This window comes from Vigna angularis, chromosome 1 (genome assembly GCF_016808095.1).
Source record: "Vigna angularis cultivar LongXiaoDou No.4 chromosome 1, ASM1680809v1, whole genome shotgun sequence".
NCBI classification, from domain to species: Eukaryota; Viridiplantae; Streptophyta; class Magnoliopsida; order Fabales; family Fabaceae; genus Vigna; species Vigna angularis.
In genome coordinates, this window is record NC_068970.1 from 58,860,039 (window position 1) to 58,999,440 (window position 139,402).

At 32.3% G+C, this 139,402-nt stretch overlaps 18 protein-coding genes and 1 long non-coding RNA gene across 41 annotated transcripts; 9 read left to right on the top strand and 10 right to left on the bottom strand.

Moving 5' to 3' along the window:
• Positions 1-287: 287 nt before the first annotated feature.
• LOC108319800 (neutral/alkaline invertase 3, chloroplastic) lies at positions 288-11,041 on the bottom strand. 2 transcript variants are annotated; one of them, XM_017551063.2, is made up of 7 exons: positions 10,777-11,038; positions 9,473-10,246; positions 3,882-4,047; positions 3,585-3,796; positions 1,318-1,811; positions 1,189-1,237; positions 288-884 (listed from the first exon to the last, which is right to left on the bottom strand). In XM_017551063.2, exons 2-7 carry the CDS (start codon positions 10,178-10,180, stop codon positions 567-569), a joined length of 1,947 nt encoding a protein of 648 aa, XP_017406552.1. In that variant the 5' UTR covers positions 10,181-10,246; positions 10,777-11,038; the 3' UTR covers positions 288-566. The 2 variants fall into 2 exon arrangements, with proteins under 2 accessions (XP_017406552.1, XP_052727852.1); XM_052871892.1 differs by lacking the exons at positions 3,585-3,796; positions 3,882-4,047 and having other exon boundaries at positions 10,777-11,041.
• Positions 11,042-11,823: 782 nt separating this feature from the next.
• Positions 11,824-14,769, bottom strand: LOC108335841 (mediator of RNA polymerase II transcription subunit 28). 2 transcript variants are annotated; one of them, XM_017572019.2, is made up of 4 exons: positions 14,625-14,769; positions 13,867-14,057; positions 12,306-12,418; positions 11,824-12,213 (listed from the first exon to the last, which is right to left on the bottom strand). In XM_017572019.2, the coding sequence occupies exons 2-4, from the start codon at positions 14,042-14,044 to the stop codon at positions 12,079-12,081; spliced, it is 426 nt and encodes a 141-aa protein (XP_017427508.1). In that variant the 5' UTR covers positions 14,045-14,057; positions 14,625-14,769; the 3' UTR covers positions 11,824-12,078. The 2 variants fall into 2 exon arrangements, with proteins under 2 accessions (XP_017427508.1, XP_017427517.1); XM_017572028.2 differs by having other exon boundaries at positions 14,541-14,672.
• A 655-nt stretch (positions 14,770-15,424) lies between these two features.
• LOC108331565 (UDP-rhamnose/UDP-galactose transporter 4) lies at positions 15,425-19,007 on the bottom strand. 6 transcript variants are annotated; one of them, XM_052871439.1, is made up of 7 exons: positions 18,702-19,007; positions 18,287-18,347; positions 17,726-17,970; positions 17,331-17,515; positions 17,039-17,239; positions 16,369-16,530; positions 15,425-15,879 (listed from the first exon to the last, which is right to left on the bottom strand). In XM_052871439.1, the coding sequence occupies exons 3-7, from the start codon at positions 17,913-17,915 to the stop codon at positions 15,553-15,555; spliced, it is 1,065 nt and encodes a 354-aa protein (XP_052727399.1). In that variant the 5' UTR covers positions 17,916-17,970; positions 18,287-18,347; positions 18,702-19,007; the 3' UTR covers positions 15,425-15,552. The 6 variants fall into 6 exon arrangements, with proteins under 6 accessions (XP_052727399.1, XP_052727400.1, XP_017421850.1 ...); XM_052871440.1 differs by having other exon boundaries at positions 18,681-19,007; XM_017566361.2 differs by having other exon boundaries at positions 17,726-17,894; positions 18,305-18,347; positions 18,702-19,006.
• A 4,697-nt stretch (positions 19,008-23,704) lies between these two features.
• On the bottom strand, positions 23,705-25,735 carry LOC108335401 (small nuclear ribonucleoprotein SmD3b). Its single transcript, XM_017571417.2, has 5 exons — positions 25,449-25,735; positions 24,578-24,630; positions 24,379-24,445; positions 24,237-24,293; positions 23,705-24,103 (listed from the first exon to the last, which is right to left on the bottom strand). The coding sequence occupies exons 1-5, from the start codon at positions 25,605-25,607 to the stop codon at positions 24,044-24,046; spliced, it is 396 nt and encodes a 131-aa protein (XP_017426906.1). The 5' UTR covers positions 25,608-25,735; the 3' UTR covers positions 23,705-24,043.
• Positions 25,736-31,462: 5,727 nt separating this feature from the next.
• LOC108323933 (uncharacterized) lies at positions 31,463-33,946 on the top strand. Its single transcript, XM_017556769.2, has 3 exons — positions 31,463-31,729; positions 32,086-32,166; positions 33,305-33,946. Exons 1-3 carry the CDS (start codon positions 31,571-31,573, stop codon positions 33,713-33,715), a joined length of 651 nt encoding a protein of 216 aa, XP_017412258.1. The 5' UTR covers positions 31,463-31,570; the 3' UTR covers positions 33,716-33,946.
• A 2,651-nt stretch (positions 33,947-36,597) lies between these two features.
• On the bottom strand, positions 36,598-38,452 carry LOC108341349 (uncharacterized). Its single transcript, XM_017579046.2, has 4 exons — positions 38,121-38,452; positions 37,748-37,861; positions 37,574-37,644; positions 36,598-37,047 (listed from the first exon to the last, which is right to left on the bottom strand). Exons 1-4 carry the CDS (start codon positions 38,244-38,246, stop codon positions 36,771-36,773), a joined length of 588 nt encoding a protein of 195 aa, XP_017434535.1. The 5' UTR covers positions 38,247-38,452; the 3' UTR covers positions 36,598-36,770.
• Positions 38,453-39,693: 1,241 nt separating this feature from the next.
• On the top strand, positions 39,694-44,170 carry LOC108324207 (TSL-kinase interacting protein 1). 7 transcript variants are annotated; one of them, XM_017557074.2, is made up of 8 exons: positions 39,694-39,850; positions 40,657-40,871; positions 41,050-41,261; positions 41,367-41,605; positions 41,700-41,874; positions 42,371-42,763; positions 43,308-43,427; positions 43,516-44,170. In XM_017557074.2, the coding sequence occupies exons 2-8, from the start codon at positions 40,742-40,744 to the stop codon at positions 43,603-43,605; spliced, it is 1,359 nt and encodes a 452-aa protein (XP_017412563.1). In that variant the 5' UTR covers positions 39,694-39,850; positions 40,657-40,741; the 3' UTR covers positions 43,606-44,170. The 7 variants fall into 7 exon arrangements, with proteins under 7 accessions (XP_017412563.1, XP_052727546.1, XP_052727545.1 ...); XM_052871586.1 differs by having other exon boundaries at positions 43,811-44,170; XM_052871585.1 differs by having other exon boundaries at positions 41,700-41,835.
• Positions 44,171-45,264: 1,094 nt separating this feature from the next.
• On the top strand, positions 45,265-50,511 carry LOC108325606 (probable serine/threonine-protein kinase At1g54610). Its single transcript, XM_017558703.2, has 4 exons — positions 45,265-45,717; positions 49,065-49,349; positions 49,430-49,747; positions 50,243-50,511. The coding sequence occupies exons 1-4, from the start codon at positions 45,265-45,267 to the stop codon at positions 50,471-50,473; spliced, it is 1,287 nt and encodes a 428-aa protein (XP_017414192.2). The 3' UTR covers positions 50,474-50,511.
• Positions 49,205-60,041, bottom strand: LOC108320891 (crossover junction endonuclease EME1B). Of its 3 annotated transcripts, XR_008250401.1 has the most exons (14): positions 59,675-60,041; positions 58,804-59,283; positions 58,648-58,721; positions 58,276-58,422; positions 58,039-58,192; positions 57,757-57,866; positions 55,965-56,140; positions 55,316-55,379; positions 55,090-55,208; positions 54,636-54,725; positions 53,081-53,195; positions 52,705-52,894; positions 49,587-49,733; positions 49,205-49,470 (listed from the first exon to the last, which is right to left on the bottom strand). XR_008250401.1 is itself a non-coding variant. In XM_017552487.2 (13 exons), the coding sequence occupies exons 1-12, from the start codon at positions 59,928-59,930 to the stop codon at positions 52,721-52,723; spliced, it is 1,959 nt and encodes a 652-aa protein (XP_017407976.1). In that variant the 5' UTR covers positions 59,931-60,041; the 3' UTR covers positions 49,205-49,733; positions 52,705-52,720. The 3 variants fall into 3 exon arrangements, 2 of the variants coding, with proteins under 2 accessions (XP_017407976.1, XP_017407966.1); XM_017552487.2 differs by having other exon boundaries at positions 49,205-49,733; XM_017552477.2 differs by lacking the exons at positions 49,205-49,470; positions 49,587-49,733 and having other exon boundaries at positions 52,566-52,894; positions 59,675-60,040.
• Positions 51,208-52,252, top strand: LOC108320901 (uncharacterized). The gene is made up of 2 exons (XM_017552499.2): positions 51,208-51,379; positions 51,867-52,252. The coding sequence occupies exons 1-2, from the start codon at positions 51,314-51,316 to the stop codon at positions 52,194-52,196; spliced, it is 396 nt and encodes a 131-aa protein (XP_017407988.1). The 5' UTR covers positions 51,208-51,313; the 3' UTR covers positions 52,197-52,252.
• Positions 60,042-66,225: 6,184 nt separating the features above from the next.
• On the top strand, positions 66,226-66,748 carry LOC108341785 (uncharacterized). The gene is made up of 2 exons (XM_017579439.2): positions 66,226-66,346; positions 66,441-66,748. Exons 1-2 carry the CDS (start codon positions 66,271-66,273, stop codon positions 66,590-66,592), a joined length of 228 nt encoding a protein of 75 aa, XP_017434928.1. The 5' UTR covers positions 66,226-66,270; the 3' UTR covers positions 66,593-66,748.
• A 3,983-nt stretch (positions 66,749-70,731) lies between these two features.
• Positions 70,732-74,602, top strand: LOC108341290 (tripeptidyl-peptidase 2). 3 transcript variants are annotated; one of them, XM_052872114.1, is made up of 8 exons: positions 70,732-71,031; positions 71,142-71,250; positions 71,926-72,104; positions 72,663-73,322; positions 73,784-73,869; positions 73,941-73,992; positions 74,069-74,203; positions 74,349-74,602. In XM_052872114.1, the coding sequence occupies exons 4-8, from the start codon at positions 73,278-73,280 to the stop codon at positions 74,427-74,429; spliced, it is 399 nt and encodes a 132-aa protein (XP_052728074.1). In that variant the 5' UTR covers positions 70,732-71,031; positions 71,142-71,250; positions 71,926-72,104; positions 72,663-73,277; the 3' UTR covers positions 74,430-74,602. The 3 variants fall into 3 exon arrangements, with proteins under 3 accessions (XP_052728074.1, XP_052728075.1, XP_017434480.2); XM_052872115.1 differs by having other exon boundaries at positions 73,250-73,322; XM_017578991.2 differs by lacking the exon at positions 70,732-71,031 and having other exon boundaries at positions 71,050-71,250; positions 73,250-73,322.
• Positions 74,603-80,080: 5,478 nt separating this feature from the next.
• LOC108344013 (ubiquitin carboxyl-terminal hydrolase 27) lies at positions 80,081-84,600 on the bottom strand. 2 transcript variants are annotated; one of them, XM_017582478.2, is made up of 10 exons: positions 84,177-84,599; positions 83,955-84,072; positions 83,699-83,799; positions 83,258-83,488; positions 82,581-82,649; positions 82,341-82,469; positions 82,070-82,207; positions 81,903-81,965; positions 81,334-81,666; positions 80,081-80,666 (listed from the first exon to the last, which is right to left on the bottom strand). In XM_017582478.2, exons 1-10 carry the CDS (start codon positions 84,381-84,383, stop codon positions 80,406-80,408), a joined length of 1,650 nt encoding a protein of 549 aa, XP_017437967.1. In that variant the 5' UTR covers positions 84,384-84,599; the 3' UTR covers positions 80,081-80,405. The 2 variants fall into 2 exon arrangements, with proteins under 2 accessions (XP_017437967.1, XP_017437973.1); XM_017582484.2 differs by having other exon boundaries at positions 80,496-80,662; positions 84,177-84,600.
• A 750-nt stretch (positions 84,601-85,350) lies between these two features.
• On the top strand, positions 85,351-91,533 carry LOC108344030 (26S proteasome non-ATPase regulatory subunit 12 homolog A). Of its 4 annotated transcripts, none has more exons than XM_017582501.2 (12): positions 85,351-85,463; positions 85,714-85,899; positions 86,502-86,609; positions 86,693-86,797; positions 86,901-86,957; positions 87,054-87,250; positions 89,412-89,511; positions 89,610-89,722; positions 89,828-89,978; positions 90,068-90,145; positions 90,413-90,661; positions 90,815-91,090. In XM_017582501.2, the coding sequence occupies exons 1-11, from the start codon at positions 85,461-85,463 to the stop codon at positions 90,629-90,631; spliced, it is 1,317 nt and encodes a 438-aa protein (XP_017437990.1). In that variant the 5' UTR covers positions 85,351-85,460; the 3' UTR covers positions 90,632-90,661; positions 90,815-91,090. The 4 variants fall into 4 exon arrangements, 2 of the variants coding, with proteins under 2 accessions (XP_017437990.1, XP_017437983.1); XR_001833558.2 differs by lacking the exon at positions 85,351-85,463 and adding an exon at positions 91,196-91,533 and having other exon boundaries at positions 85,708-85,899; positions 90,815-90,893; XR_008249756.1 differs by lacking the exon at positions 85,351-85,463 and having other exon boundaries at positions 85,708-85,899; positions 90,815-90,893; positions 91,034-91,090.
• A 321-nt stretch (positions 91,534-91,854) lies between these two features.
• Positions 91,855-93,275, bottom strand: LOC108344045 (ethylene-responsive transcription factor ABR1). Its single transcript, XM_017582514.2, has 2 exons — positions 92,876-93,275; positions 91,855-92,714 (listed from the first exon to the last, which is right to left on the bottom strand). Exons 1-2 carry the CDS (start codon positions 93,273-93,275, stop codon positions 92,065-92,067), a joined length of 1,050 nt encoding a protein of 349 aa, XP_017438003.1. The 3' UTR covers positions 91,855-92,064.
• LOC128197339 (uncharacterized) lies at positions 92,602-93,821 on the top strand. 2 transcript variants are annotated; one of them, XR_008249759.1, is made up of 2 exons: positions 92,602-92,741; positions 92,888-93,821. It is a non-coding gene; the product is annotated as an uncharacterized LOC128197339 (long non-coding RNA). The 2 variants fall into 2 exon arrangements; XR_008249761.1 differs by having other exon boundaries at positions 92,603-92,741; positions 92,891-93,821.
• Positions 93,822-97,132: 3,311 nt separating this feature from the next.
• On the bottom strand, positions 97,133-102,205 carry LOC108323826 (ribonucleoside-diphosphate reductase large subunit). The gene is made up of 17 exons (XM_017556598.2): positions 101,685-102,205; positions 101,539-101,600; positions 101,371-101,458; positions 100,819-101,082; positions 100,462-100,702; positions 100,302-100,378; positions 100,000-100,170; positions 99,807-99,899; positions 99,561-99,710; positions 99,365-99,451; positions 99,075-99,239; positions 98,867-98,986; positions 98,505-98,707; positions 98,280-98,429; positions 98,054-98,201; positions 97,662-97,745; positions 97,133-97,583 (listed from the first exon to the last, which is right to left on the bottom strand). Exons 1-17 carry the CDS (start codon positions 101,910-101,912, stop codon positions 97,485-97,487), a joined length of 2,430 nt encoding a protein of 809 aa, XP_017412087.1. The 5' UTR covers positions 101,913-102,205; the 3' UTR covers positions 97,133-97,484.
• Positions 102,206-111,355: 9,150 nt separating this feature from the next.
• Positions 111,356-119,017, top strand: LOC108321732 (uncharacterized). The gene is made up of 13 exons (XM_017553582.2): positions 111,356-112,005; positions 113,425-113,503; positions 113,620-113,676; positions 114,113-114,168; positions 115,003-115,231; positions 115,683-115,769; positions 115,852-115,926; positions 116,037-116,117; positions 117,356-117,420; positions 117,494-117,662; positions 117,747-117,835; positions 117,975-118,089; positions 118,768-119,017. Exons 1-13 carry the CDS (start codon positions 111,506-111,508, stop codon positions 118,804-118,806), a joined length of 1,641 nt encoding a protein of 546 aa, XP_017409071.1. The 5' UTR covers positions 111,356-111,505; the 3' UTR covers positions 118,807-119,017.
• Positions 119,018-132,391: 13,374 nt separating this feature from the next.
• LOC108342944 (cellulose synthase A catalytic subunit 6 [UDP-forming]) lies at positions 132,392-138,839 on the bottom strand. The gene is made up of 14 exons (XM_017580889.2): positions 138,231-138,839; positions 137,353-137,548; positions 137,028-137,260; positions 136,819-136,921; positions 136,552-136,732; positions 135,931-136,197; positions 135,446-135,791; positions 135,213-135,350; positions 134,857-134,982; positions 134,553-134,765; positions 134,188-134,461; positions 133,890-134,086; positions 133,447-133,797; positions 132,392-133,363 (listed from the first exon to the last, which is right to left on the bottom strand). Exons 1-14 carry the CDS (start codon positions 138,309-138,311, stop codon positions 132,776-132,778), a joined length of 3,294 nt encoding a protein of 1,097 aa, XP_017436378.1. The 5' UTR covers positions 138,312-138,839; the 3' UTR covers positions 132,392-132,775.
• Between the last annotated feature and the right edge of the window lie 563 nt (positions 138,840-139,402).

Consider the following 139,402-nt stretch of genomic DNA (forward strand, 5'->3'; position numbering starts at 1 on the left):
TAAATTTTTTTAAAATAAAATTTCAAAATAAGTGGAAGAAAAAGGGGAGGTAAAGAGACTGCTGGGCACAATTTGCATAACCACAACAGACTCCCAAAGTGGCTCTATTTTCTGTGTTTCTTAGTATAGTTGGCACATCCATTTGATCTCTGATTAGAGTAGTGCAATTTACCTTCACAAAAACAATGGTCAAATAATGAGTGGCTTATCCTTGAATCTATTGGTACCACTGCACTTTTTCTACCATTACAGATTCATTCACCAAAGTATCCAATGATATGCAAAGATGGGCAAAACTAGGTTTTTCTTTCTAAAAATGTTTAGCATGAAAGCTCTCACAAATCTATGGTTAATGGTATCGTGTGTGTGCTACTTACAATCCTGTACCTGAATTACTGACATCATCGTTTAGTAATACATGCATATACACTAGTACTAGTATTTTGTAATTTCAGTACAACCAGCCAAACTACTGCATATTTTCGCACATTCCTGCCTAGAATAACATCTGCTGAAGTGCTATCAATCAGAAGAAAAATGAATTGACATGAGTTGCAATCGAACACTCATACAATGTAAGTTTGCTTCAAATTTTTGCGTCCACGCTTTCCTCTAGGGTTGGCACTAATCAAAGCATTCACAAGCTCAGAATCCTCTTCAGTGATCAGTATTTTTGCTTTGCTTGGGTCTGCAAGCAGCAACTTTGCCACAAGGTATCCAGCAATGGACCATGTCTGATATAGTCGAGATTGCTTTCCAATGAGTCGAGATCTCTTCGTGTCATAATATTCTGGCCACCTGTCTCTTGCTATACGTCTCTCAGCCATCTCAACAGCCTTTGCAGCAATATGTGTTCGCTTCATCTTTATGCATGCAACTGTGAGCTGCAATAGGAATGTTTCATGTTAAAGAATTGAACCTGATATTTCCAACTTGCAAAACTCGTATAAATATAAACAAACCAAAAACATTAAGAAAAGGATTTTATATGTAAATAAAATAAATGGGAAATCAGTGGCTGGACGAAGAGAACTAAACTGGTTCGGTTACATGTCTGGCTGAAAGAAAATACACATAGGACATATATAAAGGAGCTAAGGAGAAAATAGAAATAGAAGCTTTAAATCAGTATTGCTTCAACTAGAGAGATTCAATTCAAGTGTGTCAAACTTTGCCGCTGTAACAAACCTGCCAGAGCAGTGTCGGCCAGGAGCCTGCATTATGGTAGGACCAAGGCCTGCCAAAACAAAAAATCATTTAATGTAAAATTAAATAGAATAACAAAAAGGCACAAACACAGATAATTAGATGCAATACGTGTTCTTAGGATCACTGCCTGTGATTATCTGCCACTCCTGCCCCTCAAGAGCAGGATAACAGATCTTGAATGGCATCTCTGCCACTAAATCCGACCATTTGGCCTCAACAAGATCCAATATGGCATGCGATTGCTCCACTGTGGCCAAACTGTTTACAACAGACCACAAGTTTCCCAGGGAAAAAAATCGGAAGTCCATGTGAGCTGGTTGTAGGTTACCAATTAAATAGCCTCCTTTGTTTGGCATCCATTCCACTAACCAAGGAGAAATCTGATCTGGGTATATGTTGAACTTGTTAACTGCATCATAGGAGTACTCCTCTGTTGTGTAGCGGTAGATCTCATTTAATTTTTTCATATCAATCCAATAGTATTCTCTGATATGAAATGAAAGAGCTACCAGACGGTTGTTCAGTGCCCGGATAAGATCAGTTGATCCATCCTCTGGAGTAAGCATCTCACGTGCACAAAGTAAGGCAGAATAAAACAGTGCCTAGAAATAGAAAAAGACAATAAACATTAGAAAGATACAAGAACACTAACTTCATCTTTAATTATAAGTATCTCAGACTACAAATTTTTCTTAAAATATAGAAAGTTGTTTGACGAGATTACAAACAAAATTTAAAAGCAGAACAGGTAAACTGTAATAGTGAATTCAGTAAAATCAAAGATTCGTTTTTACCTTCTACGTGATTTCATCAAGTAATTCCTTCAGTTTCCAAAAGGGAGAAACATGTATTAAGAGATTGTTGTATTTACAAAATGCAACAGACAAACAAATTCAAATTATTCACGTTCGTGTGACTTAAACAAGGCATTTTAGAAAGACATAGGTAATTCCATATGATCAGAGCTAGTGGTATGATGTCTTAACTTTTGTCAGTCAATTAATTATTAGAAAGGAGAAACTACACAACTTTATTACAAGAATACATTTCTCTCAACTAACATAAGGGCAGTCGAAATAAAGAAAGAAAGAATGTGTCTAAGCATTATAAAAATAGGTATCAAGTAGTATCAATAGCTGCTATTGAAATGCAAATCCAAAATAATAAAAGCTATGGAGAACTTCTGTTGCCTTCTTAATCTAGGAAAGAGATGTGTGCTGTTTGTAATTTCATTCAATAACTTAATGGTTTAATTTTTAAGCCCAACAGCAATTGAATACATATCACTTCATATTGATCAACTCATAATATTTTTTTTAGTTTATTTAACACCACTCCTTTCCAAAAATGATTAATTTATGAACTCTACTGTATCTCTGATAGTTTGACTGTTGCTTCTGCCTACAAGTATGAACTTAGCCAGCACTCCAACCTTGTCCTTCAATTATTACAACATTATCAGATAAAATTAACAAAAGATAATTGTTGAAGAGAAAAAACAGTAGGCACAAAGATGTTGAAACCATCTGTGCAAATACACCCAAGATACTGGTTTATATAGGCTTTATTATATTAATTACACATGATTAGAGGACATTTCGTTTCCTCTAAATCAGATATTAGTTTCTTATAAACTGCTAAACAAAAAATGCATAATATTTCATTCTAGTTTCAATAATAATATTTAACACTGAAATCACACACAATTTTGCAATACACTTGCTGTCCCAGAAAAACAACTTGACACACCTGATGACACAACCTACTATCAGAAACTCCTAATACATAACTACCGCCAATTATTTTATACACAAAAACTTTCATCTTTCAGTTTCTAGTACAAAACTAACTAAAAGCAGACATTTTCTACACATAACTGCCATCTAGGGGTTTCTAATGAAGAATTGATTCTTCAAGCACTGATTTCCTACGCATAAAATGCCTTTACTGTCATTGACTATCGACTGGTATCATCAATCAATTCAAACTCTTAGGCCATAATCCCTTTATTCACGAAAATATAACTAATTTTTTCATCCCTATTAAAAAACTAAGATGAAGTTGAATCCTTCAAGCATAAAAATATGAAAATATTCACTACTTTCAAACGCATAAAATACCTAATATCACCCCCCTCTTAAAAATAAAAGAAGCTCAATCAATAAGAATAAGGTATAGGAATGATGAAGGTCCTCAATCTATCACAACAAAAATTCTTCTTACTTTTGGTCAAAATGGTGCACTTAAGTACAAATTGTCTCCTAATCTAAGCAAATGTATAATCAATCATAAATAAACAGCAAATTTTCATTCCTGACCTTATAAAATCCAAATTTCTAAATATCAAACAATTCAAGAAATAAAATCTTATTTACCTGAATCTCCAAAGGATGCCCATGAATTCCCATCCTCCGATCTATCATGCAAGAACCATCTGTTACTAATAAGGTGGGGAACATATCAAAGCCATCAGCAAGACATAACCTCAAAATCATCTTAATTCCTGTTTGCACATCAACTCTCTCTTGAACTGATAGATCACCAGAGCATTTTCCATATGCTCGTAATAAAATAATCCACCACAATCCTGAGATCACATGTGAAATACGTTCAGCAAACCAAGAATTATAGAAAGCTTGTTCTGCAATGTAGCAAAAGTATTTCTATTTTACCAGAATCAACAGGAGCAACACGCCCAATGGCTGCCTCTCCAAAGTCAGGATCCAAAACTTCTTCCGTTGCAGAATCATCACCATCTAGAGGAACTGTCCGAACCTTAAAACTTGCAGGCATCAAACCTTGTCCTGGACTATGACAATCCATTGTTTTTTCCCAGCTCTGAAATATGGATCTTTTCGTTTAAAACGGTATGAGAAACAACAAAGTATTTCTTGATAAGAATTTAAGGACTCCCCCGTCCCCCAAATGATTGATTCCTCCCTTTCATTAATTATAATAAAGTTAGGACAATTGAAGTGCTAACTGTGAGAAATAGAGAGGATTGGGAGAAAATATCCCCCTTGTGTTTTGAATACACTAAGGGTAGTTTTATTTATAGTGAAATATAAGGGCCAATGCCCTTAATACAGAATGGGCTAAGCCCAACTAACAGAAAATAAATCCTTAACATCTAACACTCCCCCTCAAGCTGGAGTATATAAATCATATGTTCCAAGCTTGTTACAAAGATAATCAATTCTAGGTCCTCGTAAGGACTTAGTGAATATGTCTGCCAACTGGTTGCTTGAGTTAACAAACTCAGTCTTGATGTCTCCGGATATGATCTTTTCTCGAATAAAGTGACAATCAACTTCAATGTGCTTGGTTCTCTCATGAAAGACAGGGTTAGAGCTGATATGGAGAGCAGCTTGATTATCACATATAAGTGTCATTTGAGTGACATCTCCAAATTTCAATTCACTGAGTAATTGTTTAAGCCACACAAGCTCGCAAGTAGCTGATGCCATAGCTCTATATTCTGCTTCTGCGCTGGACCTTGCCACAACACTTTGCTTCTTACTTTTCCATGATATTAGGTTGCCACCAACAGAGACACAATATCCAGAAGTAGATCTCCTATCAGAAGGGGAACCAGCCCAGTCAGCATCTGAATAACAAACGATTTTTGTATCGTTGTTAGGACCATATAGCAAACCTTTTCCAGGTGATCCTTTAATATACTTCAGTATGCGAACAACCGCATCCCAATGGTCTTCACATGGGGAGTTTAGGAATTGACTCACAACGCTAACTGCGAAGGAAATGTCAGGACGTGTAAGAGTAAGATAGTTTAATTTGCCAACTAGTCTTCTGTACCGTTCAGGATCTGAGAAAGGCTCCCCCTGATTTGGTAGGAGTTTGATGTTAGGATCCATAGGTGTCTCAACAGATTTAGAGTTCATTAACCCTGTTTCCTCCAAGATGTCTAACGCATACTTCCTCTGAGATATGACAATACCGGTGTTGGATTGTGCTACTTCAATACCCAAAAAATACCGGAGTTTGCCAAGATCTTTGGTTTGAAAATGATGGCAAAGGTGTTGTTTCATCTTAGAGATGCCAAGATAGTCACTTCCTGTGAGAACAATATCATCGACATACACTATTAAGTAGATACATCCAGCATTTGAGTGGCGATAGAACACTGAATGATCCGCTTCACTGCGAGACATACCAAATTGTTGAACAACACAGCTAAATTTACCAAACCAGGCCCGAGGAGATTGTTTTAGGCCATATAAGGATTTGCGAAGACGACATACCAATCCAGATGACTCCCCCTGAGCAACAAAGCCAGGTGGTTGCTCCATATAAATTTCTTCATGCAAATCACCATTAAGGAAAGCATTTTTGACATCAAGTTGGTGAAGAGGCCATTGGCGAAGAGCGGCCATGGCAATGAATAGGCGAACAGAGGTCATTTTTGCCACTGGAGAAAAGGTATCACCATAATCCAAACCAAAAATCTGTGTGTAGCCTTTGGCAACCAATCGAGCTTTGAGACGATCAATAGTGCCATCAGGACCAACCTTGATAGCATACACCCACCTGCAACCAACAACAGACTTTCCAGATGGTAATTGGACAAGCTCCCAAGTTCCACTTTTCTGTAAAGCACTTAATTCATCCAGCATAGCTTGACGCCAGCCAGGATGAGTTAAGGCGTCACCCACAGAGTGGGGAATGGACACAGAAGAAATGGATGAGAGACATGTGTAAAAAGATGGTGATAATCTGTGGTAACTAAGAACAGTATAATGGGGAGAAGTGTTACGGGTAGAGCGTATACCTTTACGAAGGGCAATGGGCAGGTCAGACTCATTTGCTGGAGCCGGAGGAGACACAGGAACCGGCACTGGAAGTGAGTCATGAGGGAGACGATTGCGACGACTATACACCTGAAGGGGTGGTGGTGAAGGACGATCCTGTGGTGAATGAGAGTCTAAAGAAGGAGGAGACAAAATGGGTGGAGCATCACTAGGAGAATCACAGAAAATAGGAATATCAACAGTAACAGGTGGAGGTTCAAAACTCGAAGATAGATGTGAAAAGTAGAAAGAAGATTCATCAAAAGTAACATCAGCAGAGATAAAATGACGATTGAGGGAAGGGGAAAAACACTTATAGCCCTTTTGTGACCGTGGAAATCCTAAGAAGACACATTTGTGAGACCTAGGAGATAACTTATCAAGACCAGGACTAAAATCATGAACAAAACAAGTAGACCCAAAAACTCTAAGAGGTAAAGGATGTAGAGGATCTTGAGGAAACAAGATAGAATGAGGGATTTTGTTATCTAAGACGGAAGATGGCATGCGGTTTATAAGATAACATGCCGTGAGAACGGCGTCACCCCAAAAACGTGAGGGTACTTGACCATGAATTAGAAGAGTACGAGTTGTCTCAATAAGGTGTCTATTCTTGCGCTCAGCCACCCCATTTTGTTGAGGGGTATAAGCACATGAGGTTTGGTGAAGAATGCCATGAGAAGCCATAAAATGTGTAAACGATTGAGAAAGGTATTCACGACCATTATCACTACGTAGAGTTCGAATAGAAACCCCAAACTGTGTTTTTATTTCATTGAAAAATGATTGGAAAATAGGAAACAACTCAGAACGATTCTTCATTAAAAACAACCAAGTACATCTTGAGTAGTCATCAATAAAAGTAACAAAATACTGAAAACCTAAATTGGACTTAACACGACTAGGTCCCCAAATGTCAGAATGAACCAATGAAAAAGGGGACGATGCCCGTTGTGAGACACTACGAGGAAAGGAACTACGAGTATGCTTTCCTAACTGACAAGACTCACACGACAAACTTGATAATTGTGACAATCTCGGGACAAGTTGTTGTAGTTTGGCAAGACTAGGATGACCTAACTGAGCATGAAGAAGGGATGGTGACTCCATGATTACGCCAACATGTGGAGAAGGGCGGAGATGGTATAGGCCATGAGACTCACATCTTGTGCCAATCATGTGTTTCGAACTCCGGTCCTGCAACCAAACAGAATCTTTAGTAAATGAGATAACACAATTAAGGGTACGAGTTAGACGACTTATGGACAATAAGTTGAAAGGAGACCCGGGAACATAAAGTACATGATCAATGGATATGGACGGAAAAATATCAACAGTACCAACACCATGAGATGAGACTCTAGACCCATCAGCCATTGTTACCGAGGGTAAGTTATCCGGACATGACAAAGAAGAAAATAAGGACTTGTTACCAGTGATATGATCGGTGGCGCCTGAGTCAAGGACCCAAGATCCGAGGGAGTGAAAGTGAGTCAGACCAACAAAAGGTGTACCTGTACGTGCAACAGATGCAGATGTAGTGGAACTAGAGTGCTGACGATCCTCATACCATCTGAGAAATTCATTAAAGATTGCAGGTTTTTCTACGGTATTAGATGAAGTAGGAGGGTCTCCAGATGGATCAGAATTGGCCATTGCTACAGGTCGAGGAGGTCGTCCATGAAGTGCATAACATTGATCAATTTTGTGTCCTAACTTGCCACAGTGGTCACATTTTGTAACACGTCCTTTATTTTGCCTGCGAGGCCGACTTCGATCATTACGTTGGATAGCCATAACTGAGGAGTCATCAATATGAGGAGATGTCTCAGTGACTGGTTTGCTCGGTATACGCAGAAGAGCTGAACAAGTAGAAGTAAAGTTGGGTATGACAGGAGAACCCAAAATCTGATCACGGACATGAGAGATATCATCAGAGAGTCCGTATAAAGCCAACAACATGAAGAACTTTGATCGTTGTTCCAGTTCTTCAGCAGGAGTGGGAGCAGGAGGTAATATATCATTAAAATCATGAAGAAGGGCATGAATTTTACCCAAATATTCGGCCATGGGACCATGATTGCGTGGACCAATAACAGTTAATAGGTCCTGACAAACACCATACAGGCGTTGAGTGTCATTTGTGTACAACAACTTCGCCTGTGCCCAAACTTCTGAACATGTTTCATATGATTGAAACATTTGTTTCAACGAGGAGTGAATGGTGGATTTTATGACAATGCATAGCTGAGCATCAATTTTCATCCAGCGGGAAGTGTCATCCGTTGTAGCAGTAGTCACATCTTGAGTAAGGTGATCTAAGTACCCCTGACTCTTCAACCAAAGTTTGATGTCAGACGCCCATGTTGCATGATTTGTGCCATCTAACTTGTCAATAGACAAGTGTACATTCACATAATTGGTGTATATTGAAGGATCAGAAGAAGAGCCACCAACATAAGTGTTCGTAGAAGAGGAAGATGCCATGGAGAAGGAGAAACCCTAAAAAATCCAAAGTGCTCCGATTGACGCAACGATCACAGATCCAGAAAGAGGACAAGGAGGCGATCACGGCGGTCCAGATCGGCGACGGAACTCTCCGGCGACGCGCCGTCACGCGCGGTGGGAAGCGGCGGCTCCGACGATTCTGGCGGCGGCGCGTGGAGGCGCGTGACTGGTCCGTTGGCTGCGATATTTGTACCACGGTGGTCGCCCGGGCGAGACGATGCCGATGATGTGGTCGTCAGTCAATTCTGGAACTCCGGCGGCGGCGGCGGCGGCGGCGGCGACAGCGGCGGCCACAGTAGCGGCGGCGGCGGCGGCGGCGGCGATGAGTTGTGCCGGAAACTAGAGTTGGCTGGATCTAATCCTATGCTCTAGATACCATGTGAGAAATAGAGAGGATTGGGAGAAAATATCCCCCTTGTGTTTTGAATACACTAAGGGTAGTTTTATTTATAGTGAAATATAAGGGCCAATGCCCTTAATACAGAATGGGCTAAGCCCAACTAACAGAAAATAAATCCTTAACATCTAACACTAACAAAAGAATATTACTAATGAAAAGTATTATTTAATGTACTTTTCATTAATTGCATGCAGAAGATGGGACCAGTGGTGCTCTATCTGTAGCCAATTCACATCAATATTAATTGTCAAACACAAGCGTTTTCAGCGTGTTCATTAAAAGAAAATCAGTATTTTACTTCCTTCACCAAAAAAGTTCCAAGTCAATGGAGAAACAGCGAGGTAGATCTGTAGGATTAAAAACAGTAATGAATGATGAAATAGGAATAACTCTGTAAAGGAATAACACAAATCGCAATTGCATGACTCTGGAATAACCAATTAAAAATGAAAATACATGTCTAAGGCGTGCAAATGACCAAGTTGTATCAAATTTTGATGTTACAAGCGCACATTATATATTATACGACCAATATTCCAAGAATTACCTGCAACTGAAGTGTATAAAGGATAAAATTCCGAACAATATCATACTCCCCCTTCAATAGGAAGGCAATTCCTGAAGGAATGAAATCACGAATAAAGACCTGGTCATAATTCAAAGTATTGGAACTGGTCGGGTCCTTTGCAGCAATAGTTCCGATGGGATTGCCACAATAGTAAACTACAGACTCCCTAAGTAAGTCCCATGCTTCTTCCTCAATGGAGGTGTCAAAGCCGTCAGTAATAGCTCCATTTGAAACATTAGATGCCAAAACCTCTTCCTGTTTCAACTGATGGACTTGGACATCTTCAAACTCTAGGATATGCTTTGTACTCATCACATTGCTTGCTGAATTTGATGTTTCAACATCATTCAAAAGTCTTGATCCATTTCCATCTCCTGCTGTTACGCCACTCGCACTTTCAGCCCGTTGGCATTTGCATTTCTTTAACCATGGACGACTATAGGTTTTGTTGTGGTCATGCAAAGTGACACCCATCCATTGAAATTGATGAGTTCTTAACCGGCTTTGGAGCATGCTAGAACACACAATTAAATCCCTATGCCTTGAGGACCTTTTCTTCATACATTTTACTCCAAACCGGGAATGTAACGTTAAATCTGAAGAATTCATACGAGGCTCATTATACCCAGTTTGAGGCACGGTCCTGGACAGAACCTGAAAAACTACTTTAGAAGTACCCAGGGACATGCTGCTTTACAAAAAGGAAACTGTACCCACTTAAATTTGCTTCCTGTTAATGCCTTTAGATTACACCTGTGAGAAGGAAAAACTAAGTAAATCAGCATAAATGAATGACATGAACACAGCAATTTCAACTAAATAAAGATTGCAAGACACTATCAGCAGCTTGCAATTTAGAAGAAGGGAAGAAATAGTTTATTATGAAACCATATCTGAAATTTAACTCATTTGCTTTACCAAACCCAGAAATTCTAGAACAAAATAAAAGCAAGGATAACAAAACCAATGCTCAATTTGGCATCAGAACAAACAGCTTTCGGAAAGCACAACATTTGAGAATTAACATTCACTTAACCGAAACTAACCTAAAATCAGTCCAATATATTCATATACACATAATTCAATAACGGAAACAAAAAAAAAAACAAAAAACAAAAAAACAAAATTATATTCCAAGTAATTATTTAACCAGTGCTCGGAGCTCAGAAAATTTAACAGGAAAAAATAAAAACAAATAAAGCATAGCAAACCAAAGCTTAGCAAATGCATAGCAAAATTAACAAAAATATCAAACAAACTATGTGGATTCCCAGAAAACAAACCTATGACCGGAGAAGTACTGGGAGTGTCGCGGATCTTGAAATTAGTGGAACAGAGAACAACGTATCACTTCGCAAGTTTTATTTTATTATATTTTTATTTCTTTGTTCTGGTCCCAATGATATTTCAGTTTCTTCTTCTTATCTTATATTGCTCTTCTCTCGCGCAATTGCAATTATGAATTTTTCTTTTATGCCTTTGCTTTTTTATCGATGACACGTGATATTCGAACGCGACCTCTGCGCCTCCTCGCAAAGCAAATGAGAAAAACGGAGATTGTGTGCACCACAAAAAAACAAATTTTCGGGTGTCTTTTTTATTTTCCTTCACCAATAGAATCTTTTTTGAGAAACAATTTCTTAAGAAATAAAAAGAAAAAGGTTTTGTCAGATTATATAAATTTATTCTTTTATCATTTTTCATAGCATCTTATTGTAATAGAAATTTTTTCTTTTAATTTATTAATTAGTAATCTAAAAATATTCGTCAACAAAGTTATTTATTTTTAGTTTTTCACTATATAAGTTTCCATGACAAATTAATCCCAACCGCGTTTAATTTAATTTTCGAAGCCATTTTCAATTAATCCAGAATCCAACCGTTTTAATTAAAATTGATTTTATTTATTTCAGATTGTGGAATCAGACCCACAAATAAATTGTTGCATTTTATTTTCTTTAATTCTCACATATTATCTCTTTTCTATATAAAATCTGTTATTGCAAACTTAAAAATGTCGCTGTTCTTCAGTATTTCGGACACTAATTAGTTCGATTCCAGTCATTGATATTATTTTTAATTAATATATACATTTTTTCTACAACTACAAACTTTACAGCTTATTTATCTCTGAAAATGAAAGCTCCAAATAAAAGTGTTGGCCAAGTTGATTCAATGCGAAAATGACAATCTGATTACTGAGATAACTTGTTCGGTTTAAATTTAAAGTAAAATATAACAAAAGTAATGGAAAGATCCAGATAATAAAGCTCAAAAAGAAATCAAGTGACCAAGTTGATTCAAGTTGAAAGCCATAATTTGGTAATATATGATTCAATTATAATTTCATTCATTTAATTTTTAAATAAAATCAACCAACTAGCCATATTTTTTAAGTTACATGAGTTTGAATTATAATATTCTTTAAATTAATTCAATCCAATGCACAGCTACTCTCAGCCATTTAAGTATGGTTGGAATTTCATGCTAAGGGATGCTAACTTAAACAATATTCTAAAGGAAGAGGTGAGATAGAACATAAGCCACATTTTAAACAGCAGAGGCGCAGCAGCATTAATCATACGCTAAACCCTGTCCAACTCAGTCTTGTGTTTGTCTAACTGATCTTTCAACTCTTTTTTCCATTCCTGAATTAAATTTTCTTGTTTTTTTATCAGCTCGTCTTTTATGTTAAGTTCCTCTTCCATCAGAGCAATCTCCTGCGTAGAAGATAAGACATACAGCAGAAGTTTAGATGACAAATTACAGTATCCATGACTGGTAGAAAATCATTTCATAGTGTACGCCATACCTTTCTAAGCATTTCAACTTTTGTTGGCTTATCCTCACGTTGGAGGCTGATGAAATAAAGCTGGAGCTTCTTGGCAGCCTCCATAAAGTCTCTTGCATACCTATCCACATCAACTGAAAAAAAAAAATTCAAAACCAGGAAAGTTCAGTTGGATAATTGGTTAACCTTACTAAGCGTTGCAAAAGAAAGTCATTTTGCAAATATAGTTTCAAACAAAAGCAAGACTTCTGCTCTCACTGTAAGTCCAAGGACATAAGTGAACCTAATTAGTCTTGCAACTGCCGTTAAACTTTATGCATGCCACGGTTACATGACCATTTTCCACTAACTTCAATAGCTATGTTTAACACTATGCTTGCAGATGTTACATATGAAAAGTTTCTAACTTTGCATTCAGACTAGAAGAGTGTCATAATCCATATGAACCTTACTTAAGGCTAAAGGTCTAAATAATGCAGACCTAATAACCTATCCCCTATATGGAATTAAGAAATATGACATGCATAAAAAATACACAAAGATAAGACATCAGTTTATGGCATTACCACTCATTACACACAAAGATTGCACATATTCATGGTTTTGATGAAAACATGGTTCTTTAAAAATTTAGTTAGCTACAAAATCATCCATGTGAACTTTTTTACCACCCTTCTTCACTCCCTGCCCCATCTTTCTGCCCTAGATGATCAATGCGTGCATACTTGAACATTGTACAATCTATCAACAACTAAATTGCAGATGGGAGAATTATTAACAGGATGTTCATTCAGATTTAAACGTCGGGCAAATTATTTTGACAGGTTAACCTAATAGCAAAATTTGACAAAATATTCATCCCCTCATCATTACATGATACGCTTCGAGTTAATATTGCGTCAAGGCTAGACAGAATAGAAAGCATGCTTCCTCTCAACTTGAGAGTATATGTAGCATCGTATAAGATACATGGTGCTTTAAGGTTCCATGTAACTGAAACTCAACAATTACTTCACAGGAAAATGACTCGAAAACTTCTGATAAAACAATAAACATACAACGGACAACATTTTATATTTTCCTTTCAATGTAAAAAGTACATAATTTTGAAAAGAAAAATTGACACAATTAATTCAATTGAAAAGGGGGAAAAAGGATACATTGACCTTCCAAAACTTCTAGCATCTATTAGAGATTACTGGTAATATTCAACCAAACAATCATTTCTACTTAGCACCACATCAATCCAAAGAACGAAGAGAAAGATGTATTGAGCGTGCAGAAATAACAGAAGAAATTTTAGATTGTACCATATCCTTTTTATACTGGAAGACATATATTTCTTTGATCTCCTAAGCAATGTTATTGTTAGTTTAAGCATTGTATATTAATGCAGAAAAATTAATAACTGCAATCCCTGATAACTTTAATTGAGATAGAAACCAGAAAGTAGGTAATTAAATAAAGTTTCAAAGGCCTTTTGGTGCCGATGGTTGATGCATAGTTATCCATCTCGGTTAGCATGGACATCAGCCAGTTAATAAAACAAAGCAAGAAATCTGAAAGACTTGCAGCTACTCACTTTGATGTGAAGGGTGGGGAGAACGGTCTATTGCTTGGAGTTCTCTGGCTGGCAAACAGGGAAGCAAAGCAGCTTCCAAAGCCATAACACAGGAAACCATATCATCCTTTGAGGGAGGAGAAGATGGCAGTTGGGGATCACCCATGTGCTGTTGCTCAATTCCTTGCCGATCACCCATATTCCTTTTCACCCTGCCAAGGAGAAAGATAGAATTAACGAAAATTCTCCCTAGCCACACTACATAAAAATTTCATGGAATAAGATAAAATATTAAGAGTAATTAATAACGGCTTCATTTCTAGGGGGTGGATTCAATTACCTTTTACCGAGAAAAGTCACGTAATTTCTCTTAATTTTCATGTGTTGAATGACCAACTTCAATTTTTCAAAATAAAAAATATAAAAGAAACCGATTGAAAAATAAATAAATATTTTGCTGGGTAAAGTTCAGATTTCAATAACATTTTTTCTAATTTCAATCAATTTTTATTAATAAAGAGAATAATCACGTTTCTGAGAAAACCCCCCATCGAATGAACAAGAAGAAAAATGCTACCCTCGACAAGCATCATTGGTGAAAAAGTCCAATCCACAAATTCGGTGACAAGAAACGAAGGAAATAAAATTCGTGGAGGAAAATCAACCCAAGTTAGATAAATAGCAATGAAACCTACGAAAATTTTAAACTGCAGTTTCAGCAAAACTAAGAGTAACCATGGCAACACCACATGGAGAGGAATTGAAACTAGGAAACTCACGTGGTAGCGACTGAGAAGATGACGCGCGTGAGTGAAGACTAGAGATGAAGAAGAGTAAAGATGCATTTGGGTTTTCATATTTGATTCATAAACCTAATTTGGCTTCTTTTGGGAAAACCTAATAGTTTAATTCAAATTTTATTGATACAGCTTCAATTTTTCTACATCTTTCTAATAACTAATAAAAAGATTAATATTTGTATACTTAATTCATTTCGAATTATTTTATATTTTAAAAATGAAAATATTATTTTTTGATGTTGAGTAGAAAATAAAATTATTTTATTACTTCTCTTTGTAAATTACTTTCTAAAAGAAGTATTTACCAGCAGAAAAATATGTACTATGCTGTATATAGTTTTTATTTATCTTATTAGTAATTTGTCTATTATAGATAATTATTTTAGTTTAAAAATTAGTTATGTTTAAAAGAATGATTAAATTTAAAAAATGGAAGAATAAAATTGATAAAAATACTACATTAATTTTAAAAAACATGCAAATTTTAAAATTAAAGAAAAAGTGTACAATAAAATTACAAATTTTCTCCGTATAATGATAATATGATGATATAATGATATAGATAAAAAATAGTTGTCTATCGGAATTTGCAATTTAAATATCAAAATTTATATTACAAATAAATGTATTTTCAAATAATAAATTGAATTTATTCTTTTACATGTGAGTAATTTTATAGATAAACATAATTTACTTGTATTAAAAATATATTCTCAAAATTCTTTTATTTTGTGTATCCTCCCCCAACATGCTAACACAGCAAGCACAGACTTTGAATCTTGAACTAAATGGGAAATAATTTGCTTCTAGTTTTTAAACAAGAACATGAATCATCTGACCCAAAAGGGAACCTGGTTTTACCATGCAATGGTAACACCACTTTATTTACATAAACTTATGTCTATGTTTAATGATCCGTTTCAGAAGATACTGATAGTACATTATAGTCTTGTGTCTTGGGGGTAGAACTAACGGGCAAACTGACACGCTCCTTCCCTTCTGGCTTAGAAGATGCATTGCCATACCATATCATTCCCGCTATTGCAATGACCATGCCCAGAATCACTTGTGAATTCAGACCTTCTTTTCCAAAGAAAACAAATCCTAAGGCCAGTACCAGAATTGTCTTCATGTGGCCAAGCACTTGGAAGGATACGGCTGTGAACCTGCCAATGCAGATGAACTGGCTCAGGTTTGTCCCTACTGCGATGGTGCAAGAGATAACGATCAACAGCTGCACAAACATGGAGTAGATGTAGATTAGTTTAATACCACTTCGGTTTCGACATAATTGCAAACAAACAACAACTATGTTACTTGTTGAAACAATTTTAATGAAATAACGTTTTAAACTAATTTATCTGGAGCAAATTAGAAACTACATAGTTTTTCATTGAAAACATCCATCATGTCAGTGTCTTTTTTAGGCACTATGTGGTGGTGTATTGTTTGCAGGATCCTGATTTTTCAACTTGTTTTTATAACATATCTTTCAACTTAAACATTCTAGAAGAGAGCTGGAATTGATACGTGCACAACATTTTTATATGGTGATACTAGAAGTGCTGGAAAGTTATGGTTGAACTAAAACATTGCTACAGAGAATCAAAAACATTCACGTAACAAAACAGAGATAAGATCCACAACATAGCAGTTAACACTAGATATGTATCAAGAATCAATAAAGCATGTAATTAGGTAGCAGATAGAAAGAGAAGCTTACAGTGGATGTCAAACCATAGTTGTAGGCATCCACTCGTTTGGTTGTCAACCAATAGTCCACAAAGGGACCTACTAGCAGTAAACTTGCGGCTTGTACTGGTGCAGTGTGACCTAACAAGTTAAACGATCCAAGAGAATACTTCCGCTGAAGAAAATGCACATACTGCAAAAAACAGAAGTGCAATATCAGCTACAAAATTTATAGTTCATGAAAGCCAAATAAAGCAGCAGAAGTTATAATTGGAATGATCTGATATAAGTTACATGATTCTACCCAAAATATGCATCAAAACCCAACTTTACAAAGAAAATTTTCTGCAGGATTCCTATTTTGTCAGTTTTAGATATACAATAAGCTAAGATTAATAAATTCTTATCTATAACCATTAATAATCAAAATATTCCCTCGGTATACCTATTGTATTTTTAATGAATATTAATATTAAAGATATTATTCTCAACTATGGATTCTCTCCAAACTTAATACACTACATTAACATCAGCCGCTCTGTAGTATACATGAATGTTAATAACAATTTTCTTGCACCTATAAGTGCACATTCACCAATTCTATAACAACCTGTATGAAAAAGAATTAAATTTTGGTATACTGCAATGCCTCAATTAAGATTCAGGGTTGATATATATAGTGTTAGTAGTATGTTACTTACATACTGCTGCAGTGCGGTGCTCCAAACTGCAACTGCAGCAGCTATGAAACCCTTAGCATTGACGCTCACGTCAGTGACAGTACATACAGCTACACCAAGGAGAACTAGAGAAATGCTAAGCTTTGTGTCCCTTGAATATCGTACGTTGTCCAAGATAACTTCCAGGAAACAAGATACCGGAATCATACTCAGCTTAGCAATCTGAAATTTTCATTTCATGGGAAGAAACACTGTCAACACCAAATTTTTCACTGGCAGTATTAAATTTTGATTAGTAAATTGCAGATATTACCTGATAGAAACCGACAGAGTTCCACATTAAACTCACATTCATTCCGACGATAGAGAAATTTGCAAATAAGACAAATTTGATAAGATCGGGTAAGGGAAGATGAGAGCTTTGGATATATCCCAGCCACTTAAGAAAGAGTGTCAGCAAGGTAGTTGTGGCAAAATGCAAACCAGTTAACGTTGTTGCTGCATAATAGTATACCATATACAATGTCAAAGCTAACGGGTAGTAGGGAACCTCAAAAGTACTATATTACCATTATTCTCTCAATATACTAAATACTTTCATATCTACTGCACATGAGCATTAACTCAAAGCAAAGAACTATAGAGAAATTAAAATGAAAGAGGAGGGTAAATTATCTGGAGCTAGAGAAAGGTACAGAAACGTTATACCAAAGCTGAAACCATATGTAGCCATGAGGGCTTTGTTCACAAGGATTATCCCCACAGATGTGACTATATTGAACATCCACGACGCCACATCAATTGCAGCCTTCCTATCACCCTTGGTTGCAGAAGACATACTCATTGTATCACAAAGTTTGAAATCCAATGACTTTGTCTGCATGCGAACACATATCATCAGAAGTGGCACAGATTCCAACGAAACAGGTTAAACTCTCTCACATCTTTCTTTACTACATTTAAAAACAGTTGGATCTGTTACATATGTTTTTTCTATAAATATCTCCCATAAACACTTTAACAAAACATTTAAAGAAGAGAACGACAAAATATTTCATACTGTTTCTGTTTGTTGGCTTTCAAATTCAAAACACTTATTTATTTCGACAACAATCTTCGGAACTTGTTCCAGGAATTGATTGCCGAAAAGTGTCAAACCAAGTGTGTGAACAAACACATCTGGTTTCCAGGTGTCTTAGCATGTAAAACCAGCACAGAAAGAGAAAAACATAAATGAAAAAGCTGATGAAGATTGCTCTGTTCAATTACCAGAATGGCAGCAGGTACCTGACCACTACAAAGATGGAGCTCTTCCTGACGATCAACAAACCTAGAAAACAAAAAGACTAATTAAGCATGAATGTGAACCAAATCCAATACCCTTTTATATAATTTCATCTTTTATGAAGAAGAGGTAACAGATTACAAGATAAGTCTTGTGAGAATTTCGTCTTAGAATTTTCAATATAAAAAAAAATGTGATTTTTGAAAACGGCAAACAGAACCCTCATCTCACAACAGAGTTCAGTTCCGCGAAACAGAATCATGAAACTGCAATAATTTCAAAACACACAACTAACACATAACAATACCAATAACTTGAAAAAAAAATGTCACTCCAAACGGAATTCAAAAAGACGCGATTAGTTGTGAAGAAGTAAACCATGGGAACAGTGGCAGGAACCTTGGTTGTTCTTGAATTGAAAGAAGACCCTAAAACGACGACGTAGGTGGTGAGAGGAGGTTATGGAAGAAGAAAAATCACATATAGAGAGAGACAACAAGGTTCGGTTCGGGTTCGGTTTGATTCGGTTGTTTTTGGCGTTTCTGTACTTTGTTGTTTCTCTTCTCTCCTTGTACTCTGTTTGGTTCTTAAAACATGATTGTGGCGCGGGTGCTTTTTGTAACGTTCTGTTTCAGTGAGGTTGGGGAGGGAAGGAGCAACAGCGTAAACGCAATGTCATGAAGAACAATGGTCTATTTTGTCACAGTACCACAAAATTTAATGCGTTGATTAATCATTTCTGTCGAAGAATGTGTATTTGCATGTTACATCTCCACCGTTGATACTTTATTGTTACCATAAATTTAAGGTTAGTTTCATCCCAAAATTCGATGGCCTGTCACAAAAATAATTCTGCTTCTCTCACAAATAATGATTAAGGTAAAAATTGGTAGGAATAGGAACTATGTAGATCAATGCTCGATTATTTAAAATTATACCTTTTAAAAGTATATATATATAAATGTTATAAAATAGTCCAAAATGTTACCATATTTCTGTCATGTATTAATGAAAAATTGAAAATAAAAATTGTATTTATTCATTATTTGAAAAATAATTATTAGAACTCTTATCGACTAATGATAAATGTAAACTATAATATGTAGACGAATATAATATTTATCTTATATAAGTTATTTTTATGAGATTGTTATTTAAAGTTATTATATCATATCTTAGTTTACTAGTTTATTTTATTATCTATGTAAATTTTTAGATTTTTGAAATTTTTTTAATATACTTTAGAACATAAAAATTACTTATAATAAATGTATTTTAAAAGTAAAAAGTAGAAAGAGTAATGCAAATCTCATCTTATAAACCAGTTTTGTGGGGTTGAGTTAGATTTAAAGTTCACTCCTTACCGTAGTATCAGAGTTATGGTTAGAGTCTATCCAAACAATGTTTGTTCTTTATTGGATATGTTTTTTCACTTCTTATCGAATTCTTATTGGATCACTCATTAATGTCTACTCTAACGTTTGTCATTGGACAAATTATGAATCAAAACAATACTATAGAAGTGAAATGTATTCTTCATCTTATAATTAAGTGTCGTTAAACATATATCTACCTATTAATTAAGAAAAATCATTCCGTAAAGAACATATTATTTTTTTGTTGTTTTGTATAGTTGGGTAGGGACATGACTTGTGGGTAATGGAGTAGAGAGAGAAGGAAGAAAAGAAATAAATGGTTGATGAAAACTTTTCTTTTCTATCTTGGGTTGTCTAATTATCTGTACTTAGTTTTGTATGTCTGTTAATGTTGAGAGCAAAACCAAAGAATATCAAAGGCGATAGAAACGCAAAGAAAAAGTCTAATTAAGCAGTTTAAATAGAAAACCTATTTGTCTGATTTTGGTGTGAGGTTGGGGCGTTGGGCAGTGCCATAAAGGGAGTGATGACAGATTTTGAGTCATTTTCTTTGCATCCTTTTTAATTTGTCCATGGCGTCTTCATTAGCCACCATGAATTCCTCTGTCCTTTTATTTCCCTTTTCTCAAATCAAACTGCGTTTTTCTCATGGTTGCAAAGAAATTTTCAGAAAGGTTAAAAAAAGAGTTACAATGTATCAATCATGCCATCATTTGCTTTTCTTTTTGCTTTTAATTAAACAATGTAGAGTTAAATGCACATAAGAATGGAAATTAATTTTGTTTCATAATCAAAAGTTTAATATGTTGAAATACAAATAAATCTCTTATCAAATAAAATAAAAAATACATATATGTTTATATACACATAAAATATTTTCATTAATAAGAATTTTTTTTGAAATAATACGAAAAACAAATATGTGAAGGCGAATAATATCTTTTCTTAGATTATGTGTATTGTTCTCCTACTTAGATGATATACTTTTCTTAGTTTTTAGGTGATTTTTTATTTTTATTTTAAATATTGTATTTTTTTTATTATCTTTGTCTAGTTCATTTTTATATTAATAACTTTTTGTTGTTATTAAGAACTTTATTTTGAATGTTAATGTAAATATATTTTTTTAATTTAAATAACTAAATCTACTAAAATCATAACATCTCGGACTTTATTTATTATTTTATATATTAATATTTTATTGTGATAAAATATTAAATTTTGGTTAAATTTATCAAATTGTGTTAACTATATATAATATACCTTTTGTGCTTTTAATATATATTGGGTCAATCACGTTTATTAGTGATATAACTGTTTGATTAGGAATGAGAAAAGAATTTAAGCCACCACATATTGCTTGATAAAATCCGCAACAAAGTATTTTAATGGTTCACGATACAATGATAGTTATAGTAATGAATGTACATTGTCAATGATATTTATTTTGGTATTTCTTTTAGAAGATCAAAATAAAATTATCGGTAATGAATAATGAATAATTAATTTTGGGTTGAATGATATAGGTTTATGGAGATGGAATGGATAACTAAAACATGTCGAGAGTGTTAAAATTGATAAAATTATGTGGTGAAACCATAAGTTAACTATGCTGTTTTATTTTATTTTTGTATGTATTATTTGAATGTGGAGCGAGGTAATTTTATTAAAACGACATACATATAATGGTTCTGATCATATACTGGTAATTGTACAAGTTTATATGTATATATAAAATAAGTGTGTTACAACCGAATAAAATGCTTAAAAATATGTGATGAGATATTATATAAGTAATGAAGATGATGATATCATATTGAAAGATAGAGTTTAAACATAAATTAATTTCATAAAGTCTTGTAGTACGAGTTTTACACTTAGCTCTATATTGTAATTTGATTATATTTTTGGTCATTATAAAATCTCAAATAAATATACTTGGTATATGATATGTGAACACTTAAAATGATATTGTGATAAATTATAATATTGTGTGGCACTCTAAAAATACCATGACATATTAAATTCAAAAACTCATTAAGAAAAAGTATTTTGATTTCATTAATAATATAAACTATATGGGTTAAGATAACACATAAACATTTAAGAAGTTAACATTGATAAGGTAAAAGAAATTCATGTGCATATAATGTTATATAGAATAAGTGCAATGAATCACCTTAACTTAGGGAGTTGAAATAAGTTTTAATCTTATTTTTTTATGAGTTGAGTGCTAGCATGTAGTGGGATATAATAATCTAGTGTGACAAATTATCTTAATTTCATAAAAAATATAATTAATGGTTTTGCAGTCTTAAATTATATATTGGCTGTAACTTAGTTGTTGTTTTCCCTAAAATGAGAATTTGTGATAATATGAATAACATATAGATATACGAATTTTGTTGTATATCATTATAATGCAATTGTTGTAATTGACTCGTTTTTGCATTATAATCTTATTTGATACAAAATATGATGATATTAAATCACCCCAACCATCTCATTATACAAAATTGATTAACTCTTATTTAATAATTAGCAGATCAATTTTTATAATATTTTTTTCATTACTAGGAAGAAAATTCTAGAATAGTAATAAAAGTTTATTTGATTTAAGAAAATAATTTATAATCTTTCATTATTTTTTTAACTTATTTAAATACACTGTAAACATAGCTTATTTTTTCAGCTCACTTTAATGCTTTATGGTCTTATAGAAAAAATGGTTTAGGGTCAAATTTATAACACAGGTCTCATGTAATAAGAGCTTATTAAATAACTCTAAAATTTATTTTACAAATTATTCCACATTTTTATATCTTATTAACATTAACTTTTGTTTCTGTTAACTTATTTTTATCTTCAATTTGAAATAGTAAAAACTATAGAAAATGAATAAATAGTATATTAAAATATAATTATATTTTTAAACTGTTTTGTATGCCATAATGCTTTGGAAGTAGAAAAGGCGTAACCAATTTTATTAATTAAAACGTGTTTAAAACCTTGCAAAATGAAAAATATTATATAATTACAACATTTAATTTTGGTTATTTGTGTCCTAAACGTGTTTCATTAAGCCTATACATAAATTGACAATGAAATCTTCGTACGACAAACAATTATTCTACAAGTATTGCCAAGTGAATATATATCATTTATAGGAATACACGTTAAAAATTGAGATGAAACTAAACAGAATATCTCTTCTAGAATGGAAATTTTAGAACTTGAAGCAACCCAAGTACCTTATCAATGTTTCAACTTATTTATTAAGAAACTACACACCACTAGTACATATATTATAAAACACTATACAAATGTGAATTTTGTACGAGTGAAAAATAAAGTATAAATTTTCAAATATTGAGATTTATAATTTTACTAAAGTAAAAAAAAAAAAGACACCTATTTTAGTTTCCACAACCTTAATAAAAACATTGTCAACAACACTAATGAAAATATGTGTTGTATGTTCATGAAACTAAAATAAAATAACAGTTGAGAAACAGTTTTCATATAAAAAAATGTTAACAATATTGTGAATGTGAAAAAATGCATAAAAAAAGTATATATATATATATATATATATATATATATATATACACACACACACACATATATATATATACACACACACACACACATATATATATATATATATATATATATATATATATATATATATATATATATATATATATATATACATACACACACACATATATATATATATACGCACATGCATATATGTGTGTGTATGTATAAATACGTATGAATCTATATTCACTTTGTATATCAGTATAGATTAAATGAGCTGACAACCCTAATACAAGTTAATTTTCTTCTAAAATGAAATTGACTAAGTTCAACACAGCCAGCTGAAATCAACAAAAACTGTCATTTCTAAACTTGTTCCATAACTGTCATCAACCAGTTGCTTCTTAATTTTTGTTCTAAACAGTGCTTTTTCAAAACCATTTAACGAAACTATAGTTAGAAACAAACAAAAAATCTCCGCAGTTTCAAACAAGCCACAATTTATCACTAACATTTCGAAACCAGCTTTGAGAGTTTTCCCGTAAAACTACTCTACCAATGTGCAACTGATACCATTTTGTAACAAGTTAAACTACTTTTGAAAGTTGCTCCATACCCCTTTTACAAATCTCTTCTACAAGCCAAGTAATACATAGTACCAGACACAAAACACTGGAGGTGATGAGAACAAGATTAAGTACTATCCATAAAGAGTAATCCGTAAACTTGATAGGCAATTTGTGTTCGAATTTCTTTCTCTCAACTTCTACAAAAGAATCTAAATATCATGTTCAGAGAGAATACAGACTATATGAATGGTGATCACCTCCTCACTGGTGGTACACCTCTTCCAGGTGCAGCTCCACGACCAGCAGCTTGAGCCTACACAAGCAATGAGGAGTTAGCATGTGTCACATGGTATGTCCTTAACTATGAAGATACCAAATAAACATTTTTCAATGCTAAATTTACCAACAAACTAATGATGAATAAAATAAAAGAAAAATGTACGAACCTTTGCTCGCATTGCAACTGCTCTGCCCCTACCAACACCGAGTGATGCACCCTTGCCCTTCAAGAGATTCAGAATGCATAAAACACTAAAGCAAACATAAAACAACCAGAGAGTACTTTATAGCTTGGAAATACGAAGATACCTTGATTCTTGCATCCAAACGCTTAAACATAGGAGCATTCTTCAGCATGTCTGGTATGACCATAAACCTGCAAATTCTCAACCTGTCAAAGCGCTATCCTTACAGAAAAAGCAATATACAATTTCAACCCTATTCATGATATAAAATTTTACTTGGTATATAAAATTTATGAAATCACTGAGCAATATATGATTCATACCTGACTTTGCTTCCTCGAATAAACACGTGCTCAAGTTGCGATGTTTTTCCATCCTGAAAAACATTTAGCCAATATTAGCAACTAAAGTAAATTTATGGGTTTTGACAAATATACTTTAAATTAGTTGTATCACGCATCCCAAAAACATTGAAAAAAATAGCAAAAATGCAATTTCAAAAGCTCCTCCTGTATCAAGAATCATTGTACCCCACGAAATACATAGTTCAAAATGGAATAGTATAAGGTGTACGGATCAAGGTTAATAGTCGGAAATTTTCCTAATTAATCCCACCTGAACCTTAAATTCAAGTAAGGGTCATAATAGAGACCCACGGACAGGCATATAGCACAACATATCTAGAGAAAATGTTGCCTCCATAGGTCTCATGGATGCTTGTATACACAGGTAGTATAAACAATCCCTAAACCTACGATTATTCGTTCCCAACATACATGCCCCAATCTGCATTTGTCCATACTGAATGGAACTTCAAAGAAATTCAACAACCAATACATAAGACTGTCAAACTAAAGGATAACTGTCAAACAAAAGGAACCAGAGTCAATTATCCTTCTCCCTGGCCAGTTATGCTCCCCTTCCTCCAGGGTTATGAACTTCGTAATGGTTTACTACCCCCAAAAGCTCAAAATTAGCTCTATAAATGTCCCTGTAATGTTCATAATTTTACTCAAAATACCCTCTTTTTTCTCGTTCCCACGATTACCACCTTTCCAAGGCTCACACATAATAGAACAAAGACAACTAAAAACCCTATTCAAACAATGATTTCTTAACCTCAATTGACATCATAACAAGTCTAACCCTAAATTAAACCATTTTTGGCATAAAAGCAAAATAGGAGAAAAAAACCTTGGCAGTGTAGGTGATGCTCTCGAGTTGACAGTTCCAATTGTCCTCGCATTCGATCATGCTCCCTCTGTAGAGTTCTCCGCTCTTGAGCTCCACCGTCACCACGTGTCCCGAAGCCTCGTGGAGAAGCTTCACCGGAATTCCCAAACTTCTGCTCATGATGGTTCTTGGCTTTCTCTCTCAAACAAACCAACTCAAAAACCCTACTTCACTGAAACACGAGATTTGAGATTTGTATTGCATCCACTGTCTATCACTATTCACTATACCCTAATTTTTTTCTCTACCCTCCACGCTATTTTTTTATATACTAATTTATTTCACTCCAAGGGATCCAATAAAAAAATGGGTATTATCGGTACCCGCTACCCGAGCCCGTTTCTTATTTTTATCTTCTTTTTTTTTACTTTCTAAATTTGTTAATTTGACTCTTGACTGATTACATTATTCAATTTCAAAAATTTGAAAGGATTATAATATTTTTAATTTTTTTTTTTCATTTTTTGCTTTTAGTTATCTAAATTGAGTGTTACTTTAAACAACTTTTTTACGTTTCATGATTCAATGAAATTTTTCATTGTTGTTATAAAATAAATTTAAAAGATTTTTCTTCTGGTAATTTGAAATTATTGTGATGGTAAGAAAATTCTTTTATAAATTTAAAATTAGATGAATTTATTCACTCTTATAAATAAATTTAATTCCTAATTTTTAAAACAAAAGTACAATTCTAAGTGTATTTTATATAAATATGTGTGTGCTTTTTTTCCTTCTAACTCATAGTTGGTAAATTTATATAAAATTAGTAACTATATGTATTAATTTAATGAATAGAAATAATAAATTATATGTATATATATATATATATATATATAATATTTGGTACTTACGGTAAATATTTTCATTACTTAAAAATGACTTTAACTTTTTAAAACTCTTGCTATTTAATTATGAACTTTTTATAATAAAAAAATTGTTTCTTGATTAAATGTTTAAGATGGTGTAATTTATAATTATTTGTAGAAGTGTATAATACAGGTATATATTAGTTTTCATTTTGTAGAAGACTAAATTGTTCCTAATAAGTCTAATTACGAGGGAGAATAATAGGTCACTAAAGCATGAGATATTCATGTCAACAAGCATCATTTTTGTTATAATTCATTGCAATCATGTTGTATGTTGAAATGGATTATATCGTTCTTTATGAAATCTTTAGTGCTTATATAATCATAATAATTTATTATAAAAATATATATATATCCATAAAAAAAAATCCAGCAATGGAAATAATTGTTATACTTTGTTCTAATCATATTTTTTATATGGTATGAGTAAATCCCCTAAATTAAAGTTAAAATAAAATTACATAGTTTTAACATGTATCATTATGTTAAGAGAAAAAAACTACCACGTTTTTTTTTTTTATTTTATAATTATTTGACATTGTTTTTTTTATCTTGTATTGTAAAAAACTGTATTGTAGATGGAAAGTTGAGGTAACGGTGAGATTATTTAAAGAAAAAAAAATTGAAAAGAAACCTAGAGTTTAACTTGAATATTGAAATGTTTAATTAAAATAGTTATTTTATAAAACTAACTAGATTAATTTTTTTTATTGTTATAAAATACATGGTGGTAAAGATGTTGAAAGTTTTAATTTTTAAATTATTATTCTAAAATTGAAATTTTTCTTGTTAAATTATTGTAAAGGGAGTTGTTTTTCTTTTTTGTTTTCTTATTTGTATAAGTATAAATATGATGAGTTGAAATTTTGCTTATTATACTTCAGTTTTGGATCTCACGATTATGAGTGAAGATTTAAAATTTTTAAAATCATATTATTATTATTGTAAAAATCTAAATTCAATAAGTTTTTACCATTCAAGAAAAATAATCAAAATTTTAATTTAATTATAAAATAAAATTTCATATAAAATAGTTTATTTAAACAATCATAAATTTTTCAACTCTCTCGATCCACTCGACGTGCTATACAACATCCGAACTAATTACATGATCATATGCACAGATGGTGTTTTTGTCCAAAACTTGTATTAAAAGAGGATCTAACTTTTTTTTCTTGTGTGCAGAAATTAGAGCTGTCAAAACGGACCACCCGGTCTGGGCCAGCACGGGTTGGTCACTTAGTGAGTCAACCCAACCTAGCTCATTTATTAGCAAGCCAGAAAAATTCGAACCTGGCCTTGGTGGGTAAACGGGTTTGCTCACTGGCTTACTTAATTACAATTTTCTTAAATAAAAAACATTACAAAATTTCTATAATTCAAATCTAAACAAATTTCACTCCCAACATGGGTGTTTAATTAATTTTGAAAATAAGGAAATTAAATAATTTTTCAAGGAAAAAAAAGAATAAATATTTTTTTATAAAATTAAAATTAAATTTTAATAAAATAAAATTAGGTAGGTGGGCCAACCCTGCCCACCATGGATTCAACCCACATGAGCCGGGTTTAAATGAGTTGGGTTGAAATTTGATCTGCATAAAAAAATACAATTTTTCAAACCCAACCCGGCTCGAACCCGTGGCGGGCCGGATTGGCCCGCGGGTTATGACCCATTTTGACAACTCTAGTAGAAATGGTTAGTTCTCTTAAAATGTAATTATTTGTGAAAGGTTTTTGGAAGTTAGCATGCCTTTTTGTTTTTGTGATGTTAAAATGGTGTTTTCAAATAAGTTTGGTAGATAGGTAATTGTATTGAGTTTTATTATGTATTTGTGTGAGTTATGTTGGTTTGTAATTTTGGTTGAATGCATGTGAGTAACTCCATGTGAATAATGTGTGAGCCCTTCTTAGAGTTGAGTTGTTTGTAAGTGACAATCTCTCTTGAGTGTTATTCGGGTTCTATTCAGAGAGTGTTCCTCGAGTGGGTAATCTTGAGAGGGTACCTTTTTTGCAGGTGGAATAGATGGTTCTTATAGTGTGAAATATGGAGGATGTATGTTTTTAGACAGAAAACTCAATTAACTATGTTTGAGTGTGCTTGGTTGTGAAATGTCTTTAGAGTTTCAAATTCAAAGGATATTTGTTTCGACAAAGAATTTTATTGACTACTGTTTGATACTTATACTTAGTTATTGAGTGTCAAGGTTAGAGGACGATGTCTTTGAGAAATCTATGAATTGAGACTTGTTTGTGAAAGTCCTTAAAGTGAATAGTTTTGATGATGATGTCTTTCAACTGGTAAGTCCTTGGATTAGTGTTTGACTTTATATGTTGGGTTCTTATAGTGTTTAGTTTAAAGGATGAATGTTTATGAACGGGTGACTCTTTGAATTTGGTGTTTAGTTTGCTTTGATGTGGATATTAATTTGGTGTTTATTACTTGCTACATATGATTGTGTGTATTATTTTTAACACCTTTTTTATATCCGAACTAATTTATTCCAACATATATTATTATTTTCCTAAATTTGGCCTCATGTAATAAGTAATATTTATCTTTTACCACATTTGTCAATTTCAATACACTATGAATCATAAATGAATGTATTACGTCTACATAATGAAACATTTCTTATAATAATATGGAATTGAATTTCGATTTTTTTTCACCACAACAAATTATTTACTATACAATCTGGGGTGATGGTAAAATATTCATTTTAGATTTAGAATGCTTTAAGTTGATGGTAGTGTAGCTTTAACTTAGATGTTGACATGTAGGGTTAACTTTTAATCATTTCTACGTTTATAGTTAGTTTGATCTAAAAATAATAATTAAGATAATTATTGTAATGAAAATATTTAAATTTGCATTATATATATTTGACATATTTTAGACTATGAATTTGAATAATTTTGACATATATAATCGATATCAAAATCACTTTAAACTATCATAAGTACATTTCTGATATAATCTTATATTGTATCGTGTATGATCGAGATCTTTTCGGCAACATCACATCATGTTAGTCAAGATTAACGAGAATAAGTTGTAATTATAGGAGGTTAAAAGTTAAAATGTATTAGCAAAACATTAAACAAATTAACCAAAATAATTATATGTGTAGCCATTGTTCACGAGGTAATTATTACTTACTCATTGGAACAACATTTATTATCATCTGATGTACACCTTTAACTTGAGCATCAAAGTGTCTTTTGCAAGCATACCTCTTATCGGCTGAGGACGATGTAAGGACTTGAGAGCATCTCGGGTTAGAGATAAAAGAGTGAATGAAAGAACTTCTTGTGGAGTATTTAAAATGTGTTTTTGGTCATGTAAAAATATTTGGCACCCATCGTGAGATCAAGATATACTCGATGAAGAAGTAGGATGACAAGTGACAAAAAAATTGATAATACTTCGAATGAAATAGTCGTGCTCTTAGAGATGCAAATACAACTTTTTAAGTTCAATATTAGAAGTGTTAAGGAGATGGATACACCAAGATAAGAATATACAACGTTAAATAGAAGAGTTAAGGAGGTGGAACAATAAAAAGGTCAACAAAACATTATCCAACACAGAACACCACATCTCGTCCTCAAATTATACACGAGATGATATAGAAGAGTGGTTACAACACCAATAAGCCAACGAGAGTCACATGCAATAACTCTACTGTGTTGAAAAGGAATCGTAAACATCTCTGTTAATGACATCATAAAAACTCCATTATCAAGTAAATAAAATTTTTTAACCATAAACCGATATGATGGTAACACTAATCCTGATGAGTACATCTATGTTTATCTCATCTGTATATTATAAATGATATCGATATGTTAAAATTCTTTTCCACCTCTTGAAATGAACCGCTCTATATTGGTTTACTTGTTTTTTTTTTTTCTATAAATTATTTCAATACTTCAATAACACCATTCATTATGTCTTATTTTAAATTACATACTTTTTCATCTTTCGCACGTTATCAAAATCATATAAAACATTTTATAAAACACACGACATTAACTTTTTTCTAATGAAGTTTTATAATAGATTATAATGTAACTTTTGTGTGTAATTTTCTATAACACGACTTTTATAAATATTACCACAAAATAGATATATAATTTAATTTAAAAAGAAATACAATTCTTAAAATACTTTATAGAAAAAAATCATATTTAATCTTTTTATTTAATTTTTAATGTATAACCGCTTTCGTTAAAAAACATCTATAATATAAAATGTATTAAAAAATAGTTTTATTCATAATACATTAAGCATATACAGTCAGTTTAATATAACAAATATTGTATATTTAATTTTTAGTACAGTAAAACAGCCTATAGTTTTAATATAAAAATTTGAGTTCCTTATACGAACTCTCTTAATAATTAAAATAGTTAAATACATATTAAATATGTGTAGCATCTTTAATAATTACCATGTGATTATTAAACAAATATCATATTAAATTTATACAATGAAAAACAAATGGTCCTTCAATTTGAATAACTAAAACCAATGAGATTAATAACTTTGAAAGATATTTTGTTTTCTTTATCATGCAATAAATACTAAAAATTAAATAAATATTTAACTACGTCAATTATCAATAAAATTAATGAAATTAAAACTTTATAATAAAACTACAATATTTTTATACTAAATCAATGATGTATTAACTAAATATTTACCCATATATTAATTATATTTTTATTATTATTATCATGTTCACGTATAAAGTAACAAAAAAATGACATAATGACCTAATCTACATAATATTTTTCAAAACATTATACAGATTTTAGAATTTTTACCATTTAGTTAGTCTATTTAAAAGCAGGTTTCACATTTTACACGATGAGAAAATTGTCCATAAAAAAAAAGAAAAAACAGAACCCAGACGTTCCAATTTTTTGACGGTGCCGCTGTGCAAGGGTGGTTTCGATTTTCACCAAAAAAGAAGAGAAAAACGCCACACGCGCCACGTATACGCCACTTGTACAATTCGTGTCGTGTACACCGTATTTTTCTTCTCTCTTTTCTTTTTTCTCATTCGTTCATATATCATATCATATCGCGTTCTGTTCCCTTTTTTTTTTTCTTAATTTCATTCTCTCCGTCTCTCTTTCTCTCTCAACACACCCACAGCACCAAATAAAACACACCACCAACTTCGCAGTGCTCCTTCTCCTTCGATGGCGAAGAAGCGAAAGTCGGTGGCCACGCGCCTCGACGAAGTGGATCGTACCATGTACTCCACCTTTTGCAGCACCGCCAACTCCCTCTCTCATCTCTACACCCACGCCATGAACCAACAGAAACTCTCTTTCCAGGCCGGTGAACGACACGCTCTCGTGAGACCCCTCCTCTCCTACTCCGACCTTTCGTGTTTTTTCCCCTAATTTTTTATTTTTTTTCGGTTTCGATTAAATGGGATTTGCGCACGCGCGCACCTTGAACGAAAGCACGGTCCTTTTGTTTTAATTATTGTTTATTGTGTTAGGGTTACCATGAACGATATCAGATTTTGATTTAATTCGTGATTTCTGTCTGAAGTTGTTTGAGCACTGGTCCGATTTCCAATTTGTTTGTTTCTCCGAGAAACTAGAGATTGCTGTTTGTTTTGTTTGGACTTTGGATGCGTTGATAGGAATCTGGTTCTTTGTTTCGTTCTTGTGTGATTAATGCTGCTTTCGTCTCGTCCTGACAGGAGAAATTGTACCAGTGGATTCTCAGGCAGCAGCAAGAAGGGTCTAGGGTGACCACGATTGATATTGTTACCCATTTGCAGGTTTTTATTTTTATGTCTATGCAATGTTTTTTGCTCTATTGTGTGTTGTGTTTGCCTTTTGTTTCAATGGAAATACTCGTTTTAAGGATATTTCGTGTACTCTATCTGTTCGTATAGCTTGTGGATCCCATTGTCAATTGCCTCTAGTGTGAAATTTCCATCCACTGCATTTATGGATTCACATACAACTATTGACGGATTGACTTGACTTTAGGTATATATTTTCACATGTTTATTTCTACATTCAAGACTTGATTCTTGCTCCCCAGATTATGGACCGCAGGATATGGCAAAAGGCCAACATTCCACCATATAAACACACTATGGCTGCTTATCGCCCTCCCCTATGGTGGAGAGGTTTATGCCACATTATGTTATAACTTTTATTTAACACCGTTGTTATCTCCAACATTGTATTTGAGTTCAAGTAACTCTTTAAGTGGCTATTGCATTTGATCAAGAATGTTGTAGGGAGTTTTACTAGTAGTCATTTGACCAAAAAATCCAAAATAATCCACTTCAATTTGAAATTAATTTTGTAAAGCTAATTTCATTTAAGTTAACTTGCAAATGTTCACCTTAAAACTATTTTAAGGGACATGATCCCTGAAGTCTTGATTTTAGAATCTTAAAGCTCTTTTGATACCGGTCTCTAAGTAGAAATAGAGATTCACCTCAATAATCTATTGTAATCTTTAATAGAAAACTTTTGTTACAAGAATTACTTGTATTTAATTTTGTTATGATTGGAAAATAACATGCAACACTTAGAAACTACATCTTATAAGGACAATCCCTAAAAAGGACTCATGGATATATCAGAAAACGTTTATACTTATGATTTGTCTGGACAAGGAATACAATGACTGTCTGTCTGCCCTTTATACTGCCCCAATGTTTTGTTCGTGTAAGAGTTGGGTCTTTGGCTGTGTGTCAATCAGATCTTGCTTGTTGGATTACAGATAGAGCATGAAAAGTAAAGTCTTTATCTTTTCCATTTCACTTGAACCGGAATTTCCTTCGTATTTTTTACAATGGTGTTATTTCAGGATATCCATCAAAATAGATGAGTCCATTTTTTGGATTTATCTGAATAAAGGAATATAGATATAATGATGTGCGTTGCGTGTGCTTGTAGAATGAGCTCGAATATGGGGGAGAGGAGGCACCAGTGTCCCCAAGGCAGCCAATGCATCAACAGAACTCCCAGACTGCAATGCACACTAACTTTGGTGGCAGCATACCGTCTAATGCATTTGGAGCGACTGTGGCAGGGCAGGGGATACGAGCTGGGCAACCTGATCAACAAGCAAAGAACTCAGTGTTCTCAAATGCACTCTCTAGCCCTATTCGTCGCAGCCTTCAGCCATATCATCTGGCTCAGGGGAGCTTTCCTTCAGGTAATATCATGTCATCAGGAACTGGAAATGGAACCCGGAACAGTGAGATGACTTATCCTAATGGCCAGAACAGGGACTCAAATTCTTCTAACTCTAGTGATTGCATGGACATGCATTCAGATAGTCCTGGTCATGATTTTTCATACTAGTGCTGTCATAGTTAGAATAGGGAGAGAAAAAGAGGTCATTTATGAAATTGATGATCATAAATGTGTGGTGAAAAATGTCAAATTTATTGTGGATAGACTTCAATTTATTTGTGTAGCATTGTCGTCCAGGTTGAAGCTTGAACATCAGCTTACATGTTAAAACAGATCGTCTTGAAAAATGTTGGTTATTTCCCAAGCAATATATAGTCATACCAGTGTGTGATGTTTGCATGCGATTTTTGCTAAGTTTATTGATATGTGTATGTATAATGTTTGTGTTATGTAAATTATACTTGAAGATCTTGTGGGGTTCTTTTGTTGCATATGATAAATTAGATGTAAAAATAAGATAATATCGTGATAGGATAAAATAATATTTGGTGCACACACTGTATATAAGAAGAACTAGATGATAACGGATTGTGGTAATTTTAATGGTAGTAATTGTGACCATACTACTAGCCATAGGAACAAGATGGTAATGATAACTAATGATAATGGTAATCAGGAAAAAAATAGAGTGGTATTAACAATGATGACGAAGATAATTCTAAAATAGTAATATAAAAGTAATGAAGATGATAGTGCTTATGATGAAAATGTCGTCGAAATAATATTAAGATGAAAGTGATCATGATGACAGGAGATGTTATACTATGGAATGATATGGATGTAATGGAAGAGAAAGCGATGACACGATAATTAAAGGGAATTATACTTTGTCAACTTATCAAATTATTTTTTTCACAAAACAACCATTATATTTCATTATGATTTTAATTTAGTAGATTTTGGTAATCAAATGGGGTTTGTAAGTTAACCATAGAGGTTTGAAGTGATGTGTGTCTAGTGAAGTTTTTATCAAAATCTTTCAAATAAGGTCAATTTTTTATGGTGCACATTCATTATGCCTTGATTTTATTGTTTTTCTTTCTTTTAAAACGTTTTGATTTAAAAGTAAAACAAAAAATAATTACAATTTTGACTGGTTATCAATCTATTGCATATTTTGAAATTAAGATCTCATATTAAAATACATTTCCACTAAATCCTAACGGTTAATTTTATCAAATCCTATTGTTTATATTAGTTCACGAAAAAAAAAACCCTGCAAATTGATCTTAACCATTAGGTTTTATAAAATGAATTGTCAACATTTGATCAGTCTTTGGACTTATACCGTTAGGTTATGAGCAAATATTAATATTATTTCATCAATTCAAATATTAAATAAAATATCTATTATATAATAAAGCGTCAACAAACTCTTATTAACATAATATTTTATTTTGTTATATTCTTTAAAAATGATAATGTGGGACAAGTCCATTTAGGATGATAATTGATATAATGTTTTATTTTGTTATATTGTTTAGGAATGATAATGTGGAATAAGTCCGTGTTTAAGGATGGTAATGTGGGACAAATTATGTTATATGGATTAATTCAAAAAGAAAAAAGTACGAGATAGATTAAGTATTTGGTCCAGGTCCATGTAACTTTCATATTTTTGTGAATTTGTATTTAAATGTGTCCATGGTTTATAATATGTTTACTTATACAAGTATTGTGTGGATTTGTTATTAATTTTATTTTCAAAAGGTTTATTCATCTATTTTTAGTTATGTTTGACAACTTTAATTATTTGAAATTTAATTTTTGTTATTGTTTTAATTATATATATCTATTATAAAATTATAAAACTTTGAATGTTATTTACTTAAAAATTATGTTTACAAAATTTATTATCTTATTAAATTAATCAAATTAAAAATAAGGTTATCGAAATTCTACATCATAATATATTATATTACATGTTATAACTAAGACAAAAAAAAAATATATGAAGCGGGTATTTTTTTATGGAACGGCCCGATCCAGCCGAACCCGCCTTTGCGGACCAAATTTGGGGTGACACAAATCGAGATGGCGTAAACCATATTGTCATCCCTTTTATTGATATTCCCAAACAAGCTCTAACATTAAAATTTATAAATGTCATAAACCCCAGGCTAATTTCCTACATTAAAATTTATAAATATGATACGAATGAATGTGATTATTTTTCTGATCTCGTAATTGATGCACATTATTTTTGTTGGAAATTGTTTTGAAGGGGTATAATATTGTTTGTTATTAAAGAGAGTTTTATTCAGAAGCATGCTATTATTTAAAAAAAAAAATTAAAATATTCTTTAGTTATCGTCCTCTATTCTCAGTCTTCCTGTGTGGAAGACAGTATCAGTGGTGTCCAACTTAAAAACAAAATTGAAAGAACTTAAAATATTAATAATATATATTGTTAACATATTATTTTAAACATATTTTTATTACTATTTAAATATTAGCAGAAAATGAAGAAAAATAAATAAATTTTACTTCTAAAAACGGTTCGTCTAATGTTTTCTTGAACCGGTTTGATAATAAACGGTTCAGGCAATTAAAAAATAGTTCCGTTAGAAGCTGTTATTTTGCAATAATATCCTTTACATACTTTCCTTTTCGCTTATAAGAAAACACTTTCTAATAAGTAAGCAAATTTTATTTATTTTTATTTCATCTAACGAAATTTTTAATAAAATACCTTAATTACTTTTCATTACAGGACATTTTGTTTTATGATAAATATATTTTGAGAAAAATATTAATAGCTTAGTAAAATTTATTATAGATAACTATTTTTTAATATATAGCAACTTACAACCTGAATGATGTTCAACCAGCTTACCAAAATACACGAGAGAAAGTAAAAATGAGAATGAGTAAGGAGGGCAACATATCTTAACTTCATAGAAAAATATATATAAGGTAAAATTAGTTTCAATGGTCATTATGTAGATTGCCAAAGTCACATAAATTATTTTCCTTTTTGATCTAATATAAAGTGTTGTTAGATATATAAAGTATGTCTTCATCTAACAATTGTTAGGTTGTGTGGCAAATCTCTTCTCCTTATTTTTGTCTTTTTGACATCTTTGATTTTTTCTAAGTTAAATGTAAGTTTTCTGAAGCAATATGGAACCCTGCTATAGCCATTCATAAGCTTTTCTTCTTACTACCCTTTTCTTCTTTTATGACTTAAGATGAATTCATTATCATCATTATCATTATCTTCTTCTTCATCATCATCATCATCACTTTCGACAATTTTTTTCTTAGCTTTTATGTCACCATTCTTGGATGCCTGTTGTTGCTTCTGGGAAGTTTCAGTTTTAGTTTCCGGCTTTGATGGCTTAACTGGAGCTGCTGCCCGTAGCTCCTTTTGTTTCCTTTGCTTCTTCTCAAATGCTCTCTTAGCACTTTCTGGAGACAGCATACCATGTTCCATTAACCTGCACACATTCCAGGATATAAGCCTTAGTTTGTAATTTTTGAGAAGTTCTACTCTACACCTTGAAATAAATTATAATGCATAAATATTCAATGTTAATTGACCGCTTTGATTAAAGAAAATATTATCTATGGGAAACATTGATCAAAGGTTGCAACAAAACATTTCTTGACGATAGACAATAATTGAAACACAACAGTTGTAGACTTGTTGTTACACAACTATTATGATAAGTTGGGTTTGTATTATTTGGATCATTATTAATCTATTTCTTGAATCTGTATTTGTAGCATATATGGTACCAGCATCAACTGGAGAATCTGACAAACCAAAAAGTACAAGGAATGTTGCTGAGGCAATACAATTCTCTGACAAACCAGAAAACAGGACAATATTCAGCTATAAGAAATGTAGCTTAACGAATTTAAAGCATATTTCAAGTTTTAAATTGGCAATATCATGCATCCGATGATGCTTCATGAAAATGAAAGTCAGATAAACAACTGTAAGATCGAAAGAATGCTCACCAAAATTCAGCCATTTCGCTTGTTGGAATCTGTTTTGACAATGATTCATAGAAAACCCGCAGCGGTTCTTTCTGTCAACAAAGGCAATAACAAATCACAAAGATGAACTATAGTTTATTACAATGTTTTGACATTTGTTTTGTAATTCTAGGAATTCAATGTACGGGCTCAAACCTGTTCGGGAGGATCATGTTTCTGCCCGTGAAGAGTGTAGACTTTCTTCTGTCTCACTTTTATAGTTGTCTTCGTTGTTGTCTCTGAAGACGACGAAGTCGATTTGGATTTAACCTTCAAACATTCCCCAGAAAAGAAAAAATACAACTTAAACAAACAATCATCGTAATCAAATTGAATGTAATCAAATCATCGTAATCAAATTGAGCTCAACACCTTGAAAACCCACCTGACAAATTCAGAATTTCACACATATTGAAAGCATTTATCAATGCAATGCAACAACATCAGAGGTACCCAGAATGTTCTTAAACCACAAAACAACTTAAAAGCTCAAACTTTCACATTGTAAATGTTGAAGAGTGATTGGAACCTCAGATTTTGTCGAGGCAGATTCTACTCTCTTCTTGACAGCTGAAGAATCCTTTTTTCCCTTGGAAGAACCATCTGGGGCACTCGATTTGGGCTTCACAGTGCTGTTTTTTATTTCTGTGGCCATGAACAATTATCTAAATTTAGATTAGACGAGATCCACGTTTCCTTGTTACCTTTCTCAATTTCATTCACTGTTACACAATTTTATCGCCATTTGTCTTTCTTCATGAGTATTTTTCTTCTCTTGAAACATGCCGAGGATGATAAAAAAAAACATTTCAGGTTGTTTGTTTAACTGCCATGCTCCTACTGAGGAACAGAAGATGTCCCTTTCGCTAAGGTGGTGGAAGTAGAAGTATGTGATTGTATCCCTGACTGAAAAGACTTTTTTATACCCTTCCAATAGGGGTTTGGGACTTATGTTATCATCTTGGGAAAGGAACATTTTAATAATTTCAAATATTTGTTATAAAACTGCTATTTAATTTTGTTTTTTACTTTTTCTACTTGTGTTGATCGAAATTTTTGTAAACTAAAAAGTTATTATTTACCTAATTACACCGAAAAGTTTGTTTTACTCATCTCAAATGCATGATATGGTGGTACATTGGAGAAGTTAAATAACAATAAATAAAACTTAAAGAATTTACAAAAATAGTAAATAATAAAAATAATTTATTTCATATCACTTCATCATCACTTCAAAATGTATACAAACTCATTCGTATCACTAGAGATTCCATTATTAGACAAATTACCATGAATTTGATTTATTTATTATGAACATTTTCTTATCTTAATACATAAAGAATATAAACATAACGGATAACGAGTATTTAGTTTCTTGTATAATTTACTTTTTTTATATAAACACGAAAAGCATAATTAGCATTAGGTAAACCTTTGGAATGAAGAAAATATTAATAAATTGAAATTTATGAATTATTTTATGTATATTAATATATGATGTGATATGAAAATATATTTAATAACTATATTCACAATGAAATTATCAGAGTTTATTATATATATTGATATGTTCAACTTTGCATTTTGAAACTAAATTTATTACAAAAATAAAAATTTTAATTTATTATTGTTGTCTCTTACTATGAGATTATAAAATTAATTATTTATCTTTTGTTTGCTACTTTCTCATATCCAGAATAGTTAATTTAAATTATTTGTTTTGGAGAAAAATATTTGTTTCACAATGATTTTTTGTATAAGTATTTTTAAGAAAATAAGTGTTTAAGTTAAAATAGATTAATATATATGAACTAAACTGTATAAATTCTTTTATATAATTTATAATTAATACGTAAACTATTTTTGACTTTTTGAAATAAATCTAAACCATTTTTACATAATAGTAATTTTGAAATGATAAAAAGTGATTTTGGATTCTACATTTTAGAGTTGTTTCTATCACTCTTGAAAATAGCAGAGAAAGAAAATATTGATATTTGGGGAGGTACAATAAACAATTTATGGGGTGCAGCAAAGACTGACTTCATTTGTTTGAGGCCTATACTTTTAGGCCTAGAAGAGAAACGTAAACGGGAAGTAAAAAAAAAAAATCTGTGTTTATTTTCTTTTTGGTTCCCTCCCTTATCAATGTTTTAACATTGATTCATTCCCGCGCACACAGTTTCAGTTCTTGTTCCTTCCTTTTTCCTGTAATTTCCTTCAGTTATTCTTGGCTCCTTTGTTTGTTTCTTCTCGAAGGTTCTAAGCCCAAACCTTTCTTAGATTATTGAATTTAACTTCGCTGCATCAAATTTATCATTTAATCTGTTAATAGTGTTTTCTGTGTTCATTGCTGCATCTCTGCATGTATTCCTCTCCTTAACCTTTTTTTTTCCACTAAATTACTTTCTTTGATGATGGTTGTTTTCGCTGATCTGACAACCTTTTAATATGGTTTTCTTACATGCATGCTGGAATGCTTGTTATTTTTGTAATTTGTATTGCCTTGTAATTGAATTAGGGTTTGTTGATAGTATGAAGTTGCGATGATAGTGTGAGGGTTCTTATGGTTTTCTTTGTGATCCAAGGCTCAATTAGGACTGTGTGATTAACTCTTGGATCTTGTTTGTCTTGATATTTTGTCTTCCTTAGCTTCTGTTGAGCGTGACATGTGCGATGATTGGTTAGTTGGTTATGATGAATTTCATTTGCAATTCCTATTTTAGTGTCAGCCTGAATTTTGAATCTGTTTTATTAATTTGAAGGTGATACAGTGTCTGCATAGTTAATTATACATGTACGTTATATTTGATTCTAACATGGAAAGTAAGAAATTTCTCTAGGGCGATTATGTATGTGAACTTTGGGTACATGAGTGCAATCTGATAACATGTCAGGATCAGTATCCTCTGACTTAAATTAATGTTATCTGTTTGGTTTTGTGACGTCAGAATAGTGGGTACTGAAAGCAAGCCTGAATGATTTTTGTTTTATGAATTTTATGGTAATACTTGATTTCACTATTCTTGAGTCATTGAATCTCTTCATCTAAATTGTTGTTTCAGTGCCTTCTCTTTGTTTTTTGCCAATATTTGCTGTTTTGACCAAGAGGATTATTTTCATTACCATCGGTTTTGGGAGGGTTCAGCTATGATGAAAAAGGGTAGGTCACAAGAAAGCAAAGTTGCGAAGGCTTCTGCAAAGTCCAATCTAAAGACAGGATCCATTCGAGTGAGAAATTCTCCTAAGAGAACAAATAAGTTGGACCTCAAAGCAAGAGGTGATGCATTTTTGTTTTGGTTTCATATTTTCGTCCCTCTTAATGCACTGGGTTTGCTGTGCTAGAAGAAATGAACATTTTATTTTCTTGGACGTGGGGACACTATTCAATTTCATAGAAATGTTCAGTTGTTCTATCTTATTCATTTTGTTTAACAGTTAAATATTTTACTGTTTAGGATGCAGTGAAGAGTTGTTGAATGATAAAGAGAATCGACATTTTGTGTTTAAGGAACCTATGAGTACGTGTTCAGAACTTCTGAACAAAAATATCTTTATCACAGAAAATAGAGGGGCTATCGAACTTCATCCTGGAGGAATGCTCACTTCCTCAAAAATAAAGTTACAACTTTTCCCAATTAATGAAGGAACTCGCATAGGACTTGAAAAGGTCATTGGGTGATTTGTGTAGCATTTTGGCAGATTAGGATATATTTTATGTCTGTCGTAGTCTACATGCAGCAGGTCTTGATGCTTCAATTATTTTTCTTTTTAGGATGGGCATAATCCTTATTTGGAACTCACACTTCGAGGTCGAAAGAAAATATCTTCAATATTAAAACACCTTGGAAAGAAGTGGGGAAGTTCAAGTATAGCCGAAGGGGAGCTTATACTTTTCCCATATGATGTTATGGAAACTCTATCTGACTGCAGAAGATGGACCATTTATGACAGTGGTACAACTGCCTCTGCTGTTTATGCTGCTGTAGGAAGCCCTGCAATTTTTCGGTTGAAGTATTATCTCTGATCATCTTCTATCTCATGTTTCCTATTTTTATGTGGGAATTAGGTTGTTTATAATTATTTTGTTACTTGTTCTCTCTCTAAGGTATGGCTGGTTCTATGCACATGAACCCAGATCTTCTGGTATACCTTCAACACCAACTCTCGATAAGCCTGTTGTAGCTGGAGGCGCCTCTGCTAAATTAGAGGAAACTTTATGTGGTGAACAGGACATGGTTGAGGTGAGCAAAGAATACAGAGAAACTGATGTGGGCATTGCGGTAAGTGAAACTGTGGCTCAGAAAGTAGGAAATGCAGCTGTTGATCCTATGAAAAGCTGAGTTCGATATTTTGCTGTGCATTATAATAACTTGTTGATAGTTATATACGTTGTACACAATTTTATTGCAGGAGATATGGGTTTTATGGTTGATCTGGTTTACAAATTTTAGTTTTATGTGTGATTCAAAGAGCATCAAAATGGTTTTTATGATAGTTTGCTTTATTCAATCATAAGTATTGGAAAAGTTTTGGAACGTGGTATAAAAATTTATAAAATCACTTGGTCACTTTTCGTACATATGTAATTCCTAGTTTTGAAACTTGATAGGATGATTTTGAAATCCATGGTTGGTTGGTCCTGAATTTAAAATGAATTTTGAAAGCCAATCATCTGACATTTTTAATATGTTCTTTTGTTCTAATAGAAGCCTATTTTCCATTGCATTTCACCATAAATATTTGTTTTCTAAAATATAAATGTTTGTTCTAAACTAGGATAATGAACCAAGAGTAAGTAGTGGTCTTCAACAGTCATCATCTCCATGGCTTGATAGTCTAAGCAATATAAGCATTGGGGCCTTCCTGTCTGAAACATCATTGTTTGGTGGGCTTGATCCAAAATCATTTGCTGGCATACAGCCGTGTGATGTAACTTCTGATTCATTGGATGCTTTTATTGCCGCCAAAATCAATAATCGTCCAGTTTCAAGACTATCCGCTGAAGACTTGCGCCCATCCATATTGGATGCTGAAGAAACATGTCATGCATTTCCTCTTCAGAAATTATCTTCCCCAACAGATGTGCTGACAAGTCGTAGAAAGGATTATTCAGTGGCATGCAGTCCGGATGTTGATTCAAACTTGTTAAAGTTGTCTAATGCAGAAAAGGTCAGTTATCCGTCACTGAAATGTGAATTAGTTTCATGTAGCTCTCGTGTCTGATGCAAAAGCTACCATTTTCGTAAGATAACCCACAAAACAAGTTCTTTAATTTTTTAAAATCTTTTTTTGGGAGATAGGTCACAAGATAGGTAATAGTTTTTTTATTTTTTGGGAGCTTTTGACCAATTTAAATAACTGACTTCGAAATAAAGGAATTTATAACATAGCCCCTGAATTTTATGAGTAACTTTGAAATAAAAGATGCTTTTGAGGAGGCAATGTATATCATGATATATTTTATGGCAGCTTCATAAATACGTAGTATTAGCAGGGCTTATATGAACATAATTTACAGTTTCAAATGAACCTAAGGCTTCACAAAAACTTGTTTTGCTAATAAAGTAACTTCAAATGTTGCATTGGGTCTGGGATGGAAATTGAACTTCAAATTGACGTGGGAATGAGATTATGTTTCTATAGCAGACTATTTGGAGTCGTAAAGATGCTTCGTTGTCCATCATTACTCATTGTATCTCGTGGTTTTGTTAAGGTCAATGATCAAGATGAACCTTCACCAAATCCTCCATCTGGGAAGACTCAGACAGACTTGTTGCTTTCTTCACGCCCATATGACGATGAAAGAAGTCTTGGGTTAACAGACATCAACTGGGTATTTAATTTCCTCATTGAAGCATTATAATGTTTATTATGTTTAATATCTTGATTTCTGATTTGAGTAATGTTCTATCTGAACACAGAATGAATCTATGGGACCGTTTGATCTTGGCATGCCCGCTCAAAAGCTTATTGGCGGAGACAGTGTCAGCATTGGCGGATTAGTTAAATAGTCAGCTTAGATGCAGAATTTGTTGACCAAATTATTCTAGTTTGAGGAAACGTTCTTAGGAAAAAGAAGAAAAAGGAGATTTTCTGTACATAATAGAAAAACTAGAAAAAGGAAAGAAAGATACAAGCCTGATAGAATACTAATACTGAGTTGTCAGGTTTAAAAACCACAGCCGTTGGAGGAACTAATGTTCATCTTTTTTGCAGTGGCTTCGCCGCAGTCCTATAATTTTGAAGTAGTTCATCAACGATTTGGTTCTGTATTTCAACTATCCTAAGTGCTGATGTGCTGAAATGTAACTAAAATGATCATGCTGTATTTTTGAACCTTTCATCTTACCCTTGAATAAACTATACCTTATTTGGTGCGAATTGAAAGAATCCAAGTGGGAAGAAAGTGATTGCTATTCAAAAGTAGATTTGGTTGCTTGGGTTTGCAAATCCAAACAAGAATTTCAGGTCTGATATTTTCGAGTAGCTTGCATTATAAGCTTCAGGTTTGTACATGACTAAGATAATATGTATGGTTTATTTTATTGTATTGTAGCTTTATTTATTTTTGTTTAATTTCTTTATTTTAAGTTTTGTTATGTGTTTCTTATCTCGTTAGAAAAATTAACACAACTATTGACATATATATACACACACACGTACACACACATTAATAAATAATACTCTTTACATTTTAAAAATATGTTAACATACCCTATTTTGTTAACGTACCTATATTTTGTGGACGTCCAATCCATTACTTTGACTGCTTTATCACATAATATGAATAACAGTGAAAGAAATCAAATAAATTGAGAAAGATAGCTACGTCAGCATTCTCTTTTAATTTTTTGGAACTGCATTGCATTCATAGATAATACAGTTGTTCTTATTCAAATAACTGACACAAGGTTCACAATTATAAAATTGTGAAGTAATTTTTAACAACAGCTAAAAGATCTGTGGTTTTTTTATACAAGGAGCTTCAATGAAAAAGAGGTAGTTACACATGCAATAAATAAATGATGGATGGATAAAATTGAAAAAAGTTGTTAACTTGAAGACACATTACTTTATACATAAATAATTTATTGTGGTATTAATCTTTTTTTTCTTATTTATGTTTTTTTAATTTATTGCATATATTCCAGAAGAATGGCGATTTTTTAAAATAGAGAAATAGTGTGCGTCATAAAAAGACGGAAAATAATGTAAAAATTGGTGTAGCTTTGGAGATGAAGGAGTAGTCTGAACCAAAATCATTGTTGACGGAGAAAACTATGGATCCCTCACCACCAACATAGTTACTTCCTATATTTCAATTCTCACTCTTGTGCCGGCCAAAAACTCTTTCCATGTAATTCTATCAACCATTTTTTCCCTTTATTCATTTAAATATTTAATTTCTTATATTTTATATCGTTCATTTCCTCATTTTTTTTAAAAGTTTGATTTCTTTTTGAGTTTAGTGCTCAGGGATTTCACACCAATTAAAAAAAAAAGAAGCTAAAAACGTACTTTTTCAAAATTTAAAAGGCTAATTCTTTTTTTATTAAATTTAGGGGATATAAGGATATCTGCATAAAAGATTAATAATTTGGTTAGCATCTACTTTTATAATTTTTTTATTATTATTGTGTTTAGTTAAGTTTGTACTTATATACTACTACATGGTATATTGTGATCTCTTGTTACGAGGGAAACAGAAATATTGCAGTTTCAGTTCATCGTTAGATATGGGATGCGTTAACTCCACATATTCTCCTGATGGGAACGCTAAGAGAAGGTTCAAACGAAACAAAGAAGATGCAACGAAATCACTGATCCACAACCACAAGAAAGACCATTCATCAAACAGGTTGAAAGAAAAGATAGAAAGAGTAGTGTCGAATGAAAAAGAAAGAGATAATAGTAATAGTGAGGCAAAGGGTGTTGCTAGAAACGATAACAAGAGTGATGAGGTTGGTGAGAATGTTCCTCAGAGATCTCAGGAAAAGAAGAATATTGGTGCACACTCTGAGTTTGTGGAGGGGTGGCCAAAATGGCTAGTTGATAATATCCCACCAAACGTGTTGGATAGCTTGGTTCCCAAGAGTGTTGATTCCTATGAAAAACTTGGAAAGGTAGATATACACTTCTAAATTATAATATCTCTTTTTTCTTCTTAAGTGTGGATTCTTTTGAAAAAGTTATCTATCATTTGCATTATTACATTAATTACACTTTTATCAACTATATATATGCATGAGTATATGATTTTTAAATATTTTATTATAGGATGGAAATAAGAAATTCTGCAACTATTTTATTAGAATAAACTTGATCGTATTTGTCACTTTCTACACAAAAAAGGTAAATAAAAGGTAACGTATCTACATTTCATTTTCTAAACACAAGTTGCATGTAAGAATCATTGATTAATTAGTTGATAATATTAACAAATTCGTACTATAAGATACAGCTATGTTTTATTCTAGTATTTATTCAAAACTTTCTTTAAGGCGTTTGATTTCTGTGTTTTGTTTTAATAGAGTTCACATTTCAAAAGCACGTTCGAGTAAATTCGTGTGTGGTTGGATTGAAAGCCAGATCATTATGTAATGAGAAAATCTTCATTGTAGTAACTGAATTTTTCATGTTAATTTTAACTGCGATTATTGTGTTAGGATAAACTTATATTGGGAGTTATTCAACAACTTTTGTGAGTAGTAATATTTTAATGTTTTAGAAGAGTAAAAGTCAGGATGTTAATGTGATATGTTTTGGATATTAATGATCATTATAGTGTTGTATTTTTTTAATAATTGGAGACATTATGACTTGGAGAGGAAAAAATAAATGTTTGTCCTATAAGTTGTATTGTGCAGTTGACATGAAATACATAGATGAAGTAAAGCATTTTATACACAAGAGAGTGATTTTGCTAACAAATTGGTATCAGAGCTAGTTAGCCTGAGTGTCTGAGTGTTTGAGAAAATATAAAGCTTGAGTGAGATGGCCAACCTTGTAAACAGTGTGTCCTTGTCCCAGTTGACAAAGAAAGCCAACCATGACAACTAGAGTATGCAAATGATGGCTCTTAGTTCCCAAGACAAGTGGGATGTACTTAATAATGGGTACCAAGAGCTAACAAACAATGAATAATAGACGGTTGTCCAGGTTGTTAAGATGTGGATGAGTCCGACTTTGAAAAGATAGCAAATGTTATATCTTCAAAAGAAGCGTGAGAGATATTGAAGAATGCATATAAAGGGGATGATTGAGTAAAGCAAGTCTGACTTCAAACTCTTAGAGGTGAGTTTGAGAGCTTGAGGATGAAGGAGATGGAGGGCATAGCCAAGTACATAACTCGGGTTAAGACTGTGGCAAATCAGCTTGGCCCATTGGTGTAAAATGAGTGTATAAGAAAAAGACCAATGTTGAAGGAGAAGTTAGCGATATAAAACTCAGCTCGTAGGGAAGGGATACAAGCAAAAGAAAGGAATTACTATGACGAGGTATTCACCCCAATGACGAGGGTGGAAACAATTCGGCTGCTGATCTCCTTAGCAGCCCAACACAAATGAACGATCTTACATATGAATGTGAAGTTGGCATTTCTCAATGGAATCCTGGAAGAGGAAATATATGTTGAACAACCACTCGGCTACATGCGAAAAGGAGAAGAAAAGAAAGTGTTGAGATTAAAGAAGACATTTTATGGCTTGAAGCAGCCCCCCAAGCATGGAATGAAAGAATTGATACTTATTTTAAGAATAGTGGGTATGAGTAATGTCCATATGAACATGCTCTATACATAAAAAAGAATATATGAGATATGATGATTGTTGTTCTATACGTTGATGATCTAATTTTCATGGGAAGAAAAACTGAGCTAGTTGAAAAATTCAAAGAGGTGATGAAGAAGGAGTTTGAGAGGACCTATCTGGGTCTTATGAACTACTTTCTTGATCTGGAGGTCGTTCAAGGAAATGAAGGCATCTTTGTGTCCTAGGAAAGGTATGCCGAGGAGATTTTGAAGAAATTCAAAATGACAAAATGTAACCTAGTTTCCACCCTAATGGAACCCAGTATAAAATTGTCTAAGTATGAAGATGAAGACCGAGTTGATGCGGGCAAATATCAAAGTCTAATTGGAAATCTAAGGTATTTGACAAATACAAGACTAAATTTGATGTTAAGTGTTGGGATAACAAGTCGGTATTTGGGAGAGGCGAGATACTCTCACTAGAATGCTCTAAAACAAATACTAAGGTATGTGAGGGGAACAATGTCACTCAACCTGTTGTATATCAAGTTGGATGATTGTTGACTTTTTGGCTACTGACTGGTGTGGAGATGTTGATGATCGAAGAGCACGGTAGGATACATTTTTTTCATGGAAAACACGACATTATCTTGTATCATTGTCAACCTGCGAAGTTGAGTACATTGTAGCATCTTGGAGTGTACGTCATGTCGTTTGGCTTAGGAACCTTCTAAGCATGCTGAAGGTAAAGCAAGAGAAGGGGAATGTGATTCGAGTTGATAACATGTCGACCATAGAATTGGCAAAGAACCCGGTTAATCATGAGAGCAACAAACATATTGATGCATTTTGATGTCCAGTTTCACTTCATTCGAGAACAAGTAAAAGAAGGAAGTGTGGAATTAGAACACGTGAGAAGTGAATGCAAGTTGCTGATATGTTCACAAAGCCATTGCCTATTGTGTTGTTCAATAATTACAGAAAGATGGAGGATGAAAGGATTTAAGTTTATGGAAGAGATTTGTTACGATAAACTTAAATTTAGGATTATTCAATAACTTTTATGAGCATTAATATTTTAATGTTTTACAAGAGTAAAAACCAGGAGGTTAGTGTGTTATGTTTTGGATATTAATGATCATTATAATGCCTGAGTTTTTGTAACAATTGGAGACATTATGGCTTGAAGATGAAAAGGCAAATGTTTGTTTGTAATGTCCAGTTTACATGAAATACACATTCGAAGTAAATCAATTTATTGTTTTTACTAACATTTTGTTTAACAAAAAAGAATTAATTAAGAAACATTATACCACCTCCAACCCAAAATTTCTTGTTGATTATTTTTTCTTCATTCCTGATCTCACTCTATTTATTCTGTGATTTCCAAATCAACGATAGAATTCTTCTGAGGAACAACATTGTTTCTTCATATTCATTGCATGGAAATCTAATGATGCTGTGTTGTATGCAATAGTTTGTGATCACGACCATTCAAGGATTTGAGAGACTAAAGCAAATTTAAGAATAATGTATTTTGTTTCTTGGAGGCCTAATCAATTCGAATTAAAAAAAAAATTGAGTCCTTTTTGTTCTGGAGACCTAAAACAATTAGTATTAAAGATATTGAGGTCTAAAACAAAGACTTTACGTGTTTTGGCCTTGAGTCGGCTCTGTTTGTGATTAGTTGTAGCTGTTTGAAGTTGTGATTTGCGGTTGCAGTTGGGGCATGGAACATATAGCAATGTATACAAAGCCAGAGATAAGGAGAGTGGAAAGATTGTTGCTTTGAAGAAGGTAAGGTTTGACACATCAGACCCTGAAAGCATAAAGTTTATGGCAAGAGAGATAATGATTCTGCAGAAGCTGGATCATCCCAATGTCATCAAACTCAAAGGACTTGCAACATCAAGGATGCAATATAGTCTTTATCTTGTTTTTCGTTACATGCACTCTGATCTTACAAGAATCATCTCTCGTCCTACGGATAAACTCACTGAAGAACAGGTTCCATTTCCATCCAAACTTTAACTTTGATGCATCATGCTATTGTAATTTATGTTGTTGGTATTGTGATTTTTATGCAGATCAAGTGTTATATGCAGCAACTGCTTCTGGGGCTACAGCACTGTCATGAGAGAGGAGTTATGCATAGAGACATTAAACCTTCCAACTTGTTAGTAGATAAAAAAGGGGTGCTAAAAATTGCAGATTTTGGGCTAGCAAATTCTTTTGCTATAAAACCTGAAGGGCCTTTCACTAATCGAGTGGTGACACTTTGGTATAGAGCTCCTGAACTTCTTTTGGGTTCGACTGATTATGGATATGAAATTGATCTCTGGAGTGCAGGATGCTTGTTGGCTGAGATGTTCCTTGGAAGGCCACTTATGCCTGGGAGAACAGAGGTAAGATTTCACTTGCATTGTAAGAAAATGGTGACATGTTTTAGCTCATATATTCAAGAAATCATAAATCACAATGTTGGATGCAGATTGGATGGTTAAAATATCATTTGCATATTCTAAGTCTGATTTATGGAATATGAATTGTTTGAATTAATGCATGAATGCATTTGGTAGATTCGCAATTAACTAAAGCAACTAATAATACTGGAGATCCTACATCGACTATAAGTGATTGCAAATTTCATCTTAATGGACTGGTTTTATAGGGTTTGAGTTAAACTTAAACTCATTTTCTTAATATGGTATTAGAACCATAAGAGTCTATCTTGTTTGAGATTTGGACATATTGTGTCATTTACTATCAAACCTTCACGCATGATGTTTTCGGTATAAGAGAGTGTGTTAGAAATTTCATATCAATTATAACTAAGACAAGTTTCACCTTTGAGTCGATTTTATAGGATTGAGTTAGACTTAAACTTTTTGTGCATGTAGGTTGAACAACTTCACATGATCTTCAAACTTTGTGGTACACCTTCTGCGGATTATTGGATGAGAAGGAAGCTAACGACGAGCTTATTTCCACCACTACATTACAAAGCTAATTATGATGAAAACTTTAAGCATTTTCCTTCCTCTGCTTCTGCTCTCTTGACTACACTTCTTCATTTAGACTCTCATGCACGTGCCACAGCTGCTTCTGCTCTTCAAAGCCAAGTCAGTTAGTTTTCTCTACCTTGCTTCTTGCATGTGCACTTTGATCAATTTTATTTCATCCACCTTTTTATACTGAATGACTTATACAATAACTCTTAAAAGATGTTAATGTATTTGTCAATTTTCTTAATATTTAAGATGTTAAAGGGAGTCTTTTAAAAATATCTCTAGCTTTTGTGATCATTATACTTTTAGTCAAATTTCAGATCTCTGGGTTTTGGCATTCCCAGAAATAGATAGAGAATAAACTAAATTCACAATTTCTTTTAAATTTGAAGACTAAGTATAAAGATCTTCATCATTAAATTTGCTGCATATATTATTGATTAACAAGATCAAGTCCTGAATTAGTCTCTTGATATTTGCAGTTAGCAAGGATTTTTTATTATATAAATTAATTTTCAAGTCTCATACCTATATATACTTCAAATTTCCTTATCTAATAAGAACTAATATAATTTCCTATATATTACATCAATTTGTCCTAAAATCTTATTATCTGAAATTGCAATATAATAAGTGATTATCATTGTATATAGTTTTTCAAGTCAAGTCCATTAGCATGCGACGTTTCAGCTTTGACAGTAACATACAAAGACGAGGATGAATCCTCACAAACAAAAAGAAGAAAAAGGTACAATCTATCTATATATGAAATTAAGATGTTATCAGAATTTATGAGATTGGTTGGCCTTATCTTATCATTTATAATTCATTATCAATAGTGCTAGATAACAAGTGTAGAACTAATTATGTGCTCTTGAAATTGATAACTTGTTTTTTCATGACAAACTAAGGCGAAAGGGTCTGAAAAACAAAGGGCATGTAGTTCAAACATGTGCATGCAATATGAACCAATCACTTAACAACAATACTTCTGAACAAAGCAGGAGAGACTCAGAATCATTCAAAGAGGTAAACTTCACAACAGATCCCACTAAACACTTTGATCATGTTGCTAATATTTGTTTCATATACCTTTTTTAACATTTTCTAACAAAATCATGCTTTAATTTGATTATTTAAGGGACTATTTTGTTATGTATAATGAAGATAGTAAGTCTGAACTCACAACTTCAAATTATATCTGTCTTCTTGTATATGGAATTTTTACAGATAGATATCAGTTACTTTTTTGTAGGTTTGTATATATTTTTTGTTGATCAGTTTTATTTAGTTCCCAATCTTAGATTTGTTTCCTTCTTTTGCTTAATAATACTTAATCTAAGTATGCTGCAGATGATTAGTGATGTATAGTGTGATAAATGTGCATACTTACTTTGAAGAGTAAAAAAAAATCAGTGTTTTAGATATTGAGAAACTATTTCTTTCTCAAATCACAATGATAATGATGGTTGTACAATCCATTATAACTTTTATGTGGTTTTGGTTGTGACAACAGAAGAGTGTGGCACAAGACATGAAAGGTGAAGAAATTGGAAAAAGTGAAAGCAACACATGGTCAGTTTTTATGAAGGAGAGGAGTATGAGCATGAATGCATCTTTATCCCCAGTTTTTCTCTCAAGTGTGAGAAAATCCCCTAAAACAGAGGGCCATCCGAATGCTCTTAAGAACATAAGAAACTACGCACTCTTACAAGCCTCAATAATTGATATGATCCATCGCAATGAAGGCAATGAAATTGGTCCGTTGCGTAAGTCCTTTTCTGCGTTGGATTTTCGCCTTCCTCCAGACAAGCTATCAAGCCTCTACTCCCAGTTCAGAAATTGAGCCACCACATGTGATTTTCTAATTTCTGTTATAATTCCTGTCGACTTAAGTCTGAATGTTTTCTTGTGTATTTATAATTATTTATATAATTTTTCCCATGATGAAGATAAGCGGACAATCTTTTTTTTCATTATCTGTCTGTCATCGTCTATCTTAAATTTCTCTTTCTCTTCCTACTTTACACTGTTTTTGTAAAAAAAATTAAGTAAATTATGTTGAACATATATACAATCACTACATAAAAAGGTACCTTTTTAAGAAGAAAAATACAGTAATAATAGATATAAAGACGCTCATTAAATGTTCATTTTTTATGACTAACTTCATTTTATCACCCGATAATAATCAGTACCATAACTTCATTAGTGATGAGAAAATGTGACATAATTTATCACAAATGTAAAATATTAATAATATATTTAAGTTTCTTGTACATGTAAAAATCAATTAAACATCTAAAAGGTTGACACGTTTCATATTCACATTATCTTAGAGAGAGTTAACATACAAGGGAAAGCTCTTCATCACTGACGTTCAAAGAAATCGGCACCATTCTCGACATCATCGGTTCTAATGGATCCACTTTGCGCCATTAGAATTCTGTATACCCTCTTTGAACAAACCTCACCTAGCCTTCGGTCACCACCAACCAAACCTTCTGTCATCAAGTCTTTAAGTAAAAACTCCTTCTCATGTTCCTGTGGCAATAAAAGCAGAATCTTATTTTTCCTTCTCATAACTTGTCATTCGTTCTTTTATCAGCAATTATTTGTAAATAAAGCAACTAAAAGATGTCAAACAGATGACATTTCTTAGTGGCCAAATTTACTGCAATCGAATCAAGAAGGTCAAAAGAAAACAAAGTAAATCTTAATAACGCATACCGATTTACTAGGATCCATATAAACACTTAAAAGGGACTTCATGGTTGGGTATTTCTTCCAGATAGCAATAGCAAATCGTGGCTGAACCTTGGGGATAGAAACCAAACCTTTTAACCTGATCATGGAAGTCAAGGTGAGGAATGTAAGGATTGGACAGCAAGAGCTGAGTGAGATATTTATTGCCCAGGCCACATTTACTCAACAATCAAAGAGACTGACTTATAAGTATAAATACTACATAAATGTTTTAGAACATTGTTGACTGCGTACACTGAACAATAAAAAACCAAATATTTTAGGTCAACCGGATAATATACCAAAACATTTCTTCTACGAAAAATTCAGTATCAAATAAGTGAGTGGAAGAAATGACAAATATATCACATACAAAATAACACAGGCCACCAAGCAGTAATTTCCTTTGGTTTTCGTCTTTTTTTTTCTATTTTGTAGATTTGGAAACAACATTTTGATAGAAAAGAGAAACGGATCGCAAAAGTGAGGAACATTTATACTTGATCTTGAATGAATGAAAAAGAAGCTGAAGAATCTAACTATCTAAGTAGGGTCTTCACCTTATATTTAATTTAAGTAATAAACCCCATACAATGCACAAGGCTCCCACCAAACCTATCCGGTGAGGCCATGAGGGTAGATGTACGCAACTTTACCTCCAATAACCTAACTATCGCACCAACGCTCATCCGCAAAGTAATAAAAGAACTCTCTCTCCCAAATTAAAATTAAATAACAAGCTAGTTCATATTCTCCTCTTACCAAAAACATCAAGTCATTAAACATATTAATAGGTTAAAAGACCGCCCTTTTCTAACTAGCTCATTAACCCTTAAAACAAATTTCATCAAACACTCAGCCCATCTGCATATACCTTGTTAGATATATTTTAAGTAACGAAAGATGCCAAGTGTTCCTTATAAAAAATTGTGAACAAGAAACATAATTAAAGAATTCCTTCAATTTGCCCTTCACCATTATCTGCACGGTTATTTAGCTAAACAATTACTTGCCTTTAATCTGACAGCATAGAGTCCAATTGTGAAGTTTGTTATGAAGTCATTTCAATTCAAACAATAGACGCCGTAGCACAAACTACAGCGCTTAAATTATTACCAACTTGGAAGTCATATCACTTATTACCAATTTCAATCTGTGTCAATATTGTAAATAAATAAAAAAAGAAAACTGAGAAAGAAAGAACAGTGACCATTAATTTGGGTATCTAGACAATCTAACTCTTTAACAAACAAGTCGACAAGATATAACAGATATCAAGTACATGAGTAGATAAAAACAAAATCAATCAACGAAAACAAGGTAAGAACTACTGGTAATGAGTATTGAGTAATAGAAATAATCAGGTATTGGTTTCGAAGAATATATGCAATAGAAAAAGATTATAAATCCTTTGAATGATTCAGCCAAATAAATTCTCCTAGTTACTAAAAAAAATTATTAAATTCAATTCACACTTTCTGTTTTAAGTAATTAAATGCTAGCTTTTTCTATGCAATATAACAACGTCAAAATCACTCACCACAAAGATTTCTTTATTAAATTCCGGTCAACACAGTCCTTTGGAATAAGGGCTCCATTTGCATATACAGATAACCGGGTTAACTTCTTTCTGCAGTTTAAACAGACAAAAATTGGTGTAACAGGAAAAACAGATAAATCATGCAAGTAAGGAACATATATTCAGTCTTAAAGAAAACGCAGGCAGGTATTATGTCTTCCAGACACCACCACTTCTTGTACATTTAAGTTGTTCTTGAAAACTGGAAAAGTAAATGCTTTAATGCAAATTTAAAGATAACAGTAAATTTTTTAATAAGATAGAAACAGCAAATAATCAGTAGACATATTAAATTTTATCCTTCAATGAATTCTGCATAACTGGTTTTACATGTAGAAGTATTGCATATAAAACTGTTCTCCTTCCAAGATTGACAAGACACCAATTCGATATATGAAATACTGGCATCAAGTACCTGAACTGACATGATGCCAAACTGCATGTCAAACCAGCAACATGTTCAGCCAGTTCAGCCTCATCTACACACAGCCTGGAATGTACTTTGTTGAAATTAGTCGTTAGTTTTGCCAGAACCTACAAGACAATTTAAAATAAAAATGATAGACATGGTTAAAGAAGGTAAAAAAATTAAACATGAACTATTCCTTGTAATTTGATGATGAAAGGGCCAGTTATTCAACCTCCTCGATAGGTGGACGTCTCCAACAACTATTGTTTTCTGGGTTCTTATATTTTTCCTGTTCCCTGGCCAATCATAAAAAAAACAAAGTTTCAATAAAATATGATGAAATAAAAAATGTTATACTGCAAGCAACTCAAGTCAATCTTGTATTTAAAATATACGTTGAGAATAGAAAATGAGGTACATTTTCAAGCTTCTCAGTTCACATGCAGGAAAGGCCGGTAAAACAAGTTTCAAATTCCAACTACACTATTTTATGGATAAAATTTCAATAGAAAAGTAACGGTTTACACGAATGTTATTTACAAGTTAAAAAAGTTCACAAGGGTGTAAGTGAATACAGATGGCTGCCTGACCATTTTCTTAATTAGGGCAATAAATGACTATGAATTAGGCAAAATTAAAGTAAATCTAAATGCATGTATACAGTAAAAAAGGAATTAAGTACTAATAACCTTTTTATTACATTATATTCCCTTAATTAGTTTCGGGAGTTTGATTAAAACCAATTAAGTTGTCTGGTCCTCGAGATGAATTAGCATTATAATATGAACACACTATATCAACACAGCACACTAAGCAAAACAGAAATGTGACCTATTGATGGTAGAATTGAAGTATTAAGAAAATTGTAATATATCACTCACCTTTTATTAATGTAAGCCAACAACCTATTGGTAAGGTAACAAACTGTATAAGACGGATAAAGACTACGAATGCTAGAGAGTTGATCAAAAAGAGAATCATTCATGACGAGATTACAAAATTTGTCAGCCTCATAAATGAGCAGGACATATGGAATCTCAATTCTTTCAGTAGAAAGCTGCACATGATAAATTGATATCAGTAGAAAAAAAAATCCTCACAAATATATTCATCAAATTTGGATTTTGGAATATAAAGAAAAAAGTTTTAATCAGATAATAAATATAAGTCCTCACTACCCAGGATTAAAAGTTTATCTATTGAATACTGTAAGGACGTTCACCAACAAGGCAGGGTTGGTTAGATATGGACTTGCCACAACCTTCCCCGCATTAAAAAGGTAGCATATAAAAAAAAAACCTTAGAGGTGTTTACTTATTATGAGTAATTGAAGTTAAAATAACTTAAGGTAAAAGAGAAACCAACATGGTGCTCATGCCTAGTTTTTGGGCCAGTGTGATTTACTGACTTATGGTTATGTTATGGGAACTTTCAGTTCTTAGGTTGATTGATAATTAGAAAAGTACCTGCAATGGGCTACATTATGAAGTTGCAGACAAGTGAAAAGAAGCCCTAATTCGTTGAGGATAGGAGTTTCAACTTCATCACTCAATTGCATACAACTGGTCATTATCTCCATTTCCAGTACACTTAGGGCAATCCTAGACTTGAAAATGATTGAGAAATGATGAAGGGCTACATAAGTGTATCAAGAGGCTATCTGCAAACAAGGATGACGAACACAGTGCAACAACGAGGGCTACATAAGTGTATCAAAGCTGAATGGTGAAATAACTAGGGATCACATAGTCCATATTTATAAAAATAGCCATTAAAGACTTGAATTCAACTTGTTCATCTTATTGTGAGAGGAATTGGAATATCTTTGAGCATGTAAGTAATTGTCAATTATCAAATTACTTCATTTTACAGAATTTCATGTAAGAATGTCAAACTAACAATCTTTTTTACAAAATATATGTATTCTAAAGAGAGATGCAGACATGAGCATCAAAAGTTGCAAGATTTGGTTTATATAAAATACACCCAAGCAATTAAAGAGAGCATTGATAACCATGATCTGACAGATGCCATGGTCTAATGATGTTGATGAAAAAAATTAATGGCTATCAGGAGAAATGGCTAATGAAGATGAGGAAACTGTCCAAGAAGATAAGTTGATGTTCAAAGATTTGACTTGGGGAGCTCCTCCCAAGAAGAAGAAGACGAAAATGAAAGTAAAAAGGAGGAGGAAGAGATTTACAAAGAGAGGTGAAATTGACGTATATAAGGAAGAAATGGCCAAAATTCAGCTGAAGAAGGTGATTTTTAAGCTTAAGAGGCCTAATTGTAATCATCAAACAAGTTAAAAGCTTTAAGTATTAATCAAAATATGTTTTATATTTAAGTGTCTATTCTTTATTTTAAAGCGTGTGTGTGTGTGTGTGTAGAGAGAGAGTAATATAAACCTACTTAGGGTAAAAAAGTGGTCATTGCACTATCACTACAGTGTTTTGGGAGCAGCTGCTCCACGGCATTATCCACTGTCAACTACTATCATACTGATAAGAAAAAACTATTAACTACTATCTATGATAACGTAGAACTTCAAAAAAAAGACAGTGAAATGAAAAGTTTATACAGCAAGCAACTGACATGGATATAGAATAGATAAAAAAAATTATACAGATTATGGGTAGAGAAATGCTTAATAATACTGAGGGCATTTCTTACCTGTGAAATTTGTTCAGGAACTTTCATAGACCACAAAATGGACCCTGAGATTGGATTTGATGTAATATGGTATGTAAGCCCTTTTTCAGCAAACCTAGTAAGCAGATGTCCTGAAGCAAGGGAATAGTAATTTTGTATGAAGAAAGTCATAACTAAGAAATTGCCTAAGTTTTGTTATATAGTTATGAATTTAGATACGGAAGAGAACATTAGTTTTAAGAGAAAAAGAAACTACGTAGAAATGTTATCATGTACTTTTGTATTCAGATATTAATAACCTACCTCCAATCGAACCTGCTTCAACTACCTTTGCATCAATTTCTGCCACAATGGATTTTATTGCAAACTTCCCCTTTTCCCATTTTTGCTTTTCTTTTTCAATTTTTTTCAGTTCTGCAGCTTCAGCCTTTAGAGCAGCTTTTTTTAACTTCTCTTGCTGAAGAATAAATTTTCATGAGCTATCATATTCTGAATGATATAATTCATAAAATGTGATCAGAGCTATAGACCGAAACACACTTCTTTCTGTAGTTTCTTTTCCTCCATCAGGCGACTTCTTTCTTCTTTTGTCACTTTTGTTTTCCCCACTGCCTTGGTTGTGTTCTTTGAAGGAACTTTGGATTTTTTCATATTTTTGGTGTTCTCCTTCTCCATGTCCATTTTTTCCTGATTACAACAACCATAAAACTCATAAAATAGCATGACATTCTCTAAGATGCATGGAGCAAAACGCAAGTACAGGAAATCAACAGAATACACTTTTTCGTTTGAAGCAAATACAAGTACGATAAACAAACTTCATATTATTGATGAAAGTAAAATAAAGATAAAGAATTAAAAGCATGTGAAAAAACACAACATAGAAAATAATGATAAAATAACTAAACTAACCACTCGTAAAGAAGTTGGATTTGAAAGGTCGTTCATTTCAGTTTGAGTAGCATTTTCATGCGAAATGTGCCTCTCTGTAATTTACAATTACATAAACAAATAAACAAAGCATTCCAGGCAGTGAAGAACAAGTGTAACTGATCAACAAGCATATACCAGAAGAACTTCCAGACCCCATTGAATCTGAAGTCCATCTTGAATCCCTAGCTTCATTTTGATCTCGTTTGCCCACTCCAAAATTTTCTAACTCATTATCCGAATCCAAACATATACGAGGAGAACTTCCGGACCCCAACGAATTTGAAGTCCATCTTGATTCTTTTGGTTCATTTTCATCGCATTCACCTGTTCGACAATTTTCTAACTCGTTATCCGATTCCAAACATACATGAGGACAACTCCCAGATCTCACTGAATTTGATGTCCATCTTGAATCTCTTGGCTCAGTCTCATCCCGTTTGTCCATTCCACAATTTCCCAACGTGTTGCCTGATTCCAATAATACACCAGGAGAACTTCCAGACCCCACTGAATTCGAAATCCCTCTAGAATCTCTCGGTTCAGTCTCATCCCGTTTGCCCATTCCACAATGTTCGGACTCATTATCTGACTCCAAACATATCATTTGACTAATCCCTGAACAACAAACAAACACAATCCAATCTGTTCAGCTCAAAATGTTCGTTCTCACACAACAATGAAAACAAGCAATAAAAAAAACGTGCAGAGAACATACAACAATCATAAAGCACAGAAAGTTCAACTCCACTACAAATCCCAAAGATAAATTAGCACGTCCAAAACAAGTACCCTACCAATGCAAGTCTAAATTATGACTAAATAGTAAATTAATTAGCCTTACAAAACGTAACTGCAGTGCTACATTTTACAACCACTGAAAATGAGTATTGCTCGAGTTCCAGACGAAAACAAATAACGGAAAATGCATCTTGAAAAGTAAGAATGGGGCACAGAAAAGAGAGGGCGATAGAGCTAAAGTGGTAGCAGTGAGAGAAAGTGAATTGACCGGAGAATTTGTTAGGCGAAACCCTAGCGGTAGGAACGGAAGGCATGGTGCATTTGACGATTGCGACCTCGGAACCGAATAGCGCAGACATTGGAGTCTCGGGAACGATAGAAGGGGTGACGGATTTTTGAGGGGTTGGGTCATCTTCGATGACAAAAACGGTGCGGTTTGGGTCCGGTTCGGTTCGGCGTTTCTTTGATCGGAAGGGGAACGGCGTTGAGGGGTCTTCTTCATCAGAAAGGATGATAGGGTCCATTATTGGGTTCGGTTCTGCCACAGTGTTTGGTTGTTTCAGTCTTCGAATAAGCGCGGCATCAGAGTCTCCACGGCGTGTTTGGTTTCCCTGAATATCATATCCTTACTACGAACATTTTTCAAAATGTTAATTTGATGTAATGTAAAAAAAAAAAATAACAAAAATAAGTCATTAATTCAATATATTAGGAAACTGTGAGAGAATTTTTTCTATAATTAAGTCATTCCATTTTTCTACAGAAATTCTTTAACTTTTTATATTTTAAAATTTTAAATTAATTAAGTTTTACTAAATATATTAATTTAAATAAAATAAATTTGTTGAAAATATAAAGAAAATGAGTTTTCATTTGTTAAAAGCTAGAAGATCTAAATATTTATTTACAAATGAGAAGATTGAGTATCTATTACTTAAAACATACAAGAAGTGTGTATAGTTTAAGATTAAGAAGTATTTCAATTTTATTTTAATAAAACTTTACCACTATGTTTGAATTAGGATATGAATGGGAAAAAAAGGAAAATAAAATGAGAAGTTTTGTATTAAGTACGATGTAACTGTTTGATGCAAAATTAAGAGTGCTTCATTGTTAGCCCAGAAAATATTTTGTGACTCGTTTGTAATTCTATCAAGTAAAAATTATTATAATATCCATATACTTATGAAGCATTGTTTAATTTAGAATTATAGAAAAATGTTTTTAACAATGTTATTCTATTTTTTAATGTAATAAAATATTTATAATAAATTAGGATATAAAGTTGATAATTACTTGAACATATATATATTTATCAAGTATTGTCTTATTTTGGAGTTAATCATAAAGATATATATATATATATATATATATATATATATATATATATATATATATATATATATATATATATATATATATATATATATATATATATATATATATATATATATATATATATATATATATATGTTTAACAGTGGTATTCAAACTTTTAATAACTTTGTTTTTTTTTGCAATAGATTAAAATGTGAAAATTAATAATTACATAAGAATACATATAATTATGGATTTTAAAGTTATAGAAAGTTAGTTATTATTTAGAATTACATATAATTATTAGGAATAATATTTAGCAATTGATTTTTTAAAATAATTATTAAAAATAATATTTAGCAATTAATTAAACAAAACTGAAGTTACGTAATTAATTATGTTTTGACTTTGATTAGATTTAGACAATATCATTAAATTATGATAAGACAAAATTGAGCAACTCTACTACACTCTGAAGTATATTTGTGTTTTTAATTAATAATTTAATTCTTATATTTAAATATTTAATTGTTTTTGTTTTATATTTATATTTTACTCAATTAATTGAGTCTGTATATATTAAATAGTCTAACTTAAAAACATTTTCATATATTTATATATATATATATATATATATATATTATATATATATATATATATATTAAATTTTAGTTGATAAATTTTAAGTTTTAAAGTTAAAGATATTTGAATAATTTCTAATTTTTATTTTATTTTTTATTTTTATTTAAAAATAAAAATTATTAAAATATTTTTATGTTTAAAGTAAATTTTTTTAATGAACAAAGTTTTTTTTAATTCAATATATATATATATTTATATTGAAATTAGATAAATTCATTTAACATAATAATCCTATTCATCTACTTTTAAATTTCAAATTGAAAGATTTTTTTTTCTTTTTTTTTTGTAGTGTAATCAAGTTGTTTACATTCAAATATTTGAACGAGACAAACTTTTGAAATAAAATTATAAATAAGTTGACAAATATGAATAATATATGTTTTGACATGTAGTATATTAAGATAACATAGTTATAATTAATTATCGTATTTAAGGTGATATCTATCTTAGAGTCTAAAATATTTATTATTGTTTTGTCCTTAAATGCTCGTAAGACTGAAAAAGAAAGATGTATTTAAATCATCTTAGCTTCGACTCTTAAATAACGGGATTATTGAATGTATTGGAACAAAAGTCTCAATTAAAAAAAGTTATTATAATATATATATATATATATATATATATATATATATATATATATATATATATATATATATATATATATATGATGTGAATTCGTCATGTGGAAGGAGTGGTGTGGTTGAAATGTTAAGTTGATGTATCTGACACTGAGGTGGCGTGGACGATGAGTGGAGGAGGAACAAAACATGTGAGTTTGTGCCCTAAATGGGTATGCAACACAGACAAGTAAAAGCAAATATGCATGCATTCCCATCCATCATTCATCATTCACCATCTCAATACATCAATCTCACCTTTTGTATGCATCCACGCGTTTGGATTTCATGGAACAATGCATGACCCACCTTCTCTCACCTTACCCAAAATCCGGACATATAAATACACATACATGCTATCATCACCATCACCTCAAATATATATTATCTCAACTATTATAATCTTTAATATTTATATATATATATATGATCTTATTGTAAGAAAATTATTCTGTTAACTAATATAAAAAATATTATTACTATAAGTTTCTATATGAGGGAAGAGAACAAAGTTTCGTACTTTACCTCATTGAAAAAATAAAATAAAATAATTATACTATTATGTTATCCGTATCCGTTGCAAATATGTAAAATTACTATCTTCATAAAAAATCAGTAATTTACATAATTTATTTTTCTGTTTAACGCTGTTCCAAAAACAAAAAAGAAAAAGGACAAAAAGATTTGCTGGATACATTTTTCACACCACTCAGAGACTACTACTACTACTAGCTGTCACATTTGATCAGTAACTTTAGCAGTCAGATTTTGACAGACACGACACTGTTAACAATACATTGTTTTATTTTTAATATTTTTTAAAATTTTGTTAAAATCTATACAAAAAATATAAATTCAGGGTATATATGAAAATAATTCACAATTCATTTTATCATTCCTACTTGGTGTCCCAAAATAACTAAATTTGAACGATACAAGTATACTTAGAAAAACTTTAGAAGGGTTTTGAAATCTGAAAATATCTACATTGACTAAAAAAATTTAAGCCATAAAATATTACTAACATTTTCACTTAATTAATGTGGTTATTCCTAATGCCTTTTTCCCATCAGTATTATCCTCCTTAAGCCAAAAGTTAGGTAAATATTTAGTTTATGCATGGGAAACAAAGGGACGTTGGAGCCCCACGATTAGATTAATGTGGTGATTTTTCATCAGACAACAGTGTTCAATAACTTATCTAAAAATGATTGGAGCAGCATCAATATGAGTCACATCTATTTTCTATTTTTAATCATTAATGCATCTTTTCCTTTTATGTTTAGCTTCATTACAAGTAGCTGGCATGATTAATTAGAGATATGAAAAGATGATGGAAGGGTTGACGTTCAATCTAGTTAAATTAACTTTTGTTGATTTACACTTGGATTCACCTATAAGACTTGAAACACAAAATATAGACTTGTATACGTTTGATTTTTATTATTGTATGAATTATTTATTTTTATTCAAACTCAATCATTTGAATAACTTTTACAATGATAAATTAATTTAAGGCTAAATATGATTTTAATATTTAAATTTGGAACGAAACTAGATTTGGCCAGTGTCATCAAATTTAATACATTTTAGTCTTAATTTAAAAAAAAAAATAGTCATCTTAACTTAGTTGAATTAATTTTTTTTTATATATCAAACATATTTTATGATGAAACTTGAGTTGTTGGTATTTTATGTATATCAAACATATTTTATGATGATACTTGAGTTGTTTCCATGTGTTTTGACTCATGTTAATTTCAAACACTATTTAAAAAAAATTAAAAAAATTAACATCATTATTTTAAAATGATTATATCTATTATTTTTAAAGTTTGAAAATCAAAATGTATTAAAATTTGAGGAAAAGACTTAATTTCACTTTTCCATATGTTTTAGAACTAAAAACATAGTTAATCTATTTGGTTTTAATTTGAAAAGGAAAAAAACTTTAGATGATAACAATTTGAAAAATAAGTATTGATACTCTTGAGAATATTTAAAGGTTTATCGAATTTTATATTGGTGATTTTTTTAAATTAAAAATATCGAAATATATAAAGATAAAAAACAATATAAATTTATATGGTATAAAATGATCAATATATATTATAAACTAATTGTTGATCTAATGAAAGGTGTAATGAATTCTTGAGATTGGATATTTTAAACTTAGTAGCCTCTCATCTCTTGACTTTGATTTATAGAAACTTAATGTTAAAGCGTTCTTATAGGTGAAACTAATATACAAATTACAAGACCAACATTGATAAACGAAAATATCCTTTAAGATTGTGGTACATTCTATGCTTATTTTTTGGACTTACTCAAATTTTATTCTTAAAAGTGGACATTATAAATTTATACTATATATTTTAGATAGACAAAAACTCATTTTAATGCTATTAAAAACTCATATGTAAAGCTAGCTAGAACAACTTTGTACTAGTTAATACATTTATTAAAATTATGAATGATAAATATTAAAAACAAGTTTGAGTTAGATTTAGAGTTTATGATCAGTTTGTAACGAGGATATCATAAATAATGAAGTTTCATAAACTTTAAGTATCTTCTCAAGAATTATAAAATTTTAGATAAGATGAAATTATTCGGAAAAAAAATCATAGAAAAGTAGTTTTCTCATCTTAAGTGTTAATTCAAACATTCCCAAATTAATTATACCTTTTTTTACAGTGAAAGAAATAACATAACTAAGTTTTTGTATCTTTTATTTAAAATCTAACCATTTAACCTATTATTATCATTATAAGTAAGTGGTACATCTAAGTAACACCTCATGAAACTTCCACATGTTATGTAATTGTACTTCTATTATATTAGCCACAATCTTTTACAAACTCTGTTGAACAAATTTAACTCTTTTTCTTTTCATGAGCACTTTTAAGCCTTGTGTTCTATCTAGTTATGTGATATGATCTTAAGGGAGCAATACAATTTCAATTTTTCTTTGTAATTTTTATTATATTTCTAACTAAATAGTTGAATAGTCACATGAGATAAAAATCACTAGAAGGTGAATAATTGACTTTCTCATTCTAAAAAATAATGATTAATGTGAATTAAGGAGTTACTAGTTACTAGTGATAGTTAATTACTAATAAATATTAAATATTACTTACTTAGAAGTTATTGTCTAATTGATCCCTATAAAATGATGCACTTATAATATAACGAGAGATATAAGTTTGAAAAGATTGAGTTTTATCTTTCTAATAACTTTTTGAAATTTTGAATTATGAAAATCTAAATTTTATTTTTTGACATTAATACGTGACTATTAACTTCATAACTTATAACTTCGTCTTTTTATATTTCTTGAGTGTTGTAGCAATATTCTTCCACAAAACTAAGATATTCTTCTTATTTTCTTATAAGTTTGGTCGTAAGAAGAGAATGAAAGATGAAAAAGATTGTAAGTATGAAACCCCATTAAAAAAATTAAAGAAAAGTTTATTAATTTAAATAAATAAAAGAATCTTATTTGTATTATGATACAAATTTAAGACTCATTTTTGGTGAACAAAATGATTTATCTTATGAAGGAAATATGTTTAAAAAATTGATGGGTTGATGCAGTGATTATATCTCTTATATATATATATATATATTTAGTGTAGAATGGTGTAGAAAGTATGTAGAAATGTATAAGGTGTGATTGTACAAGTTATAAATGAAAGAAATTGATGTTTCATGGATTGCATGTGTTAGCATTGATGTCTCCGAGATTACTATATATGTTGAAATTCACCTATATGTTGAGATTGGATAGGGGCCATAGCCAAATGTTTGGTTGAGTCATTGTTTCATAAGCATACAATACCCTTAAATTATGGTCATATAGTGTATTCCACAAAGGAGAATGGGGTCCCTCTCCTTCCCCAGAACGTTTCTTTGTCTTTTATGGAGTTTCTGTTTTCCATGAAGGGTTATTTTTTGGTCGTAGATCATGCATCTTGGTTAATTTACAGTGCCAAGAGTAGAGGGACACAAAATGCCAAACAAGTAGCATTGAAGAAATGAAACCACTTTTGCTCCAAACTCAGATCCTGTTTTCCATGCAAAGTGTTGTCCCTTTCAAGGAAGACAAAGCAGGAGACATAGATTAGAACCACAATGGCAACAATATTTTCCTTGTCGTTAAGGGTTGTACCCTCTTAAGGGTAACTATACTCCTATAAAAAGAGGGCAACCAGGCCATGTCTTATGCAAGTGCAAAATTATCATTACACAAACACTTTCATACCAAAGACACTCCCAAGTTAATATGGCTACATCACCAACTTACAAGCACTTACTTCTTCTTTTTCTGTTGCTTAGCTTCACAACCATGACAGCCAGAGGTAATACTTTACTTTTATGTTTGCAACTCTTTAATCAGGATTAGTATTAATTCTGCATATCATATTCTAACTAGTTTTGGTTAATTTCTTGCAGCCAGAAGTTTGAGGGAGATTAAGGATGATGCAGTTAAGAAGGGTCAAACTGGTTTGTTTAAGCCACAACATGAAAGTGCACAAGAGAGCAATGATGAGTTGGATACAATGGATTACACACCTGCAAAAAGGAACCCACCCATTCATAATTGAAGTTTTCCATTTTTTTTTTCTTCATTTTTTTGTTAGAAAGGGCATCAATCTCTCACAGTGCTTAGTTTATTAATCTGCAGTCCTATATTCTAGGGCCTTCAATGTATAGATATTGTTTGTACTTTGAAGCTAGGAAATCCACACTTAAACCATGAACTTGTGTGTTGACATAATTAAAACCAATCATATATATATTTAAAAGTGTTGAAAATATGAGTTTAAGTCTCGTATGAATAAAAATGACGAAGTTGAACAAAATATATAAAAAATAAGACTGATCTACAATATCGAAGTAATATCAATTTCTTAAACAAAATGAATTTATGTTTCATATTTCATTATTGATATTGTATCTTTTGGTAAAGGAAAATACTTTTAATAGTTTTCAAAGTTTCAAGCCACAACAAATATTTAATAAAGCAAGAGAGATGCTTAATACTCACCTTATCCTATGAAGGAGTATATGTTTTTTCCAGAATAATTAATGCAGGCAATTTATTAAGAGGTTTGTCATGTTAGGAGAACAAGTTAAATCAGAATGAGACTTAAAAGTTTGATTATGACATGTTGATGAAGAACTTTCAGCATCCGGGAAATATTTGAAGTTAATAAGGAACATGTTAGAAGAAGGTGTGAAAATGGATTTTGGTGAATGAAATAAAGTTACTTAGATAATATGCAGATACAATTGTATTTCTCTTGAATCTTCAACCATAAATAAGCATCTACAGTGTGAAGGACATGATATGTGAGGAAAAAGAAACTAAAATGTCAAAAAGTTCAATAGTTATATCTGAATATGAATAATTCTTTTACTCCATAAATGGCATTCACACATGTTAATATGTAATACACATTTTCTGCTATTGTAATCAAAGCTTATACCTCCTCATCTTGCAGAGGAGCATGTAAATATGAATGGGATTGTTTGACCTGACATGTATCTCTATTTTAATTTCTTTTAATAATAATAATAATAATAATAATAGAGTTAGATTGTATATATTTAAAATAATAAACAATTTTACATTTTCATTTATAACAAATTTTTAATGACGTCCTTCTTAAAATAGTTATTATAAAAAAAATTCTCTTATCTCTTATCTCTTTCATGAGAAATTATTCCCAGCTTTAACTTAAAAAAAGTTTCATTAAAATTGAAAAAACATTCATCAGACCATACACTGTTTTCAAGCTGTTGGATTTTTTATTTTGTTGCCAAAATTTTTAAAGCTTTTATATATATTGCTTTCTTTAGTTTTGACGTGTTTGAGAGCGATTTTTGAAAAGATTTTGAAAGAACTCTAACTATTCTCTCGTGTTTTCTTTGTCTTCAAAATAATTATATCATTTTTTAAAATTTAAAAATTGAATATTTGCATTTATATATTTCAATTTATTTTTTAGTTTGTTTCGTGAATCTTAATTTTTTTTTAACGAGTAAAGGTGATTTCGGGTTTTTAGACGAATCAAGAAAAGGCTTTGTGTGTGTGTGTTTTTTTTTCATTAATTTACTCAATCAAGATACACTATTTTTCAACCACTTGTGTATTGTTTGTTGCTAAAATTTTTCAATTTCTATATCGTTTGTTTTTAATACGTTTGAGAAAGATTTTTTTAAAAGACTTTGATTCAACTCTTTTCTTGCGTTTTTCGGTCTAGGCAATATATTATATTTGATTTTATATATCGAAAAAAATAAAATTTAAGTATGTTAATATGTACTTTAGTTTATTTTGTTTCTATATGTTTTTATGAAATAATGTCAAAAATAATTTTATGAATTAAATTAAAATTTTAAGTATTTTTTTTTTCATTTTTGCAAAAATACCCATGTAGTGCACAATATATACATACTAGGTATTTAAGTGCGTAAATACATAGAAATAAAATGAAAATAAATAAACTTCTCATTAATTCATTTGGAACACCATTTTTTTTTCACGTCACATAAAAAAATTCTCACCACCCGAGGAATATGCTTTATTTCATAAGAATTCTTCTCTTTTTTTTTCTTATGTGCAAAATCACTTTTTTTTTCTTATGTACAAAATCACTTTTTTTTTAATTTTTTTTCACTCTTCTATATAAACAATTTATAAATATATATATATATATATATTCTATTTAATTTATTCTTTCACTTCTCCAAACAAACTTGTTTGTTTTCTTTTTTATTACTATTAATTCAAAAAACTTTATTTTGTCTTCCTTCGAGTACTTTTTTTCTTGTTTCTTTTATATTGTTCTTTTCACCAACTAGATAAATAAGAGATGGAAATCTTCTTCATATAAGACTAGGATGTCAGGTTGTTGCACTTTGAAAAGACCAATAGAAGGTTATGTAGTATCTTTCAAGAGATTAAATTTCCAAAGGTATTTTAACGAGTGTTTCTTAAAAAAACATTATTGATATATAAAAGCATTGTTTTAATAAAGAATCCCAAAACATAAGCTTTTTAAAATTGAATAGAGTTATTTACAAACAATTTTCTTAAATTTTAACAAATATAAATTTATACTTGTTGAATTCACAAAATCAACATTTTTATTGATAAAAAAATCCTGATGCTCTAAAAGATAAACAAAAATATGATGTCATTATATGTAAACCTTATTACAAGCTAATACAATGTAATCACGTAATAATTATGTCATGCTTATGTTTAAATATGTGTAAAATATAAGTTAGGTTGGTTAAAGGTTTAGAAGTTAGGTCAAAGTTTTTAAATATGTTTGAGTTAGGTAAAAGTTTTTAAAATGCTAATTTTATTAAAAGTTGATTTTTTATTTTATCCAAACTTTTATTTATTATAATCATATGATTGATCCAAAATTAATAACATTTTTGTCAAAAAATCTTCACCAATGAGCTATAAAATATCCTTTCTAATAATAGGTTTTTGGCCCCATACAATATTGGTGTCTATATAGACATTGAGAAATAGTGTGAAATGTAGTTCTCTTGTATGGCTTTAGCTAGAGTTTGATTCTCTGAATGAATTGAAGAGTGTCTATTTCAAAGGTTTAATAGCCCTAAATGAGGTTGGTTGATGAGCAATAGAGAGGGGACAAAAGAGGCCAACCTAATTCATAACCAATGGATTCTTCCCATGTGATCCATACAAGCATTGTCTATTATCCTAATCCTCTACAAAAAACCAAAAACATTGTCCATTGTCTTGTCTGAAAACGATGGAGGTTTCACCAATGTCTGCTTTTTTCCCTCCCTTCGTTAAAGACTGTCATCTCCATCATTAACTAATCAAATCTCCTATGCATGCAATCTAACCCTAGCAGAATAATACAATCTAACCAAACAAAAAAAACCACCATCTTCATGCCCAACTCAATTCAATCATTGCTACTTCCTTAGTTACCTATCAAATAATGCAATTTTTTTTCAAAATCTTTTATTAGGATAAATTAATTAACGTCATTCATCACTTCTGATACGTGAATTATTTATATTAAAAAAACATAATATCACTTTTAATATAAAATCTTAGGGCTTAAAATTTATGCATATCTTGTTTTTTTATGCAGTATTTAATTTTTTCATTTCTTAACGTAAAACTTTTTATTATTAATAGGAAAGTCCTAAAATTAAAAACACAATCTTTTATATATATATATATATATATATATATATATATATATATATATATATATTAAAACATACACACAGTTATTCATCTTGAAAAAAAAAACAAACATGTATAAATAAACAACCAAACTGGTCCTTGAAATTTACTTCGAAACAGCTGATAAATATTTTGTAACTATTTTTTATCCGGTTCTCACACTAAATTTGAGACGTCGGTTAACAGTTACACTACAAGAAATATTGAAATTATATACGGACTATTATATACGGATTTAAATCTGTATATAATTTAAATATTTTATACGGATATTACATACGGATTCTAAAAAAAATTATATACAGATATTATATACGGATTTTCCGTATATAAATTCCATACATAAAGTTGGCGCGTAGCGGCGGGAAAATTTCATAAGGATATATCCCCTGGAATTCCATTAACCGTATCTAGGTAGAATGTAGTATATTATATACGGATTTCAAAAAAATTTTTTAAAAAAATGTATTTTTATTAATTAGAAGCTGAAACGTATCATTCACTGTTATCCCTCTCGAACCGTCGAGCTACTATCTCTGAAAACCTCGAGCTATCTCTCTGCTCGAACCCTCGAGTCCTTTCTCTCTCGAACCCTGGAGCTGTCGCCGTCCCTCTCTCGAGCCGTCTTCGCTCTCCCTGACCCTCTCTCCAGCCCTCTTCACAGTCCCTGTCCGTCGTGCTCTGCTTCTGTCTCCTCTCTCTCTGTCGAAGTGTCCGTCGTGTTCCGGCGTTCACCAAGCAATCTCCTTGTTCGTCGGGTGTCGTAGTTGGATGCTGAAGGAGTATCTTCATTTGGTAAGTAAACCCTAATCCTAATGCTTAGTAATCGATGAAATTGTTAATCGCGAACCCTAATCTTTTTCGTTGTTTGTTTTATTTGACACATTTGTGGTTGGTCTCGCAAGCCGTGGTTGGAGTTTAGGAAGCATCGATTGAGGCTAGTGTTTGTCAGTGGTATGTAGGATTGAGACATATACCATTTGATTATGAAGGCCCTTAGTGAAGGAACCAAAGGTGAGTGAGTTCCTTTGCCTTTTGAAGTTTCTTAGATGCAGAAAAAATTGTTTGTACTGTGTTCTTTTGCTTCATTTGCTTAATAATATGTTGTTACAGTTGTCAATAATTTAATAATTCTAATTCCTAATTTGTACACCCTACATTTCGCAGTCTAATCATATATGCAGCATATAAATAGGAAACATTAATGAGAACAATGTTATAACATGCAGTGTGCATAAATGTTAGCTTAATCTTTTCTCAAACAAGGCTATTGCAATGCTTTCAATTTGTATGTGTATTTGGTATATTTTGTTTGGAGAAAAACATGCTAGGAGCTTTACTGTATTCCTTTGGTATATTTGTTGTCTCTAGGTCATCTAGCATGAAATAGGCACAGGACAAGCAATGCATGAGTGTTTTAATAGAAAATAATAATTATTTTTTAATTAAAAAGGTCTAAGGTCTAACCAAACAATAGAAATTCAATTGAAACTATAGAATTAGCGTCTGTTAAAAGTAGTTTACAACAACTTCAAAAAGACAACATCATAGTTACAACGTCATCCTAAAGGAAAATTCACTATGTTGAACTACAATAGAATTAGGACAGATATTTGACTTAGTTTTTGCTAAATAATGTAAATTTGTTGTTCCATTTTCTGAATGAAATTTGTTTTCTCCTGTTTCCAGTGTAGTGGTCGATCCTTCCAATCTTTCTGATGGTCTTCATTATTTTGAGGTCTATGGTATTGACTACAAAGCTCCATGGCGTGGTCCTCTTTTCAGAATTCCAATCACGATAACAAAGCCTAAGGCTGTAACTAACCTGCCTCCACAAATTTCTTTTTCAAAGATGTTATTCCAGCCAGGTGGGCATTTGTTGATCAAATTTATCTTCATCCTTCTTTTCGTTGGTGTCCTACTAAGGTTTCAAATGTGGGATCTACATGCATGTAACGTGTTATAATTATAAAAATAAAATAAGGAGTGGATACTATATAATAAGAAATATCTAGATTATATATGTATCATTACGAATATTTTTATTTAGTCTCTTATCATGCATTTGTTATTAGAGGATATTAAATTTCCACTATTTACTGTATTGATTCCTTTTTCTCAATGTAAATAAAGCACCCATGTTATGTCAGAAACACGCAGATTCAGTTGAATGTTTCTCTCTTCCCTAGAGTTTAACATAATGCATAGCCACCAGTGGGCGAGACTTAGGAATGAGATGCTCCTATTTATTTGGTTAGACTTCTCTTATATAGATCTTATTCATATTTGGGTGAGTGCTAGTGTAGCAGGAGGGTCATACACAATGGCCTAGTCCATATATTAATCGTAGACGAAAAAATGAAGTGCATATACTTACGGAGTTTAAAACTTTCAGATATTTACTTTTTTGTTTCTCGCTTTACTAGGCCATATAGAAAGAAGATACATCGAAGTGCCGCATGGTGCAACTTGGGTGAAGCAACAATGAAAACATCAGATTTCGACACAGCAAGAAGATTTATTTATTTATTATACTTCTAATAAGAAAGCTAGCATAGCACAATTTGAATGTTTCTTGATTCATAAAATATTTATGCATAAAAGATCATTCAACTTAGTCCCTTACTGATAGAATACCAGTTGAGCAGAATTCTTAAATCACACAAAATACATACAATACAGTTGTATTTACTATGCGAAGTATGAGGAGACAAAACAGCCACTTTTATCTATATTCCCCCTTATACATACTTTTAATAGCATTGGACTTCTCCTTACTTTGTCGTAAATTGTCAACATAACGGTTATATTGAACATATTCTAACAATATATAGCTGCTATGATACTTATGATTAAACCTAATCTAATAATAAATTAACTCCTATTTTCTACCATTAACTGCCAAAATGAGAGTTATCATTACACTTGTATCTAATAAAATATTAGTTCTCACGATTGTTCTCATTGGTTCCCGTCACTTGCCTTCATAATAGTTCATAATTATTTGTTTCAGGCATGACAATGTGCAGATTTTGGAAAAGATGAGGCACTTGGTGTTATTCATTGAGCGAAATTTGGAAGAGAAGGTAGTTTATCATATCAATTTTAAGTATTTCACAAATGAACAATTGTTACTGAAGTCTATAAGAGCTTTTCAACTATGATTGAAGGTTTTTGAAGTAGCTTTGAGAATGTAACTCATGGTAAAATTGGGGTCGAGGCACCATAAATCTTATCGAGGGTAGAGTTTTGAAAATATTACTAAATGGTATTTTATCAAATCACGTGGCAGCTGTCTTACATAAATCAGATGATGTGTTGGGTTAGACGTGCCCAAATTAAAGAAGCTTTTGCCTGGATTCTCGAAGTTTTATAATTCTCCAAATGTTTGACACTTATGTTTGAAAATAATTTGTTTGTAGATGCCTTTATCAAAGAGTGCTTCTGCTGTCTAGCCGTAAATAATTCCATGTGAACCACTAGACTTTAGATTAAGTATTCTTTCTATCTGTTGACTGATTTTCTTTTTATGTTTTGATTGTTTTAGGATGTAATTCGGTTAAGCTTTTTCTCTCAACCTGATGGCCCACTGATGGGGAATGGTTCCTTTAAGTCCTCATCACTAGTTCCAGGGTATGTGAGTAGGTTTGTAGCCTTGGTTTAAATTTCTTCGTGTAATTGTGTTGACTTTTGCTTATTGGCAGTATAAAAGAAGGGCTGTATATTGGTCCACCACAAAAAGAAAAACTTCCCAAGGTACATTGTTATCCCCTGTCAACATTTCAGATATTGCTACTGACAATATATAACGATGTTTGTAAAATTTCTGCAGAATTCTCCACCCGGATCTGTATTGCTAGGGACAATTTCATATGGGAATCTATCATTTGCTGGCCAGGGAGAAAAAACAAATCCTGAAAAGCACCCTGCTTCATATACAATTTCTTATATAGTTCCCCCAAATAAGGTCACTCTCCGCCTTATAAAATTACTTTCACATCCCATACTCATAACTACTATTTGAGCAAGCATTGAACTGTGTTGTTGTTGCATCAACTATCATATCATATGTAACTAAGGCTATTGTCTAATTACATGTTTTCTTTTGAAAGATTGACGAGGACAAGGGAAAAGGTTCTTCCTTATCTTCCAAGAAGAATGTTACAGAACGCTTAAATGAAGAGGTAGTATGAAAAGTCATACATTAGCAGAAGAACTTCCTTTGGTTATTTGTTTTCTGTTTTTACTTAAGGTTCAATTCATGCTCATTTTTGCATAACTTTTCTTAAGGAAATTGTGTTCTATTCGATATTTGCACCTTATAAAAATTCAGCATTTGAAATATTAGTTGACTTCTTTTTCATAATATTTTAGATAAAAACTCTTAAGAAAAGAAAATAAGAAAAAATCTGCTGAAAATTCTTTGCTGTTTTGATAAAAATGTTGCAGGAAATTATTTGATGTTTGGATATAAAAATGCTGCAGAAAATTGTTTGTTGTGTTGATTCAAATGCTACATAAATATTTTATTGTATTAGTTGGTTAAAATCTTGTTTAATATATATTTGTATAGTGTGGATGCAGGGCATATATATTTAGGATGTTAGTCTTGATTGATATATTGTTATATATATTACATTTATTACGTTATATAAGCTAAGATAAGTTTTTGAAACCTATGTCTTATTTTTGATAAATGTTGAAAGTTTTCAGTGAATTATATCTTTTATTAAATAGTTGTAAATGTTTATCTATATTAGATGATTTTTGGCAATTTGTTAGTTATGTTGACTTTTATCAGAAACTCATAATTATTAAATGCAGATGCAGAATCAACTATTTTTTTTTTATAAAATCATAAATTATATACGGATTTTTCCGTATATAATTATATACGGATTTTATATACGGATTTTTCCGTATATAATTATATACAGATTTTATATACGGATGTTCCGTATATAATTATATACAGATTTTATATACAGATTTTCCGTATATAATTATATACGGATTTTATATACGGATTTTCTGTATATAAATTATATACGGATTTTTCCGTATGTAAATTATATACGGATATATCCGTATATAACTTAGCTACGCTTCTTTTATATACGGATTTTTGTCCGTATATAATCCGTATGTAATATCATTTTATATACAGATTTTGGAGGTTATATACGGATTTTGACCGTATGTAACTAATTAGGAATAAGTTCGCATGCATGACATAAATACTTTATTAAAAAAGTAAAAAAGAAAAAATTTAGAGGACTATACCAAATTCATAAAAAAAATTACAATATATAGTTAAAAACATATTATTATGAAAAAAATTCAAATTTTCCTTTATGAAAATAATTTTATATTTTAAACTCGAGAAAAAGATAAATTCTTCGTTATATTAAAAAAATTATCATTAATTAATCTTCTCATGTTAAAAAAAATTGTATATTTTTTATTTTGGAGAATTTAGTATTAATTTTCTTTTGTCTATTTCTATCAAGTTTTCTTATAGTTTAAACCAATTTATCATCTTCTTAGTATTATAATTTTTCTTCTCATCAAGCATATTAACTCTTTAGAAGCTATTTTCAATTCTTTTATTGTAAATCCAACAAATTATTCATAATAGGATCACATCTTTCAATGAAGACATCTCAGTCAAGAAATCAAATTCCACTTGCACACAATCATCTAAATTCTTAATAAGAGAAGATCTATTTATAACACAAATATTATCATGATTACCCATAAATGACTTAAACACTAGTGCAGCGAGGGGCTTTTACCGCGGTTATTTTTCACTATACGTCGCGGTTTACGAACCGCGGCATATTCAGCCGCGATAGTAAGTCAGAGACTTTATGCCGCGGTTCAGAACCGCGGTATATAAGTTGCAGAATATGCCGCGGTTGTTCAAAGAACCGCGGCCTAAATCCATTTTAAAAAAAAAAAATTTTGTCCACTATATGCCGCGGTTGGGGTTACAACCGCGGCATATTCCCCTGCAGTTTTTTAAAATTGCAGGTCTGTTTTTGTGATATCCACTACCACAAAAACAGACCTGCATATAGTAATGTCTTGAATCTCTGCAAAAGACAATTCATATTAATTAGTGTATATGAATTCAACATTTGGGAAAAAATCAAAATTTGTTAAAGTTATCAAAATTTGTTAAAGTTAACACTAATGAAGAAATCATGTTAAGAATGTAAAAGGGCATAAATACCTGGAACAGGGGCGGCGAAAAAGCTTGGTGCAACAAAGGGGAATGGCAGCGGAGAGGAATGACAAGCGTTTCAAACGATTTTGATCGGCTAAAACTGTTTTTTATCGTCAAAAATGGGAAATGACCGAACAATTTTGAGTTTAAACGGTGAAGAAACAAGGAACTGAGATGGGTGGTCGACGGGAGAAGAAAACTCGAAGTCCAGAGTGTCTGCGCGAACAAGACGATATTGTTCCAAAGTTTTATTTTTTAACTCTGACTGGGGAATCTACCGCGGTTCACTACTTAACCGCGGTAGAAGATGGCATTTTTAAAATTATTTTGAAACTATATGCCGCGGTTCGGAGGCAACCGCGGTAGAAGATGACATTTTTGAAATTATTTTTAAACTATATGCCGCAGTTCGGCGGCAACCGCGGTAGAAGATGGCATTTTTAAAATTATTTTGAAACTATATGCCGCGGTTCGGCGGCAACCGCGGTAGAAGATGGCATTTTTAAAATTATTTTTAAACTATATACCGCGGTTGCCCTCCGAACCGCGGTATATTCCTCTAAATATTTCAAATTCGTTTTAAATTTATTTCAACACAACTGTCTCCCCAACTGCCTTTCAGAGAATTTCAGAAGTTACAGGGGGTATATGCCGCGGTTCTCTGGGGAACCGCGGCATATACCCCCTGTAACTTTTCAAATTCTCTGACCCAGTCAGCACCTGCAATAAATTGGCAGGGTATATGCCGCGGTTGTGCAGAGAACCGCGGCATATACCCTGTTATTTAATTTTTTATTCATACGTGGCGTCAAAGGCAATGGTTGACTGGGGTATATGCCGCGGTTCCCAGTAGAACCGCGGCATATATGTTCGTTTTATTTACAAAACTGCCACCGCGCACCATTATGCTGCGGTTTTCGTTGAACCGTGGCATAATGTGCGCTGTAGAAAGCCTTTTTTTTACTAGTGAAACTATGACTAAACAATATGTTACATCTTCATCACAATTGCTGTCACAGGCTATCACCAGTTTCACCATAAGCTTCATCATAAGCTCCATCACATGGTTCGTCACAAACTTTGCCAGTGAAGTAAAAAGCTCTTAGGACCATCTTGTGCACCAATCACATTTGGACGATAATATCGTTATATTTTTGCACAAACTATTTTCTCTCCACCAAAAATAACATTGACATGATTTTACAATTTTAATAAATCAACCCCTTTAAACTGCGTCTTTGCCAATAACGTTTGGTCTTCATTGCCATTTAACCGCTATTGTTGGTTTTTCTTAGTTATTCCATCTTAAAAATCACTTTCTAATAAAAGCTCTTGTGCACCAACCACATTTGGACGATAATATCGTGCACAAACTATTTTCTCTCCATCAAAAGTAACATTGACATGATTTTACAATTTTAATAAATCAACCCCTTTAAACTGCATCTTTCCCATTTAATCGCTATTGTTGGTCTTTCTTAGTTATTCCGTCTAGCATTCTGTGATTGCACCATCATCTTCACTGCAGCGCTTCGGTTCCATTGCAAACTTTTGTCGATCGCGTAAGCTATCATCATATGCTTATTTGATCTTCCAATTACTATCCAATAACCCATCCATTTGTCAAATTATCGTAAAGCTTTTAAGGATGTTATAGGATTTAAACACAAACATGAATATGTCAAAATGTCTTTACAAAAACTGTGACATTTCAACCTCTTAAAAAAGAAGTCCAACTTAAATTTATTAAAACTTTGAAAATAAAGCTAAGTCTATATAATAACATACGTAAATATATAAAAGGGAATATTTATATTTTTTTAGTTGGTGTTCTCTCTCTGCTCTAAAACTGGTATATATGACTTGCATGATATATAATATAACTGAAATTGTGGTGATTCGTTCTTGCTTTGTTTTGGATATTCAGTTTTATTTATTCTTTATGAGTGATATAATTAGTTTTGAAACAATATCATAATATAAAATCAACACAACTAATTTAAAATGATTCTTTTGATACCATTTACAGTTTTATAGTAATATCAACATGAAAACATATTATAATACAAATTGTTATAATTTTTAAACAAGAGAATTTTAATTAAGGCATTATAGAAATTTTTGAACTGAATAGATATTAGGGTAGACACTTTTATTTCTATACGTTGAATTGTGCATAACAAAAAAACAAGTTTGATGATAATAAAGTATGAACAAAAATTGACTAGTGGTTTATTTGTAATTAATTGTAAATAATCATATGTACCTAGTAAATACTTTTAAGGAGCACCGATGATATAGAAAATCGAAATATTGCTGAAATTATCTTATAAGCATTTTCATTAAACGATTTATATATATATATATATATATATATATATATATATATATATATATATATATATATATATATATATATATATATATATATATTATCATACTAAATTATCAAAATTAAGTATAATACGTTAATATTGTCTTAATAAATATAAGTTTGGACTCTTTCAAAATGAAAAGGTTTAATGAACCTTATTTAATAGTATTATTTAATATATCTATTAGAAAATTAAATATTTTTACAAAAATTAAATACGAACTAGTAATTTAATGTGCGGACCAGGGACTGATTACAATTTGATTTTATTGTTTGTTGTCTTCGTATAATCTTTATTGCAATGTTACTTGTAATCTCCACAAGGGCTCTTAATAAACAAGGTTGATGTGTAGTATAGAAAAATGTAAATTATGAAAATATTTGAAGGAAGACTCTGATATGTGAAGTCCGAAAACAATGTATATGGTTGGTGGATGTATATGTGAATGAATTGACAAGGTGACAAGGTGAAGTAGGATAATGTTATATAATTAATGTCAAAATTAAATTATAAAAATGTTAAGTTAACAAAATCAATTGACAAAAAAAAAACTAGCTACATTACAATTAAAATAAACTAAATTAAATCCATATCATATTAATTAGTAGGTAGGATTAATTTATGGATTAATTTAATACTAAATCTCAATATATACCTCACCTAAATAATAGTAAGTATAGTTGAGATGGGTTCTCTTTAAACAATAAAAAAATTGAATCAATATGTGTTGGATTGAGTTGGATAACTATACATGAACACTGATAATTTTGCATCCTTGAGTGTGTTATTGCAATGGTAATGAGACTACAAACCAAAACTAAATAAAAAAAAGGGAAAAGAAAGTTGTCGTCATTATTTTAATTCAAATTGAAAATAATAAAAAAATTTCAATTTGTAAATTGGATTTAGAACAATTAAATTATGTTTAAGGTGATTTATGATATAAGAAAATGAAAATTTTAACTCAATTACACGTTTACGGTGAAGTGATTTATTCCTTTAAGTTAACAAAATATGTAAATTATTAATAAACTTTAAAATATTTCTTGTAGCTCATTTTAAAATTAAAATTAAAAAAAATTAGAATTAAATTAGAAAAGTAGTTAGTTTATATCGCACCACTCCTAAATTAGTCTTTTTCAGTGTAAAAATGCTTAACTAAATCGATCATCCAATTATCTCAAATCAGATAAATTTAATCGTATATATTTATGTTTATTATTTATATGTTATCCATATGTTGTTGGACAGAAAATCAATAATGTTACTGTAGCTGTTGAGATAATGGGTCTGCAACTAAAGCTTTTGATGGGCTTAACCACAATAAGGGAACAAAATGAGCTGAGCATGCAAAAACAACTGAAAACCGTTCCAAGTATAGTTACTCATTCTTTCATTACCCAGCTCAAAAGATTATGAATGCAATTTGGAACATCCTCAGCACAGTTCTTATACCACTCGTGGTGAGTTAAGATTGACCATGAACTCCTATGATTCAGAAATAGCAACTAATGCATGTTGTGAACCCAGAACTTCCCAAAGCAAAAGAAAGGATTTTTTTGCATTCAGTTCCTTGGAATTCTCTCGTAGAAGAGCAAGCTGGCCTCACTAGAAAGAACATCTCCCACTGAAACAGCACGCACTTGAGAATCTGAAATGCAAAACCAATGCATTGGAGTTTGATTAAGCTCATCTTCTGAGGACTTCCCTCTTACACTTCTGTAAACAGTGTAATGCCCACTTCCAGCTTTGCCAAAGTGTTCAACAACAGAAACAAGTTGATACAAACATGTTTCTTGAGAAACTAAATCACAAGAAGCATCTGCCTGCATAAAGCACAACAGAGTGAGAAAGATGAAAAGCATATCAACCACTGGGGGTGTGTTCGGGAACAATTGCCAAAATTATATTACTTTTATAATTGATTACAACTAGAATTAGAACTGTCAATTTGTCCCGCTCCATAGGACTTACCCTGATCAATGTGGGTTGACACTAAAAAAGCCCACATAGTCAAAAAGTTCCATATTAAAAAAGCCCAGAAGATCAAAAAGATTAATTTTTTTAAATATATTATTAAACCTTCGGTTTTTCAGTGTGAATAGGTTTGTCTCAACCTTCAGTCCAGGCCGATTCATCTGAACCTTCGTCTCAAGAACTTCAGCTTAGGTCGACCAGGACTTTTGGTCTGATTCAGAATTAGTTTTTGTTTGGGTAAGTTTAAGAAATGGTTTTACGATACTCAATTTCATTTAAATGCAACAAAAAAAAAAATCAGCTTTTACAAAGAAGGGAATGTAAAGAGCTGACAGAGAAAAAAAAATGAAAATTTCAGCTCATGTGCCCAACATCCAACTTGATGGATAGATACATGAAGCTTCTTTAAAGGGGGCATATTATGGACAGAAACAAGATGCAAGGATATGGGATTTCACGGTTCGGTGTAAATTAAATGCATCAACATAAAAAAAGAAAAAAAAAACATAAACCAACCTTGTCATTGGATTGCATATGTGCATCTGAGTGAGTACTTTCTGAAGTGCCAGAGCAGGGAAATACAGTGTCACTGTGAAGTTCCAGTCCATTTTTAGAGGAGATAAATCTATCGTCAAGAGCATATGAATTTATCTGCTCCCTCCTTGCTTCATAAAGGCCACTAAATTTCAATGTTCTAGATTGCATATCAGAGTGATTTGGCAAAATATTTCTTCTGTTGTACTTCAAATTTAATGACAAACTTTGTACATCTATGTCCTGTGTCTTTACTCCCAGCCAAGTTGTCATGAATGACAACATATCCAAAATCAACGGAAAAGAAATATGGCCCTGCATTACCATATCGTGACAGAAAATTCTATAGTGAAACACAATGAATATTCATATGCTACTCAGTTATTACCCTCTTTTGTTCAGTTCATTGAATCTATACCATAGAATAACAGTCAAGTTTACGTCATAAATAAAAACACAATCAAATTGGCATTACGTCCAGGGAACTTTTCTTTTCCTTTTGGAAGGGGAGACAAAAACTGAGATAAATCCAATGTCAGAGATTCAAGTACCTGTTGTTTGACTAGCTCTCCAAAGGCATTCATTGAAACTCTTTTCAATTGTATGCATAAAATCTGCAACCAGGCAATCATGTTTCAGTAGTTCAGACATTGAACTACAAAAGAAAAGATTCTAGAGAAAGTTAGAAATGTTTGATCAGAAAACATAGTATGCATACCCTTGGACACCTAGCAATACTTAGCTGCTTCAGCGTATGTGAAAACCTGTTTGACCAAGGTAGTTTATCAAGATTATACATTTTTCGGCAATCACAGATTTCTGGCTCAGAGCATCTCCTTAGTTTTTCAAGCTCTACCTGAGTAACAATGGCACAGAAATCATATTGGACAACACAAAGATTAGTTGTTGGATTCGGCAACCACCAACTATGCATCCCTAAGCTGCCTTTATCAATCTCTAAATGAATAAAATATTCACACAGGGAGGACCTCATTTCCTTCCATTACAGAAAGATATTTGATTGCAGCATTATGCCAACAGTAGCTGCACCGATAATTTTCAACATGTTCAGCAACAATGAACTGCTTCAGGCAATCCACCAGGGTACAACCAAATCTCTGTAACATGTCACATTTAATGATCAGGGAGCTAAGTAGGCATGCAGCACTTCAATTATAAAAGAAATAGCATTGCAGCCACATATGAGTTAGATTAGTTTCAAAACTTACTATGTTGGAACTATCACTGAGCACAGGTGAAAGAGGCAAACAATCAAAATGTTCCAAGTTAATTGAGATCTGCACGGAATAAATATAAAGTTAAAAAATGGAATAAATGAATGTTACAAAGGAGATATTATCACAACGACACTGAGAATAATGATAGAGGAAACTGGTAAGTTATTTTAAAAACAAAATAGATGTTATGTAAAGTTAAATAGTAGTAAACACAGCTAAACATGCAGCCAATAACTACATTATCAAATCATTAGTATCTTTATTGGATGTTTGGAGTAATTAAGTTAGTTGGCGCTAGTCATTTCCATAACTTGCATGTCAAAGTAAGTCATTAGTGGCTTCTAAAACCCAGGTCATCACATCCTAACCTTATTTCCAATATTTTTCTTCATCGCTAACCATTTTAAATTAGTGACAAGAACTTGGATATTATGGGGTGCCTAAGTCCCTAATTAAGTAATATGAGATGCCTGTCTGAGTATTAAAGTCTTTGATTCTTCCCCTCTTTTAATAGCTAGCTTTTTAGGGTGGGTTCCCCAAGAGCTTAGGTACTCATCAATTACGATCTTCTTTAGTCAGTCTCACATTACAATTACAAAGACCATGCAGTGTATGTCCAACTAATGGGAAAATTTTTTTTGTACTGCATTGAGAAAAGTTTCATGTACCTGAGATGAACAACTTTGACAGGTCAAGCTGCTTGCAAGAATCCCATCAAAAGGTCCAAGGAAGTGTTGTTGCCATCGGTCCTGCTCACTTTGACAGTCCCGCTGTATTGGAGTAAGAATTCTATAATTAGAAGCAAAAATGTCTGCTAAAGAACTCATCTTTGGAGCATAACAATCTCCAAATTCTTCTCTCAAAGAGCATAACAGATGGAGAAAAGCTTCAGCAGCATCCTACAATAACAAAAACCAAACACAAATGATACAGAATTAAAACATCAATAAGCCACTATCAATGTGTTTGGTTCCACATCCAAAGCTCAACATTTGCGTTAAAAACATGGAAATCAGAATCTACTGAGAGTAGCTTCCACCTTGAGTACTAGCTGGCACGATGCAGTTGCAAACACACTATAAATCAATCATAAAAACACACAATCCTACCTGCTGACTAGTCAGACTAAAGTCTGGAGTGTAATTCGACATGGCGAGCATAGTCTTTCGTGGACTCAGTGTAACTTTTTCCCCACTAACTGAACTCAACTCTGCACATATATAACACAATCACAAAAATAATCTTCTAGAGAAACTATAACAAGAAATCTTTAGTTTATCCATCTGTTAATTTCAGCTCAGCTTACTCATCAACTTTTGTAAATGTTTAAAGAGAAGTTTATCCACTTAGTCAAATTTCTTCTACCTTCTAATAAAGTAGCCAAAGAAAGCGAAAGAGGCATGTTTTCATCCAGGTCCTTATTCCCACACTCTCCCATCACGACGTGAAGAAAGCCCTGAAAGTAAAAACAGCTGGCTAGAGCCTGCAACAAAGAAATAACAATAGAAATATAATCTTTTGCATAATACGAGCATAAACAATCATTTGGGGATTGAAGAAAAAGGAGAAACAACATCGAGAGCTTACCTGCAAAACTACGTTGAGAAAGCAATTGTTTTGGAGGTTTTGCAAACCGGGAACAAAGAGAGACTTGTCGGAGCTACTATTATGCGTAGCGAAGGTTAATGGAATCCCCACTTTGCCATCTTTTAGTGTCAATATCGCACCCACTACCCCCACGACACCACCAACCGTTACGCCAATCCAATTCATAGGGCACTCGTTAAACCTCATCCTTTTTCAGATTCCACTTTCCGTTTGGGATTTTTCCGTGCCCAGCGATCGCTTCAGAACCAAACGGTTAGAGAAATAGTGAAGAGTGAAAGGAAATGATCTTCCAAGATATTATGTACGTCTCCAAGTTAGACTCAGCAAACTCATCTCAGCTTGCTTTTAATCTTCTCTGTGGAGCCTCTTTTCTTGCGTGAGAACCATAAGTACTGTGTTTAAATTTTAAGAAAATACGAAAATGTTGTTTTTCTAAGGATGTTGAGGGAAAATTAAACGTTTTTTCCAATTTCATATTTACATAAGCTATTTTTTAAAAACAAAACATCTGCAAAAATTAACCATGAGAATTATATGGGGTTGTTGTGATCACTCTCAAATACCAACCTTTTAGTTCTTGTAGAAGGTAAAAAGAAGCTATATGGTGATGCCAGATATGAATGATGGGAGAAAGAAATCAAGGAATGATGTAACAGCAAAAGTAAAATGAAAATACACAAACAATGGTTGTTTAAACAAGAGGTCTATTTTAAAACTATAATAAACTTATAGTATTTATCAAATGATTGTTATTTTTAACCTAATATGGTTGTTGTTTCACTCCTCAATGTAAATTTAACCTATAGTGAGTGTAGTGTTTTATTGATTTTTTTTTGTTCTACTTTTGTTGAAGCTTTAAGATACATTAATATCAATATTTTAAAAAAATTAATATATTTTTAAACATCAAAATACTAATTTAAATTTGTAAAAATGTTATTGAAAAAATTTTCGTTTATGAATCTAAATATTTGTAATTGTGATTTCTTTGTACAAATTTTCATCTTTTATCTATATGCATTTTTTTTGCATTTTTTTTATTCAAACAAAATTAATTAACTCAAAATGAAAAAAAAAACACGGTAGCGGATCGGGCCAGTGAATTAAGATCGTTGCTGGGCCTGGGTGGGCCTTAGCAGTGTATAAAATGAGCATCCATCTACTTCTCCACCCTCTTCTACCTTCTTCCACTTTTCGTGCTATTTTCAATTTTCAATTATTGACAACTCCTTCGGAGATCTCTCACTCGCCCACAATCCTACCATGGTACTCTTTCTTCTTCACGCTTCTTCCCCTTTCACTCATTTCTTTCATGGATCGAAGCCATTTCAGATCTCTCTCTTTTATTTGTTGCCGCATGCGTCTTCTACTCTTATTCCCAGACTTCCATCGTTAATTTTGCCTCGCACTTGCTTTTTTCCTTCAATGGCTCTGCCAATGTTATTGCTAATTTTTCATCTCTGAACCGAAATTCAATGATTCTTTGCGCTGACGGTTCCTCTGAAAATTTATGAAGGCGAACTTAGACGCGGCGATAGAGCAATTGCTGAACGTGGAGAAGCAGATGAGACTCGCCGGTGAAGTGGCAGGAACGAGAAAGGCGGTCACTGACATTCTGCAGCTCTGCTTCGATGCGCGAGCCTGGAAAACCCTCAACGACCAGATTGTCGTTTTGTCGAAACGCCGGGGCCAGCTTAAACAGGTTCTCGCTTCCGCTGATTTTATTCTGAGCTTCGGTTGCTATTTTTATTTTGTTTTCCACGTGTGTGGAAAGACCTCTTAGGTTTCGTGATCGCGCAGTGGTGTGTTTTTGTGAGGAGGTTTAGGGTTTTACTTGGCTCTGAAATATTGGTAGTTGTTTATGCATTTAGAATGGGAGATGTTTACATATAAATGTGTTTTAAGTAAATTTGGGCAAATGAGTGGCGGAAGTTTAATTTTGAACACAAAGTATGTATATGAACTATCGGTTTTTATGGGAATGTTAGTTCTCTGCTGTTTAGTCTCGGCGGAGTAGGCTGTGTTAAAAACCACATGTATGGTTTCTTCGTAGATAAGAGTCTACAGTTCAGATGTTTTCTGTTTGTTTTTGTAAACGGACCAAGGTTTTAAGTTGGGGTCGTAGATTCGTCGTGATCGTTGGACATTGTAGAAAATTGCTGAAAGATGCAATCATAATTAGTGACAATGCGGTCACGGAGGGTCCCAAAATCGTAATGTTGTGGCGCAATTCTTTTTAAAACCATTACTGGTTCATGAAGCATGGATTTGTTTGTCATTAATGAGATGGTTCTATATTTGCAGGCTGTAACAGCTATGGTACAGCAAGCTATGCAATATATTGATGAGACACCAGATGTTGAAACTCGCATAGAACTCATCAAAACATTAAACAGTGTGTCTGCAGGGAAAGTGAGTAATTTTGAACCTTTTGTTTGTTTTTAATCATTGTTGTTATACCGTCATGTCTTTTTAAAATGTTGTATTGTTTTTAGATATACGTGGAAATAGAGAGAGCACGATTGATCAAGAAACTTGCAAAGATCAAGGAAGATCAAGGGCATATAGCTGAAGCTGCTGATTTGATGCAAGAAATTGCGGTCAGTGGTGATGTGTTATTTTTTATTTCTTTTATGTGACCTGAATATTTTTAACATAACTAATTAGTTTTCAGTTTACTAATAGAATGGATAATATTAACAGGTTGAAACTTTTGGTGCCATGGCCAAGACTGAGAAGATTGCATTCATTCTCGAACAAGTATGAGACATTTTTCTGTGCTTAGAGCAATAGCAGGTCATTCATTTTTTGTGTTGCAATTCAGTAGCTGACATAAGAATATTGTATGTGTTGTAGGTTCGTTTGTGTCTGGACCGTGAGGATTATGTTCGTGCACAAATACTTTCTAGAAAAATTAGTCCAAGAGTATTTGATGCCGATACATCTAAGGAAAAGAAAAAGCCTAAAGAAGGTGATAATGTTGTTGAAGAGGCCCCTGCAGATATACCCTCTTTGCTGGAGTTGAAGCAGATCTACTATGAGCTAATGATTAGGTAATTGAATATGTGCTTTATGTTGCCCTACTTTTTCGTTCTATCATGATGCAGTTACAAATATTATGTCTTCCCTTGTATATTTGATATCTCTTTCCTTTCTATTTGAGATAAGTCTAATCAAGTAAAAAGTGAAAATTGCTATTTCGTTTGGGCTTCTAGAAACATTGCTGCTAGTCAGTCCAATAGGTGCATTCTAGGTCTCCAAAATAAGGCATATTTGCTATGACTGTTTACCTGCAATATGTGTTCACACTCTCTTAAGATCTCTTGCTTGCATTTGTTCCAGTTTCTTTAAATACAATTTGGATTATCAGTGCATCTAACAATTCATGCATTGTCCTTTTTAATAACTATATCTATGGAACTAACTTTTGTTGACCATTCTAGTGATTTGTTTCAATGGTATTTAAACATAAAATGCAGATTGGTAAACACGGCCTTCTTTTCTTTTGCAACATGTTTAGATTTTATTCTCTCTGTGATGGTTTGGAAAGGAAAATAATTTGTTGAAGGGTTAAACCAGTCTTGTTACTAAATTTGGTAAGTTGAAATGGAAGAGTATAGAGAAATCACCTGTGTCTCTTTCTGTAAAGAGAACATACACAAATAACTACACGATCCAATTCTGGTGAACCTGAAACTCCAATTCTAGTTAACATGTATTTTTTTTTTGGTAAACCACATTTCTTCCATAATTTGTGGCATTCTAACTTTACAGCAGTGGTGGCACCTCTTCTACCCTTCTGTTAGAAGTTTAAAATTATTTTATTCCCTTCCTTTTCGTGACATTGCCATGTTTCTGTTTAGCTTGAAATTTATAACTTCTACTTTAATTATGAATGTCTTTATTTTTGGGGTTTTTTTTGTCGAACATTTATGTGTTAAATAATTTATTTATTTTGTACCATAATCTCAAAATAGTGCAACGTTACTCTTTGTGGCCACCATAGTGAATAAGCTAAACTGCCTTTGGGATTCGTAACTGATTTCAGATTCAATTCTGTAACTATCTTTAGCTTATTATCATTTTTAGATAGGATGATCTTTGGAGTGGTGGTAGAGCCATTTAAAACTCCTGAGTGTTTGGTAAAATAACTGAAGTGGAAAAAAAAAATTTCATTAGTGCAATTTGCAGGATATGAGATCATTGCCTAGGTTTTTTGTTTTCCCATATTATTAATAACAATTAATATTTTCAAATAGAAAATCAACTAATAAGCTACATGATATTTCATTACCCATTTGCTGTAATTTTGTTGTTAAAAAGTGATATTTTAGACAATCCTAATGAAGTATATTTTCTTAAAATTACTTATCGCCTAGCATATCCAAACACTAAACATTTTTTGTAAAGTATTATAAAAATAATTGATAATTAATTATTAAACTATTCCTTTTCCACAGTTAATTCACAAATTAGAAAAGTACTATAACAATAATTGTAGAGGTTTTCTTAATTATTATAATTTTTTTGAAGCATTGTTCGAGCATTTTTGTTCTAAAACTCAAACAAGTCAGTCCTAAATACAGAAATAAGATGTATTAATCTGTATATTTTACTTAAATTGTTAGGTATGCAATTGTCCCCAAAGTTAACTGTTAGTTAATATTGTGAAAAAAACATATTTTTTCCTCTTTGATAGTGTGTTTTGCACTGAATTAATTTATAATAATGGGCCTACTTTGGCTTCTATGAATTATGTTCGTTTCTCTGATAAATTAACTTTGTAATTCGCATTAATGTTCATAACAATTTTGTGTGATGTTGTGAGTGATCCAAATTCAGTATATCAATGTGCTTTATGTTGGCTGCCAGGGGTTTAAAAGACCATCTTTTATATGGGTTTGGGACGAGCTATGATACCATAGGCAGATTTAATGTGTGTAATGCTCGGTGCTTTATTTATCAATTATCGTTCATATGAATTAAGATTTTGAATGTGTCTGGTAAATGGCTTGTAAAATTAGACGGTAGTGAAGTGTATGGAATTGCCATAGTTGGGACATTGTACCCGCTAATATATACTTTCAGACTTAAGTAATGTGAAATGATATACCTTAATGCTACATATGTTTTAACTACTTATTTTATGAAGCTGCTTGTTGATGATATTTCAAAATCTTAGTTTTCTAATGCTGGTTTTGTTTGTATTTAAAGGTATTATTCCCACAATAATGATTATCTTGAGATTTGCCGTTGCTACAAATCAATATATGAGATTCCATCTGTCAAAGAAGACCCTGCAAAGTGGACTCCTGTAAGCTTTCTCCTCATTTTAGTTTATTTTTACCCTTTTTGTTAATGTGAGATGTTTTGTAATGTTATGTTTTTCTTAATATTACTTTGTACATGTAGATCCTAAGGAAAATATGCTGGTACTTGGTTCTAGCACCACATGATCCAATGCAGTCAAGCCTTCTGAATTCCACTCTGGAGGATAAGAATCTATCTGAGATTCCAAGCTTCAAGTATGCCATCCCCAGTTTTATCATGTCTTCCAAGTCATGTTCTTTTATTTTTTTTATGATTTCCTTGTCATTTGGTGTGCCTGTTGATGTATATTTTGTGCCTAGGTTACTTTTGAAACAGCTGATTACCATGGAAGTTATCCAATGGACAACTCTATGGGATACATATAAGAACGATTTTGAGAATGAGAAAGCTTCCGGGGAATCTTTGGGTGAAAAAGCAGCAGAGGATCTGAAGCAACGAATAATTGAACATGTAAATACAAAATAACTGATTGGTCTTGTGTGATATGCTTTATGTTTTGTACTTTTTGCGAGCATTAATACGGAACCTTTTCCTTTCAGAACATTCTTGTTGTTTCAAAATACTACGCAAGAATTACCTTGAAGAGACTTGCAGAGCTTTTGTGTCTCAGTGTGCAGGTTTGTGATTCTAGTCGTGGTTGTGCTTTTGAGTTAGTGTTACCATGGAGATTTTTTTGAATGTTTGTGGTGTTACCTAACCTGCCACTGGATGCTAGTGTTTCAAAGGAAAAATTATGATCTTGGTGTGCTGCTGGAGTGTGTTTACCTCTTGTGGTTTATTTTGTTGCTTACGAATATGGATGCTGTACCAAATTTATTTCATTTTATTAAAATGCTATTTCTTTTAGTGTGATGATTCTAGTTTATACTTCATGCAAAATTCAGGAAGCTGAGAAGCATCTTTCAGATATGGTAGTGTCTAAGGCGCTGGTGGCAAAGATTGATAGGCCAATGGGAATAGTCTGTTTCCAAACCGCAAAGGATAGCAATGATATTCTTAACTCATGGGCAGCAAACCTGGATAAACTTCTTGATCTTGTGGAGAAGAGTTGTCATCAAATACACAAGGAAACCATGGTCCATAAAGCTGTGTTGAAGGTTTAAGAAGATCTATATCAGCAGTTACAATCACAGGTAAGGTCCTTTTTTCCCTTCAAAATTATTTTATCGCAGTTTTAAGAAATGGTTGGGACACGGGAGTGAGAGTTTGTATAAGGAAAATGGTAGAATCGTGACTGTTCTCGACTCAGTATGTTTTGGCATAATTCTGGTTTCTGGTAATTGCAGGGGCACTCTAATATAGACGTGATTTTGTACTGAAGTTGCATATTTCAGGAATCTTTTTAAATCGTCACCGACCGAGTTGGTGAGGAATTTCACAGAACGCGATTCCTTTTTAATTTTATATTTTTGTGATGCATGCGTTCAGGGTAGAGCTGGATATATGCATATTAGTAAGTAGCATTGTTGTACACTACTGGTTCATACCTCACCATTGCCTGACAGGATCCTGAACGATCTTTGATTGAAGCAGTGGCTAGAAACTGATTGTTTGCTCATTTATATTCTTTTGCCTGGTTGATTTTTTTCCCTTTTGTACTTTTTTTTAAATTACTTTTTTTGGGTGCAATTTAGACATGATATTTTCCTTGAATGACAATTTGCTAGCTGCGTGCAATGCATCTATTGTTCGAGTACGTAAATTTGGGGATCTTCGAAGGCTACGTCGGTGGATGAGTTTCGGGGGAAGATAGTATTAAACTCCCACTTTGTTGTTTGGATTAGAAAAAGAAGGGAATAAGTAATTATCAAATTATCATGAAGCGATCTAGTCTTTTGGTTAACGGCTCTTTGTTGCATAATACTTTTTTGTGGTGCTATCACGGATATGAATTTTTTGTAAACGTGTGATGTGGCTTTGCATCATTTCCTCGTTTGGAGAATACATCAGTTATAAATAAATTGAAATTACCCTGCGCAGACGGAAGTCATAATTAAATTGGAAATCTTTTTATAACCTCCTTTTTCGTAATTTAGAACCTCTATAGATTGTAGACCATATCATTTAGCGGGTTTTAGAAACGTGCGAGTCCAGGTTTCACCTTTTGTATTTTTCTTGTTCTGAAGTTGCTAACCAACTCCGGCATCGCTAATAAAATGTCAACGTGTCGGCGCAATATTTTTGTATGTTATACACAGTTTGACAATGGTTTCGTGTGAGGAGGGTCAAACCTCCGTAAGATGTGTTCTGCTTTCAACGTTAGGAATGCATTGTTTATCAATTTTGATCATATCCTGTTCCAAATTTGTACATCAAAAAGGTGAAGTTTAGAACGCATGCAAAAGACGTTTATTATGCCGTGGACTTTTTACATGGACAATTTCAAACAACTCACTTCAAATTTATTTAAAATAAGTTCTAAAATTTAATACTCGTGTTAAATAAAATTTTGTTGGAAAGGGATATCCCACAAAAATAGTGACAAGTGAATTTGTTCGTAATTAACGTCCTGAACAAATGAATAAAGAGTATATAGCTAGGAGGAGGAAGGATGGGAGGTCTTAGTGTAATCAGGCGCAGAAGACCATGGGGATAGATGCGTAGCATGAGGGGAAAGTAGAGATGGTTGGGAAGAAGAGATAGTTGAGGAAGAAGAATATGAAGGTGAAGATTGAAGATGAGAAGCCGCCACAGAGAATGATGATGAGACGGCAACCTGGTCATAGAGGCTCACGGGAAACTCATGTACATGCGAATAACAATATTCATAAAAGTTGCCGGAATCATGTGAACCCTGAGGTTGAGTGTGAACAATGGGTTCAGTTGTAGACGGAATGGAGAAAAGGGGTGCGGCTGGTGGTGGTTCCGGTGATTGGTGTCTGAGCCTGACATTTTCGGGGAAGTTGAGTTTGGCTTTGTTGCCTCTGAAACGTAAGGAAGCTTCATCGTAGGCTCTGGCTGCATCTTCAGCGGTCTCGAATGTTCCTAACCACACTCTGGTAGCCTTGAATGGGTCCCTTATTTCCGCAGCCCATTTCCCCCATGGCCTCTGCCTCACTCCTCTGTATTTCCTTTTTGGTTCCTCTTCCATTCCCACCTTCTCTGCCCTGTACTCGTAATCGTATACCTTATTCTCCATTTCTCTCCTTTCCTTCCTCATCCTGCTTGAACTTTCGCCAACTCCATCTGTATTCCACACAAATCAAATCCAACGTAAGACATTACAATAACTATATATCTTTTTCCACTTTTCTATCACGTAACGTCCTATCTTGTATAAATTATATTATATTACACATCACTAATAGAAAAAAAAAATGGATTTTATTACTCAGTTTGGTGCTTACATGTTGAAATAGCAGGGAAAGAAGTTCCACGTGGGAGATCACTTGTATCGTCACCTTCCCTCCTTCTCTTTGGAACAGAGTTTCCACAATAAGATGAACATGCAGAAGATGGTGCGATGGGACCAGAATCCACGTTTGATGTTATGGTAAAACCATCGCCACCACCACCTCCAATTGCACTTTTATCAATGTTTTGATGAAGAAGCGAGTGATCGTGATCATGATCATGATCATGTTCCTCTCCGGTGACAACTTGAGTCAAAGCATAGATCATGGCTGACATCTCCCTCTCCCTATCCAATCCCGAAAACATCATCGGCATTGACAACGAATGATAGTTTCTCGCTTTGCCCAGGTAACTCCGGTCACCCTCGTTACCCTGTTCTCTATTATTCGCCATATTTACACTTAAAACTTTACCTCTATGCTTTTAACCCAACCCTTCGCAGCAACCAAAATTTCGAACTGGTTGTGGTAGCAACCAAGACTCGTAAAACAATGGAACAAATGAAGAACTAACTTATACACGAATGTCTGAAGAAAAAAAAAGTATCTAAGGAATTGAAACAGATGGAGGTTGATGGGTTAATTATGGGTCAAAGGGTGAAGGTGTGAAACTGAAAACCCAGTTGCATATGTGTGGAGAGAACCAAGTTGACGGTGCTCCGACAAAAAAAGGTAACAGTAGTGACGGCCGACTTCAAAACACAAAATCTTAATTTATTTATCTTATCCACGGATTGAAAAGTTGTATTTCTATACGATATTATTACTTACACCATCAGATCAAGTTTTCAAATCCAACTTCTCTATTGGATAAATACGTACACAATGCCGTACGTTAATCCAAAACCAAACTGGGGACCACCACCGTCCATGGTTTATTCCAGAATATGTAATTTATTTGCTTTATATTAAATTAGATTATTTTATTTCTAATAGAAAATATTCAAGACAACAATATTAGTTAGCTGTTTACATATAATATTAATGATAATAAATTCAAATATATTTAATCTAATGTTTTTCCTTCACTGTTGTAAAAGCGGCAGCTTGCTATTTAATTTATTATTTAAATTTTTTACATTAAATGGCGTCATTCCTTCAATCCTATACTTTTACTTCGTAATGCCGCATGGTTGACCAATGGAAACTATGTCAGCACAAATAACCCAATGACTGTCGCTTTCTTTATATTATATGTATTGGATATGAAAAAAAAAAAGAGTATAATTATACATTGGTAATTTTTGTATACTATAGTTTCCATGTGAAGTGTTTTATAAATTTGATTTTTTGTCTACTATATTTAAACTCAACCTAAATTAAGAGATTCGAATCTAATAAAAGTCAGCTACTAACTTATTACTTTTGACTTCCTTTTAAAATAGTAGGTTTTTTAATTTTAACTTTTACATATTTTATTTTTAATCGCCAACATATTTACATCACCGTTATATGGTAGAAAATTAAAAAAAAAATGGGATACAAATAAAATTAAGCCAAGCGGTAAAAGTTTTAAAATTTCAAATCGGCAGGGTTTTTAAACTTTTTTTTATCAAAGGAGTAAGTGATTAAGAAATAATTAAACAATAATTTGGTATTAAATTTTGCCGACTTAGTAGAGAAAAATTGGTATTTTGCAGCCTTATTTATTTATTGTTGGTGAAAAGTTGATAGAGGTTTGAGAAGATTTGGGTCAACGCTTTGTTTTTCGGAAGACATAACGCGTTATCATTTGTCGTGTTGTGAATTCAAACAAACTTTAATGAAATAGAATCGACACGTGGGTCAATTGTCACAGCACACTAGCCTATGTTACATCAAAGAATGCGACAAATAACAATAAGATATTTATCTATCAAAATTCCGAATATTGAGGTAAAATTTTGACATTCATGAATCTTTTACAGATTTTATTTTTTTTTATTTTTTTCTATTATTTTAAAAATTACAAAAATTTACTTTTTTATAATGAATATAAACATGTGTTTGTAAAAGAAAATACTTCTTTATTTTCTTTTTCCTGCACCTTCACAATGCTTAACTCCACATCTATAATTTTTAAAGTAATCATTTGACAACAAGTTTTTTTAATTTTTAGAACATAATTTTTAGATTAAATTTTGTCATAAGATTTTCAGAATAAAATTTATAAAATACATAAACGTGTTATATAGAATAGAATGAGTTATTTAGAACAAACTTTTTAGAATATATGTGATATATTTTTGAAGATATTTAAAAGGAATAAATACAGTGTAACCAACAAATGTTTAAAAGTAGAACATTGTATCGTGTGTTTTATTTATTTGGTTGCTAAAACAAAGCTATATTTTTACTATAAGATTTATTATTATTATTATTCTTATTATAATGTAGAGTATTGTTTAATATAGATTATATAAAAGAGGGATGAGAAGCCTTGATAACAAAGAAAAAAGCCAAAAGTTTTATTATGAAAAAGAGATAAAAATGAATTTGAAGATGCATAAAGTTTGATGAAAATAAAGAATAGATTTACACGGATAAGAATAAATTTCGGGTGATGTGATATTTTTAACTATTACTGTAATTATTTTTTCTTTCTCACAATAATTTTTTTTCAATTAGATCTCATATACTTATTCGTAGTAATTATATACTCCTAAGATATTTATAAAAAAAATATAATATATACATTCTTAATATAGAATATATTTATCTATTTTTATTGAAAATAATGTCATAAAGTTTACAACTCTTGATTACAGTCCGAAAGCTTATAATTAATTAGATATCAAAATTTTGATTAATACGAATTTAAATTTTGATATTCCCTGTAGAAGTTCCCCATATCTATAGAAGTAATAATTAAATATTTTGAATTATGAAAAACTTTTCAATACTAAATAAAGTTTTATATTTTGTGGTAATTGAAATATTTTATTAAAGAAATTAAAATTCAAAACATCATATTGTATTAACAAAATAACAAAATGAAAAATTGAATAATATGTAATAAAAGTAATGTAAAATAAATGTATTTTGAATTTAATGGGAAGTATGAAATGTTAAAGAGAAAATTGAGATGGTGGTTAAAGTGTAGATAATATTCATACTAATTGTACTTGTAAGTTGTAACAACAACAATAAAAATAATGATATTAAAATAATTATTAGAGTTGAAATAAAATAATTAAATTGACATTTAGAGGCCTATTTGAAAGAAATAAAGTTTAAATCCGATTTATTACTTATCATAAATATTTTTAGGCTCAACCTAAGATGCATGATAATCTAGTTTGTGAATTTGTTTAAAAATCTGTTATTCAGTTAAACATCTTTCAAATGCCACTATATAATTAGCCTAAGTGTATTAAATAATTATATAATATTTTTTCTATTATTATTATTATGTAATATATGTATGATGAAAGCTTAAATTTAGAACTGACGAGTTGTTATTTTCTGTTAAAAGAAAATGTAACATTATGAAAAAAATATATATTAGAAGGAAAATACTTCATAAACAAATTAATATGATTTAGAGTTAATTTAGATATATTTTAGTCATTAAAATTTATACAAGATATGATTTGTTAGAGCACCTCGTGTTTTTTATTAATTTATTTTTTCTTTGAAAGAAATAAAGCTTAAATCTTACATTCCATCTAGTTTAACTTTACCGGTAAAAATCTGGTTTTGATTAAAAACAGAACTCATTTTTAAAATGATTGTAACTTCATTTTTTCAAACGCATTTCATTTTAAACGAAAAACTAAACAGTCAACCATATCACTTGAGTTTTAATTTTAATTATGTAATTACATTAAATATTCGGGGAGATAATATTACCGTCAAAATCATATATTGGACCAAAGATCTTTATTGCTTTTTATATATATAAATATATTTTTGTTTCTCTTCAACGCATCATTTTTGTTTTTTTAATTAAAATTTATACAAAATTTGTGTATAAGATTGAGAATTGAAGTTTTCAATATTCTGGTTAGGCACCAACCACATATTGTGTCCGACGCCATTTCTTCATTTTTCTCATTTACAAAGTTAGTTCAAGTTAAATCACTTTTCACATTCTTTTTTCTTTTATTTATTTTGAATGGGATCCCAAATATATTATTTGTTAAAAATTATTTAAAACATTTTATTAAATCTTTTATTATACTTTATATAAAAAATTATAAAATTGGTTTATGTCGTCCTCCAATTTTGAATCTTAAAAATTATTGGTTTATACACCACATGAGCTTAAAATAAAATAAAAACATATAATCATTTATAAAATAAAAACATTTTAATTCAATCATTAAACATTGAACCAACATTAACTTAATCTATTCGATGACGAATCTAATCTAAATATAGAAAGACATCCCACTATCCTAACATTCTTCAACTATTTAACATATAATACAAATGAAACTTAACATCACAACTACTATACAAAGTAAAGATAATTTAGAATGATTGAGATAGTCATGTATGGATTCGACCTTGTATCACAAATGCCAAAGCCTGCACTGCTAAAGTAGTGCTCTTTCAGAATAACTTGTTGAGGCTTGCACAAAATTAACCAGTAAGAATGCAACTTTAAGTTTGAATGCCCTTAACTTCCACAAGCCAAGCACTCTTCTCTGTTTGTTAGAGAGCACACCATCTGCGCCATCTTGGTATTATCATCCTCTTCCTCAACTGTGGGTTTTTCCTGCATAGACAATAGAAATGGTCAATACCAAATGTATGAACAAAATGAATAAGATTGATGACAATAAATTCTTAATACTTTGAGCAGAGAGGTATCAACGGTGAACTTGATAGCATCAGCTGCTGCACGTGATCGCAGATAATACATCCCAGTCTTCAAACCCTTTCGTTTGAAAGCAAAAGGCAATAAACATCAAACAGTTGGTATAAAAATTCACAAGAGATCTACTTTCTAGCAAGATAAAGTTAATCTAGTGGTGAATCTGAATTCAAAAGGAAACCCGAGAAATAAACACAGCCATAGGCAGTGTATAGATTTATATATTTAAAATTATCACTAAAAAGTCCAACTGTAAAAGCAAACATAAATCTAACATAAAAGAACATCACCTAACACAATCCGATAGAGAAATCGTGAACATAATCTAATGAGGCTAGAATTTTAACTCGCTCCAAGATAAAGGTTGATACCTTTGACCAGGCATAGAAATGCAAAGAAGTCAACTTTCCAAAGTTGGGTTGATCCATATGAATATTTAAGCTTTGGCTTTGATCTATGTAACATCCTCTATCAACAGCCATATCAACCAATGTCTTTTGCTTTATCTCCCAAACAGTCCTGACAATTTAAGGCAGAGTTAGCATGAAGTTCTTAAGAGTCATGTTTAGCTAATTTACAAAATAACAATTCCCATACTTGTATATGACTTTTAGGTCATCAGTTATTTCTGGAATTTTCTGAACTGAACCGTCCTCATAGATTATCTTATTCTTGATTGTAGGAGACCAAAGTCCCATTTCAGTCAAGTCGTGAAGTAAATGCTTGTTCACTACAACAAACTCACCACTGAAATACAAACAGTTAACACGCAAGATAGATCAACAAGTTATCAAACTACAATAAAATGGCATGGGAGTAAACCTTAGAACTCTGCGACTGTAGATATTAGAAGTATATGGCTCAAAACACTCATTATTGCCAAGAATCTGGCTAGTAGATGCAGTTGGCATAGGGGCAACAAGAAGTGAATTTCTCACACCCGTCTTAGATATCACTTCCCGAAGTGCATCCCAATTCCAACGACTTGAGGGTATCACACCCCACATGTCTGGCTGAAGAATTCCCTGCACATACAAAATCACCTAAGTCACAACATAAAAGAATCTCTGATGTTTAGATTTCTAACTGAAATCCTAAAAATTAAGTTCAATATACATTCACTGCATTATGAATATAACTCAGACAAAAAGGCACGAGTAGAAAAGACTCTCACAACAATATACCTTGCTCATCGGACTCCCACTATATGTTTCATAGGGACCCTCTTTTGCAGCCAATTCACAAGAAGTTTTTAGTGCGTGATAGTATATTGTCTCAAATATATCCTTGTTTAACTGTTGAGCCTGCATCACATAACCATGTAGCCTATCAAATTGAAGAACATCTAGCTTAAGCTGTAAACGAATGTGCAATCCGACTAAAATTATTTACCTCTGGTGAATCAAATGCCATGCCAAGTAGTATGAAAGTATCAGCAAGACCTTGAACTCCAATTCCAATGGGTCTGTGTCGTAAGTTTGATCTTCTAGCATTCTCAATTGGGTAGTAATTAACATCGATTATTTTATTAAGGTTTGTTGTCACCGTTGCAGTAACCTATAATTAGTGGCAACCATCACAAACATAGCCGTATAATGATAATACCAATATAAGTGCATATGTTGAAACATGTTAAAAACATCCAGCATTGTGCATAGTTCGGAAATAACTAGATATTGTACCTCGCCCAATTTGTCAAAGTCAAAGTATCGGTTCTTTGAGCCCCTGCTCCCAACAAGCTTAGATGGATGAGATTCCATGGGCACACCCTTTGGTGATCAGATAAACATTCAAAAACAGAAATAACAGGTTAGCCTAGTCACACAGAAATCAAATATAAGCGAACCTAACACACAAAATAACCCAAGGATTTCATACCTTCTCTCTTACATATCGTGGTAGAGCAATTGATGCCAAATTGCACACAGCAGTTTCCGTTGGACTTGTATACTCAATTATCTCAGTGCACAAGTTTGATGACTTGATTGTTCCCAGATTCTGTTGATTGCTTTTCCTGTTGCAAGTGTCCTAGGATATTGAAAATGAAAAGATTCAATGAAAAACATATCTAAAATGCGTTAAACTAGAAAGTTAAACAAAGTCAAATAAGCATTTGTAAACCACCTTAAAAAGCATATAAGGGGTTCCAGTTTCAATCTGGGACTTCAAAATTTCAAACCAGAGGCTCTGTGCCTGAACAACCTTCTTTGCTTTTCCCTGTGTACAAATAAATTTGTTAAAATAAAAAGTAGGGAAAAAATAACCAAGAAGGCATTCAAAACATGCAAAACAAACCAACAACATAGACCAAGCTTACTTCTCTTTCGTACTGAGTGTACAGTTTCTCAAATTCTTCACCCCAACAATCAGCCAAACCTGGAGATTCATTGGGGCAAAACAAAGACCATTGCCCATTGCTCTGAACTCTTTCCATAAAGAGATCAGGCACCCAAAGAGCATAAAACAAATCTCTAGCACGATGCTCTTCCTACACAGATAGCATTAACACATGGCTATATCAGTATAATAGGACTACTTTTTAACAATCAGGAACTAAAAACTAGGGCCATAACTACATATGATGTGAATTACTACATTTTAGAATCCCTTCAGTCATACCTTTCCATGATTTTTCCTTAAATCCAAGAATTCAAATACATCAGCATGCCATGGCTCCAGGTACACAGCAAATGCACCTACAAGAAGAATGTGACATGGTAAGTAGAGGCAAATAATAAATATTCACTAATGTGTTCTCAATAAAGTATAAACAATATACCTTTCCTTTTGCCTCCCCCTTGATCCACGTAACGAGCAGTATCATTGAACACACGCAGCATTGGAACAATACCATTTGATGTCCCATTTGTGCCACGGATGTAACTGCCTGTGGCACGAATATTGTGAACAGAAACACCAATTCCACCGGCTGATTTGCTAATGATAGCACACTCCTTCAAAGTGTCATATATTCCCTCTATACTATCATCTTTCATGCACACAAGGAAGCAACTACTCAACTGCAAAAGCACATGAGCAGATCCACATAAATGAGAACTAGGATTATCAAATATCACAACGCATGGTTACAAAAAGAGGAAGATTTGGAGATATAGAGCATTAGCATATACTGTACCTGTGGTCTAGGTGTTCCCGCGTTGAAAAGAGTTGGAGATGCATGAGTGAACCACCGTTGAGACATCAGGTGGTAAGTTTTGACAGCAGCATCAATGTCTTCCTTATGAATTCCAACAGCGACCCTCATCAACATGTGTTGTGGTCTTTCCACAACCTTGCCTTGAACCTTTAAGAGGTAGGACCTCTCAAGGGTTTTGAAACCAAAATAATCATAGTCAAAGTCCCTATCATAGATTATTTCACTGTCCAATCGAGCAGCATTCTGAAGCATAACAGAAAACAACACAAAAGTGAAAATCCCGTCATACCAAAACAATAGCCAGACAAAATTTAAAGCACGTAACATCAGAAATACAAACCAAATCAGCAAATGCACACAGTATAACAGCCATAATAAGTGATTATACTAAAACACTCAATAGCCTACAACTCATAATTTTGAAACTTGACCCAACTACAACAGTGGATCCATTATACATAAACAGTTAAACAAATAAAACATTCAGACAGACAAGTTTCAAATTCCGAATGGCAACAAACGTATAATTACCTTGATAATAATTTCATAGATGTCATCAGCAATCAGAGGAGCCTTCATTCCAGATCTTTCACTAAAATGATTACGCATAATTTTAATCCTGAAATGTTCAAAATTCAATCACTGTAAAGAACAAATCATCACAACAAAAACACAAAAACAATTCCCGATCACACTTACGTTTCAGAAAATGACTTCTTCGTGTTCTTGTGCAGATTAGAAACGGCAATCCTCGCAGCCAACTGACAAAATCACAAAACACGGATGTCAGCTTTTAGTCAAGGGATAGGAATTACAAAAATCACGATAAAGAAAAGGAAACTGACAGAAGCATAATCAGGGTGGTTAGCAGTCAAGGCAGCAGCGGTTTCCGCAGCCAACTCATCGAGCTGACTGGTCGTGACGCCTTTGTAGACACCAGCGCACACTTTCTGAGACACCAGAACGGGGTCGCAGTGTTCTGTGCTTAAACCATAACTCAGTTTCTTGAGGCGAGCCGTGATCTTATCAAAATGCACCGCCTCTTGCCTCCCGTCTCTCTTCACCACATACATTTCCTCTACTCTGTTTTTTGTGTTTGTCAGTGGAGAATTTCGTCGAACAGTTTCGACGCAGGCACAAGTGTATAAATAGGGTGAGTATAGGGTGATAATTGTTTGGGTTTTTGATTTGTTTTTACCAAATAATGATGGTTCCCTCTCAAATGTGTTGGATTCGAAATTTTCCCGCGAGAAAGTTGGATTTGGAACTTGAATGAAATGGTGGGAGCTTCACAGCGCGGGTTACGCCTGATGCGGGACCACGTTCTTTTGAAAATAAAGTGGGGAAGCTGTTTTCTTGGACTCATTTCCTTTCCATCTTTTATACACTTCTTCATCCCGCTGCTCTATCTACTGAGGACCGTTGGATACTGAAATGCTGTTTCATCTGTGATGAGGGTCAGCGTGGTTGGGAAGGTAGAGAATTAATTATCCCTGTTACCATATTTTTATTCTGTCCTGTCTTTTGTTTGGTTATTTTTAATTTTTTTTATATTTTACCTATATCATTTTATACCTATTTTATTTTTCAATTTTACCTTTTAATAATTTAATTTATATCATTTATACATATTTTGTTTTTTAATTTTACTTTTTGATAAGTAATTATTTTTTAATTTTATACCATTATTTAAAGAGGATTCATGTTCATATTTTATTTTTCAAGCTTGTCTTTTAATAAATAATCATTTTTAAATTAAAATAAATAATTTATCAGTTTTATTTTTAAGTAATCATTTTTCATTTCATTTAACTTTTTTTTTCAATTTAGTTATTTTTTAAATTAAAATAATATCTATAATAAAAAATTTACCTATAAAATAAAAAGAAAATATTTTTAAAAAGTATTGTTAAAGGGATTATTTTTTTATCTAAACAAGTTTTTTTTAATTTTATCTTATTAATTTTTTTAATTTAAATAATTACTTAATAAAAATATATTTTTCACTTCTATCCTTTTAATAATTAATTTTTAAATTCAAATAATTACTCGCAATAAAAAATATTAACATAATAAAAATTTCTTCTAAGAAAAAAAAATTAATTAAATTTTTATAAAAACTATTTTATAGTTTATAAATATTCTTTTAATAATTAAAACTTATTTTATAGCTTAGTAATTTTTTTGTTATAACAACAAATATTCATTAATTTATTATAAAAATTATTTATACTTGATTTTATAATTATAATTTTATTTTTATTATTATAAAAAATGAACATATGGCATTTATTATAAAAAATTATTTTGCTTTATTTTTATAATTGTAATCTAATCTTTTATTATTTTAAAAATAACTCATGTGTTTCCTAATGTATATAAAAAATCAAACTTTTCCATAATTATGTTTTAAAATAATGTGAATATAACGAATTGTTTTCTTATCATTTTCTTGTGGCATAAATTGGTTCCAGTAAAATACATTTAAGTAATAGAATATATTTTTTTCTCATATACTGGTAAAAGTAGATGAGATACATTCTTTTCATTTTTTTCATACATTTTTTTATAAACCTTATGGTCATCCTAAGCTTTTTGGAGTCACTATTTAGAAAACTCCAACAAATTTAACTCTACAGCGAAAATACAGTCATAACATATGAAAATCATTTGTCTGAATAAATCGTAACTCAATAATGCTTATTCTTGATTTAATATATAGCATTAACATAGACCATCCAATTTATCAATAATCCATAACTCGGACAATATATATATATATATATATATATATATATATATATATATATATATATATTCATCGTATACTCAATCATGATTTCAACAATCTACATGATAACACATCATATAGAATCATTCGTCGATAACAACTGAAAAGACATATCACTCTCATTATCATGTTACTAATCACAACAACATTAATTCATCAAATTCATACACATAGTTTCACACATGCATATCTCATCTTTAGTCACTTCCATGTTAATCCAAGATAACCATCCAAATAACACACAAGTATTCTCAAACAGTCCACTTTTATCAAAACATCAATCTTATCAAAGATTATTAACATTGGTTATGTCAAACATTCAACAAAAAACACTCAAAGGTTGACATCTTTTCCAACATCATAATATATACATCACGTACTCATAAATGAACAATTTTTCATTTCAAAATTAAGATTCAACAAATAACATATCAATATATTAGTCTCTTACTTACATATATTAGTCTCTTATGATATACATGATTTATGGACCAAAGACTCATTCAGTTGTTTATTTTCCATTTCAAACTCATCTTGTATGACCACGTGGGCAAACTTCTACACATTACCATAATTTTTATTTATCATACTTAACAAGGTATATTTTCTAAACAACAACAGACATTCATGTCCAAGTAACAAGCTCATATCATCATCTTTTCACAAAAATAAAGAGACATGATTTAGCTCCCCTTACCTCTTAATGAACTACTTTGATCCATTCTCTACGAAATATGGACATCATCTCCCTTTTATACCCTTTAAAACCTTTTACACTCACAAAGATAAACCCTCTCTACAAACAATTCTCCTTTCAACTCAATCTAAACACCCTTTCAGAAGCTCTCACAAACTTCTCTATAACTTAAATTCTAACCCTTAAATCTCATTATCTGCTATTAAATTTTTGCTTTATCTTCATTACTTTCACTGCAATGATGAAAAATTTCATTTCATCATTCTGATTTATAGTTGAAATTAGGGTTACTATAGCATTATTACATTTTATTGTAGTGGCACTATAGATGTACTACATCTTTATTGTATCTATACTATATTTTTACTGTTGCAATATTGTAGCAACATGCGTTTCACGAGGTATTTTGCTATATCATTATACATATTTTACTATAGCATTATATGTATTTTATTGTAGCACTTTACAGCACTCTAAAAACAATCTTAAAAAAATGTAATTATTTTCAAGGGTCTTACACAGACCCTTCAAATTTAAGATAAAATCCTTCTAAAGGGAGAGAGGATGATGACATACTGATAACGACAATTCTTACCATTATCTGAGGTTCATTTTAGAGACAAAATCAGCTCCTCTTTAGCTTTTTACTTGCTTAAATCCTCTCTTTTATCTTGTTTTAATGTTATTTATATTTTGGGCTACATTGATGTAATTTCATCTCTAATCCCTTATTTTGTAGCTAATAACGTGCCTGGAAGAATCTCCAACAATGTATAGAGCTGAACCAACCACAAGAAGCTAGCAGATCTGTAAAAAAAGAGAAAAAGATGCAGTGAAGAAAAATCACGCCCGAGCCCCCCAAGAAGGGGGCTGAGCGCCAATCTTCGTGCAAATCTCGCGCACGGGCGTCCCTGGAAGGGGCCTGAGCGCGACCTTCGCTGATGTGGCAGATTAAGCTTATTTAACCCTAAAACGCAAAGGGGTTTGGGTCTTTGGTGGTTTGGAGGCGCGACTTCACTGTTTGGAGCTCTTGGAGGCTGCGTGGAGCATGTGGGAACATCTCCTTCTCCCTCCTTGGGTCTCCTTTTTCTTCCATCTTCCATTGTTGTAAGCTTAGAGGCTCTCCATGGAAATGGAGAGCCAAGCCCATCTTGTTGGGGTTAGTTGTAGCCTTTGAATCTTGTGTAATTGTTGAATGATTTGAATATATATATATATATATATATATATATATATATATATATATATATATATATATATATATATATATATATATATATATGCCTGTTCTATCAATTGCTAGTGTTCTTGTTTCTAATCTTAAAGTTTGCATGTAATAGGGACGTTCATGTCTTGATTTTGGGGTTTCATGGGTTATGGGGACGTAAGATGGAACCTAGAACTGAAACAAGAGTCCTTGTGGTTCATTGATTCTAGGGATGAAAGATGATTCACATGTTATCTTAGATCCTAGTTCTTAATGCAGATTTTGCTTGTTAATTAATCAAGGGATTGATAGTTAATAGGTAAAAGCTAGGCTCTTTCACCTAAGGGATTAAGGCTATAGTGATTTTGTGGATTGACTTTAGTCAATTGATAGAGAGGAGATGAAATTGTGTATGCACAAGAGTAGATTGGTGAAACCTAACCTTAGCAATGTCATTTCATATCATTTCTAATCTATTCCATTCTTAAGTGTCTTCAAGCACCAAAGTCCAAACTTGTATAGTTGAAATTTTATCTTCTTTGCACTTGTTTTTCAATTAATGTTGTTCTATTGAGTCTAGATGAGTTGTTAATCGCACAATTCTCTAGTATTACGAGTCTCTTGGGAAAACGATACTTGGTCTTACCATGGTTTATTACTTGAAACGATTTGGTGCACTTGTCGAACCCTTTAACACATACCTTTAGCCAAGGAAACTATAACCAAAGCTATGGCTAGGAGGATACAAGAGGATTAGACATCCTCTGAGCTTGATAGGCTTAAGCTAAAATTCATATGGAGCTAAGAAGGATGTGAATACCTAGTCTAAAAGTCTGTAATTCTAAAAATTAGAGTAGGTTTCATTACAAGCTTTGTATTTTGGGCCCAATAGCATAAGACTTTATTTGGGCCATGTATTTGGGCCTTGATGGGTTTTGGGCCTAAAATGGAGTTTGGAGAGCAAGCTAAGGTTAATGCTTGCTCTTGTACGCATACAAGCATAGAACATGTGACTTGCTTATGTGTCAAGTCACACTTGTGGCATGACTTCTTTCAGCTCTAAAATTCAATTTTCTATACCATTTTCCCTCCCATTTTATAGACACCTTGCTCTCATTTTCTCCTATAATTAGAGGTATCTAAACCATGTAAAGTCATTCATGAACATAGTAGAGTTATTATGTTGAGATGACTTCGTATTACTCTCCTTTTGCGAGTCAGTCCAGGCTAAAGTTTCCCTTCACAACTTTTTATAGCCTCCTTTCTTGATTGTTGACTTAACCATACTTGAGAGCTACTCCAAATCATCATCAATGAACCATCTATTTTCCATTCTACTTGCTTTCACGTCTTCATACTTCCAGTGACTCCTCAATTTTCATGCACGTGGAGTTCTAACTTGAAGATGGGCTCATCGCAAACAAATTGAATGAAAGTATAGATAAATATCCAAGAAGTAGAAGTACATAGAATTAAAATTGATTACATCTAACCTTGACACAAGATAGTTCAATTACTCATAAAATATTGCAATTCCAATCCAGCAACATCTAAACAAAAGATTTACAATAAAAACATCTCTCTCGAGCCTCCAACACTGTGTTCATATTCTACTATCACATATTTAATTCTCCACTCGATGCATAAAATAAGGACATGAGGTTTGTATTTATAAACGATATAAGGCGGTGCTCAACTGCAAAGGTTTCGTCATAGAGCTTTCAAAATAATCTTTCTTATGGCTTAAGCTGCACATTTTGGGCTCGAGCTATAAAAGTTACATTCCAAATTTTTCAAAAGTGGGTGCTTGAGGTTTTCTCTTTGCGAGGATTTCCTTAACTGCTTTTGTGGTGCTCGACACCATTTTTATCGCTCAGTTGTATCAATCACAATTTTCACAAAATTGGATTATTTTAATTCATTTTTTATGTTTTTTCACTTTAACTCTCTTCTAGTGCTTAAAGCTGAAAAAAAAAAAACTAAATATGAGTTAATTAAGCATAAGATAAACAAAAATAAAACAAGACAAGTGCCAAAATTATCTTAAAATTCACTTAATTTGGGCATTTGTCAAAAATCATGAATTTAAAGTCCATTATATATCCATTGTCACTCACTCCATTACTTATCTTTGGTGATGTGAAACTTTTCAAGATGTATTATTTTTGTCAACTTAACAATCTCCACTATGATTTAAATATACATCTTTATTTCCTATACCAACAATCATACTCCACCATAAATAGTATACTCACTTTGAATTAAATCATCCTATAAATTTCCTTACACTACTTACCTACATCAAAGCTAACAAATATTCGTGTATAATCAACACACACCTTCCATAAATATTAGCCAATATCCTTGCACAATTACCATGCACCTTGCATCAATGCTAACCAATGTTTGTATATAATTAACACACACCGTGTATCAATATTACTCAATGTCCATGCATGAACACCATAGACACTGCATCAATATTAACCAATGCTCGTGTATAATCACCACACACACTGTATCAATGTTAATCAATGCTCGTGTATAATCACCACACATCCTACATCAATATTTTTCTATGTCACATTTGACAACACTTTCAAATGTCATTACAACCATAACAACCAAGGATGATTCTTAAACAACAAGAAATTAATCTTTTATGATGTGGAATATCAGGTTAAGCTAAGACCACAAAGCATACTAAGAATATCCTACCGAACCATAAGCTTTTGATATCACTAACGAAGAAAAACATGTCATCATGAACATCATTATTTTTTACCCCTGAGAATCACCCTACAAATAGAGAAATAAAATCAACGTAATAATATAACATGAAAATTCCAAATGTGGAGAAAAACCACAATCATTGTCCAATGACAACCAGAGAATAACACTATGTGAAAATTTTTACAACACATATACATCTCTTTCATACACTTTGATTCCAAGTACACTTACACACCAAAGCTATAATTTAACTTAAACTGCACAACACTTTACTACAAGAGTATAAGAAAAGTCATACAAACTTAAACTATCTTTGACCGGAAGCATTTAAAACCGTGAACTTAAAGTCCATTATATAATCACTATTATTCACCATACTGCTTATCATAAGTTAATCCAAACTTTCTAAAAATATATTATTTTCATTAACTCAACAAAAACAAACATTAAAAATAAATACTCAACTAAAAAATATATAAAATATTTGAATTTATAAAAAATTTCAAATAAGTCTACATCTAATGAAATAATTGCAATTATATACTAAGATGAAATTCTTTTTCCATGGAAAAGTAAAAAGTGTAATAATAAAATAATTGTTAAAAATAGTTTTTTGTTTTATTTATACAATTATGGGTACATCTTCACAACTCATATTTGATCGCCTTCAACCAACCTAACAAATCTAAAGTTGACTTACAAATGAGGAAGTAAAGATTAGAAGTTCAACTATTGTAAATGTTATTCATTATCCAACAACATGAAGTGTGTGTGCAATACTTAGCTTGTAACATATTGCAACGATAACATGACCAAAAACATCCAACTGACAATGAAAACCTTTCTCTGCATCTCGAATTTTCCATAGCATGGCGACTAAGAGCAATATCCTCATACATAACACAATGAATGTTTGATTTTGTATATTATGAAAATGTTAAGAGAAACTATAAAAATTAAATACAATTTCAGACTATGCATTTAAAAATGTATTAAGGACATGACAAATGTAACCATGTCATGCTTAGTGTTTCTTACAACACAATAATAGTTACAGGCAGTTCATGTTCAACCAACTAAGAAAAATAAATCAAACTTGGAATTGATTTAAGGAAAATAAGACTAATGCAGAAGATAGGTAAAAGAGGGAGAAATGGATTGAAAGAATCCAACCTAAAGAAATAAGAAAAAAAAAAGCGTACTTGTGTGATTGATTTTATTATATATATTTTAATCAAAGTGTTAAAAAGATAATTGAAGGGATAAAAATTATTTTTATTCTTATAAAAACCAATTGTTTAATTTAATCTTAATGCAAATACATGTTTTAAGTTAAACTTAAACGCTCCTTAATTATATTTTTGTTTTTAACCCTTGTTCTTAAACTAAATTAAGTGTTTAATAATACTTACCTTCAAATTAATTTAAATATTTATAAATTAACCATTTTAGCTTTTTTTATTAATTGCACGTCAAATATTATATCATATGATAAAAGAAAAACTAAAAATTAAAATTTTTTTTTCTCGTGAGATAAATACAACTAATTTTCTTAAATAATATTTAATTGAATTTATTGAATACTTAATTTTAGAAAATGACTGAAGTTAGTAAAGTTTTTAAATTATTAATATCAGTAAATATATATTTGATAACCAAATTTGATCGGTACATATTTTTTTTCCAATAGATACATAGGGTTACAAGATAATATCAGACGTGTATATCCAATATATTTTTAAAACCCAATAATAAATATTATAAATTATCACCTTAAAAGATACACATAACGCTTACTTAAATGCCGTTGTTTATTTTCGTTCAGTTATGTTAATATAATTATAAGTTTTTTTTAATAAATTCTTAACTTTTGTTAATTTTATTTAATTTTTTTTTGTAATATCGTTTAAATCATTACAACTTAATTTGATATGTCAATTTGTGATTTTTTTAATTTTTACGTGACATTGTTATAAATAATGTTAGTTAGTGTTATATATTAATATGAATGCCATGTATTAATGTTTTAGATTAAATTGAGTTTTTATATTTATTATTTTTGTTTAATTTAATTTATTTTTTCAATAAAATTATTCTTATTTATTTTAAATTGAGGTTAAATTTAATTTTTATATAAATATTATTTTATATTATTAAAATTGCTATTTTTATTTATTAATATTTTCCAAATTATTTTTAAACTAATTTTAATAATTATATTCTAATAATATAAATAAAGTTGATTTAAAATATTATAAAAATAAACTAAAATAATAGGAAATTTAAAATGACAAAAATAATGAAGTGATAATATAACTAAATTTAAAATAATAAACCATCGTTAAAATTTTCTTAATATTAACATTTGAATTTAAAGAAAATGAACAAATTTAAGTAAAAAAATAAGAAACTCTAATTAGGAATACACAAGTTTTTTTTTTCAAACTTCACATTTAAGTTGGGTGAACATTTAAAAATAAAAGATCAATTTAATATTATCAAGTGGTTTTTAATATTTTTACACTTATTTTTAAACCAAACTGTGAATATATTATTAAAAATATTAATTAATAAAAACTTGTGAATTTTAATAAAAATATTAATATAAAATATATATAAAAATTAAGTTTGATCGTAATTTAAAAATAGATAAATTTATTCTATTAAAAGGAATTAGGATTAAATTGTATAAAAAATAATAAATTTATAGATTGAATTGAAATTATACATTCACCTTATGTCACGCACTGTGACGTGAATAATTTTTTTAAATAAAAAAGTTAATTTTTTTAAAAAAATTAAAAAACAAAAAACCACGTTACTTATATTCATATACCATTAATTATTTAAATAGTTACTAAAAAGAACTTAATTAAACAAAATTTATAAAAGTTAAACCTTATTTTTTTAAAAAAAACTAAGAACACGTTAAAAAAATTGAACAAAAACTAGTATGAAAATGATATTTAAGTTAATTATAAATTATAATTCTTTATCATGGATTAACAAATCATAATTACTGGAGATCAAATAATTACTATTTAAAATGTAATAAAATAGTTATTTACTGGGCTGAGTTGAAGCTTCTATAATACTGTAACCGGAGGAAGCAACATCCATTCTCCTCTGCAAAGACTGAAGGAGTAAAGAAAACCCTAAAACCCTAGAATTTCTGAATTCAGCTAAGACAGTGACTCCTTCACGCAGAGGAAGAGTAATTCGAGGGAAAGAGGAGCCAATGGACTTCGACGAGTACGAATACCTGGAGAAGACAGTGGAGGAAGACGTGGATTCTTCCAAGAAGAAGAAGGAGGTCACCGACAAGATCGAGAGAAGTTACCGGAAGCGCGACGTCGACGACGATCCCCACGCCGACGACAGAAGGAGCAAGAGAAGGGGCGACGACGACAACGGTGGTTCCAAGAAAGATCGCGACAGAGACAGGGATAGGGACAGAGAACGGGAACGTGACCGTTCCTCCGGCCGTCACAGGAGCGAGAGGGAGAGAGATGGAGAGAAGAAAGAGAGGGATAAGGATAGGGAGAGGAGGGATAAGGATAAGGATAAGGACAAGGACAAGGATAGGGAGAGGAGAGATCGTGATAAGGATAAGGAAAAGGAGCGCGAGAGAAGAGAGAGGGATAAGGAACGAGAGGAGAGAGAGAGATCCAGAAGGAGCAGGAGTCGCTCCGAGAGAGACAGAGACCGGGAGCGAGATTTCGAAATGCGCGATGGACGGTAATTCCTATATCCTCTTTCTTTTCTGCAATTAGCTTGTGAACTAGGGTTTACTTTGTGAGTTCAGTGTTGGTTCAATTCATCGGCTGTCCTTGCGAGCGGCTTGAATTGATTGATGCTAAGAAAAAAAAACTGTGCATTGATGATGTGATTTGTGGAGACCTCTTAGTATGCACTGTGTGATTGTTGTTTTTCGGCTACTGATTTACTTGAAATCTGTTTTCGTTTTATGTTTGAAGTTGTCCTTGGTGACATGGCTAATGGTGTGTGCCGATTATCTTCTGGTTGGAACTATTGAAGTTTGTGCAATTCATTTTAATCATGGAAGGAGGGCTGGGAGGTCTTTTTGGTGTTAAGAAATGTGACAGGATTTGTATTATTTGAGGGTAGATTTTATGCATTTCTCGTGTGATTGTGTTATTCGCATAGTTTCATTAATGACCTTGAGGTAACTAGTGTACTTAGATCATTCGTATCATTACTATTGTAATTGTTTAATATCACTTCCAGGGACGGGATCGGTTTAGGTTACCTATTCCTAGCAACGCAGTCAAAGTTGTTTAGTACCCTTAAGGTATTAAGGGATTTTCTCGAGACTTTGAAACCACAATCGCCTTACTATAGAGAACAGACGTTAGTGACTTGTGGGGGTACCATCATGGACATTAACATTTGTTCTTATAATAAAAAATTATGTTGTCCTATAGACGAAATGCCTAGGTCCTTGCTGCTAAGAGTTCCAGTGTTTGACAACTATTTATTCTGTTAATATGATAACTATTTTTCAACCTTCAATATCACCTTCTAAAGTTAGATGGCTAGGTTTTCTCTAGTTCTAGGATACATGAATAAGTTATGAAGGTATGCGTCTTTTGAACCGGGAGGTAGTCTTGCTGTCATAATAGTGCTTCTGCCTTGGGTCCTCTGGCATTTATTTGACTACTCTGATTCTAAGATTAAACAGAATTCATGATGTAGGTCTTATTATATTGTTATTTAATTTCAGGTATTAGTATTATTATATTATGTTTTTCTAATGGGTGGAAACTAGGTTGGTGTTATGATAGGTTATTGACTACAATGATGGATTATTATTTTAGAGGATAATAAAGTAAGAAAATCCTAACCAAAGTTTATGGGTAATAAAGTAAGAAAATCCTAACCTAAGTTTCTGGGATGTATGCATAATATTGTAAGGATTATTTAGTGATGTTTTGGTGTATGTGGTAAAGTTCTTTACATAGGTTTATATGGTTAGATATGGAGACATCAGCCCCTCTCAAGATTAAGTGGCATTTTGAACTATAATGTTATCGGAGTATGTGTGAAATTATGCTATAAACCCATTTGATAATCAAAATTACCACTAATACATTTTCTATTTATTTATTTTCTTCTGAATTTTAATACGTGTTACAGGAGGTTTAGGGATAAGAAAGATGCTGTGGAACCTGAGGCAGATCCAGAAAGGGACCAGAGAACTGTTTTTGCCTACCAGGTTGGTTGAGTGGCCCTATTTTTTATATTTTTTTAAATTATAATAATTTGTAAGTTTTACTTATTTTCACATGTGACGTTTTTCTGATCATTGTCCATTTGCTCTGGTGATTTCAGATGCCATTAAAAGCAACAGAGAGAGATGTGTATGAGTTCTTCTCAAAAGCTGGCAAGGTTAGTTGTTTTTTGAAATATATGAACTTTGCCAGTAGAATTGTGATCACTTGCCTTTCAAACCATTTGTGTCTGTTAGAACTGTAATGACATTTGTTGTCATATTAAACCATCTTTATTATCATCTTAATTTATATTTATTATATTTTTGCTTCTCAATCATGATAGCTGTTAGCAAATTACATGGAATTTATAAGTTCTTACGAGTATGCTGAATTCTACTTAGAGACATTTGGTTTCTTTTGTAGTATATTTTCAAGTAGACAGCAACTTTATTATGTCTCAACAGACTATTTGTATGATGAGTGACTGTGGGGTATATGATGATATTTTCATTGACCACAGATTTGGTGTTTGGCTTGCATGCGGGGAATGTCTTACATTTGCCTCTGTAATTGATACTTTACGTGTCATGTTTAATGTTCTCCCGTTTCAGGTGAGAGATGTTCGTCTGATCATGGATAGGAACTCAAGACGATCCAAAGGAGTTGGGTATGTGTTTTATTGTTAAATAACTTATTGTTTTTATGTATGTGCTATTGTGGTATTAGGATATCAACTTCCAAGAATCATGTTTAACTGTATCTTTAAATGGACTAGCAATGCGATAATGATGAGGGATGGTGGGAATACCTTGCACTCATGTTTAATCAATTCATCCTGCGCACTCAAGGTAGATGACATAATCCTAGTTTTTTGTTTGGTCCTATTCCCATTTCCTTCCTCTGCTTGTCATACAATGAGGATTTCATTTGTATGCTGATGGCCCTTTTTAGTTTGTTTTCCTCCATTTATTATTTGAAGTCCCGTATATTGGTTTTGGGGCTTCTTAAGGTTGAAATGGAGGAAGATTTGCTCTCCTTTTCTCTCTGGCTATCAATTTTTTTGGCGAGAAGAATGACTCTTAGTATCTAGATGAGATGCTGATGGATTTGGTTTTGTTTGACTTTTTAGGCCAGCTGTCAGTTTTAGGTTGGATTTCTTATCTTAGGATTTGATTTGTCGCATGTATACATAATTACATGTAAAGGAAATGTGTTACTGTTGCTAATTTTTTCTCGTCCTGTCTCAATGGTTTCCTATCTCTATTCTCATACGGTATTCTCTTATTTTCTTGCCACTTTACATATTTTAGCTTTTTATGTTTATTATGACAGGCTAACATTTACTTTACAAGTCAGATACATCAAATGAACTCAGCTTGAGCTGTCTGCACTAGAGTTTTTGTTTCCCTGCATCACTTTGCTGTATGCTTTGTAAGTTTTGATTGCAACTATTTGTTTCTTGGTTCTGAAAACTTGATGCAACTTCTTGATGAGGCTGCAGGTATATTGAATTTTATGATGCAATGTCAGTGCCAATGGCTATTGCTCTCTCTGGTCAACTTCTTCTCGGACAACCTGTAATGGTGAAACCTTCTGAAGCTGAAAAGAACCTTGTTCAATCTAATGCTTCTGGTGGAGCAGCTGGTGTAGCTGGTCCTTATGGAGCTGTGGACAGAAAATTGTATGTGGGGAATCTTCACTTCAACATGACAGAGAGTCAGCTACGGGAGGTATTGCTTTTTTTGTTGCTGTTTTATTGGCTTGTGTGGTGAGGATGCAGATATTTGCATATTTCTCTTGTGGTCTCTACTAAATTTATCAAGAATGTGAAGTCACGTATTTTATCGAATACCATTGGCTTGCCAAAACCTATTTCTTCTTGGAAATGTTCAATTAAGTTCCTCTAAACTGGATCTAGTTTGTTGATAGATTGTTTTATTGGCTTGTGTGGTGAGGATGCAGATATTTGCATATTTCTCTTGTGGTCTCTACTAAATTTATCAAGAATGTGAAGTCACGTATTTTATCGAATACCATTGGCTTGCCAAAACCTATTTCTTCTTGGAAATGTTCAATTAAGTTCCTCTAAACTGGATCTAGTTTGTTGATAGATTGTTACCAATTTGATTTTTATTGTTACAGTTTTATCACCACTTGACATTCTTTTTTTTTCTGTTCTAGATTTTTGAGCCATTTGGTCCTGTTGAGGTTGTCCAACTGCCTCTTGACTTGGAAACAGGCCACTGCAAGGGTTTTGGGTTTGTTCAAGTTCGTTTCTAACACCTAAATTTGCAAAACTTTGCTCTATGACATAATTGTATTTATCTCTTTAATTAATTTCACTGGGCAGTTTACCCATCTTGAACATGCCAAGGCTGCTCAGAGTTTAAATGGAAAATTGGAGATTGCTGGCAGGACTATCAAGGTGGAATTATTGTGTTGTACATTTTAGTTTTAACCTGGTATCTTTAAGTTTTGTTGATGACAATTCTGCTAGTTCATGTGTTTCTGATTGATGTTGTTCATCAAATTCAGGTCTCATGTGTAACGGATCATGTTGGAAGTCAAGATACCACCGCAAAATCGGCAGACTTAGATGATGATGAAGGTGGATTGGTAAGTTTGTTTTGTTATATAAAGTATTCAAAACTGGTTACAACTTGGCACGTTATTAAGAATTTTAAATCTAATCCTCATCGTGCAATATTTCAAAATTACTGTCTGTGCTTTATAGAAAAAAAAAGTTTTTGTATTAAAGATGTGTTTAAAAAATGTATAACAATCAATGTAACTCTTAAAAAGTAGTGTTTTGTCCTTCCAGAAGTTAGAAATATTTATCAAAGCAAAAAGTTTCAGAAATGCTGTATCATAAAATCCATTTTATTACCCTTGCATAATGGATGTTGAGGTTACTAAAGATTTGGTACGTCAATATTTTTCCTGACTGTTAGATGAGGGTGTGTTCTATGTTGAACACCTCTGTTAAAGCTATAACACGAACTTTTAGTTAGATACCTCTAGGGAACTCCTACTATAAAAAAAATTAACAAATTAATTTAAATTGGATTGAAGTAAAAACCATTGTTAAAATTTTAAAATGATTTAATGTACTGTAATGAACATTAAAATAGAAAATTAGAATATAGTGTCTAATTTGTCACTTGATGAGCCAGAACTAGAGAGTATGTTTTTTAATAATGATGATGTAGGAGGTCACCAACTCTAGATTAGATACTTTTGAAGCAACTAGAAATTGATGCCACTTTTTTTTGTGAGGCTGCTTGTTAGTGTGCTTAACTAGTTGTCTTAAGAAATATGTTTTCATCTTGAATTTTTGATAAAAGATTGCACTGTGAAGTGACCACACATTCCCTCGTAATATTTTCTTTGCATGTTATTATCATAAATATTGTCACGCATAACAAGTTTATATTTTCGAAGGTGAAAATATAATTCTTAATTCAATTCTCAATATATGTTCCCAACACAAACACCCGTATGGTGTCTTATATTTTAGACATTAGCTGTGCCTAAGTGTCAGTGTTTAGTGCTGGTGAGGATTTGCTCTTAGGTTATAAGTAAATTATGGACATAGGTTAGAAGCTGGTGCTTTCAGCATTCCCTCTTTTATATGATAAGATCTATCCTTTTATTTTCTTCACCTTTTATCCTTGGACCTTCACTTGTCATTTTGTACTCTCTTATGACACATTTCTTTATAGTTGAGTACAATTCCGAGGGTGTTAAGTAAGCTCCTTTGTTCCTGCCTTTGTTTTTATTTTTCTGGTATAATAACAATGATCTGCATTCAAATTAAGAACCTTGCTTATCTACCGTACTCTTTTGCTGTGCAGACTTTAAATGCTCACTCCAGAGCATTGCTGATGCAGAGGCTGGCTGGTGCTGACATTTCTGCAAGGTTTGTTGTTAATACTAGTATTCCTCATATTTAGCAACATTGGTCGTAATCTTCACATTTTTCTACTTTGCAGCATGGGTATGCCTGTTGTGAATGGCTCAGTTCCTGCTCAGCAGGCTGTTAGCTTACCTATTGGTGCACCAGTTCTTCCAGCACAAGTTATGCCTACCCCAATGGTAGAACCTGTAGGAAGCCCAAGCGAGTGTTTACTTTTAAAGAATATGTTTGATCCTACCACTGAGGTCTGTGGTTCACTGATTTTATTTTAGTAACAGGTAATGTTTTCATTTAACAAAGTACTGATGATGGTAAACATTGCAATGCAGTCGGAACCAGATTTTGATATAGACATTAAAGAAGATGTAGAGGAAGAGTGTTCTAAATATGGCCGGGTGAAGCATATTTTTGTTGACAAGTACGTTCATAAATGTTTAACGCCCTTCAATAATCATGAACAATTTTACTACATGCCTCAACTTTTAATTAAATTTAAATTAATTCCACTTTAATGTGTCACAACTTACAATTCTTTAATTGGTTTGGCATGCACACAGAAAAAGTGCAGGTTTTGTCTATTTGCAATTTGAAACAGTGGAAGCAGCGAGTGCTGCTCAACGTGCAATGCACATGAGATGGTTTGCACGCAGGTTAATTTCAGCAATCTTCATGGTAATCTTTTGGTATTCATGAATTCCTTGCCATTTTTTTTAACTTGAAAATGTAATGTATAATGAATAAAAAACTAGGTGTTTGGTTATTTTTTTGTTTTTTCTTAATATCATCACAATAATAAATTACGAAAAATTAGAGAACTGATAAAATGAAAACGAAGTGAAATTTTGTATCGAAGGGTTAATAAATGCTTCTTAGCATAGTGTGTACAAAAGATGCAGAAGAATGAGAATAATAAGTGTTTTAGAATTAGCTACCCGAGTCATTGTTTTATGCGTTTGAGTATCAAAAGTTGGGGCCTAGGTAATAAAATTGGTGAAAATCCCATTAAGGCACCAAAAGCACAGATCAAGTCATCTCTAGAGCCTTAGGTTGCATGGATCTAAACTAGGATTTTCTAGTACTTTTCATTAGATTGGTGAAGTAGTTGAGAGTTGATTTAATTAGAATATTAGGAGCTTAGTAAGGCTTCCACGGGTTTTGAATGGCAAGTATTCCTGTTGTGTCCAAACTAACATGTTATTGTTTCTATCACATCCGATAATCAAATTATCAAAATATTATGCGTCCTGTATGTCTTCTCTCTTCCTTTTTTTTTTCCTTTTCCTTTAAATTTATAATATTATGTAGTAAATTTTTTTTTTTCTGCATTTCAAGAGATTATTTGTTTTGCAGCAACCACAATTATACGAAGCCAAGTTTAAAGGGGAGTGAAGAAAATTCATACATGCCTCGGGGCTCCTGATGATACAATATGCATAATTTTGAGGTCTTAATTTTTCATAAAAGTAAGCTCTAGTTTATTTAGATTTTGATTCATGAATTGTATTAGATTACAGAGATGGTAGTGTTGATGTTGGCGATATTTATGATCAGTTTAACGTTGAGCATGTCAATGCATTCTAAAAATCTTTCATACCGTTCATCTTGTTGTGAAATGTAGAATATCTTGTATTGTGCATTAATCATTTATCCTACTGTTTGGAATTTATTAAAAATCATAAAATATTAGGGCTCATCTGTTCAAGATTGTGATTTGTGAATAAATGTTAACGATGTAAAAGGATATTTCTGGATTATTATGTCGTATTTCTCAAATATTAGGTGAGTGTTAGCAAAGGATTTTTTTATTTTCTTTTCAAATACTTTTATTACTTTTTTTATTGGAGAATATAACTCGAAGGGATTTGATTCACTTAGAATCGACATTTCCAAAATTGTTATTTTAGTATAATTTAATAGTGTTTTAAAGTAATATTAATATTGTCCTGTAAGTTTACGTTAATATTGTTAATTTGATCTCGTGCTTGGCGCGTGAACGATTCGGTCTTTGATGGTTTAAGTATCGGATCACTTAATCTAGAAGTGGATTGAATGAATTGCATACTTTTTGGCTTATTAAAAAAATGAGCTGGATGCACTTAACTCAATTTTTTATTAAAAATTTAAGGGGTTGAGTTTGTTATTTAATTTATTAAAAGATTTTGATTATGCAACTTAATATTATGTTATTTCAACTACAATGGTTGTTTTATAAAGGTTTAATACCTAATTTTGTTTTCAGTTTGGTTCGGAAATCTTAATTTAGTCCTTCGTTAGAAAAGTAATTGTAATGGATCCTTACTTGTACATTTGTGAGTCAAGTTAGTCCTTTCCGTTAAATATAAGCAAATGGAATTAATGGAATGATGATGTGGCAGTAATTAGTGGTTAGGTGTTCAAATGCAATTGTCTGCGTGGCAGTTCCCTCTCATATCAGAAACCAGGTTTCTTCCTTCTTCTAGATTCACAACAACGTCTTTACATCAAACAAAAGAAGCCAAGAAAGCTGCCCTTACCCCTAATTCATCTCCTCTTCAACACAAAACAGAAACCCCCACTTTCTCATGGACAAACAAACACCAGGCCATGGTTTTGCCGACGCTCCCCTCCCACCGGTCGGAGCCACCACCGATACCGCGTCGTTTCGACCTCAGGCCCCACCGGAACCACTGCCGACCGCGGCGCCGTTGCCTTCTCTTCTTCGCGCGCGAGGTCGACACACTCTCCTTCTGTCTATCGTGAAAAGCCCTCCTCCAAACTGACCATCGCGCCTCTTCCGCGCCACTGCTTCGGTCGAAATGATTTCGCGGGCGACAATCTGGACGAAAAAGAAGGTGTGATTGAAACGAAGGTGACGAAAACGAGACGAAGAAGAGTAAGAGAGTGAGAATGAGCGTGAGTGAGTAGCGAGTGAGGTGAAGGTGGGTGTGTGAGGGTGTACGGTAACGACTGGGGATGCGGTTTTTTAGGAGCCAGGAACCTCGGGTTTTCGCCATTTCATATATAAATTTAGGTTTAATACCACGTAAGCACGCACACAATTGCGTTTTGACACCTAAGCACTAATTACTGCCACATCATCATCCCATTAACTCCGTTTGTTTATATTTAACGGAAGAGACTAACTTGACTCACAAATCTATAAGTAAGGATCCATTACAATTACTTTTCTAACGAGGGACTAAATTGAGATTTTTGAACCAAAGTGGGGACAAAATTGAGTATTAAATCTTTTATAAATGGCTAAAAGCTTTTATTGAGAATGTATTGCACAAGTAATGTCTCAACCATGAGTTAGTGTAACGTGGCTTGTAGGTATTGTTTGGAGCTGATGTGTTTTTAAGACATTCTATCAATTATATAATAATTAGTATTTAAAAAGTTGAGTTTGTGTCAAGAATTTTTAATTGTTAAGAATTTGGATATTTTATTAGTGTTGGTGTATTAGTGAATTTTGACTTTGACTGATATGTCTTTTAAAAGTTGTACGTCGATAATTTGTATAGTTTATAACATTTAAATTCATTTTATTTTAAGGATAATGATACTTTGACAACATTTTTTTGATTACATTTTAACATCGTGTCATTCTGTAATTGATCCATGTTGGTGTTTATGAAAATGTTGTCAAAGAAAAGTTGTCAAAGTATCATTATACTTATTTTAATTCTCAAACAGTTTATATATATATTTTTTAAATTTCTAAGCAAACTGATTGTGTGGCTGATATGAAAATAGTTTTTGGATGAATTAATATGTTTGATGAGAGGAAAAATTATAATTTTGAGGAGATGATAAATTAGTTTAAATTATAAAAAAATCTGATTGAGGTAGGTCGAAGAAAGTTAATTTTAAATCTTTCAAAATAAGAATTTATAAAAGGTTATAATAAGTTTTAAAGGCTTTTTGTGGATTGTGAGCAAGTTTAATAAGTTAGAAAATTTGATTATTGAGAATTAGTATTGTTGTATTGATTTATTTTTTTTCATCAGGGGTATATATTTACTTAATTTTTTTATTATATGTAATTTTTGCCTATGTATGATGTATTTTTATCATGTGTTTGGTATAACCTCCCATGTTTTCATGTTTTTCTTTTTCTTTTTTAAAAAAAATTCACGTTATAGTTACACGAACTTATTTGAAAAAAATTACAATTATACAAGGATACCAACGAAAATGAATATAAAATTTTGTTTCTAAAATAAATGAATATAAGTAAATCTATGCACGTTGTCATCTTTGATAGAAGTATATGTTATATTTTGTAATAAGCATATTGAGTTATATCATCTTGATTTTAATACGATGTAAGAACAATAAATAAACTGTACTCATGAATATTTTCTAAAACTATTTCGATTTTTGAAGAAAGATTTTTGTATTGACTGAACACAAAAATTAATATTCAATCTTATTAAATTGAGTATGAGATGACAATATATATAAACATATGATTTTGTCTTTATTGTTATCCTCACTTTTAGTTTAAATTACTAAAACACTTAATTAAGTAACCTAACAAACTTACTTTCATTATTTTCCTTTCTCGTTTGTTTTGTTTTATTCGAAGAAGTCATTAGTTTGCTATGCAATATTTGAATATCTACTAAATTACTTAAATTTTTAAGGTATTTTTTTACGTGATTTTGTTGAAATAATTTATTGCATTTCAATAAATATAAATCACAATTTCATCGAACTAAATTGTTTATAAGCACAAATCTAACCATTTTTTCTCACTTTTAATATTTTTATTTGTTATTCATTTTTTAAATGAGAATATTTTTTTAGTGTTCAATAATGTAATCTTATAATTTTTTTCTTAGTTTTGTTTTTTTAGAAAAATCTTCTTTCATTATACAAATTTTCATTATCTCTTTTGAAAGTTTAACGTGTTAGATATTTTCGCTCAAATCCTCAATGTAAATAATTACAAAAATTAATAAATGCAATAGATATCTTGTAATTTTAATTTATATAAAAGGTATATGTAAAAAATTAAATATTAAAACTAAAACATGTTATGTAAAAAATGGTGTATATGTACATATATTTGTTGACTTCATATATAATTTAACGATATCTGCAAAAACTAAAACATTATAAAATATTATCTAAAATATAATCTCTAATCATCCTTAACCAAAGAGAGATCCAAAACATTTATAGACCCCATTTGGAATAAGATTAATAATGTATTAAATTTTAATGGTTTTTTAAGTATGTTCATTAGGGAGAGATTATATAGATGTGACTTAAGCCCAATCCACGTAAGTATTTGTCTGCTAACAAAAACCTAATTATGAAAAAGTAATAACATTCTTATGAAGGGAAGAAACAAATACTTACTTGCAAATGTAAAAGAAGTTTCTAAACCACATTGACAAGATTAGTAGTCACCTAATTGGCAGTTGGTTGGAGAGGAAGATGGACCATAAATGTTTAGGAACAAAGGAGCTCTATATATAATAATTTTAGATATTATGTAAAAAATGTGTATGTACATGTATTTGTTAACTCCATATATATTTTAATGATCTCTTCAAAACTAAAACATTATAAAATACTAACTAAATTATAATCTATAAAGAACAGACATCCAAAACATTTACAAAAGCTTTAGAACAAGCTTAATAATATAATTACTTTTATTTTTTAAGGGATTATATATATTTGATTTAAACCCAATCCACATAATTTAAGAGAAGAAACATATACTTGCTTGCAAATGTGAAATAAACTTCTAACCCACACTAGTACAACTGGTAACCCCAGATTGATAGTTGGTTGGAGCAGAGGAACTTAATATATAATAATTTTATATATGATATAAAAAATTGTGTACGTAGATGTATTTGTTGGCTCCATATATATTTTAACAATCTCTTTGAGACTTGTTTCGGTTTTCTAGGGACTAAGTTAACAAGAGCTTCTACAATTTGTTTTCTCGTTTAACTGTCGTCCGGTCTCGCTTCTAACTTCTCTATCCACTTGTACCGTCTGAGGGGAACCTGTCAAAGATTTTCCGATGTCAAAGTCAGTACGGAAACTGTTGGCAATTTCGATGAAACAGTAATAAATGTGCAGTAAATGCAACTTAACTACCACTCACCTCTGACCTGTATTTATAGTTTTTTGCTATGGGTTTGGGATTAGTGAAAGTTAATCATGGCCCAACTCCAGCCCAAAACTCTAATCCTGATTTACCTTAATCCCTTACCTTAACCACCTGGCTTATAGGTCGTCCGATCCTGAACGGTTGGTCATATGATAGCATATGAAGTGCATTTCTACGCGAACAGCCGTCCTCCCACGCTGTTAAGGATAAGATGGAAGAAACGCTGATTGAGTCCCGGGATTGCTGCCTGACCGGTCGGTCTATATGTTACACCGACCGGTCCATACGATACAAAACTAAAACATTTTAAAATACCCTCTAAATTATAATCTCTAGTCATGTTTAACCATTGAGACCTCCAAAACATTTATAAATCATACATTTGAAAAAAGCTGAATAATATAAAAAATTTTGATGAGTTTTTTTGTAAATTAAATATTTGTAACTTGAATCCAACCTACGGATGAGATTGATATCAGTTTTTAACTCATCTTCGAGATGTATTTTTTTTCTTATATAATATTTAATTTTTTCATTTTTATTCAAGATGAGAGTTACACTTTAATTATTTCTAACAAGTTTTTATACTATTTTTTTATGAAGATAATTGGAAAATAATTGAGAAGGCCAAGAATATTGCAACAAATTGATAGTTATTCCACTTGCTTTGCATAATTTGTAATAAATTAAATTTATGTAAGCATTCCGATTAGCTTATTTCACAAAATCTTAAATAGGTTATATTTTAGTTTATAAAAAATGGTTTAATTGAGTATTATATTTATTACATCAAGAGAACACATGTTTTGACTTTTAATATTATATAACATCCCAATATTAAATATAATGGTATTTAAATTAGATTCAATCAACATCTCAAAAAGAAAAACACAAAAAACAAGAAAAAGAAAGGACAGAAAACATACACTTAAAGTTTAACCTATATAGAATTCACATGACAGAAAACCATGAAAACTGTTAATATAAACATCATATAGGAGATTCGAAATAAACAATTTATCTATTCCTAACACTACAAAACGTGTTTTAATAAAAATATTTGTTAACCATCTTAATTTTAGAGCAAAAAACATGATTGTATATATACCGTCCATTGAATTGTTTTTTTCACGTATGCAAATTGTAGAAAGATAATAGAACAGATCCTAATTCTTGTGATGAAATTGGCTGAATTCTTTGACCACAGGATAGTTCTCATACATGTAATCAATATACATACATATATGTATGCATACATACATATAGTCAGATATTGTGGCTATAATTTTCAACTGTTATGACCCCAATTTTGCTCATAAAACAGGTTGAAATGGAAATAGCTAAAGGCAACCACGTGAAGATCGAAGAGAGAGAACAATGTTCTATTGCTTTCTTCAAATGATTTCTATTTCTAACATTTCAAAACCATTTATCACCAATTTTCATACAGTCACCCTCAATTCTCAACGTTCATAAAGTTACACTCAATTTATAAATAGTTTAATGTCTCAGTAGGTTCCTATTTTCGTCCAGAATCTCAAATAGGTTTTCTTTTTTTTCGTCGTCTCAATTGAGTCCTTATTTTTGTAATACCCTTACCGTTAAATTGAGAAAAAGCCGTTAAGGAGTGTATTGCGTGGCATGCTGACAATGTCTTTTTAAATGATGTGACATTAAAAACGTGTGTGAAATGTATTTTTTAATTTTTGAATTAAAAAATGAGTGCAAAGAGGAGAAATAAAATTTAAATAAGGGCAAAGTGGTCATCTCATTTCATAGAACACATGGAAAGGTCCAAAAGCACTGCCAACACCAAACATTGCTCCTGGAATGCCATCCTTCATCTTCTCCGGTAACCAAATCACACTTCCATGGCAGCCACCGTAGACAAAACTGCAAATTGTAGGAATCCAATCGCGAGTTCGCCCAACATTTTCACCACTGCGAGACAAAATAAGAATCTGCGAAATTTCCCAAATCAAAAACCAGAAAACCCCCTAATCACAAAAACCCTAACTCGCACATATGTTCAATCCCAAATTAGCAGACCTTAATCGCGAGTTTCTCCACGTCGCCGAATCGCCACAACTCCTCCATGTAAGCCATCGTAAACAACACCTTTCGCGCCTTTATCTTCTTCGCACTTCCATGGAAACCTTCAAAACCAAAAACTCAAGATAAACCTGTAGATTCGCACAACCCAGAATCGCCCAAATCAACCACCACAAATTTGCCTCACGATGAACGCGAAGTGGAGAGTAGTTAGAGTGCAGAATGAGATGATCAGTGTGAAGGCAAAGTGGAGAGGAAAGTAAGAAATGGGAAAGAAGACATAGAGGGTAGCTGATAACTCTCTATTTTTATCCATTTTTCTGTGTTGACAGAGAGCCTCCATCATTTTTGCATCCAACGATTGTAATACCCAATAACAGTCTGAACCCTTGTTTGCTGAAGCATAACCTTTGAGACCCACACCCAATAAGCTTTTCTTGTTAACTCCATCAGAATAGAAAGAGTTTGGTAAGAAAAAAGGAATACGGAGGGAAAGTTTAGCCTCCAGGTCACAAATTTGAAAAAATGCAGAAATACTTGTTTCAGCTTAAGAGAACATTTTCGTTTTATATTTCTACTATTAAATTTAAGGAATGTTCTTTATCTGAATGGCATAATGAGAGGAGAGGGAGAAGTCTCCGGTGGAACTTTAGGGGAGAAGCCTAACTTGTGAAAGAAGAAGCTCTGCGGTGGGTAGCGACCCTAACTGTGAGGCTCTCAATTTTTTAATTTTAAAATAATTCAAATCCACATCATTTAGCCGCGTCAATTAAAAATATAGTCCACCATACGATGTCAAGTATACACTAACGTCGTTAGGTCCAATTTAACGGTAAGAGTATTTGATTCAATTTTACAAAAATAAAAACTTACAGAAACATTAAACATTTAGAAATCAAGTTCGAGAAAAGAATTACCATATAAACGATACTGTATATATCTTTATGCTATGAAAATAAGTTAGACTGAAACTTATTTTCTAATATTTTTTCATCTTTTTTATTTTCTTATCGTTTTTCCTCCAAAACCAACATATATTTACTACGTACTGTCTTTATTTGTGGGTCTAATTCTTTTAATTCTGTGTTACTGAGAACGACGTGTTGCATTATTTTAATTTTGATGTGTAGAAGAAATATATAATGATGAAGGATCAAGTGTTTAAACACATATATGATATTCAAACCCTTGATGCATCGTTTTACTCTTGTTGTGTCAAACGCTAATTAAGGCATTTATCTTTATGCCTGTATAGTAAGTAAAATGAAATAAATGTGTAGGTATAAAATTCAAAACTTAAAAATAATACAAAATTTACAAGTTAAAACTTAGAGGACAAAACAAAACTTCTACTATAAAACTAATAAGTTAATACTTTTTTCTATTCCTACTCCGATATATTTTTTAAGAATAAAATCATGACGAACAAAATTTTAAAGTAGATAATATATTGAATGTGTGATAATTAGCTTTAACAATATTATTCAACCTACTTGATATCAGAACAAAGCAAATGTAAATGTTCAGTATAAGAATTGAGATAAGCAATTTGAAAATGTAATAATGGTAGTGATGGTTTCATAACCATGCAACTATGGCTAGTAATGGTGTGGCCCAGTATGGAGAAATTATAAAAAAAAAAAAAATAACAATCACAGAGAAATTTTGAAGAATATCATATTAGAAAGATATAAATAAAATTTAATATGTTGATTTGAACAACACCTATTAATTCAACAGAAAAGTAAATATAACTGTAAAGTAATGTAAGAAAATTATATAAATTGTAAATCACATTAAAGTAATAGGTAAAATTGTAAATAACATACAAATAGTTTGAAAGCAGTGAAATTGTTGAAAAGTAAATAAACAGAAATATAAATATAAATATAAATCTAGATCTAAATATCATAAAATAAAAGCTATTAAAGGTAAACTAAAATAAAGAAATCTAAATGATAGAGTGTACTACTTTAAAATGAAAAATAAAAGCAATAAATAAAAGAACAAAGAAAGATTAAAGTGGTTAGTTATAAAAGGAGGAGTTAAAGAAGTTTATAGCTTTTACGTAGAATTAGTATAGTCCTATTTACTTTTATTAGATTATTATTGGGGATTATTAATCCTAGTAGATATAAGATGTGTTCCATTTCTATGTCAAAACTTATAATCTAAATATGTAAATGTTATATCATTTAAATAATTTATTATTATGAATCTAACTTATGCTCTCTTTCTCTCGGCCACCGGTGACTTATGTAATGGTCGGAGACAGTGTTTGGATTGTGATATAATCTTTTGTATGTGTTTGAGTTATGTCTCGTTATTGTTGAAACTCTGAAACTCATGTGAATCTCCTTCGAAGACGAAGGTGTTAATGAAATTGCAAAAGCTTAAGTGTAAAATGAAGCTTCTAATAATTACACTCAGAGAGCAGGATCAAAGTGTCTATCTCCGTCAACTTTCATCACTATATGTATCCACTCTTCATAACCCAAATTTCTAAACCCTTAATTTACATTTTGCAATAACACAACAAACTAATAAATCACTACTACCATGATTTACACGTTCATTCTTTCGTAGCCTTTCTCCATTCACAAACACACCATATTGCATGCGGAGACTATACATCTCAGAAATCTTTTTCTTTGGTATAAAAGATTAAATTATGATTAAAGTCCACTTTTTAATATTTTGAATTTATTATAGAAAATTGAACTAGACTTAATATCTATTTCTTTAATTGATATTTTGTGCATAAAACTAAACAAAAAAACAGTTGATTACTATCAGAAGGAGCTACAAAGTTACGTTAAACATTCATGCTAGTGAACCAATGTGATAATATGAAACGCAAGCAAACAGATAGATGAGTACATTATAATATGCACAATCTGACAGAACGCCTTGTTAATAGATTTAGGACATTTCAGAATGAAGTTGCTAGAGAAGCTTTTCTACAAAGAAAAATCTGGGAATGACCCAGTTGAAAATTATTAAAAAGAAACCATAACTATTTCTCAAGTTCCAATTTTTACTGTCACTTTCTCATCATGCCTTCACCCTTGTGTGATTTGCAGCATTAACATTAACAGGTCTTGTGACCATGTAAATACTCACAAGAGATCGGTATCTTCGTTGCTTCTTCGTTGGAAAAACCTCAATATCATTCCCGAAAATCTCTTGTATTTTCGCCATTATAATATCACTTAAACTTTCATCACCCTTGCTTCTGCTCCGCTTGCTTCCTCTAAAGCTGTTGCTCTTCTCTCCACCGCCGAGCTGCATAAGCTTCTGCTCTGCGTCAACCTCAGACTCAGTCATCATCATGTTATGATCCTTCACGCTCGGCAAAGAAGAAGAAGAAGAAGGTGATTCTGCCATTGGATTTTGGTGTTAAACCCTTTGAACTCACTTAACAATTATATACATATGCGTGTGTTTTATGCAGCTCGACAAAACAAATTATATTAGCGTGTTTTGTGGGTACGTGTTGTGTGAGTTTTAATTTAGAAAAAAACGATACCACCTAGACAGAAACCACGAGGTTGGTTCCATGAACCTGGTATTCTTATATTCTTCACTTTAATGCATCTTTGACCGTTCGATTGCTCTCTATCATCTCATCTTTGACTTATCAGTAGTCGATCCAACGGTTACTAGAATTAGCAAAACTTGGTCTGTAAGGGTTTCGTTTGAATACGTGGAAAGTCCGAAACGGTTTGAGACTTTACTATTTTTTTTATCATTGCTCTGTTTGGATTGACCCAAGTCAAGAAATCAGACACACATTAATAATAGTTGCTTCTGTAGAATTTGGAACAGACTTTGATGGAGATATATGGAATTTATCATTCATATGATTTTGTCCTTTTTTAAACAAAAAAATGTTTTTATTTTTCTCAGGAAAGAGTCCTCTTGGAAAACTTCAAATCTGTTCAAGTTGTTTTCACAGATAACCCAAATGAAAAATGCCAGATATTGTTGCTTTCTTTATCCATACTCTTAATTACTTCAATTATGAATAAATAAATAAATGAGTATAATGATATTTTCGACCTAAAATCTTAATGTAATAAGTTCTTAGGCTTTTCATGTTTGTATGTTTCTCCTCAGTAATTTATAGTGAGACTTTTACTTTTACTTATGTTTAGAAGAAAAAAAAAAGTTTGACGCAATAATTGTTTATGTTCTGGTTTCGATTGTCTGAAACCATTGACTAAGTAAACTTGTTTTCTTTATATAAAAATAATGAAAAGGTTAATTTATGAACAAGCTCTTACAATTTTTCTCTCTCTCTCTCTCTCTTTCATTCACTAAACGCGCTTTCATTGGAAACGAAGCATATACGCTTATGCAAGTCAGAGAATTTCGAACGTAGAAGCAAAGCAATGGTGTAAAACAATCACGTCACCATTGCTCAGCTCCTTCAAATTCCCTATGATAAGTGTTATACAACACCAAAAATATTTATTTTTGCAAGGAACTTATATCATCGTGTGAATTCAGCATGCCCACAATGTGTTTGCGAAAAGTTTTTTTCCACCATCTCTAAAACTCATCATTCCCCAATTCATACATATAAAAGGTAGTTCGTTTTTTACCTTCATTACATATAAAAATTAACCAGACCGACCAACAATAGTGACAGTATTAGTAACGCTTTCCTCAATATTTATAAAATTATGTAAAATGAAAATGTTATATTTTTGTGATTATTAACTAAAATACTTCAACTGAAAATAAAAAAAAAATGGGAATCAAGGGTAAATCAACATTTAATAAACCAGTTGAACTGATAATTCTTTTATATTTCCACATTTGATCGTTTCAAAATCTCTTCGAATTGCAATCGGTTTGAATTGACTTGAAATTCAAATACGATGAGAAATTGACCTTTTTTTGGAAAATATGCACGATGCACAAGTTTCATTCGGCGATTCTATCAAACAGCTAAATTGAATAGATTGAATTGCAATGAAGAAAAATTAAAGTAAAAGTTTGGTAATTGAATAGAAAGAAGACAGGAAATTGGGAAGTAAGATTGAGTTGACAACCAGAATGTACAGAATACCGTTAGAATTTGTACCTTTGTTAAATAGTAAAAGTAAAGGAAAGAAGAGTGAATATAGCATTTAGGGAGTGTAAATTGCAAAATGTTTAAATTTTATTCCGGACTTAACTAGGGTAAGTGTTTTGAATTCAAACCCATTTTTACTCTCTCCACTGCCATTGCTTCCTATACCTTCAATTTTTTTTAATTCCAAAAATACCATTTTTACTTTTACTTTTTACCTTTTTAAACTTTCTTCTTAAAACCCTAATTTTTTATTCTCTTATTCACTTAGTCACACACCACACCCTCACTCCCACACCCTTTAACTTTTTCTTAAAACCCTAATATTTTACTCTCTTATTCACTTAACCACACGTCACACCCCCACACCCTTTACCTTTTTCAACTTTTTCTTAAAACCCTAATTTTTTATTCTCTTATTCACTCAACTTTTTCTTAAAACCCTAATTTTTTATTCTCTTATTCACTCAACCGCACACCACACTTTTACTTTCTCTCTTCCTCTCTTATTCTCTTCTTCCTCTTTCCTCAATAACCCATTTTCGTCAAGGTTCTCTGTGAACATATGTTGTGTGTGTACTGGGTGTTGTGCATGTGTTGGATCCTACTATGTGCCTTTGTTATGTGTTAAATGAAGAAGAAGAAAAACGCGAAAGGTGGAAAAGGATATGGGGTGTCCATAAAGCACTTAAAAGAATTTCGAAATCCATCCACAGATATTGATATCCCTTTACCCCTCAACGGATGTCGATATCCGTCGACGAATTCCGAGATCCATTTAAGTGTCCTATAGATACCTCGTATCTGTTTAAGGGTATCGAACTCTGTATTCACATGAGAACCTTCTCCTTGGCACCACCACTGGACCATCTTCGACCACCACAATAGTACAATTAGAGGGGAGAAGAAGCAAGAAAAATCTGATTTTCGTGGAAGTGCTTGAATGTGGAGGTACATTGATACAATGGGTGGATGTTGGTGAAGATAAATACATTTTAAACACCATGAACTAAATATTTTATAGGAACAAAAGAGGAATTGGAAAGTGTAGAAAGCAGTGTGTGTAATGGTGAAGGGAGTAACACTCCACTACTAAAGGTATTATGGGCCGAGTAAGTACTTGCTTAAATAACAATTGGATTCATGATTTTGCACACATTTCTCTCCCGTTAATAAAAAGGAATGGATTGTGTCATTTTTTTATTACCCTTTCTTTATTACACCCCTTGCTTACTTTTTCTCGTATTGTCAGAATATTTGTTTTGTTTGACAGTGATGAAAAATAAAATAAATAAAAACTGAATCCTGTTCAGTCAATTGAAGTAGTGATGAGGAAATATTTTATATTATTATATATATTTTTTATTCACCTATATATAAAAAAAATATTTGAAAAAAGAATGATAGATCCCAACATGTGGGTGTAATAATTGATTAGGTGACATTTTTTAACTTTAAAACAAGTACAAAAACACAAAATATTCAATTATTTTGTGCAATTGATTGAATAAAATCGATTATTTGCAACATATTCACTCTCTTTTCATGTATCCTTTTTGTGCAACATATTTCATTTTATCTACTAACTAATGTTAGGACAATGATCTTCCTTGGAAGTTATTAATAGGAAGAAAATAGAAACGGTAAAATCCAGAAGACAGGCGTGATGAAAAAGACATGATTGGTGAATGTGGAATGATATAAGAGAAAAAGAAGACATCATCTGAGGAATAAGAATAAGAATATCCATAGTTGACGGTATTACAAATGACGAAAAGGTTTTGAAGAAGAAGAAGCATACCTTAAAATATGACAGGTGATTGTTGAGAGTGCAGATCCCCCATGTTGGAGAGGGAATAATTTATCATTCAATGCCTCTTTCTTATAATACATGAAACTGGAAAGAGAATAACACTAAAAGCCACAGAAAATATAATGAAAGAATAAATGAAAAACCCCTATTACAAGGTAACAATGTGTCAGCCCCCTCTCTCCCCTGCTTCCTCTTTTTATCTCTACACACCCGAAAAATAAAAACTTCCATCCCACTGTTTCTTCAACAACACCAGTGTACCTCAAAAATAACTAACACCAACCTTTTTCTTTATTCACGACTCATCACAATTCAATCCACAAATTTCTAACACAGGCCCATCCCTTGACACAAACGGGTTGATTCTGACCCACAGCAGAGTCAAGATCGACGCCAGAAGGATTGACCAAACCAATATTATGGTTGGCATTCTGTCTTGTTTCCCAAGCAACCCCTTCAGGAAGGGGTAGAGATGAATGATCACCCACAGAGCAAAGAACAATCTACCAAACAGCGGTCCCCATGAGTCATATCCATTGTTTATGGCATCTGACACTCCAACAACCACCCCGACAATGTTCATTATTAGTAATGTCGTTGGAGGAATCAACAGTGATGTCCACTTGAAGATGTACAGTTCTGAGAATGCTCCATCATCTGCTGCTTTTGATGTCACCGTGAAGTTTGTGTTCACACCAGCCAACACCTTCAGTAAACCCTGAAATAGAGCAAATAGATGGGAAGACACACCTCCTATCACCCAAAACTGTTCGTTCCTCCACCAGTCGTCTATGGAGACACCGCCCCATTGCATCTCCAGGATGCCGGTTGCTGCAATGGATATGAAGAGCCCCATGAACACAAGACTCGCATAATTGCTAATCTGCATTTCAGACGGAACATTTTATGTCAGTAACAAGTTCTATATCTTTCAAGTGCTTGTTATTATAGTATATTGAAGCATACCTCGGGTACAATAAATTTTCCAGTGAGAAGGCATATGGCAGGTAGAGTACAGTAGACAAGCAATGGGAGAGAAGTCCAGGGATATACCACCGAGTTTATGTAGGAAAATCGTTCCAACCATTTCAACCCACCACCATAGCCATACCAGATTGGACAGTGTCTGCTGAAGAAAATCTCGACGGACCCAAGAGCCCACCGAAGAACTTGGTGCAAACGATCCGAAAGGTTGATAGGTGCTGACCCCTTGAATGCAGGGCGCTTCGGGATGCAATACACAGACCGCCAACCATGGCAATGCATTTTAAATCCAGTCAAGATATCCTCTGTCACAGAACCGTAGATCCATCCAACCTGATAATAACCCAACAATTATGAGTACGAGGAAGTTATGCAAGACAAGAACAGTTTTCAAAAACGATTTACCAAAGTTTAATAATACTTACTTCTTTTCCCCAATCAGTTTTGTCTTCATAACCGCAACTGATAACTTGGATGGCTTCTTTTAGAAGTGATGCAGGACTGACGCCCTGTGGTGCACCACCATTTTCCAAAAGTGTTGAGGCTACAAATACTGGAGACTGTCCAAACTTCTTCTCCAACTTTGTTTGAGTCAAATTCGACGTCTTCTCATTATTGGCTCCTAAAGAGAATTCATATGGTATTATGATATTAAGGACATTTCTCACAGTATCCATTTTCATTTGTATTTGCAAGGACAACCACATGGTTAAAAATTCTAACCTTCGTTCCCTGCCTCAATATTTTCAAGTGCATGTATCTGCTTTGATGCTTCGCTGTGCTTCACCTTCCTCTTTTTCTCTTTCTTATTGTTGACATTCTTTTTCTTTCTAGAGCCGCAACACAGACAGCACCACTTTGGCCAACAGTTACAAGTTTTGCTCGGTGGTTTCTTCTTGGCAGGTGCATCGTATCCATATAGTGCATACCTTCTGAAAACACATCCAGTTCCGACATATATTGGACCTTGGATCCCATCCAATCCTTTCATGTTGATCTGTTTTCAGTTGGTGATTTAGCAATTTTCATACTAAAGGACTGAAAGAAAAACACTTAAACAGGCAAAAATAGGGGAACACAAAACTTACATCGAAAAATACAACGTTTCTGTTTGAGTATCTATCATGTCTATCGATTCCATCAAATCTCTGAGGAAATTGCACATAGCAAACCTTTTTCCCAAGTTGAGGATCCATCATAAAACACATAGCTTCTCTAAGTGCCTTGCTATTGTTTATGTAGTGATCACAATCGACATTCAGAAGATAGGGTGCATTTGTGATAATTGCTGATGCCCGTACCTTCAAATAGTTATTCATCACAACATAAGTTATTAAGGCCAATGGCCCATCGATTGAGAATGAACCAAAATAAAAGTGACTCGATACTTACCAGAGCATTCATTGCCCCAGCCTTTTTGTGGTGATCAAAGCCAGGCCTCTTTTCTCGAGAAACATAGACCAAGCGTGGAAGCTCGTTTCCTTCAACATCACGAACACCATCCTGCCCAAGGAAAACCTGTAAAATAAGAAAGAATGTCAGCATTTCTAACCCAGAAGTTAGTGAAAATTTGGCGACTAGAACTCCAATTCTCTAGCCAAAGCAGGACAGTGGCATAAAGTAAATTAGTTTGAACATCACGCAAAGGAATTTGTTTAAACAAGGAGGACATCATCTCACCAGAAACTCGGCAAACATCATATGCAAAAACTAATTTTGGTCTGTTAAAAACTGATATATCTTCTCACCTGAATCATGCCAGGGTGATCCCTCACATTATTCCCCGGCCAAGGAGTTCCATCTTGCATGGTCCATCCATCCTCAGGAACCTTCTGTGCAGTTGCCACCAAACTGTTAATCCTCACCTTAAATTCTTCATAATCTCTCTGCAAGAACGAAAATAAAAAACGACCATTAGCAGAGTCAAAGGCTTGCATCTTTCAGCACAACAAGCAAATTTCGTCATAGAAAAGGTTGATACCTTCATTGCTCTCCTTTCCCTGACAAATGCTGGATGAACTTTATTTTTCAGATAGTCCATCTTCTGACCAAAATACCACTCTGGTGCCCGTGGCTCAATATTGTATTTCTTAACAAATGGAACCCATCTCCTAGCAAATTCAGATGTCTCAGACAGTGCTTCAAAAGTAAGCATAGCAGCACCATCATCTGACACATAGCATGCCACTTTGTCAACCGGATAATCAACAGCAAGGATAGAAAGAACAGTGTTTGCTGTGATCAATGGAGGTTCTTTCATTGGATCGACAGTACTGACAAAGACATCAATGTTGGACAGCTCAGATGGCTTCCCTTCTTTTTCATACCTGCAGCATTGTTAAAAAGCAATCTTGAGCAACTAGAATTTAAACATGAAAAAATAGAATGAGATATACCTGGGTACAGAATAAATGCAAGTGACGAAATAAAAAAAAATCATCAGATGTGGTTGGTAAGCACAATTACCTGAGTGACAAGCGATCAAGATATGTTTCACGCTGTATTGGGTACCACTTTGGAAATTGATCCATTATCCATGATACAGCAAACCATATTTCACAGATGACTGATGTCAACCACAATCCATATGCATCATTAACTGGGTGGAGAATTCTATAATGGAAAAAAAGCCCAAGGATTACAAGACGGAGTACTACAATCATTCTGTAAGGATTTATCTTGCTTGAAGGGATGGGTAGCTTTCGAGAAAGAGGTTGCCTGCCTTCATCCATCCTGGTACAACATATTTATAAAAAATTGTTAACACACAATGCAAAAATATATGTCACAAAATTAGAGAAATGTAATTATTCTATTCTAGTCAAACTTTCATTCTGTTTCCCCAAGTGAACACACATATACTTTAATACCACACAAATAAAACAAAAGATTGCATGGATATGACGCATGCATGAATCCAGCAACTGCTTATTGAAAGCACATTGATTTCGAGTCTTAATGTCATCCAAATGCAAAACGGATTGGGTTTGATGTTATAAAAAGAGGTGCTCTAGCATCCACTCCATTTATGTAGCATAATAAGAAACTTAGTTAAAGCACATATAAAATGTTGAGTTCAAGAGTTACATGGGCAAATCAGTATCCTCAAAGTCATCGCCAAAACCTCCATCGTTGCTCCCTTCATGCTTCACCACCTGAAGTTTGTCACTTTGTCTTTTCTTCCATTCTTCCATGCGGTCTTTCCAAGCCACACTTCCATACCCATACACAGCAATATCTTTCTTGGGAACCATGGGTCTGGGTTGCACTACATAACAAAAGAAACACCAGTTGACAATATGTACACACAAGGCAATTTAACAATGCAGAAGTAGACAATTGTAAAGCACTTACATGGAATAGATGGATCGCTATAAGGCATTGGATGGACTCTATTTCCATGATTCATATACGGTGGAACGATTAGCGCATGTCTATCCGAAGATATCTCAGGATCCTATAAATGTAAAACACGGTAATTCATTAGTCAGTTCCCCGGGTGAAGTGATCCCCACTAGAAAGACAATCAGACCCGCCAAGTTGAAAATTCGAAGATAAACTACCTCCTCCCCATAAGTTAGGAGCGGTATTTCAGAATTGAGAGGGGCTGAACCATGCTCCAAGTTTGTAGCAATGCCAGATACATTATTAGAACCTCGTCCAGTGTTAGGACGACCAGAATACAAGGATTCCGACATTGGCTGTGTGCCCAAAGCATCAAAATCCCCATAATCAAACTCATTATCCAAATCATCAGCACCATCTTCATCTTCATCACCTTCAACCCTGGGACTACCTGCAATTCATTCATCGGTAGTTATGTAAAAAAAATTCAACAGCGGAAACAAGATACCAGAGTCAAGGCAAGGAACACAAAACCAATCTCACCTTTGATACGTTTGTATCTAGTCTTGCACTGAGGACAAGCCTGATTTCCTTCGCGCCTTTCGTACTCATAACAAGGCCTGCAAACTGGGAAAGCACACTCATTGCAAGCAACAAAGGGCTCCCCATCCACAGTGACCTCTATCTCATCCCCACAAATCTGACATATCTGTCCACTCAGCTCTCGAACAGACTTAATCTGAGCAGAAACAAACAACGAAAACAAGAGTTCAGTGTCATTAGCGCTTGATTTACAATCCCTTGAGAAACTAAACAACCCGATTGCATTTCACATTGACAAAATCCTACCCAACTAAGGTCGTACAAATCCAAGTCACAGTCGGGGAAAGAGACAAGTTAATTCACATACACGCCATTGATCTTTTCAAAGCGAACCATATCAACATCAAATCTTTAAGTTCAAATAACTGATAAGACAATTGGTAATTGTTCCACCCTCACTAATCAACCAGTCTTCAACTGATATAAGGAGAGAAACTACACACAATAAGTAAAAAAATGTTCACACATTGTGGACACACTCCAGAAGGGTCAACCCTCAAACCGCACCACGATCAATTAAATCTGAGGTTCATCACCCAAAACTCCAATTTTCAATTCACAATTTGTTGACAAAATGAACCCACTCTTCATAAACTAATAGCTTGAAACAAGAACAAGATAACCTCAGACGCGGCATTAAACTGTTCCAGGAGACCACCGACAGTGAGAGATACACGAAAGATGGACACTTTTAGAGGGAGAAAATGAGATCGGGGGGAGAGAGAGAAAAAAACACAAAAAATATAAGGACCAAAAAGTCCGAAAAACCCTATACAGTCCATACGAGATGAATGAAAACAGAGATAGATAGAGATTACCCTTCCATTCTCATCGGCATTGATGAGCACAAACTCGTTCCTGTTGTGGGAACCAGCAACGAGTCTACCTCCGGTGTGCATAACTGTCTCTTGAACTCACAAGTGTTCTCGTCGTTCTTCAAATCCACAGAACCCTCTTCGCTTCAGAAGAAAAAGATTCACTCTTGCATTGCTCAACACCCCCACATCACACCCACTTCCCCCACACAAAACCAAAACCCAAAACCGGATCCAAAATCTCTCCTTTTCCCCCCACACGTAATTCCCAATTGCGGGCAAAAATACAAAAAGAACACCAAAACACAATTCCTTTTCTTTTAAATAGAGCGAGAAAGAGAGAAAAAGAGAACTGCGTTGGGGTTGTGCGTGCAGTGTGCACTTTGATTCCTTGAGAAGATAGCCACCGTCGGCTGGTCCTAATCCGTGCCAATGCTTTAGAGAGAGAAAGTGGTGAGAAGAGGATATATAGAGAGAGAGTGTATGTGTCTGTGTGTGAGTGGAAATGAAGACGCGTAAGAGAGAAGGAGATACAACACAAGAGCGAAGAGAGATGGAGGGGGGGGACAGAGAGACAGAGAGATCGAGAGAAAAAGTAATCAAAGCTGGGATTATTAAAAAGAGGAAAAAAACACACACACACACACCGAAATTATAATAAAAAACAAATAATAAATAAAGGAAGAAAAAAAATGAAAATGAATGAGTTAGGAGTTGGAGTTAGTAAAGAGTGAGGTGGTAGGTGGGGCCAAATTCGGGGTGGTGGTGGCGATGGCTGTGACCCACCGGAGTTTGGTGAATAATGCTAAAGCCAACAAATTTATTACATTAAAGCGTAATTTGCATTAAAAAAGAAAAATCGTCGGCGAAGGTGTGTTTGGTTTAGAATTGTGGTAAAATTGGAAAAGCCAGTCTCTTAATTTTTTTAAAAAATGAATCTTGATATTAATAATATTATTTAATTTTGTAATTGGGGTGAGATCAGAATTGACTGGCATTTGTTAGATTGGAATAGAAAGAGAGAGAAAAGGGTTGGCAAGGAACTGGCAAGTAGGATTATCTCACGCGGTTCTTCTTTACAACTATACACTCCACACAACACAACAAAACAAAACACTCTCTCTCTACACATGATGAAATTGGGTTTGTGTATGTTTCTGGTACGAAGAGTCAAA

Excerpts from the sequence above, each read along its gene's own strand:
- LOC108344045 (XM_017582514.2), bottom strand. The coding sequence starts at position 93,275 with ATGGCGAATAATAGAGAACAGGGTAACGAGGGTGACCGGAGTTACCTG. Across the intron at positions 92,715-92,875 it reads TTTCCCTGCTATTTCAACAT|ATGGAGTTGGCGAAAGTTCA; the intron begins GTAAGCACCAAA and ends TGTGGAATACAG.
- LOC108342944 (XM_017580889.2), bottom strand. The coding sequence starts at position 138,311 with ATGCACACCGGAGGTAGACTCGTTGCTGGTTCCCACAACAGGAACGAG. Across the intron at positions 135,351-135,445 it reads GGGAAAGGAGAGCAATGAAG|AGAGATTATGAAGAATTTAA; the intron begins GTATCAACCTTT and ends TCGTTCTTGCAG. Across the intron at positions 134,766-134,856 it reads CTGGGGCAATGAATGCTCTG|GTACGGGCATCAGCAATTAT; the intron begins GTAAGTATCGAG and ends AACTATTTGAAG.
- LOC108344013 (XM_017582478.2), bottom strand. The coding sequence starts at position 84,383 with ATGAGGTTTAACGAGTGCCCTATGAATTGGATTGGCGTAACGGTTGGT. Across the intron at positions 82,208-82,340 it reads CTGTAATGGAAGGAAATGAG|GTAGAGCTTGAAAAACTAAG; the intron begins GTCCTCCCTGTG and ends ATTGTTACTCAG. Across the intron at positions 80,667-81,333 it reads ATATGCAATCCAATGACAAG|GCAGATGCTTCTTGTGATTT; the intron begins GTTGGTTTATGT and ends TGCTTTATGCAG.
- LOC108335401 (XM_017571417.2), bottom strand. The coding sequence starts at position 25,607 with ATGAGCAGAAGTTTGGGAATTCCGGTGAAGCTTCTCCACGAGGCTTCG. Across the intron at positions 24,446-24,577 it reads ATTCGAGGAAGCAAAGTCAG|GTTTATGGTCATACCAGACA; the intron begins GTATGAATCATA and ends GAGAATTTGCAG. Across the intron at positions 24,104-24,236 it reads CAGTTGCAATGCGAGCAAAG|GCTCAAGCTGCTGGTCGTGG; the intron begins GTTCGTACATTT and ends TTGCTTGTGTAG.
- LOC108325606 (XM_017558703.2), top strand. The coding sequence starts at position 45,265 with ATGGTATATTGTGATCTCTTGTTACGAGGGAAACAGAAATATTGCAGT. Across the intron at positions 49,350-49,429 it reads ATAAACTCACTGAAGAACAG|ATCAAGTGTTATATGCAGCA; the intron begins GTTCCATTTCCA and ends ATTTTTATGCAG. Across the intron at positions 49,748-50,242 it reads TTATGCCTGGGAGAACAGAG|GTTGAACAACTTCACATGAT; the intron begins GTAAGATTTCAC and ends TTGTGCATGTAG.
- LOC108319800 (XM_017551063.2), bottom strand. The coding sequence starts at position 10,180 with ATGTCCCTGGGTACTTCTAAAGTAGTTTTTCAGGTTCTGTCCAGGACC. Across the intron at positions 4,048-9,472 it reads TTTATACACTTCAGTTGCAG|AGCTGGGAAAAAACAATGGA; the intron begins GTAATTCTTGGA and ends TCCATATTTCAG. Across the intron at positions 1,238-1,317 it reads GGCAGTGATCCTAAGAACAC|GCCTTGGTCCTACCATAATG; the intron begins GTATTGCATCTA and ends TTGTTTTGGCAG.
- LOC108341785 (XM_017579439.2), top strand. The coding sequence starts at position 66,271 with ATGGCTACATCACCAACTTACAAGCACTTACTTCTTCTTTTTCTGTTG. Across the intron at positions 66,347-66,440 it reads CACAACCATGACAGCCAGAG|CCAGAAGTTTGAGGGAGATT; the intron begins GTAATACTTTAC and ends AATTTCTTGCAG.
- LOC108344030 (XM_017582494.2), top strand. The coding sequence starts at position 85,708 with ATGAAGGCGAACTTAGACGCGGCGATAGAGCAATTGCTGAACGTGGAG. Across the intron at positions 86,610-86,692 it reads ACAGTGTGTCTGCAGGGAAA|ATATACGTGGAAATAGAGAG; the intron begins GTGAGTAATTTT and ends TATTGTTTTTAG. Across the intron at positions 89,979-90,067 it reads AGCAACGAATAATTGAACAT|AACATTCTTGTTGTTTCAAA; the intron begins GTAAATACAAAA and ends TTTTCCTTTCAG.
- LOC108323826 (XM_017556598.2), bottom strand. The coding sequence starts at position 101,912 with ATGTATGTGGTGAAGAGAGACGGGAGGCAAGAGGCGGTGCATTTTGAT. Across the intron at positions 99,900-99,999 it reads ACACTCAGTACGAAAGAGAA|GGAAAAGCAAAGAAGGTTGT; the intron begins GTAAGCTTGGTC and ends ATTTGTACACAG. Across the intron at positions 97,746-98,053 it reads ATTTCTATGCCTGGTCAAAG|GGTTTGAAGACTGGGATGTA; the intron begins GTATCAACCTTT and ends TTCAAACGAAAG.
- LOC108335841 (XM_017572019.2), bottom strand. The coding sequence starts at position 14,044 with ATGGGTGATCGGCAAGGAATTGAGCAACAGCACATGGGTGATCCCCAA. Across the intron at positions 12,419-13,866 it reads TCCCCACCCTTCACATCAAA|TTGATGTGGATAGGTATGCA; the intron begins GTGAGTAGCTGC and ends TTTTTTTTTCAG. Across the intron at positions 12,214-12,305 it reads AAGTTGAAATGCTTAGAAAG|GAGATTGCTCTGATGGAAGA; the intron begins GTATGGCGTACA and ends TCTTCTACGCAG.
- LOC108324207 (XM_017557074.2), top strand. The coding sequence starts at position 40,742 with ATGATGAAAAAGGGTAGGTCACAAGAAAGCAAAGTTGCGAAGGCTTCT. Across the intron at positions 40,872-41,049 it reads GTTGGACCTCAAAGCAAGAG|GATGCAGTGAAGAGTTGTTG; the intron begins GTGATGCATTTT and ends TTTACTGTTTAG. Across the intron at positions 43,428-43,515 it reads GGTTAACAGACATCAACTGG|AATGAATCTATGGGACCGTT; the intron begins GTATTTAATTTC and ends ATCTGAACACAG.
- LOC108341349 (XM_017579046.2), bottom strand. The coding sequence starts at position 38,246 with ATGGCCACAGAAATAAAAAACAGCACTGTGAAGCCCAAATCGAGTGCC. Across the intron at positions 37,862-38,120 it reads CTGCCTCGACAAAATCTGAG|GTTAAATCCAAATCGACTTC; the intron begins GTTCCAATCACT and ends GAATGTTTGAAG. Across the intron at positions 37,645-37,747 it reads AACATGATCCTCCCGAACAG|AAAGAACCGCTGCGGGTTTT; the intron begins GTTTGAGCCCGT and ends CTTTGTTGACAG.
- LOC108320901 (XM_017552499.2), top strand. The coding sequence starts at position 51,314 with ATGAACCAATCACTTAACAACAATACTTCTGAACAAAGCAGGAGAGAC. Across the intron at positions 51,380-51,866 it reads ACTCAGAATCATTCAAAGAG|AAGAGTGTGGCACAAGACAT; the intron begins GTAAACTTCACA and ends TTGTGACAACAG.
- LOC108321732 (XM_017553582.2), top strand. The coding sequence starts at position 111,506 with ATGGACTTCGACGAGTACGAATACCTGGAGAAGACAGTGGAGGAAGAC. Across the intron at positions 114,169-115,002 it reads AGACGATCCAAAGGAGTTGG|GTATATTGAATTTTATGATG; the intron begins GTATGTGTTTTA and ends ATGAGGCTGCAG. Across the intron at positions 117,421-117,493 it reads GGTGCTGACATTTCTGCAAG|CATGGGTATGCCTGTTGTGA; the intron begins GTTTGTTGTTAA and ends TCTACTTTGCAG.
- LOC108331565 (XM_052871439.1), bottom strand. The coding sequence starts at position 17,915 with ATGATATGTGTTCGCATGCAGACAAAGTCATTGGATTTCAAACTTTGT. Across the intron at positions 17,240-17,330 it reads ACTCTGTCGGTTTCTATCAG|ATTGCTAAGCTGAGTATGAT; the intron begins GTAATATCTGCA and ends TGAAAATTTCAG. Across the intron at positions 16,531-17,038 it reads GCACCGCACTGCAGCAGTAT|TATGTGCATTTTCTTCAGCG; the intron begins GTAAGTAACATA and ends TGTTTTTTGCAG.
- LOC108323933 (XM_017556769.2), top strand. The coding sequence starts at position 31,571 with ATGGCGAAGAAGCGAAAGTCGGTGGCCACGCGCCTCGACGAAGTGGAT. Across the intron at positions 31,730-32,085 it reads CCGGTGAACGACACGCTCTC|GAGAAATTGTACCAGTGGAT; the intron begins GTGAGACCCCTC and ends TCGTCCTGACAG. Across the intron at positions 32,167-33,304 it reads ATATTGTTACCCATTTGCAG|AATGAGCTCGAATATGGGGG; the intron begins GTTTTTATTTTT and ends GTGTGCTTGTAG.
- LOC108341290 (XM_052872114.1), top strand. The coding sequence starts at position 73,278 with ATGAGGCACTTGGTGTTATTCATTGAGCGAAATTTGGAAGAGAAG. Across the intron at positions 73,993-74,068 it reads AAAAAGAAAAACTTCCCAAG|AATTCTCCACCCGGATCTGT; the intron begins GTACATTGTTAT and ends AAATTTCTGCAG. Across the intron at positions 74,204-74,348 it reads ATATAGTTCCCCCAAATAAG|ATTGACGAGGACAAGGGAAA; the intron begins GTCACTCTCCGC and ends TTCTTTTGAAAG.
- LOC108320891 (XM_017552487.2), bottom strand. The coding sequence starts at position 59,930 with ATGGACCCTATCATCCTTTCTGATGAAGAAGACCCCTCAACGCCGTTC. Across the intron at positions 59,284-59,674 it reads TTCGCCTAACAAATTCTCCG|GGATTAGTCAAATGATATGT; the intron begins GTCAATTCACTT and ends TTTGTTGTTCAG. Across the intron at positions 57,867-58,038 it reads TGAAGCAGGTTCGATTGGAG|GACATCTGCTTACTAGGTTT; the intron begins GTAGGTTATTAA and ends CCCTTGCTTCAG.